The sequence below is a fragment of the Paroedura picta genome, chromosome 6 (assembly GCF_049243985.1).
Source record: "Paroedura picta isolate Pp20150507F chromosome 6, Ppicta_v3.0, whole genome shotgun sequence".
In the NCBI taxonomy this organism is placed as follows: domain Eukaryota; kingdom Metazoa; phylum Chordata; class Lepidosauria; order Squamata; family Gekkonidae; genus Paroedura; species Paroedura picta.
Window position 1 is genome coordinate 94,695,174 of NC_135374.1, and position 144,179 is coordinate 94,839,352.

Here is a 144,179-nt window from a genome sequence, read left to right on the forward strand (position 1 = left end):
GTTAAAATATACATTCAAAAGGTCACTCCCCCCCCTTATTCAACTTTGGTTCTACTCTTCAATATAATCTAATATTGGCCTTCATTTTTTTCTGAATTCCAGTATTGATTTGTTGTGTATCAAACATGTAAATTTCACCATTGTCCCAAATTCCATCAATATATTTGTGATATCTGGTTATGAATCTTTTTTCCATCTTGATGTAGAACAAATTTTGAGTCCAGGAGCACTTTTAAAACCAACAAAGTTTTATTCAAGGTATGCGCTTTTGTGTGCACATACTCTTCGTACCTGAGAAGGTCCAAAATGTCCTTTCATTAAAAGAGTGCTGTTTAGCAGTAACCATACAATTAATCGTAAAAGACTGCAGCACATTTTAGAGACCTGTATGGAGTAAGCTGGATGTTATCAGGTGGACAAGGAAGGAAAAGAAAAGAGAATAAAAAAAAAAAACTTCATCTGTTGAGGAAAAGGATTTATAAGACATAGACACAACATTCTCTCCTAACAATCATTTCTGAGTCAGCAAGTATTAGAAGACAAGTCACCATGTAAGGTACTTTCCCTACCAAAACAATTTGTAGTTTTTGGGGGGAATGTCTTTTTTGTTTTTGCACAGAGAGAGTTGCACAAAGGAACAAATGTTTAACAAAGATAATGTACATTAGATTTACTTATTTTACTGAATTGGTATGAATTGCCTGGACTCTTCAGTCACACACGCGCGCACACACACACACACACACACTATTTCTTGCTACAATTCTATTTGTTAACCCCACAAGCACTCACTACATATTCACACAGAGCCCCCACATACATGAATCAATCTGAGCTTGATACAAAATATATACACTACAGGAAACAATGAATCATGATTCCTTGATTAATATGCTGATATGTTTATATTGTATTTACTCTATAGGAAGACAACTCCACTGGAAAAGATAATACACAAAAGGATTTTTTGTTGCACTATATAAGTTGGTTGTTAATTGAGAACCCACCCACTCTTTTTGGTCAGCACATATGGAAAAATATTGTCCTCCTTTCAGGTAAACTGGGGGATTTTTAATATTTTGTTCCCACTTTTCAGACAAAAAATAGAATTCCCTCTCCAGGCAGTTCACGTCAATTAAAGATCAAAGTGTAATTAGAGCTCACCCTATGGTGCAGTAGATGGGGGAAATGGAGGTGACGGTGCAGGTGTTGGCACAAACAACATGACAACACTTCCGGAGGACAGGAGTCACAGCATCTACAATGCTCTAGCAATTTATCCTAGAGAACTGGGGGAATTCCTAGATTGGCACAGACACTGTGACAGCACTTCTGGCCACTCAATTGCACATAATGCTATGGAGTTTGTGACACCTTCCCTCCTCAGATTCCGCCCATGGAAACTGTCAGAGGCTGCCAGCTAGCAACAGTATTGATGACAGGCACTGCATATACATGGAAATAACAGCCCTTCCCTTCATGCTTTTACAAGCTAAAAGATGAGAGACACAAGGAAAAGCATGTGTTTTTAGCAGGCTGCTTTAGCATGGGTTGGGTCAACTGGAAAGCCAGGTTGAGGGCAGGACCAAGAAGGCCCTGTCCCTGGTCGAGGCCAGGTGAATGTTCTGGAGGGCCCTCCTCCCAGTTCAACCTGGCCTCACTGCCTGTTGCCACTATGAAGCCAAGTCCCTCGTCAACATCTCTGGATCTCCAGCTTGCCTCCTCAGTCCACTAGACTCCTTCAGGCTAGATAAGGCACTTGGCTGGGGGCGGAGCTACAAGCAGCAATTCCTTGTAATCCATGCTTATATCTAGGTTCGGTGTAAAGCCAGCCACTGTGTAATGAACACTTACAAGCCAGCTGCATACAGAACATGTCAGAATTGTAAACACTGGCAAGACGCGGGGGGATTTGTGCAAAAGAGGAAGTGTATGAGCGCATGGCTCACTTTGGATCTCTTAACCACAAGCAGAGCCCTTAGCTGATCAGGCTTAGCAGAAATGTGGTCACTCCAAGGTCACACATGGTGAGACCTGTATCTCTGGGTCTGCTTTAGGTGGTGAACATCACACAACCTTCCCCAGCTCTAACAAAGTAATGATTAGTTAAATGCATACCAAATACTAGAAAGATTTATGGAGAATTTGTGCTGGTTGTTGCGACATTTTGTATATCTATATTATTTCCTGATTCAAAGTTCCCAGGTCAGTTATTTGTGACACTCTTTAACCCTTCCTGTCCTGGCCATCAGCAGGGGTGGGGGTAAGGTTGCCAGATCCAGGTCAGGAAACATATTGATATTTGGGGATGAAGCCTGGGGCAGACAGGGACCTCTGTGGGGTATAATGTCATAGATTCCACCCTTCAAAGCATCCATTTTCTCCGAGGGAATTGCTCTCTGTAGTCTGGAAATGAGCTGTAATTACAGGGGGGTCCTCGGGTTCCACCTGGAGGCTGGCATCCTTATACACACTGCACTGCCAATCTAGTAGGATTTGCAAATCAGCCTCTAAGTCTGAACATTCACCTTTCCCGAGAGTGAGCACCACTAAACAAAATCAGGCTTAATTCTGAATAGACATGGTTAGGACTGCTTCCTTTTGTGCTTTATACGTGTGGAACCTGCCTTTGCCCGTGATGTCCTTTGGATCTCCAATAGTGTAAGGTTCGAGTCCAGCAGCACCTTTAAGACCAGCCAAGTTTTATTCAAGACGTGAGCTTTTGTTTGAACGCACACTTCTTCAAATGAAATGTTTCAGTTTCTCTTCTTTTCTCCAGCTGCTGAAAACCAACATTTTTCTTCCTCTTCAGTTCCATTCCAGCTCCTTGGCAGACAAACGAGTTTTATCATGAACAAGTGTAATGCTTTACATATTCAGATCTTTGCACGTAGAAGCAATCTTGCAGGGCCCAAAGTTGTTACTTAATTGACTTTACCGCTGACCCTGTGATTTAACATTTCCCTTTTCTACGGGAATCTCTCAGAGCCTAATGCCTCATGAGTGTTTTTCCTACCCGCTTTAAAAAAGATTAAAAAGTTTGTTTCCCACAGTGCCACCTGTTCTGAGTGTCTGCTGAAAATGTTACCCAGATGCTCTCATGATCTCACAGATGTTAGATGTCTGGTGTCTTGTGTAGAAGCCAATCAACACATCCATTGCCACAGATACAGAGCAGCTGCAAGAAAATAAAACATGCCCTAAGCAGCAGTTTGAGAATTAGAACAGAGACAAACGTGGGGGACTGGGAACAACTTTAAGACATTAACACAAATAATCGTACGTGAACACCAGGGCTTGTCTTCCAGCAAGGAAACCTCATTACGGTTCCTCTTGTATGTTACACAATTGCAGCTTTAGCAATGCAGCAAATCACATCATGCACTATATGTTTAGACACACAAGTAATACTGCAAATCTAACTCTCAGCTCAGAAGAAGCATTTGCAAATTAATTGTATTTCAATTTGATTATACATTCCGGAAGAATTGTTTTCCAGCACCATCTTAGTACTGGCCAACTATTTCTTGTGATCATAAATTGTAAGGGATGGTATATTACATGCTAAACTACAGGTTGTACATGTTGTATTGCCTGCATTTTCTAATAAATTATATGGGAGGGGGAACTTGAATCGGGCAAATAGTGGTGACTTGAATTAGAGAGAGAAATCACAAGAACTAAACAGTGCAAGGAGAAGTGTAAGAATGTGCTACTGGGTCTTTGTTTCCCATCTGTGATATCCAGCCTAGAAGGGGTCCTACATATGCCAGCAAATTCATTAGATCCCTCTGTGTTGATGGGTAATTAAGTGGATGTAAACTGAACAGTGTTCTTTCCCCTGCACAGTGTGGAAATTAGCTTCCCTCCTGGACTCTGAGCTGGCCTAGTTGATCCATGCTCCCAGAACAAGCTTGCCAGTTTTTGGTTGGGGAAAAAAATGAAGATTCTAGGGTTGTAGACTGAGGAGGGCAGGGTTCAGGAAAGGAGGGATTTCAGTGGGGTATAACACCTTATAGCAGTGGTCCCCAACCTTTTTATCACCAGGGACCGGCCAACACTCAACAATTTTACTGAGGCCTGGGGGGGGGTAGTCTTTTGCCAAGGGACGTCGCTGCCGCCTGAGCCCCTGCTCCACTTGCTTTCCTGCCAGCGCCCCTGACTTCCCGCCGCCCGCTGGGGGGGGGGTGCTGCCAGCAGCACCTGCCATGCCGAGGGGGAGCCCCAGCTATGGTGGCCACTGGAGAGCACCAAAGGTGAGCCGGCGGCAGAGTGGCAGCTGCCTCTGAGGCAGCTGCCACTGAGGAGGACGAGGAGGAGCCGCGGCCTGGTACCGACTGATCTACGGACCAGTACTGGTCTCCAGCCCAGGGGTTATACAGAAGAACTATACAAGAGCGAGAAGATCCCTGATAACCACGATGGGGTAGTCACTGACCTGGAGCTAGACATCCTGGAATGTGAAGTCAAATGGGCCTTAAGAAGTCTGAGCAACCATAAAGCTAGTGGAGGTGACAACATTCCAGCTGAACTATTCAAAATCTTAAAAGACTATGCAGTAAAAGTGCTACACTCAATATGCCAGCAAATTTGGAAAACTCAACAGAGGCCACAGGATTAGAAAAGGTCAGTTTACATTCCAGTCCCAAAGAAGGGCAACGCCAAAGAATGTTCAAACTACTGCACCATTGCACTCATTTCTCATGCTAGCAAAGTCATGCTCAAAATCCTACAAGCTAGGCTCCAGCAATATGTGGACCGAGAACTTCCAGAAGTACTGGCAGGATTTCGAAGAGGCAGAGGAACTAGAGATCAAATTGGCAACACATGCCAGATCATGGAGAAAGCTAGGGAGTTCCAGAAAAACATTTACTTCTGCTTCATTGACTATGCTAAAGCCTTTGATTGTGTGGAACACAACAAATTGTGGCACGTTCTTAAAGAGATGGGAATACCAGAGCATCTTATCTGTCTCTTGAGAAACCTATATGCAGTTCAAGAAGCAACAGTGAGAACCAGGCATGGAATCACTGATTGGTTCAAAATTGAGAAAGGAGTTCGGCAAGGCTGTATACTGTCATCTTGCCTATTTAACTTGTATGCGGAGCACATCATGAGAAAGGCAGGGTTAGATGAGTCACAAATTGGGATCAAGATTGCAGGGAGATATATCAACAACCTCAGATATGCAGATGATACCACTCTAATGGCAGAAAGTGAAGAGGAACTAAAGAGCCTGTTGATGCGGGTGAAGGAGGAGAGTGCAAAAGTTGGCTTGAAACTCAACATCAAGAAAATGAAGATCATGGCATCCGGCCCTCTCAATTCCTGGCAAATAGATGGGGAAGAACTGGAGGTAGTGACATATTTTATTTTCCTGGGCTCCAAGATGGGGGCTGCAGCAAAGAAATTAAAAGACGCTTGCTCCTGGGGAGGAAAGCTATGGCAAATGTAGACAGCATCCTAAAAAGCAGAGACATCACCCTGCTAACAAAAGTGCGTTTAGTCAAGGCTATGGTCTTCCCAGTTGCAATGTACGGCTGTGAAAGTTGGACCATAAGGAAGGCCGAGCATCAAAGAATTGAAGCTTTTGAACTCTGGTGCTGGAGAAGCCTCTTGTGAGTCCCTTGGACTGCAAGGCGAACAAATCGGTCAGTCCTAGAGATCAGCCCTGCCTGCTCTTTAGAAGGCCAGATCCTGAAGCTGAAACTCAAATACTTTGGCCACCTCATGGGAAGGAAGGACTCCCTGGAGAAGAGCCTAATGCTGGGAGTGATTGAGGGCAAAAGAAGAAGGGGACGACAGAGAATGAGGTGGCTGGATGGAGTCACTGAAGCAGTCGGTGCAAACTTAAATGGACTCCGGGGAATGGTAGAGGACAGGAAGGCCTGGAGGATCATTGTCCATGGGGTCGTGACAATAGATAAATATTCCCAGCATCGCAATGACCTGAATCTTCAGAGGTAGCAATGGAAAGCATGTTTCTAGACAGCTTGCTATAAGAAGTCCAAAAGCTACAGGCAGCTCAGGAAGGAGAACAAGGCCATTAGGAAAGGCAGCTCTACATTTTTAGATATACAAATAAATAGCTACTATAGTAAGCACACCCAGTGTATGATATTGGTTACTAAGGCAATAGACTTGGCAAGACGTCTTCGCCTTTTGAAACCAAATGCTAAAAGTCTAGCACTAAATCAAAGATAAGCATTACAACTAGACATAAATTTATGCCTGTAATGAATACAAATAACTTGCAGATTCTGAATTGTCTGAACAGAAAGAAGTATTAATAGTAACTTTTAAGTGACCTACAATAATTAGTTTTGAAATTTATTTTCAGTGGGTTGTGAATGGAACAAGATCGTGGCAACCAGTTTCAACAGCAAATTATGCACCCAATGGAAAAGTTACTGCTTAAGATTAGGGAGACCTCTCAACATGTAGTACAAGTGGGCTGCTACAAAAAGCTGACATTGTTCCAAATCTATCCCCTACTGCCTGCCCAATCCTTCATTCATACAGCTTGCTCCATTAAGTGCACAATTGAAAGAGGTGGGCAGATGCCACTTTCCTGTTAAAGCCACACAGCTTCATTTTACAACTACTACTACTGCCACTACTACACTACTACTTTATCACTATCTTACTCCTTTAAAGGTAAAGGTAAAGGTATCCCCTGTGCAAGCACCGAGTCATGTCTGACCCTTGGGGTGACGCCCTCTAGCGTTTTCATGGCAGACTCAATATGGGGTGGTTTGCCAGTGCCTTCCCCAGTCATGACCGTTTACCCCCCAGCAAGCTGGGTACTCATTTTACCGACCTCGGAAGGATGGAAGGCTGAGTCAACCTTGAGCCGGCTGCTGGGTTTGAACTCCCAGCCTCATGGGCAAAGCTTTCAGACGGCTGCCTTACCACTCTGCGCCACAAGAGGCTCTGCGCCACAAGAGGCTCATCTTACTCCTTTACTACCACTTTATTATTATTTCACTACTCCTTTACTACCACTTTCCTACCACATTCACTACCACCTTACCAGTATTTGACTACTTCTTTACTACTACTTTACTATCACTTTACTACTACTTTACTATAGCTTCACTACTGGCTTACTATCACCTCACTAATAGTTCACTATTGATTTACTACTGCTTCACTACTGCTTCAATAATACTTTACTATCGCTTTACTGATACTTTACTATCGCTTTGCTACTGCTTTACTATTGCTTCGCCACCGCTTTACTATTACCTCGCCACTAATTCACTATTGGTTTACTACTGCTTTACTACTACTTTACTATTGCTTTACTACTGCTTTACTACTGCTTCGCTACTGCTTCACTGTTGCTTTGTTACTGCTTTGCTACTACTTTACTGTTTTACTATTGCTTTACTGCTACTTGGCTGTCGCTTTACTACTGCTTTACTATTTCTTTGCTATTGCTTTGCTGCTACTTTACTATTGATTTACTACCACTTTACTAATACTTTACTATTGCTTCACTGCTACTTAACTGATACACCACTATTAATTGACTAGTAATTTACTATCACTTTACTACTGCTTTATTATTACTTTAGCCTGTAAGGGGAAGTAATTCCAGAATCATCACACATCACCTTCAAAAAGCTCTCTCCCATCTCACCTCCCCCTAGCTAATTGGAGGCACAAAGAGCACAGTCCCCATAGATGTATTCAATGACCAGAACTGGCTGGACAATATGGAAGCAAATGGTTCTTCATATATCTTGGCCCCAAACCATTATGGGCTTTAGTGCTCAAAACCAGCACTTCAGTGAGAAGTGGTATACAAATTGAATAAATAAACGATATACTAAAAGGCAATCAAAATCTCTTAATACAGAAATAACATGCTCACTGCATGGGGTATTTATCAATAACCTAGCCAAAACATTTTGGATCGGGTACATTTTCTAAGTCATTTCGTGAAAAATGCAGCTTCAGCACATTGTGTTAACTTCCATGAAACCAGGATGTCATAAATGCATGGATGTCATAAATGCATGAGTCACTTTGCAATGGAATTAGAACACACAATATTACAAATGTCTATAAACAAGATCCAAATCTTTTGCAGGAATGTGTGTCAAGCATTTAAGGTGCCACAAGATTCCAATGTGTAGAAACATATTTTGTGGTGGGACTTCTAAAACTGCTGGATCAGAATTGTAAAAGTTGTGCAGCAACACTGTTTTTGTGATTAACCTGCTATGATTTCACATGGTGTAATTGTTAGAAAACTAAAATGAGATGTACAATTAAGAAAATATGTTGAAATATTGAAGATGGAACAGACATTAGAAGGTGATAGAAGAAGAGTTGGTTCTTATATGCCGCTTTTCTCTACCCGAAGGAGGCTCAAAGTGGCTTACAGTCGCCTTCCCTTTCCTCTCCCCACAACAGACACCCTGTGAGGTAGGTGAGGCTGAGAGAGCCCTGATGTCACTGCTCGGTCAGAGCAGCTTTATCAGTGTTCAAGGTCACCCAGCTGGCTGCATGTGGGGGAGTGTAGAATCGAACCTGGCATGCCAGATTAGAAGTCTGCACTCCTAACCACTACACCAAACTGATCATAAGATTCTAGTCCAGTAACACCTTAGGCAGCCTCCGAGGCAGCAGCCAGGGAGGTGGATGAGGAAGAGCTGCGGCCCGGTACCGACTGATCCACAGACCAGTACCGGTCCCTGGCCCGGGAGTTGGGGACCACTGCCTTATAGTCCACCTTCCAAAGTGGCCATTTTCTCTAGGTGAACTGCCTCTCTATCGCTGGAGATTGGGTGTAAACCCAGATCTCCAGCCACCAGCTGGAGGTTGGCAATCCTACCCCGTAACCTTGAGAATGGGCTGCTACAACACTGTCTGTAAATGCTGCCCTTGAAGGTCACCTGGTATAAGGTCACTTGGTATATAAAGCAGTAGTTCATATACTAACTACAAATTCCATGCAATTTAACATCCTCTTCCTTCACTGCCCATATGCTTCCTGTTCAAATTTGAAGTGCTGGTTCTTACAACAAAGTCCTACATGGCTCGGGATCCATGGATTTGAAAGACAGCTTTACAAAGACCCCCTTCTTCTGATATGAGCCAGTGAATCAACTTAGATCTTCCCAGGGATTTCTCTCAAGTGACCCATCTCTGAATTTCAAGAGATCTTCCATGACTCACGCATGTTCCTTCTCCGGCATGACACCTTTCCTTTGGGACAACCTCCCAGAGACGATGAGGAGACGTCTAGTGCGGTTTTGATAGCAAATCCTTCCTATCCAAAGACTTCTGGGGCTAGTTTAACTTCATTGAAACAATGTTCATGAAGTTCAGTGTATGCAGCAAAGATGGATTTAGGATGTTTTTTCCTGTTGTTTTGTATTTATAGTGTTTTAATTTAATGAATCTATGCGGTATGGCTCATACCTGCATTTATAAGCCATCGTGAACCACCCTTTGACATTGGGAAGGGCAGGATATAACTATCCTATTAAGCAAATAAATAACACATTGCTTCCAAGTAATGATGTTCAAAATTACAGCCACCAACCCTAATCCTATGTGTGATTCATAGGGGAATAATTTCTACTGAATTCAATTTACTCTTACTGAAGCATATATATAATTGCAGCATAACCACTGCTATGATACTGCCTCATTTCTCTGTCTGCCCCACCCATCAATACCTTACATTCCCTTCTGTTTTCAGGGTACCTGTGCTAAGATTTTAACAGGTAGCATAGGCTTAAGTATCCCACGAAATCACAGCAATTCAACTTCCGCCAGCAGTTCCTCTCAATAAAATCAAACCCGAGCTTTTGTGACCAAAAGCTGGGGAAGCAGGGATTATTGACCAGTGTGCCATCACACATTTTTTAATTATATTTAATTTTTTAAAAAACTCCCGTATATGGACAAGTCAACCTGCACCTGCCCCAAATGGCAAATTATGTGCCTGGAGGAGGTAGGAAGGGGAGGGGCACCAGCCATTCAAATCTTTGCTGGCCAAGGCCCCTACCACTTTGTCAACCTGTGTTGTTGGTGGTGGTTGGAGTCGAGAGAAGTGAGTCCTTCCTTGGGGTTGGGTTTTTAATGTTTTAACTCAGAGGGTGGCAGAGGGGCCTTCTGCGACTCCAAAAACACCTGTCTTTACGGTGAAACTGATCCCATTTATCCTATTCTGTTGTGCCTCGTCTGTGGCAGAAAACTTGCTAATGAAGCAATGGTTCCATCAGGGACATGTTATTTCTCCATGGCATGCAACTTCTGGGGGTGGGGGGGGGGGAGCTGGTCAGCTGACATCAGGTGTGCCTCCACTGTCAACATGTTGAGAAAGACAGGTTAAAGCCTCAGACAGACGAAGTCTGAATCCAATGGCACCTGCTAATTCAGACCAACACGGCTATGCACCTGAGCCTATGACAGGGATTCCCAACCAGGGGTGTATGGGAGCTCCAGAGGGAGTCCGTGGCTTTTCCCCTCTTGCCTTAATGGACAGCCACAAGTTAGGGAACTGGCCATCTCCACCTGGAGGGCTTGGTGGGTAGGCTGCGGGTGTAAAAATCAAAGGGGAGGAGTCAGTTGTGTCATGGTATGGGAGGTCTGGGCTGTCTTCTTAGCTCCTGCCCTTCTTTCCTTCTTAGCTCCTGCCCTACATGAGGCACCACCATCCTAGCAGTAAAACGGGGTAGAGAACAAAAGGAAAGTGAAGGGTCCAGGTGGTTATGTCATTTCTGGGGGTGTGGCAGGGAGATATGACCAGCTGACATCACTCCCAGGGGTCCTCAAAAGCCTGAGAATTTATTCCAGGGGCTCCTCTGTAGACAAAAGGTTTTTAAAGTCTTTCGAAGATCTGGGAAGCCCCAGGTCCAGATCCTCACTCTGACATGAAAGCATCTGCCAGTCATAATTTTTTAGCGGAGCCTACCTCACAGAGCTATTGTGGGGAAAAAATGGAGAATTATGGACGCTGCTTCGGGTTGATTGCAGACAATGATGGTGTACAAATGCTGTACATAAATTTAAAAAAACCCACACAATACAGCCCTCAGCACTTCACTCCCTGCCGCAGCGTGTGTGTTTGGGGGCCAAATGGCCTGTTGCTTTGATGCAAATTAACATTCTGTGCTTTGACATCTCATTCATCCAACTTGCACTATAGCAAGTGCTCTGTTGTTTTTCGCTTCGTTGTTAGTAATAGAAGCATCAGGGTTTATATTTTAACCACCAGCAATTTTTGCCTTGTGTTTGCAAATGTACTCATAATTTCATTCCCCCCTTAGTGGACATGTAAAACCCAAATCTAATTTTTAAAAGAATCGCCAGTAATATATTTTTGTATTATTTTCTCTTCTCCAGAAAAGTTCATGCTGGATTTTTTTTTAAAGCCCTCTTTAAAGTGCCACAAAATTTCTGTTTACGTTTGGCAAGTCAGTCCCTAAATTCGAGTGCCCTGGAAGCCTACTCAGGGCAGTGTACATTTTATGTTGCGGTTTCCTTCTTGTGTTATTTTTGTGCGCAACTTTTCCTCCCAAGGGTCTTATGGCTGCGTATTACTTTCATTTCACCCTCACAATTCCGCGTAGTAGGCTTGGCGGAGACCAGCAGACCCCCGACGAGCTCCATAGCCAACGGAACCCGGTCCGACGACTACGCCGCATTCGCACTCCGCAGGGCAGCCACAGTCCCCCTTCCCCGCAGTTCTCCTCCAGCCACCCAGTCCCAGCACAAAGGCGGCCGCCGGGACTCCTTTCTCCCGCGCGAGCAGGTCCGGAGGAGGCGCATCGACTCGCACCCGAGCAGCTTCGATCCCAGACTCGCGCCTCTTCGGCCATTTCCGGAAACGCTCGGCGGAGCATCTTCGGGCTTTTCCGTGCCGGACTGCGGCGCGCTCTCTTTCCCGAGGCGCGACGCCCCGGTGCATTGTGGGTTGCGCGGTGCATTGTGGGGCGGGGGGCGGCGGAGAGGAGCCTGCCTCGGGAGTCGGGCCGCCGCCATCTTGTCTGATCGCCGCTGGGCCTCGGGCCTGCTTGGGTCCAGCGAGCGCCGCGGGAAGAGGGTGCCGCATGCCCTTCCGGCCGCGCTGAGGGCCGCGAAGCCGGGCGAGGCGCTCGGGATGGGCCGCTCCCGTTCGCGGAGCTCGTCCCACTCCAAGCGCGTCAAGAGCTCCAAGCACAACAAGAAGAACCGGAGCCGCTCGCGGTCCCGCTCCCGGGAGAAGGAGCGGGCGCGCAAGCGCTCCAAGTCGCGGGAGAGCAAGCGCAGCCGGCGGCGGGAGTCCCGCTCCAGGTCGCGCTCCAACACCGCGCCGTCCCGCCGAGAGCGGGAGCGAGAGCGGGAGCGCGACCGCGCCTCCTCCCCGCCCGACCGCATCGACATCTTCGGCCGCACCGTCAGCAAGCGCAGCAGCCTCGACGAGAAGCAGAAGCGGGAGGAGGAGGAGAAGAAGGCCGAGTTCGAGAGGCAGCGCAAAATGTGAGCCTGGAGGGGCGGCAGCAGGAGGAGGAGGAGGAGGAGGAGGGCTTCTCACCCCCTGCCTGGCCCTCGCAGGGCCCAGCGGGGGGACGGGGCGAGGGCGCTGTCCAAAGAGGCCCGCTTGACACGTGTCACAGCGCCGCTTCCGACTGGCCGCGCCTCTGGTGTCCCCGGCCTGCCCACCTGCATGCAACCGGAGGCCGGCCTCCTTTTGTGGTGCCCGATCTGGCCATTCTGCAAACAAGCCCCCCCCCCTCCACCCCGCTCTTATTTATTTCTGCAAACGGACTCCACTTTCCTGCTCTTCCTTTAGGCCACCCTTGGCCTTTGCGCCCTCCCCAAGCTCTCAGACGGATGCGTGCAAGCCCACTATGCTTGGCCTACTCTCCCCTTCTGCGGTCTTGGCCTGTATCTCCTCTTGATCTTTTCTGACTAATGCATGCAAGCGCGCTTCCTCTGAGCCTTTGCTTGTCTTGAGGGCGTGCATTGTTCTGCTGCGCGGTTGGGGTGTCCGGTGTGAAGCTCGGTTTGCTGCCATTCAAGGCTGAAGTCAGCCTAGATGGGAAATCAGGCAGGGGTTATTTCGTTGCTTCTTAATGCGCTGTTGTCTGCTGTACAGGTGGTGTTGTGATCAAGACCAAAACAACAAATAAAAATAAGACTTAAAAACCCAGCCAAGGCAGGTTTGTTTCATGTGTGCAGTACATACACCTTAGGCATATATTCAGTAAGCTCTTGGGTCATCAGTTCTTTTATGTTAGTATGATGATTCCAGTTAGCTGTGTGCCACTCGTTAAAGGGCCTGGGGAGAAATTTGGGGTTATATCTTCAGAGCAGAGTGAGCAATATGACAAGCTCTCCACTTTGGCTGTCAGGTGGAGAGAAGGTGCTGTCTAAAATCTCATCTAGCCCCAAAGATTGATTGACCCCAGGCAATGAGGGAAGGGGGTATGATCCCCATCAGTCTATTTTATGCTTATGAAACTATAATCAGGGATTTTTCTTCATAGGAAAACTTATTCTGCTTTGTGTTTGTTCTGACAATATTTTACAATACTGGCTAGTTGTTATGCCTTTTGCACTTAATATAGTTGTGTGGCATTATATGAGATAGTGTCACAGAAGTGGGAAACAAACTTTTTCTATGCTGAGATAGCAGAGCCCAGTATAGTTGCCCTCCCCACCGCCCCTGCCCTGTTTTTCCTTTATTGTAATTAATAAAGTGTTCACTACATAGGAGGACTAGCCTTGTCCTTCTGTGATGTACAGGCCCTACTAGACAGAAGAGCAGGTGTACTCCTGCTCAAAGGGCCTGTGAGTTGCTAAAAGTTCAGAAACGAGGCACACTAAAATCTTCCTTAAATAAATACTGTAGATGCAAACAAATGTGGATAGATTTAGTCAGAGGAGTGCTTTGAGTAGTGATAAGAAGAAACTCGCCATTTTGTGTGTGTGTGTGTGTGATGTGAAAGCTTAGCTACAGCTTTTATTTTGGTGCAGTCAGAATTTCATTCTCAATGGTAAACGCACACCAGTGCTTTATAAGGAATGTAATGGAATGAGTTGGCAGTTGAGATCCGGCTATCAAAGTTCCGCAGGGTCTTCAAGTCAGCACTCTTCCACCAGGCCTGTGGTTGAGACCATGGTGGCTTAAAATGCAATTAAGCTTCACCGTTTCCTTTCCCTCCCCCTATTCCCACCCTCCCCTTGGTGTAGTGGTTAGGAGTCTGGACTTCTAATCTGGCGAGCTGGTTTTGATTCTGTGCTCCCCCACATGCAGCCAGCTGGGTGACCTTGGGCTTGCCACGGCACTGATAAGGCTGTTCTGACCGAGCAGGAATATCAGGGCTCTCTCAGCCTCACCCACCTCACAGGGTGTCTGTTGTAGGGAGAGGAAAGGGAAGGCCACTGTAAGCCACTTTGAGACTCCTTCGTGGAGAGAAAAGCGGCATATAAGAACCAACTCTTCTTCAAATTTCTGTACTATGCTTTTTCTCCCCTGTAAGAGGACCCACCAATTAATGACAGACCTGATGGTGGCGAGAGTGATGGAGGGTAAATTTTAGCATAGTTATGGCTTTAGGATTGTTTTATTGATGTTGTTGCTGATGATGTTTTTATTGATGGTTGTTTTATACTGTCAACTGCCCCAAGCCCATTCATGGGGAGGGGTAGTATAGAAGTTTAAAAAATAAAGTTGCATTTATATATGCTCAGTATTTTGGCCATTGTTAAAATCGGATTAAGTGCCATATCTGCTGCCCTACATATGGAAATAACTGTTAATGTGACCAGCCTTTTTGGGTTGACAGTTCAGTGTGGGATAAGACTATTGATGAATGCCATAATGGCAAATTCTATGACTGGGGAATTTTCTCATTCCCCATCATGTTCATAAAAACTGCCACTGTATTTTTCATGATTATGTTACATTATTCAGACAAATCGATCACTCTAATGAAAAAGCCAATGTAATTTCTAAACTTGCTTTGAGCTGTTGTAACTTTTTAACAACTTATGAAGTTCTGTTTACCCTAGAGAGATAGTTCTTTCCATCAAAATTAAAGCAGTTACAGTATAGTGTCCTGAGGGATTGGAATGTTCAATATAGTTTGTCTGCTAGTTCACGTATATCCTTTTTGAGTGGGCTGACTATATGCACACTTCTGAGTGTTTGACAGCGAGTGTGCATCAGTCTTATGACTTGTGAAAGGTTTTTCTTCCTGCACTGAGATGCTTCCACTGAAAGGTCAGTGGGTATCCTGTCCTAATGAGAAGTAAAGCTTGATCCCTGACCCAAAGCGACATGTGGAGTTTGAAGGTGCTTGAGCTGATTTTATGAAATCATTAAATTTTTGCCTTGCACAACTCTGGTTCTTATTATAGAATAAACCATAGCTGGCTATGCATTTGTCTGGGGGGAGAATGTTGACCTTGCACATATATATTGTGAATACACCGGAGTTATGAAATGGATAGGTTAAAAAGTGCAGTGCTGAAGATCAGACTGGTTGAAGCTTGGTAGCAACTTAGCTCAGTTGCAGACACACACCTAGCATCTATGAAGAGAGGAAAATAGATAGGATCCAGGCTTGATCCGGTTGTCTTGAGTTAAAATTGGCTCTCTTGAGGTCTGCTGCTTAATACCTTGGAGAGCTGCTGAGCATTAGTAGAAAGTTGCTGAACCAACGGCCTTTCAGCAGAAGCCAGTTCCTCCTATTTTTATACTTGTTCAGACAGATAAAATTTCCTGCGTAGCTTTTCCACTTGTGTTCTTACATTGCCTTTAAAAGTACTTCCTGATAAACTACAAAGAACGGGTGCCCAGTGATGATTAGATGTGGGCAATCCCCCTTTTCCTGCAACTCCAGATAACTTGGACGTGGCTTGGACAACCCCCCCCCCCAAAAAACAAAAAAACAAAAAAACTGCACAACATCGGCCTGCAGCCAGTACTGAACTGATTCCTTTTCAGTCTCCCAAGTACTGTGGGCTTTCACATATGGTGGTATCCTCCTGCACTGTAACTCTCCTTGTATTTTCAAATTAGTTTCTGAGTAGAACTAAGAATGTAAATAACTCCTTTATGAGTTCACGTTTGTCTGGTTATTATGCCTGACAACTACCCTGTACTATGGCTATGGCTACAGAGATTCTATCCCACTGTTCGTTTCAGCAGATCAAATGTGTTGATTTAATTTTAGCATGAATCCAGCCAAAATCATTTAAATGCCATATTTCAGTGACCAGGCTCTAAGTAGATGACTAGAGTTCCTGTTGAAATATAAACATGTTCAATTTTGTGTTTTTTGCATGATGTTTCTTAAGTTAGAAAAATGTGATGGGACCAGAAGGAGATTTAACACCATGCTAAGATGATATGTTGATTCATATTTCAGGATACTAGTTTTAAATAGTATGTGGATTTTTGCTGGGTTCTCGGAATGATAAACATTCCATTTTCTAAAATGGGCAGAGCCTTCAGGCTCATGGGGTCCCTTTTTCCTATGGGACCACTGCTGTTGATGCTTAGTCTACTGCTGTGTCAATTTTGTGCCAAATTATGAGCTCAGAGCTACCCACTGGTCAAGTCTTTCTTATGCATTAACCTTAATTCCAGTTCTGCACATGAAAATTACCTTCAGTCAGTCTGTACATTGCTTAAATGTTATCTCTGTAGAGTAGCTGTAAAGCTGTAAGGACATAAATTTGAGGAAGTGGGAGGAGGGGGCATTTTTTACTTTCCTTGCCATGTCAGTCTGGGTTTTTAAAATTTTACTTCTATGTGAGGTTTTTATTGTTCTTATGTTGCCGGGAGATGGTTCTTATGTTCTTATGTCAGCGGGAGATTGTTCTCAATAGCGGCAGGCAATAAATCTAAAGAATAAATAAAAATAAATAAAATAATAAATCTGTAAGGACATGTCTTGGAGAAAGTCTCATTGCTAGCAAACCACATGTAAAGTTTGATGAAATTGATTACCTTTCTACGACAGGGTGTCCAAGGTAGTGCACAATTCTGAAAAAAAAATATTTCATTGCATACTATGTGTAATTATTTCACTTCTGAAAAACTGATCAGTTTTCTTTTTACATCTTCAGATTTTTATTTTATCTTTTGGCTGGCTATGGCTTACTGGATTGAGAATACACACACACACACACACACACACAATTAGATTTTTTAATGGTACATAAACAGATATAATGGAAGCCATATTGTGAGAATGCAGCAAAATAAGTAGGGTACTGCAAAATGGTCACAAGCCATGGGACTCAGTCTGTGTGGCATGGCTCCGGGATGTGTGCATTCTCACTCAGAATTGTGGGCTGAGTCTTTTTATTCCGCTCCATTCATGGCAGAGCCTTCTGCCAGAACAAAGAGCCTATTGCTGGCAGAGAACATCTCTTCCTCCAGAAGAGCAAGGCTGTGTCACTAGTAGGATGGAGTCATAGAATCCAACCTGATAATTATAAAAGGTCAAAATGAAGCCCTTTTAAACTTCAGTGAGTGGTCATTTAGAAATGTATGCTGTTTTCTAATTATTTTTTTTAAGTGTGTGCCTTGGACTCTACCCACTATTTTGAATAGATGGTAGCATTTTTTGCTGTCATTTTTTGGAATGAAATCCCCCCATAAAATTACAGTGGAAGGAAAGTGTGATATAGTAGGTGCTTGCTGATCAGGAAGGGGCTTCATAGCATATGGTACACAAAACATTTGTGAGGCAAATCCTGGATTCCGTAGAAATACACTAGTAGGGTTCATGTACACATTGGTATCCTTGATCTATTCTACTTCTAAAGACCCATGCAATCGAGATTGTGCTTGAGCTGTATATTTCTTATATTTTACTGTCATAGATTTTCTGGAGGTTACAGTGTTATATATATTTGCATTGTTTGCATGTGCAGAGTGTTGAAGGCATGGAGCCTATGTGGCTAGAGTTTCAGGCTAGGCCTGGGGAGGGGAGATGCTAATGTCTGCTGAGCTGTGAAGCCTATACCTGTCTAAGTCCATTGAAATCAGTGCTCTGGTGAGGATGGGACTGCAGGTCACCTTGACCTTGTATAAATCTTTCACCTCAGTGAACTCAGTCAGGTTAAGCTCAGAGTTATTAGGAGAAAATGGAGAAGGGCAGAAACTTGTACGCCTCCCTGAACTGGGCAGGTGGACGACCTGAAATGTGACAGATTGTTAGTATCTATTTCAGCTTGTAGTGAAAAATAAATCGCATGTTGGATGTTTTGTATACTTGCAGCATTGTATCTTTTGCTGCTAAATAAATAAAAATAAACTAATACAACACATATGTACCTGTGTGTTATGTGTAGGAAGCCACCCAATAAATTCTGTTGGCTGCTCGAGGCCTCCAGTTCTTTACTTGCTATTTCTGTTTCCACAGTCGGCAGCAAGAAATAGAAGAGAAGCTTATTGAGGAAGAGACAGCCCGAAGAGTGGAAGAACTCGTGGCCAAGAGAGTGGAAGAAGAACTAGAGAAACGGAAAGATGAGATTGAGCGGGAAGTTCTTCGCAGGGTGGAGGAGGCTAAGCGCATCATGGAAAAACAGTTGCTCGAAGAACTCGAGCGACAGAGACAAGCTGAACTTGCGGCACAAAAGGCCAGAGAGGTAACGCTCGGTCGTTTGGAAAGTAGAGACAGTCCATGGCAAAACTTTCAGTGTCTGGTTGTGCCTCCTGTTGCGTTGAGAAGGAGATGGAATACAGCAAATCTAATTCCCTTCTTGTGTAAACTTGCATTGCTGCGAAACCTAATTCCTTGAGTTATTCAGAGGAGCTCACTGATACCTAAAATGGTTACTCTCCTAAAACTTGTGCAAGGATTCTTGAATTTTAACAGAACTGATCTTCATATTTGAGAATTGTTTGAAACTTTTGCCATGGCTGCAGGATATATCCACAGTCCTTTCTTACTGGGGGAAGGGGGTTAAACAATCTGTGACTTTGTAGCCCTCGTTTGTTTTTGTCTTACCTAGACTGTAAGAGGCTTTATGCCTTCAGTCAGGGGGGGAAAAAAAACCCACCGGGTCCAGCACTTGAGTTGCTGAACCTTTTCTTAGCTTCTCTTTATTTTCCCTTTTAAGCAAACATGCATTCTTCTTGAACACACAGTGGACAAATTCTGGAATGCCGGTCCTGTTCACTTTCTTCACAAAACAGCTTATACCAGATTCATGAATTTAATTTTTCAGTGACTACTAACAACTCCTTTTCTCCCTCTAGACTAGAGAGTTGTAAAAGAGCAGGTTGTCCTTGTCTGAAGTGTTGAGCTAAACATGTGACTTCTTCTGTCAGCAGCTGGAGCAGAAGCTGAAAATGTCTTTCTGAGAGACAGTAATTCGCTACTGGAGGTTTTGATGCTTGCCAGCACTAATCACTCCAGGATCCCAAAATTTGAAGTTAGACGGCTTTAACCTTGACTGAAAAAATAGTCCCGAGTGTCAGTCAGCTCTCACTGCATACATCTATGTATCTGGTGATCTACCTTGAGTGGTCACAGTTTATCAGTTGGTTATAGCAGGAAGACTTCCATAAGATACCTTTTCCTTCCAGGCTTTTGCTAATAATACAGCATGTTTACAATTCACAGTAATTGCATGTGCCATAAATTCAGCAAAATTAAAACTTTGGCTTTAAATAACTGCTGAATTATTTCAAGTTGCAATTTTAAAAAAAATCTTTGCCCTATGGATTTTGGCTGAAGCAGTAGTCACTTCCCAAAGGGTAGCTGACTGAGCAGTAGTGGGGTCAGCGTGATGCTGGCTCACCTCATCCGAGTTATTGCTGTGCAGCGTCACCTTGAATTCCTGGAGTGAAGGGTGCCAACCTGTAGCTGGTTAGTAGACACAGCAAGAAGCACTTCCGTCACATACTTGCTTTGTTTTCCATTCATTATATTTTTGTGCAGACCTCTGGCTGATTCTCAAAACAACTAAATATTAAAATAGTATGACTATAGAATGATAGTAACTGAAATTACATCTGAACCTCATTGCAATCTTTTTGCTCATGGTTTGCGTAACAGAATCTCTTTAATTTTAAAGGAAACTCAAGTTTCCAGTTTCATTTCCCTATCCGCCTTTCTCTGGACTTCTGAATCCCAGTAAAAGAATTGTAGCATGACAGTTTCACGACTGTCGTTTAAAGCTTGTCACACCATAGAGTGTCCGGTCCCCTCTCCCCACGAAGGAAGCCCCGCAGTTCCACGGAATATGGATTACCACTTGTACTTTTCGCTAACAGTAAATGTATTTTTTCTTATTAATTGTTTGCCTTAGGAATGTTTTATATATATTTTTTTGTTCCTTCTTACCGTAAACATCTGCATTCCTCAGCTCAGCCTCCCTTGTATGTTGTTTCTTTATAAATGGTTGAGCTGCTGATGCAGGCATTGCCAAGCTAACAGTACAAATCATTTTAAAGAGGAAGCTGGCGCGTATGGCAGCCGAGGAGCACACTCTGCAGGACACTGGACAAGACAGTAAATATTCAACTTTTAATGCTGATTAAAGGAGTATAGGTAAAGAATACGTAGGTATACATGATTGGTGAGACAAACTATTCACTTTATTTATATTTTATATATTACTCTTTTAATTTGGTAAATAACTATCCAGTTTTTTTTTGTAGTTGTCCTTGTTGATTTGTGTGATATTAAAGAAAAAAAAATACTAGTAATAAATGGCTAGGGTTCTCTGGCTAGGGAGGGTTTAGTTGGTTGCTGTTTGAACTGGGAGGGGATGATTTTAAATCTAGAGCTAGAGACCGACTTTAGTGGCTGCACAGTTTGCTTTTTTTTTTGGAAGACAAAAAGACGGTGGCTGTAAAGCTGCCCCTTTAAGTCAGTTCGCAGAAGGAAATCCTAGGAAGTCTAGTGCAGATGGGTGAGTGAGTATTTTACTTCTCTAACATCTGACCCTGTCCTCCCCTTTAGGAGGAAGAGCGTGCAAAGCGTGAGGAGCTAGAGCGAATACTAGAAGAGAACAATCGAAAAATCGCAGAAGCACAAGCTAAATTGGTAAGCAGAATTACAATGTAGAGCTGCAGAAACGGCGGCCTGCTTTCTGACGCAAAGCCCTTGCTGAATTTAATGCTGTTTAGCTTTGGTTGGGTTATGGCCAGAGGGTTGGCTCCAAAGATACTTCATTGGGTGGGGAGGAAATGCTTACTTTCACTAACTGAGCTGCTTATTATATCCACGTCCCTGGAATGCAACTCGGGAGGGTTGGGAAACTGTCTTGAGAGTTTGCTGAAGGCTGCGAAGGCCTCACGCTGGGGCTGAATTGCAGCACACGGACTAGATCCAAACCTGTGACTAGAGCACAGATAGTTCTCAGTGTTGCTCTATGTTAATTGTAGAAGATTCGATAGCTGCCTTTGTGCTTGTGCAAACCTTATTGCATGCAGAATGTCCTTGAATTTATTTTCAGGGTTTTTTTTACCATACAGTATTCTAGCACAACGTGTAAAACAGCTGTCTTGCTGAGGGAAGCACTTTTGAATCCATCCTAGAAGGCTTGGTTTTTATAAAAAGTAATAATAATAATGATGATGATGATGATGCCTATTCCCACTGAAGCTCTTTAAAAAAATCTCAAGATCTGTAATTATCTGTAAATTTGGCAAAGCTTTTTCTCAGTTGACATTACAAATGCTTTACTATGTTTGTAGAGCATGTTGCGGGAAAGAGTAAAATATTTTAAACTCTCTCCTTAAGAAATGCTTGTGGTGGGAAAAGAGCATCAAGGTTTCTGTAGAGCAACAGTTGGCTTGAAAGAGGAGGCTGCCGTCTGCAGACTTAATCACCAGTCATAGCTGCTTAGCTTGACCGTAATGCTGAAGAACAGCAATTGGGCTCTTCCCCACAAATGTGAGCGACAGCGTAGGATTCCAGTTCAATAATGCTGAAGCAACAGACACTGTATAAGAACTGCTACTTGTGCTACATAACCTGTTCTATTATTTTCACATTACAGGCTGAAGAACAGTTGAAAATCGTTGAAGAACAAAGAAAAATTCATGAGGAGAGGATGAAACTAGAGCAAGAGAGACAGCGTCAGCAAAAGGAAGAGCAAAAAATGATCCTGGGCAAGGGGAAGTCTAGGCCAAAACTGTCATTCTCACTAAAGAGTCAGGATTAAATTTCAGCTCTGAACTCTTAATGGAAAATGAAACAAACTTTGTATAGTAGCTTCATGTTGAAGTGTTTTTTTTATTTTTCTTTTGTGATTTTTTTTTCTTTTTGAACGTCTGAAAAGTTAGCTTGTTCTAATAGGGGCTGTGCTCTGCATCTCTCTTTTAACTTCCATTTGAGTTAAATCCTTATCAGATCATTGTCTTTTTTAATAAATAAAAAAAAGAGTAAATCTTATTCTCATCCACTTTGATTCTGAGATAAAGTGACTTGTAGCAGGTCGGGTCGCTTCATCAATTATGTATGGTCTGATAAGGTTTTTACTGACCCACCGATCTCAGAGTTATACTCTGACGTTAACTTTTAATGCTGGATCTGCTGGCTTTAAAAAAAAATTGGCAAAGGCATTGGCAGGTTTCCCACGGTGTACTGGATCCTCAGTGGTTTGTTATTTTGGTGTCCTCTGATACTATCCCACTGTTGTGCTTGATGTTCCCGATAACAGGTAAGGAGAAAAAGTTGGTCAGTGTTGCTGGAGGTGTGTAAAGGGAGTTCGGTATTTGTCTCTGCTAGAATTGTTTTTATTCCACTGATGAAAGTCAACCAGCATTCCCAATTGTGTAAATAAACCAATTTGCCGAATAAAGTGAAGTCTTAAATTCATATGTTTTAAGTACATTTTTTTTACTTGCACGTATTTTTAACCATCGGCATCTTCTTTTACCACCATCAAAAGCACACGAGTCTTCAAAGTGACATCTAGACTTTTTGTTTTTACACGCCTAGTTCCAAGGCCAGGCTTCGCGAACACAATTCCAGCTCCTGTAGCTGTGTGCCATTTGGTGGCTGTTCTTAGCTTTTTGGAGGGGGCTTATTTTTGGCTTATTTTAAGGGGGCCCTTTAATATACAGCAGCTCTCTTTTGGGGTAGGACCCAAAGAGCAAGTTAGGCTCATGGCTGTTGCTAGTCCAGTGGAATTGTTAGCTCTGGAGACTCCTCTTATCTTCAGAGCTCTTAGTCACCTAGCATTGGGGGGGGGGGGAGACAGTGTTTGGCAGTAGCAAGTTGAAAGTTCCTCGAGCTCACGAAACAGGTTTTCTAACTCTTTTGATCCCTGCCTTGGGTTTCTTTTTCTAGTGCATGTTGCACAAGCGAAGACTGCCACATGTGTTTTGCAATTGCTGCAGCAGTGTTCCTGGAAGCATTTGCTGACACATTGGCCTGCATAATGGTTTAGAAGCCTGATAGAAGGAAGGAACACACACACACACACACACACATCTCTAAGCACTTATTTTCCGGCACAGCAGGTTCACATTTGGATTATTAGAATTTTACAACCTTTGCGGGGATAATTTTATAGATGTGGATGCAGTGGAAGACTAAGTTGGAGGAAGAAATGGTTGCTGCGTTAGTCCTTAGCTTTTGGGCATTTGGATCCTGCTTGCTTTTGCCAATCCAACAATATTTTGGGACTGGACTGAAAATTAATCCGTCTAACAATTATTACCACACAGCTTTTTCCATTGCTGTTTACGGCATCCATAAGTGTATTTGTTATGTCTTTATGTCATCGTTAAAGAATTTTAATAAAAATGATCTTAATGTGGTAAAAGAACGAATGCCTAATCTCTTTTAGTTTTGCGAGTGTATAATTTATTTTGTGTCCAGATTTTTCAATACATGGCCCAGATATGGAACGGCCTCATGTTTTGCTCGCTTGGAGTATAATATAAAAGGATGGCAGTGAAATACATAGTGCAACTCTAAGGGTCAATTAATTATTGAATATGTTTGCAATAAATTACTACTGCTATAAGCATTGGGCATGTTTTACTTCAAGCTGCGCTTGTCTAAAATATCCTTTTTATCTCTGGAAACAGTTGGGTCAATTTCAAACTGCAGCTGGAAGAATTTTTTTTTTAAAGCTTATTGTGTGATCTAAGTTTTTTCCCATAGAAGAATAATGGACTGAAGTACTTGGTGTTGTGTATGTGTGTATACACATACACACACACACTTTCTTCCTGTCTTAAAGAAAACTTTTCTGCATAGGGAGAGGGTGAGGCAATAGCATTTTTAACCTGTAAAATGGAGACCTAATATCACTGAAACATCAACTGACTGATTTGTGATGATATTCACAACCGCACCTTATAGTATGCTTAGAAATCCCTGTGTAAGATAAATTGGTACTGTCCTGTCCTCCCAACTCTACAGCTCCTAGTACTAAGAAAATAGAGGTACTATTGCATAGAACCACTTTACTGAGCTTGAGACAATATAAGTTTCAGTAGGTTATTGTTTGAGTGGTTTATAGATTCCCAACATTAGAAATACACAAATTCAGATGTCTGTACGAATAGGCATATGTTAATCCTGGCTTATCTGTGATCCAAACAATTTCATTCAGTCTTTTGGGGCAATATATTGAAATACCTTTAGATGTCCAAATGTATGGAAATAAAACTTATGAGTCCCTGCATTTGAGAAATGATTTGGCTGTGTGGTATAAATTTATATTTGATCTGCAATACAATTTAGCTCCAGCCTTTTAACACAAAACTTGTTTTCCCCCCCTTTCAATCAGTTATTTATTGTAATATCTTTCAAGGTTGCATGCGATGCCTTTTGTTTATGTATTTCTCAAATAAAAATCATTGATCCATTCTTTCACCCAGGACATGGAATTGGTGGTCAGGATTCGTAAACAATGCATATATAAACTGGCCTTTCTATTTATTTTTTTAATGCAAGGGTGGTATTGAATTTGATAAAAATATGGAGTACAAAAGTGAGAGCTGTGATTTCCTGGAAGGAGCCCTATGGGTGGGGGGGGGGGGAAGCCTTTGCTTGCATTGAAAATACTACAAGGACTTTAAACTCTGTAGTTTAGAATTGTCTTAAAATGTTGCTCCCAATGCTCTTCAGCATTCAAGGAACAGGTTGAGTCTATTCAAATACACTCCTGCAGTCGGAATCCCAAAACAAATAGAACACCTTTAAAATTAGGTCGGAAGAACTTTGTGGGGCTGATCGGTCCCTGCCTAGCCCAAGAGCCCTGGGTTTGGTTTGAAGTCTTGCTCCAAAGGTTGGGAGAGCCATGCAAACAGAATGCATGACAGCCCAGGGCCCTGAACTATTTGAGAGGAAATCAAGTAAAATGGCTTTGTTCTCCCACTAGCATGTTTTGGCATTGGAAGGAGGGGAAAAAGCAATTTTATCCGATCTGTCTCTTCCTCCCTGTTTGCAAATGCCTTGTACTATTGTACATCTTGGAGGTTTTTCAGAGCAAACAAGCAGCCCAGAGAAATGGGGGAGGTCCAAGATCTGTTCCAGCAGCTTCTTCCAATGAATAATTTGACTGTGTCTGGAGGTTTGTGTGTGTGTGAGCCCTACAATCTTTGTATTGTGGTAGTGGTGGTGGTGGAGGATTCTTTCTGATGCTTCCCCGCTCACGCAAAACAAGTAATCTTTGCAACGGAGAAAGAATCCCCTTCCACACACACACATGTACCTCTCACCAACCTAGAAGCTGCTCTCTCCCGATCTCATTTATCCACCTCCGAGAGCCAACAGGAAACAGGAAAACACAGAGGAAGTGGTTGCCAATTAATTGGGGCGAAGGGAAGGGGAATAATGTTTTCCGTATCTATTTTTCCCTGCCCCTACCCTTGCCAAGGGGCACTGGGAAGACAGGAAAGAGTTGCTCCCTGCTGTGGCAGTCCTGTGAGATACAGAACTGACCTCCCTGCTATGGTTTCAGCATCCCTGGCTTGGTGGTTCCCAGAATACTGGCAAGAAAGGAATTGTAGCCAGACAATAAGGAAGTGGCAAGGTCAGGAGCTCTGAGGAATCCAGCTAGTGCTCTTGGCAGAAGCGTTTCTCTTGGGACGCCTCCTTTTGCTGCCTTTTCACAGCTGCACTGTAACCTCCAGGAGTGGTAGCAAAGGAGTACTGTTTGCTGAGTAGAGGATACATAAAAGGTTCAGTTTCCGCACAGGTCGCATTGGGGGGCTTATTCCTAGCAGTAGGCGCTTCATTCTTGCACCCCTAAGCCAACACTTGCTAGCTGGATCACGAAGGAACAGATCCGTGAGGCAGAATTTGTATGCCACCTCCATTAACTTCCAGGGGAAATCTTCCTTCCTTTTGAGAGGGAAGGTGTGGCTGGAAGCTGAATCCTGAGCACAGTTCATTTGCCGGAATCCTGGTCATTGGAAGCTGTTCTGGAGTCAGCGGCCCAAAGAGGACAAGGGCTCTAAACTTTCTGAGAGCGGCTCTAAACATCCCAGCGGCCTGGTCGTATCAGCAAATTGGACGTTATTCAAGAGTCAAGAAAGTTTGAATCCAGAATCAAGTCTCTCTGCTAACACTTAAAACCCCCAAACTTTTACCCCTTGAAACTAAAGGATCTGACCCCAGGATTAAGAAGGGGAATCCAGAAATCCTAGTCAGGGGCTGTATCCGAGACGGAGTGAAGCTGCGCGTGTTTACACGGCGGCACCCCAGTCCCCCAATACACGCTCCCCGCCGGGCTCGGCTGCAGCGTCGTAGTCCCTTTGGGGAAGCATGGCGGGCCGCCCGGGTCCCTACGGCAGACGCGGAGAACAGCGGCCTCCAATCGCGGCTCCTCCGAGGGGGGCGCGCTCCACCTCCCCTCGGCGGGCCCGATCCCCTCCGGCTGCCCGGAGGCTGAGGGGTTTTTACGCGCCAGGCAGCTCCACGCGGGCACTTGCTCCCGGTCGCCGTCGGCGAGGTTGCGCTCTCCCCTCGGGAGAACGGGTGGGCGCGGTCCTCGGACGCAGGCCCGCAGGTGTAGCTGCCCGCGATCCCGAGTGGCCGGCCGTCTGATCGTGCGGCGCCGGGGAAAGACAGCCGAGCGCGGCCTCTCTCGCCTGGGGAGCGGGTGGCGGCGGACGGGTGGGAAGAGTAAAAATCGGGTCCACACGGAGCGACAGGGGGGGGGGGGATCCCCGCTCGGGCAACAGGGCGCCGCTCCAGTCCCTCCCTCGCTGAGAAGAGGACACGCCGATAAACGGGGGTGGGGTCCCGATCCGAGGTCTATGTTACTCGGGAGTAAGCCGCACGGAAACGGCACGGGCCCCTGTCAAGCAGACGCTGGCAGCATGGCAGCCCAGCTGCTCGTGGTTGCTAAACAAGTCGCCCGTTCAACGGGGACAGCGTCTCTGTCCCCTCCCCTGGGTACCGTCGCGGGCGCCTCTCTGCCGGCCAGGGCGCCTGGGTTCCCCTTTGGGGGGTCGGCCTGCCTTCGTCCGGCTGGCTCCAGGGCCGCTGAGGGTTCAGCGTGGCCGTCGGGGGCGACAGGCAACCGAGACGGGCCCAAAAAGGCCGGGGAGGCTCGGCGGAGGGCGCCTTCGACTTAGACCGCGCGGAGTTTGGGGCTCCGGGACAACCTGCCGGGATCCGCCGCCTAAAGGTTCTTCCCCACCCAGGGCGGGAGTGGTCAGGGCGTCTCCGTCGGGGATCGTGGGAAGGCAGCTGCGCGCGTCGGGGCGTCCCTTGGCTGGGTGGAGCCCAGCGCTCTTGGGACGAGGCGCCCAGGTCCCCCCGTTGGGCGGGCGGGCGGGGGCAGTATGGGACGTCGACGACCGTCCGTCTGGGGTTCACGCGAACGCCTGCATCCCTTGGCCATGGGCTGTGCTCCGAAGCCCACTCTTGGACTGCCGCAGCCAATTCGACGGACTCCTGAGTTTTGCTGTCCCTGCCCGACACAAAACATTACATTACATTAAAATAATTCATAATCGGCAACAGATGGGGCCCATCCCGTTCTTCACCGGCTTTGATTTCGCGTGGCTTTCTTTTCTCTTTTTTGTCCAGCGGACGGCCTCGGAGAGAAGATCGAAACCAGGACTTCCGAGCCGTGATGCCCCAACCGGCTCAAATCCCGCCCCCGGCCCGGCCCGGCCCCGCCCCCGATCAAGCCGGGATAACTCGAGAGTAAAGCGTCGCGGGGACCGCAGCGTCAAAGCGGCCCGGGCGTTGTTCCGCGGACCGCAGTTTCCGCGGCGGTCGCTAGTGGGCGCTGTGGCTCTATGGAACGGCGCGCCGAGGGCTGCGAGGCTGGCGGGCGAGACGGAGCCGGCAGCCGAGGCGACCCTGTCCCGGCGGCCCCGATCCGCGCGCTGCCTCCGTGCAAGCCCCTCGCCCTGCTCCCAGCCGCAGACTACCCCCGCCACAGTCGGCGGGCGGCCGGGGCGGGAGGTGGCAGGCAGGTGGCCGCCAAAGCGCCACCTTGCAGGCCGGGGCCGACTGGCTGGCGGGGTTCGCCGCAAGGGAGGGAAAGAGGCCAGCGGAGCCCTCCGTCCACAGCCCGAGAGGCGCTCCAGAAGGGCGCCAAGGGGACCTGCGCCACCCTCCCCCCCCCCCCGGCCAGCGGCTTCCTGCCTCGGGAACCGGCCCCGCGGCAATCCCCGGGGGCCACCCGGGAAAGGGTGCGGGCGGCGGAGAGGAGCCGGACGGACGGATGTGGGTCATCCCCGCACGTCGGGCGACTCGTCCTCCGGGGCTTCCGAGCAGCAGGCGAGCGGGCGGGGGTATGCCTTCGGGCCCCTGGAGAAAGTTCCCCGAGCGAGGATCGGAGCGAACTTGGGAAGCCCACGGAGACCCCCGTCCGGGCCAGAATGGGCCGCCTCTGTGCGCGCCGAGGGTCGGCCGCGGGATGGCGAGCGCCCTTCGGAGGCGGCTCGCCCTGGCCTGCCTCTGCGCCGCGACCCTCGGCTGCCTCGGTGGTCTCCCCTCCGGACGCCAATCAGGGCCGGGCCGGCTTCGCTTCCGAGATCGTTTGGCCGGATCGAGCTGGCCAGAAGGCGCGAAATAATAGCAATAATAATTATTATTAAAAATTAATCCTTTTTTTAAAAAAGGGGGGCCCCTCCGACCGCTCCCTCGCGATTAGCCGCGGCTGAGGGGACTAATGAGCCGGGCCGCCTTACCTGTCCGCCCACGCCTCCCTCCCGCCTCCCTCCCTCCCCCCGCCGGCCCCTCCCCCGCGCGGACCCGCCCCCTTCGGCACGCGGGGGGTGCGCCCAGACGCGAGGTGCGCCTAAGTGACAGGGACGCCACCCAACCAGCGGCGGAGCTGCCGGAGAAGGGGGGTGGCCGGGTTTATAGTGGGGAGCCCGAGCGCCGGAGCGAGGACTCGAAGCCGCACTCTCGCCTCCGGAGCCGACCAGGAGTCCGCGGCCCCAGCGCCCGGCCCGAAGCCGCCACCGCCGAGGAGCACGACAAGGCGGAGGGCAGCGCGGCAGGCGAGCGAGCCCATTTCGGCGGGGGTCTGCGCCTGGCTGGCTGCGTGGGAGCGGGTGCGCCACCGCCGTCTGCTTGCCTTGGGCTGGAGTCGCGGGCGCTGGGAGCCCGCCGGTGGGAGCCTCGTCTCCGCCCGATCCCGCGGGAGAGGGACGGCCGCCGCCGCCGCCGCTGCTTTGGACGCCGGGAAGAAGCCGCCCTTGGCCGGGAGGGCGAGCGAGCGAGGGATGGCGCGCCGCGGAGGCGCCGGGCGGGACGCGCCGCTTCTCCTTCTTCAGGTGGATTTATAGAGGCGCGGACGGCGGCGGAGCGGAGCCGGTGCCCGGGGGGGCTTGCGACGACGACGGCCGGACTGAGCGACGGCGGCTCTTGTCTTCCGCCTCTGGCAGCTGGGCGGGCGGCGGCGCTGGCCTCGGCGGGGCTTGGCGGCGGCGGCGGCGGCAGCGGCGACTGGATGCCGGCGGCCGGGCGCAGGAGCCAGTGAGGCGGCCGGCCGCGGATTAGCTTGGTGGCGTGGCGTGACGGGCGGGCGGGCGCCTTGGCCTCGCGGGGACTGTGGCTGGGGCCGCCCTTCTGTGCCGGCGCCGCCGCGGAGTTGGCGATCCTCGGCGGCAGGAGCCGGCGGCGGCGGCGGCGCCCCCGACCATGGTGGCGCGCCGGGGGGGATCCCCGCTCGGGAAGTGCTGCTGGGCCATCTGGGTGCTCCTGTGCCGGACCGCGCTGGCCAGCTCGCTCGTGCTGGAGCCCATCTACTGGAACTCCTCCAACCCCAAGTAAGTGAGCGCGCCGCCGGGCAGGTGGGACCGCGGACGGGGCGGGCGGGCGGGCAGGCAGGGAGGCAGGTAGGGGGCGCCTCTCCTCTCCCGCTCGCCCAGGCCCTTGCGCCAGGCCGCGGGCACTCGCCCTGGCGCGCCTTCCGGGCTGCTCCGAGCCTGCCGCCACCTGGGGAGGCGACGCGGCCCTAGGGGGCGCGGGGGGGGGGGAGCTTGGGCCCTGCTTTGGTGGGGGGGGGGTCGTCTTTGCACCGCCATCCTCGGGAGAGGTGCTTCCGCCGGGCGCAACTCCGGGCGGGATAGCGCGGCGACTTGGGAGGGAAGCGGTGCGCGCCCGCCGGTCCTCCTGGCTGCCGGCCTCCGTGCTGCGCGCAATTGGGGTCGCCTCGGCAGGCAGCCAGGCAGGCCGGCCGCCCTTTTCGCCATCCGAGCGGCCGGTGGGCCTGCAGTGTCAGGCGAGAGAAGCGGCAGAGATGCGTGCCGGTGACTCAGCCGTGGGCAGGTCCCCGTCCGTCACGGAGAGGCCCGCAGGCTGCAGGGAGGCCGTGGCGGGGCCGGGCAGAGGAGAGCGCCGGGGCGACCCTCGCAAAAGCCGCCCCTTCTGGGCTTGAGGCTGCCGAGGCAAGGCCGGGCGCGGGCTCTGTGCTGTCCGCCTCCCTCTCTTTGGCCCAGCAGGCGGAAGACGGAAAGGAAGAAAGGGCTTGCCCCTGAGAGGGGTTGGGTCGCTCTGCGCCGCGCAACTGTCGGAGCGGCGGCGAGAGGCATTCTGCGAAACCTTCCTGCGGGGAAAGGGGAGGTGGGAGTTTCCGCCACGGTCCCCCTGCTTGTAAAACCCGAGCCCTTGTTGTCCTTCCCCGTTAAGGTGAAAAATGCCCCCCCCCCGCAGAAAGAGGCCCCACGGGAGAGGTGGTGGGTTGGCAGGACTGAGAAACCGGTGCACTGGCTGGAGCTGGGCATCCAGCAGGGAGGGCTTTCCATGGAATGCAGAAGTTAGAGCCAGATCAGATAGAGCCCTGATAAAAGATCTCACCTTTCTTCTCAGCTTTAGAAAGAAAAGAAAAGAAAGGGGGGGGGGGAGACACACCTTTTTGCAGCAGATAGACTGTGAGAGGCCTGGAAATCCCAAGGAAACCTTTTCAATACCATTTGGATTTTTCTTTTTTAAGGAGCATCGATAAAAGTCTCCTGATCATATTGGCAGACAGAGTGATTTTTAAGGAGCCATTGTAACAGCGCCGCCTTGAACGACTTCCTAGGAAATAGAAAAAGAGCGCTGCTTTCCTATGTACATCAAACTTGCCACTTGTGAACAATTCCAAGCCGCCTGCAGAGCGCAAGAGTTAAATGGCTGCTAAAATAAGCTTTAAATGGACCATGCAGGGAGGGGGGGGGACCTCCTGTCTTGCAAGTGTGAGATGGCTGTGCAGTTGGGTGTCTCTTGACATGCTCCCTGCCACCTCCTGAAATGATGCCACAAGTTCGGGCTTAGACCTAGAACCCAGAGGAGTTTATTTACAACATCACATTCTGACACCATCGTTTTTTTCTTCCACTCTGTTGTAGATTTCTCTTCAAAGGCAAGGGAGAGTTACGATCAGAGGTTGTGACCCTTGATAACAAGCATTGTTTTTAAATAGGGGAAAAAACAAAGGGGGACGGGTGTGTTGCTTTCATTAAAAAAAGGGGAATTGGCGTATTCTGAACTGGATCGTTGCCCTCCCTTTACGCTCAGCAGTGCTTACCTCTCCTCCCAAGACAGACACACATGTAAAGAAATTGCTGCTGTGCGAGAGACGCTCCTTAGTTGTGTCTAGCTGCCTGGATTAAAGCTTAGTGTAATTCTCTCTTAGACCTAGGAAAGGCAGAATATTAAATCTGTGTTTACACACAAAAACGAGCAAGACGAGAGCCGTATAAGAAGCAGAGGGCTTTAAAAAACTGCCATGTACTTGAGCAAAGAGGGTCACGTTTGTGTAGCGGATAGAATTAAGCGGAGTGCTAGAGGTAGAGGGCATCCTGGCCTCGGCTGCTGCAGTCTAGTAATGGCTTTATTCCTACAGAGGTCACTCTTCCAATACAGAACAGGGTCTGTGTTCACTGCCCATTTCTGGTTGCTTCCAGGCCTAACCTTGCCTGAACTATCCCTCCCTTCTATTTTAAGTCGCAAATGGCTTGTTCTGGGCGCTCTTACAGCGTATAACCCCGTCTCCAAAGTCATGAATCTATTTTAAAGGGCAATGCAGATTGTGTTACTCCATAAACAGTTGGGCAGGCTCTAAAGGCGCTTTAACATGATCTAATAACTGCCCTGCCCTGGTCCAAGAAGAACCACTTGCAAGTTGCTTGGTAGCAGCAATTAAAAGTTGTTTTTCCTCGATTAATCCAGGTTGACTCATTTCTCTGACAAGGTGAGCTAGAAGGTGCTGGAGACTTGAAAAAAGAAGCCCTTGTGGTTTGTAGGCCATGGAGGTTTGTGCTTTAGGGAAAAGTACAAATGAGTTAGTGATATTTCTGGTGGTGGTGCTGGGTGGGGAGACTTGCCCTTCTCAAGAGCAAAATCTCTTTGAGAATGCAGCAACTTTGTTTGCAGGGAGGCTAGTGCATAATTCCTTAGCAAAATGCAGACATCTGACCAAGGAGAGAGTTTTCGCTGCCTCTTCTTTGGGTAATTTTGGAAAGAGCTTGGTGTAGGCCCACACGTTTGACTTTTCCACACTATAACTGTGTTCATTCATGGGATATTTATATTTGCTATTTTTAGCATGCATGTGTTATACCTGGAAGCAGTTAATCACAAATTGTGATCAAAATTCATTATTTATAATGGAATAACTTTGATCCTAAATATTTTTATCACTTAATCTCCTAAACTACAATTGCGATTCTGTTTAATGACTAGGATGTTTAGCCAAGGGAGAAGAGAGTCGACCGTGATTTAAACACATACCCCTTGACTCGAAGTATACCTTAGATAGTCTTACAATCTTTTCCGAATATATAGGATATGTCTTCCTATGTTCATAAAAAGAACCTTTAGCATGTAGTAACATTTGCACAGAAGGTGATGAGGATGCATGTTGGTGGGGAGAAATATTCAAATTAAATATCCATTTTAGAGATCAGCATAACAATGTATTATAGCACAGTTACGCCCTTCTAATTCTGTGGTGCATTTAGGCAGATGCAACTCTGGTTAGGGTTGCCCCATAAAGGCAGCATAATAAACTACTCAGTTGTGGATGTATGCCCAGCTGCTCTCCCCCCCCCCCCAGCCACTTCCACACCTTCATGTCTGTCCCTGAAAAGGTACTAGTCCACATGCTTTACAGCTTGGCCTCTGGAGCCAAGATGACATCCAACCTCGGACTTGATTCTGCAAACCACAGTCTTCGTCTGTAGTTTACTGGGTTGGATCTAGTCTGACGGACAAGGAGCTTAACTTATCGAGAGTGCTTGTCAGTGTGAGGCTGCTTTTCTTGTGTTGAGTGTTTGTGCCAGCTAATCACTTTTCAGTTAACAACCAGTTCTGGGGCTCCTTTCCTTTAAGATTTTTTTTTTAATTGGCTAAAGGAAAGCAAACAGATAGCCAAGTCAATATCTCTGATAACATGTTACACGGTTAGTCTGAACAAACACAAACCTGTCAGAGACTGATAAACCAGCCTGCCATTAATGGTCCTCTTTGAGCTGTGCTTTCAGTGGCATAAACCAGCTGCCTCTCACTGGCTGTTTATGAAATTCTTATTTTTGTTGTTGTCGGCAAACAAATGCACATTCTCTGCTGACTGAATAGACCCTCGAACTGTGCTCTGCAATTTATGTTTGGGTTAATGTTGTCAGTTTTAATATAGAGAGTGTGTGGGGAGGGGGACATACAAAGCAGCAAGGGGTGGAATTGTTAGTTCTTTCACATCCACATTCCTTGCATTTTGTCAGGATGATAAACTCTAAGTAATGGAGATTCTTTGTTTCACAAGAAAACTGAACCTGCTGGAGCAGAAAGGCGCGGCTGAAACGCTATCTCAAAACACATTAAGGTATCCCGGTTACTTGACAAGGCTTTTCTTTGGGAATCATGACACTTTACTTCTTAATCTTAGCTGCTATGGACTTCAGAGGAATATAATATAGGAATGTGTTTGGGACTGGCTCACCTATGAGCCCTGGTAGCAAGAAAGTTGGGCCCTTCCCCGTGGAGTAGAAAGTCTTAAAACGCAACACTTGAATTTCTCATCCTTGAAAGGCAGAAGGTGTAGTAACCTTCCAAAAAGTTTCAGGTATTTGTCACATTAGCAGAAACGCCAAAACCATAGTTCTGAATGGTTTCACCCGACTAGCCCTTGAGTCCAGAGAGAGCAGAGTTGATCTATTGTATCATCTAAAAACTTACATGTAAGCTTGTAAAATGCAAATTGAACTTACTATAGTCTAAGCACTTTGCTTCAGCTTGCACCCAAAACATAATTATTCCCAGTTGCTCCTCAGAGGCAAAGATTCTTAAATGCGTTCCTTTCTTTCAGTGGCTTCTGGTCCAAGATGTTAGTGATTTTTTAAAAATATACAGCTACAGGAAACATACAGCCAGCCAAAGACCAGATTTCTGACTCGGTTGTTTTCTTTTTTACTCTCCTTTACCTGTGATTATTTGGAAGTATAATGGTTCTTCTCTGTGCACCTTTTAAAAGTAAAGTAATTTTCACTTCAAGAATTGCTGTTAGATAGGCAGTGAATCAAAATCAAGATGAAATCAAGGTTTTTATTTCATTCCTTTGTCTTTTATTTCCCCCATTTTTAATGGGTGCACATAGCTTTACTAATACAACATATATATTATAGAGACCTCATCTTAAAGAGGTGCAAACAAAAAGGAAATGTTGAGGGGGGAGGTTTTGGGAACTGTGGTTGAAACTTTTTTCCTGTGAAATCAGCCTTCCTTGGGCACTGGGACAAAACCCACCATTTCTAAAGCCACGGATCCCATCTTCTGCATAGGCCTCAGTCATTTCATGATGTTGAGGTTAGGAAGACGGGTTGACTGGAATATTTTGCTGAGGAGGGCCTAGCAGCCATCAACATGAGATTTGGGGCATTTCTGATATTTCCAAGTGACAGAGCCCCCCTTCCCCCTCGTGCCCAATTTGCATTTGGTAAATGTAAAGTAGACCGGAGGGATGATGGCCAAACACAGCAGAAGAAACTGCTTGGGAAGAGAACTCCTGTGGCTTCATTGTTTCTCTGTAAAGCTGGTACATACAAAAGGCATCACTCCATTCAGCTCTTCACCCATGATGGAAAATGTAAACCGATGGCATTGTCCCTCTTGCTTAACTTGTTTAATTCTCATTTCAAATTCAGTAGTATAGCGGCCGTGTGAACTCTGAAGATTTCTTTTAGTAATCCATTTTGTAGTTCCGAATCAAAAACAAAGTGAAAAGGTCTGACACAATTTGCTTTTATTTTTAGGCAAATCAACCCTGCTCCTAGTTTAATAAGGGGATTACAACCCAGACTAGGCCCTTTACAGATGTAATGTAAATCAAGGGCAGGGTATAAAGAAAGTGATCCCTTTTGATTGAAGTATGGTAAAAAGGCATAGAGAAACTAGCAGCAGTAATCTGATTGTATGGCAATAAAACCACCATTTTCTGTCTTTCAGATAAAAATAATGTGGTAAATCCATGCAGCTCATAAGATGTAAAGGCAGATAAAGGAGGGATGCCATGGCAACATATAGATTAGCTTGATGTTAGAAATGACACGTCTATGAAAGGGATGTGGAGACGGAGGGCCTTGCTTCTGGGCTATAAGGTATTATGTGAGAACGGTGAAGAGAAGAAGAAAAAAAAAATCTTGGAGGGGGGCTGGGATTAGAAAGTATGAAAGGCCTACTTGTGGCCAGGCCTGGTTGAATTCATAAAGAAAAGCTGCTCAGTTCTTGCTCATTGGTGGCGTCTAATATGGTAAAGGTAGATTTCATTTACTGCCTTTTTATTGCTTGAGATGAGGGCTGATTAAAACTCGGGATCACTGCAATTGTTAGGATGTAGAAGATTTTCCTTTTTAACTCCTGGCCTAGCTGCGGTAGGATTAGCTGCACTTGGGAGTTTGTTTCCTTAATCTATTTGGGATTCAGGCAGGGCGGTGCTGGCAGGGAACTGCAAGTGGAAGGGGTAGGTAGTGCTGAGGTTATCTGAAAAGAAAACAGGGGGCTTTTCATTTCAGCCATCTTTCAGACAGAGGCTCTGGATCTCGCACTCTGCAGGAGAAGCTAAAGTAAACATTCCATATCTTCCTCCTCCTTTAGCCAGATGATCCGTTGAGAGATTTTTTTCCCCTTATTGCCTTCACAACCTCCAAGTGGAAGAAGAAAAAAGGAGAAATTCATCTTCCAGGGCTTTTATTTTCTCCCCCACGGACCCCGAAATAAATTAAAGCAGCTTAGATGCTGGTGGTATTTATTTCCAAAAGACTGAAGCCCAGAGCTTGAATGACGTGGTGGGTCTACTTCACATTCAGACAGCTGGACCAAACTCTTTTTACGTCCACTGCAGTCGAATTAGGCCAGCATAAAGGAGGCCCCCCCTTGATTGCCATGTACTGTTAGGGTTTGCCAGTGGCTATAACAGTGCAAAGGATTGGATCTTCTGTCCATCTGGGTCTTATATGCCTGCTTTTAACCATCCTGTGCAAAATAATGTTCTTCTGTCGTGCTAGCTCCCTCAGCATTTATAAAAAAGCTATCTCCCCCCAACCCCATTCCCCCAGGTTATTCCCCTGCTATTACAAGGGGCGCATCAGTTGTTCAGATGCTACATATCAAATTGCTCTCCACACAGATGACAACACATAATGTCAGAATAAATTTGGCCAAAAAATTGGTATGTTTCTTTTTTACTGTAGTTTGGTAACTTTGGGGGTTTCCATGCTTGGCGTGCTGGCACAACTATGAGGAAGGCCTCTGATAGCACAGTTCTCCCAGGACTGGAGTTCCAACCCAAATTGACAAGCTGTTCCAAGTTGATAAGGCTTAACAAAGGTGCCGTAGAGAGCTTGAGTCTATTTGTGCAATATATGGAGCCCTAAGGGCGGTGATATTTTTCAGTGTCCCAGTCTAACCTTCAGAAATCTATAGGCCAAGATCCATTTTGGCTGCATATGCTAGGCAAAAGCTCAGGGGCAAAGCGTCTTCTGCTTTACAGGCTGATCACATCCAGGCACCTTGCATTCTGCATTTGACAATGATTGCTAATGGGCTATTCAACTAAAGTATTTGCTTGTTCACAGGGAACAGGGCATGATAAATGTCCAGCAAGCTTGCCGCCTCCTTCAGCTTTTCAGAGGGGAGACTGGTGCATATTTATGGAAGGCAAATGACAAAAGAAGCAGCTGAATTACTCTGGCCTTATGCTTTCTGTTGGAACAAGGGTTAAAGTGATTAAAGAAATAATGCAAAAAAAAAAAGCAATGTCATTTTGTTTGCTAACCATTATCCTACATTTAGCTTTCGAACCTACCTGTCATGTCGCATTTCAGAAACCGGTGCAGATAAAGCTGTGTACTTTGGGTACAGCATGGGGAAAGAAGAGGCAATTATTTATGTAGCGTTTCTTGTGTAGCAGATTGTCAAGCATGCCTCTCTTTACATTGTTCCCTCTTCAAAACCAATAGAGGATTCAAATCTTGAACACGGCACGTACCTTTGCACATTCATTCAAATGAGGACTTGTAATACACTGAAGTTTGCAGCTTGGGGAATTTTGTCCTCTGCTGCAAATCTATTTCACAGCACATGAAAAAAAGTTGGCAGAACTTAGAACAATGTATCAAGTAATATATAAAAAAAACAGCAGCTAAAATGCGTGTTTTGTTCATTTGACAATTTCCTTTTTTCCAAAGTGTAAGTTGGGAGATTTCCACAACTAAGTGTGTGCAAGACGGACAATAGATTCTGGGGTCAGGCCAGATCATTGTGAAAGTGGGAACATGTTCTTATTCCACACTGTATCCTTGTCCCATCAAATCCTGTGAAATGTTTTTGATCATTCAGCTGACGTCAGTGGTAGCCTAGCTTCAACTCAATCTTGACAGCTTATAGGCATTTCATGTGTGTCAGCTGGGTTGCCATTTGCAGGCAAAATCATTTTGTAAGGTTAATGGGAAAATCTTGACCCCTCCCCCACAGCCCGCTATAGCTATGTGAACAGCCCATTCCATGCAACTTATTTATGAGCTTAAATGGGCATTGGTGGGTCAAATAACCTCACAAGCTCTGATGTGCACGCATTCCCTTAACAGTATGTAAAGATCCTGTCTGTGGGTATAGGAGTACATCTGTGCAGTTAGGAACCCAGAGAAAGCAGAGTTCATGTTTATGATGAGGGACTTCCCACAGAAGTCCCTTCAAGCGGATGTGGGTCTGTGTGAGAAGTGGGCAGTACTGATCTGGTCCTCATTGAAGGTCACAATTAAGGCACATATCTTCTGGATCCTCATTTTCCTTTATCTCCAGTTGCTTATTGACTGGCGCTCTCTGAGACTCTACGTGATTTGGAACACAGTGATAAAGAAAAGGAAAGATCCTTTGGTTCAAAATGCTTATATATCTGAGGTCATAAAAACACTTTGCTCTCAGGTTCCCACCTTGTTGTCTTCTGGCCTTTGAGAGTGGCCACTCAGGACCAAGTCCTTTTGTCAAAATTTAACATAAAAGACCTTGAGTTTAGCCACCCTAGAAAGAATGAGCCTGTCATTAACCCATCGTGCCATCATTTTCTGAAATATGTGTTTATTAGACCTTCAAGTCAACGTTCATTAAAATAATTGGAAATACATCAAGAATATTTTTCACCCCTCAAAAAGAGTTCGATCAGATCCTACAGTTTACCATTTCTAAGGAATTGGCTTATTCGGTTTTCTGTCGAATCCCAGTCATTTTTCATTCGTCATGCAAATATGTGGAATGTTGTTGTTAGATGCGAAGTTGCGTTCGACCCATCGTGACCCCATGGACAATGATCCTCCATGCCTTCCTGTCCTCTACCATTCCCTGGAGTCCATTTAAGTTTGCTTCAGGGACTCCATCCACATTTATCATGCCCTGTTCCCTTAAGTTGATTCAGGGACTTCATCCAGCCACCTCATTTTCTGTCGTCCTCTTCTTCTTTTGCCCTCGATCGCTCCCAGCATTAGGCTATTCTCCAGGAAGTCTCATGAGGTGGCCAAAGTATTTGAGTTTCATCTTCAGGATCTGGCCTTCTAAGGAGCAGTCGGGGCTGATGTTCTCTAGGACTGACCGGTTTGTTCGCCTTGCAGTCCAAGGGACTCGCAAGAGTCTTCTCCAGCACCAGAGTTCAAAAGCCTCAATTCTTTGATGCTCGGCCTTCCTTAAAATATGTGGAATACAGTGTAACAAATTTACTCAGGTTACTAGGGAGACTTGTGTGATGCAATGGTGATTGTAAACTTGTTCATGGCAAAATGTTTGGCAGTTGTTGAGTTGTGACTAATAGGAGCGGTTACAAGTGTTCAATGTGGGAGAGTAGTGTACCTTACAGGTCTTCTTTGACCATATAAGGGTCCTTAGCATTATAACATAGCAGACCTATAATAGGATCCTATGTAGAGTTGTTTTGGTCTAAGACCATTGATTATAAACTACTGGGCAGATTAATTCTACAGACTGAGGTTGCCTTCTGTGGTTTCTTCTCAACGATTTCTCTTTGAGAATTCATGGGAATTGTAGTCCATGAACATCTGGAGGACCACAGGTTGACTACCCCTGCTCTAAAGAACCTTAATGTCTTTATTTATTTTTATTTATTTATCATACTTATATACCGCCCTCCCCGTAGGCTCAGTCTTATAAGAGGTATCCCTAAATTTGTTTTTATTCAGGTATTTATTTACACAGAATTTTTGAAACTACACATGTTTTGATAAAGGGGTTGGGGGATTTGTGTGGATCCCTCAATGTTGCAGTGAGGAGGAAGGGGGCAACATTTCTCCTCCAGCGCCAGGAAAAAGATTCTTAAGCAGAAGGACGGAATGCAAGGGAATCAATTCAGTGCATTTCTTTTAGAATTAGAAAACCATGCCCACATGCCATCCTGTTTGGTCAGGGGAACCCTAAGAGATCTAACTCAAAAGTTGTTAGTCTTCAAAGTGCACTTTTGCACTTTGTGGACTCTTGCACTTTTCTGCTGCTACAAACTAACTTGACAGGGCTACCCATCTTGAACTGTGGTAGGCAGAGTAACTTTTAAATTCTATTTTGATTCATGGTAACACTTTTACCCCCATCTCTTTGGGATGTGCTGTGTGGGGAAAGCTTCATGGGAAAGACAATGAAGCTTAACTTTTTGCAGAAAAGGAAACAGTGGGGTAAAGGAAATAGGGAGGTGATGCAGGGGAACCTTGGAGGAATGCGCCCAGTTAAGTGATAGTAGATAAAGGAACTTTCTTATCCTTCTAAGGTCCAGGCCTAAGATATGTGTGCTGAGGTAACGTGGGCTGCAGCATTAACTATATTTGCAGTTGGGTTTTCAAACTTCATGAATACACTGACCAGAACAATTTTTTTGTGCCAACCAAACTACAGGTTTTACATTGTTGTAGCAAATTTGGAAAGGCAGTAATTGCTGGATACGTTTTGATCCCCCCCTCAAAACAAATCTGTTTTCTTCTTTAAAAAGTAGGGGGGGGACTCTCCCCGCCCAGCTTCAAAATTTCTCTCAGGGTAGGAATTTCCCCACTTTTTGTCTGGCAAGGAGAATCCCTCTCTCTTTTGCTTTTCTATTCTCTCCCTTGTGCAGAGTTGCAGGGAGCAAAGGGGTTCTCATGGATTTTTCACTGTTTCTGTCTTCTGAGAATCCCAGCTTGAAATAAACATTCACCTCCTCCCCACTGTTCTCTGCTGCTTTTGATATTTGGGTTGGCCGCATATGGAAGGGACCTTTGCCCAGAAGGGGAGGAGTGGCTTGTGTGGCAAGCAAGCTTGTGGATATTCGGTTAGCCATTTTTGAAAAATAAACTGCCACCATGAAATGGAATTTCTGCAGTGTCATGTTCTCAGGGGGTGGCTCTTTTTTGCTGGCTTAGCAAGTACAGATTCCTCTTGATTTGATGAGGCAGTATTCTGGGCCTCTTGCTTGTGCCATAGACCTCATGTTCTCAGGTTATGGTGTGCAGTAGTTTCAAAAATAGTTGGAACCCCCCTGCCCCCCCCACAGTTTCTAGGCTAGCTGTTCTCACCCTTTTTACCATTGAGAAACCCCTGAAACAATCTTCAGGCTTCCAGAAACTCCGGAAGTGACGTCAGCAGGCCACACCTTCCTGCCACACTCCCGGAAGTCGTTTTTATGACCAGGGCTCCTTCCCTTTCCTCAATTTTCGTCTCCAGGCCCATTATTGACATGGGGGGTGTGTGTCAACATAACCATAGATGGTCATATAGCCTGATCATTATTTTTTTTAAATTAAAAATGTACTAAAAATTAATTCACTCCCGCCCAATCAGCGAAACATTTTCTGGGCAAGCGCGAAATCCCAAGGTTTCATGACCCCCCCCTCCCTCCGGTTGAGAAAGCCTGTTCCAGGCCCTTGTTCTGTGTCTGTTAGCACCAGGGTGGAAAGAGTCCCTCCCCAAGCCCTAGGTAGCATATCAGGGCAGCGCTTTTCAATGTCAAATCTTTCATGGAAGTTGATCAGGCCGCTGATGTTTTGGCGAGTTTGGGATGTTGCCAGTTTAGAGAACCTGAGTTCCGTAGATGAATCTGTACATTCCTGTCAGTGCTAAAGTCTCCAGTGTGACATCGTCACTCCCGGCCTGCATCCGCTAATGCTTGCCATCTGCTTAACTAGTGCCCAAGCAGCAGTTGAGTCTTATGCCTGATTGAGTAGAAGTGCTTTTTGAAGTTCAGAACATCTTGACTTCCTTTTGGGGGCTCCCTGGTTCCATTGCGTTGGCTGTCCACACTCCAGTTGTTTTCTTCACATTTAATTAATTTCAGTTTTCGTTCAGGAGCAGTCTAGTTTAATCATTCTGCAGTGCTTAACCTTTGGGGGGTTTTCCTCCCCCTCCCTCCTCGAGGTAATTCTAGATTTTATTGGTGAACCGAGCGGGGAAAATCGGGTTGGCAGGCAAGACCACTAAACTACGTTTAAAGAAAGGTTTTAAAAGGACATATGTGCTATTTGAGGTTTCTGTGTGCCAGAATCTGCAAAATCAGAGTAACTCCACTGATCCCTTTTAAAGGATTGCCAACTAAATCCTAACTAAGTTAACTTTTGTCATCATTAAAATAATAGAGGAGATCTAGATGTTAACCCTTGTTGCTCTATTCTAATCAGAAGGGCTCTCTACAACGTGCAAATGAAAGCTTCAGTACATCTTTGGGCCTTTTTCTGAAGTGCAGCCAAAGAAGCTTTCAGGAAAGGGGGGGGGGGGAAATATGCATTACTATTTTTCATCTTCATAAAATCTATTTTTGAATATAAGAACCAAGCGGGAGCCCAAAACATGAAGCCATTTTGTCTTCAACGCCAGGGGCCATGTGAAATAATAGAGAGCAACTTTGGCTAGAACAAGGGAAATGTCTTCTGAATATCAGCAGCCAGATGTCTGTCTGTCTCTCTCTGTCTTTCTTACAATAAAATCAGAGTCCAGTGGCACCTTCAAGACCAACAAAGATTTAACAGAACTGATTTTTGCTATATATTCACTGTCATGCAAGAAGATCATAGTCTGAGGAAGAGTGCTTGCATTCGAAAGCTCACGCCCTGAATAAATCTTTGTTTGTCTTAAAGCTGCTACTGGACTCTGATTTTATTGTGCTACTTCAGACCAACACGGCTACCCATTTGAACCTGTCTTTCTTACATGCTTTCAAGCAGGCTTGGGTCTCAATACCCCTCTTGAGGAATTAACCCCAGCCTCTCTGCTTTTGTAGGTGTGGCTGAAAATGCCATGTATTCCCAACTCTCTCTTTATTTTATTTTGGGGGGGGGGGCATTCAGCTGCCTAAGATTTAAGCAGCATTGTGGACATTTAACACATCATGGTTGATATGTTGTTATACATGTACAGTTAAAAAAAAGGTGAACATGGCAGTCACATACTTTAAAATGAGCAATTTGAAGAGGTACGTTCTGCAAGAATCCAGGATCACCTGTTATCGCCTGCCGATGGTCGGTTGAACAGCAAGCCCAAGGCTTGTGGCCAGCCCTTCATGGGTGTGGTTGTGGAGTCTGCTCTGTGACGTGGTAGATCATCCCTGTGTGAATGCTCAACTAGATGTAGTGTTGGATTGATTACTGATCTGGCTCCTGTGTAGGGTTCACAATGGAAAGCCTCTTTGGCAACAGTTCTGTTTTGTGTTAGAGGTGCAGTGCCAAAGCTGCGGCCCACCCAATAGATCTAAGATAGACCGATCAGAAACACAACTCGGCTAACTATTGAATAAATAATTTATTTGGGTTCTTCTGCAACTTCCTTGTGTCACTCATTTTTAAAGGGCTTTTTTTTGGGGGGGGTCTTGATTCAGGGCGACGTTTGAATGAACATCTTTTGATAAAAGATTGATAGGAGGAAGTCTACACATATCTTGTAGAATACATCAGAATTTGTGCTCATACACACATTTTGCTGTGCCTTCTGTTATGTTTTGTAGTCTTTATAGTTGGTTCATTAAGTGTCACTGCAACACACTTAACCAAGCACTCCTAATTTCAGAGGTTTGCTAGGCCTGTGGGAAGGAGGAGGTGTGTGTGTGTTGGAGCAGTTCTGCATCGGGCAACTGGAAAAACCAGTGTGTGGGGAGAAATTGGTTGTGCGGATGTGCCTCTGCTCTTCACATTGCTCTGGCACATCCCTGCTTGAAATAAAACTTAAGGGAAGGAGGGGGGTGCTTCTGCTTCTCTGAGGTTTCCTTGCCCAGGCAAAAGCCACCCAACAATGAACAGAGGAGTCCGAATCGCTTTTACTCACTCCTTTAGCATTCCAGCCCAAATGACAAGGCAGCCTCCACCCTGTCTTGTTCATTCCGGCTGGCTGTATGACTCAGAACAAGACTATACAGGTGCTAACAGATTATAATGAGGAGGAAGGAGTCTCAAAATTTTTAAGGTTGTCTCCTTAGACTTTGGATGATAAAAGGGGGGGGGACCCTTCTGAATAAGAGAGGCTGTGCAGTAGAGAGGCTAGCAGTAGAACAATCTTGTTCTATTGTTTTTGGCTTGTGATTTCATGTGTCCTTTTAAAAAGCTTACTCCTTGGCAGATGCCAGCTGGTCTCTGTTAGGTTAGCTTAGAGTGGAGATTTCAGGAATTTTCAAAGGTTAGATTCACGTTGACTTTTCTCTGCTCTCCTTTATATGCTGAAATCTGTGCATCCCTTTCAGTTAAAGGAGGACTTCTGATTTCAGTGGTATGCTAGAGCGAGGTGTTTTTCTTTTTTAAATTAATAAATTGGTCGCTGCAGCTGGTTAGAGAACCTAGCCCAAATGCTCTCTGCCTTATATTTTGAACAGAATGCACAGACACATCCCCACAGCTTTAATATAACATAATGCTCTTCCTCTATTGTGTGGCTACAGAACAGAGCGCTGGTCTTAATATCCAGGGAACATGGCTTTCATTACAACGAAGGTTCAATTGTGCAGCACTGTAGGCAGTGAAATGTAATATTATTGTGACTTGTTTGGTAATTTTAGGATGACAGAGGGAAATGGATTAAGTTTAAATATAAAGGCACAATACTCACATGGGCTTTGTCAGAGGGAGTCTGAAGTTACTTAGTGAGGGAGTGCCTTCTCTCCCATAGTCAGCATGAATCAGTGTTTTGTAAATAACCAGCCGCTAGACGGCAGATTTATTGCCTTTCAAAAGAACGAAGATGGATGCATATGTAGAGTTAACTAGCTTAGTTGCAAGCCAGAGCTGTAGAGCTGGTTTCTGCCCCTGAGGCTTGCAGGGCATTGAGGCTTCCCATCTCTTGCTTTCATCCAAAAGCATCTGTGTACACGATAGGGAGACCTAGCTAGGAATATGCACACATTTGTATTTCGGGCTCTGATTGCCACTGTAAACTCATCACAGGTCATTTCTCTCCCACAGCAAGCCTACACAACATGCCAGTGTTATTTTTTAATTTCGTAAATGTGCCAAAGAAGCATTGCTAGAAATATGATGGGGAAATGTCCCCAGGTTTGGATGTGGTATACATGCAAAGGTGGAAAGCATTATGTTTAGCTCTGTAATTAGTCCTCTGCCACGCAGCCATTGGAAATGAGTGAAGGTTTGTCTTCCTTTTTAGGCTTATGTTTGACAGTCTCTTATGTGGGTCTCTTGTAGTCTTCCATTACCTTGCTGGGATTCACAAGAGTGAATCTTCGTGCTCAAACCTGTTCTAATGTTAAAGTGCAAAAGGGGGCAGTAAAGTGCTATCCAGAAAATGTTCTCTTTTTCATGAGCGTTTTTTTTTCCCTTTTCTTTCAAAATTAGGTACTTGCTTTCCTCTCCTTTTGTGATCTCAATTATTCATTGGTTTGTTATTTTAGGTTATTCTTTCCTGCATTTAGTGGCTTTTTAAAAAATGCAGATGCACATGAAAATATACACAGATTTTTAATAACAAATGATATGGTGGTGAATGTTCCTCTTAGCCTTGGCATGGAAGCTTGTCCCCCCCCCTTTTTTTTGGAAACACTGAATTAGAGTTCCTCCCCTGCCAGATACTTATGACAGAGTGATGCTGCAGAAAATAAAAGGCCTCATTCAGTAACAGTTCCCTTGTATTCTGTATTGCCAACAGTGCCGTCTCTGAAAACAATGCAAAAAGAGAGAGAACTTTAAGGCTGGGGTCTGGAGCAGTAATTCATCATGCATCATTCATCAAGGAGCAGCTAGACTGAGCATCTAATTGCAATGCATCTTCCAAGGACTTCTCTTTGAAACACACCCTTAATTACAAAAGACTCTTGCTTTTTAATTATTTCTTTTTACAACTGAAAGACAGTCAAACAAAATGTTGTCATACGATATGCTGAAACCATTTCGGGAAAGGAGCTCCTTGCAGCTCAGACTGGCCATTTTTTTGACAGTGATGTCAGTCCAGTGCAGTCTGCAAGATGGATGCAACTAGAAATGTCAGCAGAGCAAAAATGCAGTTCTAAAACAGTATATCCGTACAGTATCCGTACAGCATTTTTCATTAACAAAAAATACTGCCATGCATCTGCTAATTCTTTTTCTTTTGGGGGGTGGGGGAAATGGCAAAACTGATTTAGCAAATACAGATGCCATCCAAGAGTCCGTTTATGTGTGCTGCTGGCTACTGGTCCAAAGTTTGATTGGAAAAATATGACCCCGATCATCATTTGTGTTGAACAGGGGCTGACGGTAACCCTAGTCCATGGAGAACTACAGTTTGGCCACTTCCTGGTATATACCCTCCTGAGGTACCACCCTGAAAATTAGCTGATGGGAACTTAGGAGGGCAGAGTTTTGGGAGGGCAGATAGATAGCTGAGGTTATTATGCCACTCTAGGGCTTCCATTTCTCTTGGACTCTATTGTATACCAAGTATATTGTGGCATGCTGTGGTATCCCTCTGAAGCTGCCATTTTCTCTAGGAGAACTGATCGCTGTAGCCTGGAGGTCATTTACTCCAGACCTCACCAGGAAGTTGGTAACCCTCTTCTCTGTCCAAGCAAGAAAGGAGAGCCCCTTGGATACAGACAATGCCACATCATGGGGAAAAGCAATTGGCATAGCTTAGACCCAGCATTACCTCCCTGGCTAAATGCAACTCTCTTTTCTTACTCCTCTACTATGTTTACTGGCCTGGCAGCATCTTCGCCAGTACAAGTCGAGAATCCCAGGCAATGATGAAGAGTGATTTGAGGGCATTTGTATATGTTGTTTTTGAGCTCCTCTTTCATATCCCTGTTGGTGCATGTACATTGCTAACATGGGAAAGAGAGGAGAAGAAGACTGGAAGGTCAAAGTGAATCTTACAGATGCGGGGGGGGGGGGGAAGCCAAATGCTTCTAAGGTCACGTGTGAAAATACCCTGAGCAAGAGGGAAACAGGCTGGGGGGGGGTAGCTGCAGTTGCTATGGGAAACAGGAAAGAGTAGTAAAGGCCAGCAGCAGGGAACCCTACCAACAACGGGGAAATCGGAACAGCTAGTTTGACATTAGAGCTCTGTGATAAGGAAGTCCATTGTGTAGGCATGGTAGTGTATTTGTCATTATCTTCTATTGGTTTCTCTCTCCCCCGTTTGTACATTTCTCCAAATTCATATGTAGTAGAGAAGCAAACTCCCTTCATAGCATGACTGGTGTAGTGTATGAATGAGGGTCTCCGTTCCCTAGAGTTGTCTCTACCTCCCTGTATTCAGCCAAGCCTTTTGGCAGAAGGCTTGGACTGGTGCTAGTAGCAGAATATCAGGCAGTGTTCAGGTTACATCCCAGGGAAGCCCTGATCCCAAACAGTCAGAATCTTGGATGTTCAGAGCTGTTTTGAATCTTGATCTGCATAGGTTTGTTTATATCCTACCCGTTAATTGGTATTCTCCCCTTCCCCCCAAATCTAGGCTTTATAATGGCTCCTAAAATGGCAGGATTAATCTTATGGGGTCGGCAGTGGCTCTTGAGTGCTGTCATGGCACTTTTTAAAAGTTGAGATAAATACGATTCGGGTCCAAAGTTTGAAACTTTTCCTCACTTAAGATCCTCTGAGGCAAGGGAGTGTGCTTAATGGCTGTAACTTAGTCCCCATGGCTTTTGTGCTGCTTCGTGTTATTTTGTGATGCTGACAGGAGTGGAGTGGGACACTTCGGTTATAGTTGTAGAAAAGATGCTAGCTAGGGCCCATGTAATATCTAGAGGTCTAATTTGTGTTTTATTTTAGTTTCAGGGTAGTAGAATCTGGCTTGGTTCCAGACCAGGTCTTAACTTAGGTTAAGCGGGCTAAGAAATCTGTCAGAAAGGGCTCTGCTAGGCCTTCGTAGCTTGATAATAAAAAATGTACCATGTTTATTTCAGAAGACTCACTGCATCTTCCTGAGTTATTGCCTCATGTTACAGCCCATACAAAATAGTGGTCATGGGTAAGATTGTGTCAAAAGCACTGTGATACTCACCTATTAACAACAGGGTGTTATTCTTTGAGCTTTGACGGCCCAAGTATTTAAAGATTCTGGCAGTGAGAGGGCTGCATCACCTTTGTCATGCTAGTGCAGTCGGCCCACCCTGCCTTTCCCTCATACTACTGAGGGGAGATAGTGCCCTTTGTATTTTGCTTCTGGTGATGCAGAAGAAGTGTTTGAACATATACTGCACACTGCTTGATTAACCTTTCTGTCAAGGGACTTTAAAAGTACATTGGCTAAACTCAAGCAGGGGTCTGGCAGAACTGTTCCAACCCTTCCAGGAAGAAGGGAGAGCAGAGAATGTAAGATTCATGTCGTAAGAATCGTAAAGACAAGCTACAGTGTGGAAAAAGAACTTCAGTTCTTTGAGAATGTGGACGTTAGTTCGCTATCCCTGCTGGATCACACACGTTCAAATTAATAGAGCTGTTTTGCATTGGTGGTCTGCTCCTGGCAACCCCTCCCTACTTTTCTTCCCTAGCTGCCTTCTTTCAGTTACACCCACAAACCAGTCACCTTTTTATCTTTTCCCCTTTTCAGCTAAATTTGTTATTTATTTACTTCATTTGTACCCTAACTTTCACCCCAGTGGGGATCCAAAGCAGCTTATAGCATTCTCTGCCTGTGAGTTAGACTCAGTTGAGAGTTTGTGACCGGGTGAAGGTCACGCAAAGTGTCATGAAGTAAAGTGGAGTTTTGTATAACCATGCAGGTTTTCACGTAGTGGCTACTCTTGAAATCAACTGCCAGCTTGGTTGTTGTTGCTCTGCTGGCCCCAATGAGTTCTCCCTCAAAGGTCAAAGCAACCCTGTCCTTGTCCTTCCTATTTACTGACAGAAACTAAGGCTAGGCACAATTGTGGTTGCCTAGCAATGGCCATAGAAGGTACTGGTTTCTTAAAGCTACAGGTTCTGCTTCTGTTATTTTGATGCTTTTAAGACACACACGCGCACACACACACACACACACTCAAACTGTTTTAGATTTGAGATTATTTTTTTTGAAATTTTGGGCTGTTCTCAGATTTGTAGAAAGATCTGCCTTGTCTGTTCATGGTTCCAGTCTCTAGATTTAAGTATGCACATATTTGGCTGTATTGAGATCTTATTGAACTTATTATTGATGACACTTAAGTGAACTATTTCACTGAGAACACCTGATGTCCCTGCTTTGTAGGTAGTTCTGAAGATAAAGCAGTCAAGGGTGGAAAATTCTTAGCAAGCCAATGTTAATTTACATGTTTTCAAATGAGAGGAGCTCATTGATATGCTTTAAATTTAGAACACCTTGCAAATTCTTGCTGCAGTGTTCTGATACCTGCATTTTCAGAAGAATAAATTTTCATGGGTCTGATTTCAGTCATTTAGGAACTTTGTCCCCTTGAGCTGTCAAAGTAGATTCCAGTGTGATGTGTTATAAGCTCAGTAACAATAGCAGAAATATTTAATAAATTAAAAGCAGGTCTTAGGAAAACACTAATGAGTCTAGCTTTTAAAATACCACCCTATCATCATTTCTTCTGCGGCATCAAACTTCTAAATGGTATGCAGGGGTGGCCAAACTGTTGCTTTCCAAATGTCAATGGACTACAGTTCCCATGAGCCCCTCCCTAGCACCATTCTGACAGGGGCTCATGGGAATTATAGTTCATGGTCCTCTGAGGAGCCCTAGTTTGGCCACCCCTGGATAAGAAATCACAACCGTAACAATGGTGGGGATGGTGATGGAAACTGTCATCAAGCCCATTGCAACCAGGAATGCAATGGGCGCTAGGACCCACTGGGACACACACACATGCTCACTCTCTCTCTCTCTCTCTCTCTCTCTCTCTCTCTCTCTCAGCAGGCGCCATAGCAGGTAAGCAGGGGTTCCTTTGTGGCTTGGCAGGGTGTCTCTCTCTCAGGCATCTGAGAGCAAAGTGGCTAGTGCCCAGGGAAGGAGGGAGGGAGCTGTAGGGGAAGGGCCAATCAGGGTGTGGCCAGCACCCTGATTGGCTGCATTCCAACATGGACACCCCAGACATATTCCACCCCCCAGGATGTTTCACAAATATTAAGAACAATGGATAAGGATAGTTATGCTATTAACACACTTTTTAGTAAAAATGAACAAGCAGTAAAACAATGCCCGTGGGAAGGGGTTGACACATTTGATATTGGAACTGCTTGCCACGGTCCTTGAGTCAAAAGCTGGCGAGTCTTCGGCAAAGAGCGTCATCAGGCTGTGCCTCTTGGCTGCTGGAATGGATCCTAGCACCATATGCAGCTCCATATTTCCTGTCACAGCCGCCACGAGAAGGGTGAGTAAGACAGACAAAGGCAGATTACAACCAGTTTTGCTCATCATCTCCATCTGCTCCCGTATGCCAGTCCTGAGAGGAATATGTTCTGAGTCTCTCTGCCGTCTTGCATCCATTGCCTGCTTTGTGATTAACGGCACCGGCATTTTGCTTGTTTGTGCCCCTGTTTAATTGCAGTGGCTTCTCGTGGAATAAAAATGAAATAAAAATCTGCCATGAGGGTGAACAATAAAGCAAAGCAGCTGGAGGGCGGCTCTTTGAGGCTCCTAGTCTTTGTGCTTGGACGTGACGCTTGCATGCCATACCTTTGCTGTCAGAAAGACCCAACTGCTCAGACATAATTTACCCCCCCCCCTTTTTGGCACCCGGTGTGGGATTCAGGAGACTTCTGATCCTGTATGTTAACATTAGATACATTCCTTTTTGAGCTCAAGCTTCCCTCATGTAAAAATTTAAAAAAGAGGACTACCTTCTTATGTACACCTTTCAAAGCAACGCTGGGGAACCTGACTGGATTACAGCAATGAGAAATTCCTCAGTTTGGGTCTGCAGCCCATAAACTTCCCACAGGAAGGATTTCAGGGTTTTTAATTGCTTCAGCATGTTGCATCCAAACCTTCCGAATTCTTCACACCACGATCTGTACACTAAGTAGTATGGATTTAAGTTGAGTTAGTATTTCTACTTGGTGGCTTGCTGTCGTCATTCTGTTCATGGTCTGAACTTCTGTGTGTTTTTTCGAGTTTGTATAGTTTTGAAAATTTCTTTTTTTTAAATGTATTTTTTAATTTTTATATAGATATAGAAAAGAACAAGGAAATAATATATTTGATTACAATATCACCCCTCCCTCTACCCCCAAAGTCCCCATTTGATTGAAATTTCATTTTGCCAAATATTCCAAGTATATCTGTTGCCTGTAAATATCGTAGTTTTGAAAAGTTCGACTCTCTCTGGCTTGGTTCAGGTGCAAACCAAAGTTTGATGCTTTGGGGGAAAGCTTGTTAGAACCTCAAGGATAGGCCTTCTCTTCTCCACTTGTGCGTTGCCTTAATTCTTCCCAAATCAGGGACAAACTACAATTTGTCGTTACATATGAACTGGCAATCTGGCTTGGTTTTATTCTGCAAACCAGTAATCCAAACTCAGCCAAGGCTAATGTTCCGGTTTGCATTTAGAAGAAGAAGACTGGGTTTTTTAATACCCCACTTTTCATTTAGTACCAATTACTGCCCTCCCATCTTCGGTTTGCACTTACCTCAAGCAGGCATGCTTACCAGTCATAGAAGAAACAGTATATCTGCAATGTGGCATACCGTCAAATACCCAGGGAGAAAAGATTAGCTTATAATCACATTATGAGTCCTTTGTTGATTTAATTAGTGTACCTGCATTCTTTTCTCAAGAGACGTTGTATAGCATAAGACTGGGGATGTAGGATTCAAGGTCATACTGGGAAAAGGGTGGGTGGGGAGCAATTGCAATTAACCAGTGATTTAATCACCTAAAAGGGAAATTCCTAAACTACATTTGCCTGCAGATCACTTCCTGCAACCTAGGATATCATCACTGAAAACTATGCAAGTCGATGTATGTAATAACTGCATGGGTATGCTTCTGCAATGCATTTGCAGCCTCAGCATTGAGAAAAAGGATCATTCTTGGCTCAAATACATTTAGATCTCCCCAAATACTTTGCCTTTCTGTAGTCAGAGGTGGTGAGACTCAAAGCTGCTGGGTTATTGCACCATTTTGGCCTTCAGTGAAGAATTTCTCATGTTCTTTAAGAGATGCTCTAGAAATTAGAACTGCCTGGTGTAGTTGTTAGAACAGTGTTTTTCAACCTTTTGACCCTAAAATATTTTTCAGGCTTCATGGAGCCCTGGAATCAGGCCGGAAGTGGCAGGGTCCATTAAGGCAGGTTATAGGGGAAAGGTCGGGAAACCACTGGGGAGGTCTTATGAAGACTGAGAGCTCCAGGGAACTCTGGTTGGGAGTTTCTGGGTAAGAATATCAGGCTGGGCTTTGGGAAAATCCTTGCTCTGCCATGGAGGTTTGCTGGGTGACCTTGGACCAGGCACCCCTACCTCACAAGGTTGTTGTGAGGATAAGATGGAAGAAAGGAGAACAATGTGAGCTACTGTGGGCTCTTATCAGATTGAAAGGTGACGAATAAATGAAGCCAAGAAATAAGCTTGTCCCTTCTGCCCTTTAGTCCTAATCGAAGAGGCGAGAGTTTGATTATTGCTTCCTCCTCCTTCATTGGCGAGGCAAACTTTCTGGTGTAAATGGGGGACAGAACCTGTATAAAAAAGACTATAAATATTGACTTTTATGCCCAGTGTTCTCCAGTGTGACTATGGATGTAAAAAGCAAAACAAACCAGAAAATATTGTCCATTGCAGCAACTAACACCTTAACTTATTTAACTTTTTTTTTTTTTTTGGACGTGGGAAAGTCTAGGGCAGACAACTTAATGGGAAGGGAGTCATAAATGTTTTTTCCTGCTGCTTGTTGTGGCCTGGGTTTGAAGCGTTTCTGCAGGTCCTTCACGACTGATACCAGATTGCAAAACTGAAGCTGAATGTCTTTCCCTTCTCATTCAAAGTGGTAGCCGATTAAAGAGGAAGTACACAACATAAACAAGCAAGAAAGAAACAAAGAGATGAAAAGGGCAGAGGAAAAGCAATGTAGTCAGGAAAGACTTAACTGACCCAGCTCCTGTATCTTGCTGCTTTCCCACCCATACTGGTTTCAAGCAATCCAGGAAAAAAATTAAAATGTTCTTTTCCCTTATACTACCATAACAAAAACGGCTAGTTTTTTTTTTATGTTGAAGCTGAGAATTGCATGGAGGCCTATGGCATATTTGGAGGGGTGCTGTACCCCCTGGAAGATAATAGGCCTTGTTTGTTTGTGATACCTAAATGCAACCTTTCAGTCAATCTTATTACGACACATCTCATGTTCAGAATGTCTTTGGACCAAACTGTCATTACTTGAAGATTTGAGGTACCATAAACATTTTTAGACACGTTGAGACCTATCGCAGGTTGATCTTTAAGACTTTATCCAGGCCACCCACCAGATCCTTCCTCCCAGTACAGCTGGGATAGTTGGTGAGGCCATCTTTAATCAGATAGAGGATGAAGAGCTCTCTTTCAAAGCTTTTATGTTTGATTCAGCGCACCACAAATCTCTGTGAGCTTGGTCTTCTCTGACTTTCTCCGACAGAGAGAATGAGGATGTTAAATTGTAAAGCTAGCTATTGGATAGGACTGTTCATTAGGAAACCATTGTTTCAGTCTACAGAGACTTTTTCTGCTAAAGAAGATCTTTGAAGCTGCATGGCTGCTGAGAAAGATTTAGAATGAGGAAAGGGAGGTTTTCGGCTACAGGTATTCGTTGGGGGTATTGTATTAATAGGTCTAAAGACTGGCTTCCAACCATTAATTGGAACACATGCATCTTGGGGGCCGGGATGTGTGTGTGATTAGTTGAAACTACAGCAGCCTTTGTTCGTAGCAGGTGTGTCGGTCTTCATTCTGCAGTTGAATCAATATTACAAGCTGTTATTGTCATTTTAAAACATCTATTTTGTTAAAGGCTTGGCATTAAAATAAGGTCAGGCGCTTGACTGATGAGTGGCCAACTGTAAGTAATCAGAAATATTTGATGGGTCTCTTTGATATCAGACAGTAACAAAATGAGTATATGCTTAAGCAGCCTTAATAGAAGCTTTAATTTGCAGTGATTTGCTGAACAAATGGGGACTGTTTTTGAAATTAAAAAGTAGGGGATGGATGTGATACAGCGACTAGAGAATCTGCAGTTTGTTTCTCTAATGTCGGGAATATCGTGGGGAAAACTGGGATGTGATGGAAGTTCTCATAAATTCCCGCCCAGGAATCAGGATTGCGGAAAGGTGCCCTCTTGACCATCCCACCAATTAAAGGCACTCAATTGGTGGGTAGACAAGAGGGCTCTTTCCACAGAAGCCCCACAATCCATAGAATCCACAATCCCCTCACGGTTGAGCTTCACAAGGCAGTTGAAGACCGTTTTATTTAGAACTGTGTTTGACTGCCTTCGCTTTTATTATTAGACGTTTTTTAATCTGTGACATTTATGGGTTTTATAATAGTTGTTTTTGTTGTGTTCTAATGATGTTTGATTAGTATTGTAAGGTGCCTTGAATTCTGCAAGTCAGAAAAGCGGTTGATAAACACTTTTAAATTAATGAATGAATGAATTAATGCTATTTAGTTGGCCCAACACAATCTGAACCGCCCAGTCTCTATTGCTGTTAGCTTCCCCACATATGATTCTGATTCTAATAGCAGACGATGATGATATTACTTTGTCCCCAGACTGTAGCTGGTTGCTCATTTCTCTGGGTTAGATTTTCTTCCTGGGCAAAGCTATGGAGATTCTTCTCTCATGTCTGTAATGTAGCATATTTTTCCTAATATCCCCATGAGTTCTCCTTTTTCACTTGGCCATGGGTAGGCCAAGTGTATTACCAGACACTCGGGAAATGTTCTATATGTTCTGGTTTAACATAGCATTCTCCTTGGGTTAAACATCCTTTAGATAAGCGGGCCTTGAAGGTTAACACCAACATCTTGAACCTGATTTGAAACTCCACTGGCAACCAGTTCACCTGTTGGAGGGCAGGTCAAATATGAAACTTCCATGGTGTTTCTGTTAAGACCGAAGCAGCTGCATTTTGCACCAGCTGTAATTTCTGGGTCAGGGCCAAAGGTAGACTCACATAGAGCAAGTTACAGTAATCTAATCTGAAGGTGACCATTGCAGAGATCACTGTAGCTAGATCTTCCAGGGCCAAATAGGGTGCTAGTAGCTTTGCTTGGTGCAGATGGTAGAACATAGCCTGGCAAGCTACATTAGTGACCTGTGCCTCCACCAAGGATCCCCCCAGATTCCTGATGGAATGTAAAGTTGATAGTTGTACTCAGTCAAGCCAGGGAAAGCACACTTCCTCACGTACCCCTTTCTTCTCCAGCCACAAAACCTCCATCTTCATGGGGTAAGTCTCAGGTGACTTTGTTAGAGCCACTCTGTCATGGCTTCCAGACATCTGGCTAATGAATGTGGGGGTGTATCCAATTGGCTGCTCATTAACAGATAGAGCTGAGTGTCATCAATGTACTGCTGGCACCCATCTTTAGAGGGAGCATGTAGATATCAAATAATCTTAAATCATACATGAACAAGTATACTTTTAAAATTAAAATAAAAGGTGGCAGAGGCACTGCTATTCTTCGGTAATATTCCCTACTTCAGATAACATTTTAGTGTATTTCCCCATTTTTTAAAATTTTAATATAGGATGTGTTTGGAAATATTCCATAGTCTTGTTTTATTAGGATATATATATGTTAACACCACCCTCTTCCAGAAGGCTCAGAGCCTGGTAGATGATTCTCATAACAACAGAACCCTTTGGTATATTAGGCCAGAAGGAGGTGACTGGCTTTAATGCCCCCCAAGGGTCAAACATGACTTGGTGCTTGCACAGGGGATACCTTTACGTTTTTAGTTTGTTTGGATTATTGCATTTGTTCATTTCTCCCCTCCCTGCCCCTTAAAGTGACATATTTCTGACTTTAAAAAATCAAATATCTTACTATTGTTCTCTCATTTTTTTTAGATTCCTTCCAGGACAAGGACTGGTACTGTATCCAAAGATAGGAGACAAACTGGATATTATATGCCCAAAGGTGGACTCTAAAACTGTTGGCCAGTATGAATATTATAAGGTCTACATGGTTGAGAAAGACCAAGCAGATAGCTGCATTGTTAAAAAGGACAACACACCTCTACTTAACTGTGCCAAGCCTGATCAAGATGTTAAGTTTACTATCAAGTTTCAAGAATTCAGCCCTAACCTCTGGGGACTGGAATTCCAGAAAAACAAAGATTATTACATCATATGTAAGTGAACAATGGCGTTTGTTTCCTCTTTCATTTTTCTTGTCGCTTCTTTAATTTATTTATTGTGTTCAATCAAGTAAGTAGCTTAAGGGATTTGTATTCTCTTTTAAAAGTATTTTCATGACCGCTTATTATTAACATTCTCCCTCTTGTTTTAGATCCTGTCTTTTTTGTCATTGTTTGTTCTTTCTGGGATTTAATAGGACTGATGAGGGCTGGGCAATTATGATAGTGATGCTGGTAATGCAAATTATGGAAAGCGTTGGTGTCCTAATCTGTTTCCAGACAGTGTTTGGATGTAGGGGGAAAATCTGTGAAATAATAGGAATTGGCATCAGTTTATTCCATAAATTGAGTCAAATAAACTGCCAGTTAATTTAAACTCTCTGGTCTAAAGAATGTTGCCCCCCTACAAACACACATTCATGTATTTTTTGCACTATTATGCTGTTGCCGTTCTAAGATCTATCAATAAGTACCGAGTTATTTTACATATATAACATAATTTTCTGTTAGCTAAGCAAATATAACAAATGGGTGCAATAGCATGAAATCAGAATTTAAAACAGTCGATTAGAATAACTTGGTAATTCACCAATTATTTTGCTATTTATTTATTAACTAGTATCAAAGCCCATTTTAAAAATGGGCTTTGAAAGGGGCAGCAGGCAGGAGGGCGTGAGAGGATGGCCACGGCTCCCTTTGGGCCGCAAAGTGGGCTAAAGGCAGTGGAAAGCCCCCCCCTGCCGCCAGCGACATGGCTTTGCGGCCTGCAGGGCAGCTCCAAACTCTCCCCCCGCTCCCTCCCAGCAGGAGCGTACCTGTGGATGTGTGGTACCTCTCCTCGTGGGTGACAATGGAGACCATAGCCACAAGGCTTCTAGCAGGCAAGGAGGGAGGGTGGGAGCTGGAAGGAGAGGGCCAATTAGGGTGGATCCGGACAGACAGGGCCCTGGACAGTCTCCTCCCAGGAGGCTGTTTCCCAAATATAAGGGAGCGAAATATTGCTAAGGATATGCTTACATACTGCTTTTATGTATACTTTTATGTATGAGTGAGAGGTTAAAAATTTTACCTCCTGGAACCAGACCATTTTTCAGTCAAGAACTGGGTGTGTTTTGTTCATAAAACTGCAGAGAGCCCTGGACTCACTTGGTAGTGAGTCTGCCTATTTCACTAAGAGTTGTATTCCTATTTGTACATGGGTTGAAGGAAAAGGTGGGTGGGTTGTAGCAATGTTTTTTTCTCACTTTTTATGGTGCTTTGTTTGCAACTGCCTTGGTGGAAGTTAATACAAATATCTGAAATGTTCAGTTTCCAAGCTGCGTAATGGAAGTAAAGCCTTGCAACATTTAAAATAACTTAGAAAGTCAGAAAATATAATATGATTTTTTAAACTTAACAAAACTAATCAGTTTCAAATTTAGGTTGATTCTGACTCTTTGTAGTAAATTATAAATAAATTAAGAACTTCTTGAGCCATTGCACCAAAGAGCTGATGAAATGAAATAAGCAATATGAACAACAACAAAAAAGCCACTTGTAAATTTGTAAGATTATGTTAAAAGTATTTCCCATTTTCTGTTCTTTTGTTTTCTTTTGTGTGTCAGCGCTGAAGAGTTTACTTCTCTGGTCTGTGACTTTCCAAGGGAAATTTATCAGTGAATTTTGTTTTTACTTGAGTGAAAGCTGCCATCTTGAAACTAGAGACGGTTGCCGGTAGGCCCTGATGAAAAAGTGTAACATAAAAATGTCTGTCTGTGCTCAAATAGCAGGTTCTGAGGATGAAATATTTCAGTTATCTAATGCTATGGGGATTAATTCTCTACAGTAGACCAACTGTGACATAAATGGCACCATTTTAATTATGGCTTGAGAGTTATGGACACAAATGGAACTTCATGGTAGACTGTCAGCTTTATCGTATCTGTGTCAGTAATCCCTCTGAGTAAATCCATAAGTAGGACTCATTTTCTTCATTTTTCTATAATTATTTCATTATGGCAATAAGGTATAATAGACATTACATTTCCGGGAGGATTATGGCATTCTTAGGGGGTTATAGAATTCATTGTCCCTTCAGCTTGGTGCCTTGGAAATGCCATAGACATAATACCTCAGGAAAAATGCCGCTTATAGTTGGGACGTTTTGACAGAAGGCCAGTCCTGATAGGTACAGTGAGGTCTGATTTCAGATTGCCTGGGACTGTAAGATAAATACGTTCAGACAGTGTGATGCGGTGGTAAAAAGGGAGAATGCAGTCTTGGGCTGTATAAACAGAGGCATCACATAAAAAATGCAAGATGCCGCTGTATACTGCATTGGCCAGACCACACCTGGAGTGCTGTGTGCAGTTCTGGATGCCTCATTTTCAAAAGAATGTGGACAAAATTGAGAGGGTGCAGAGGAGAGCAACAAGGATGATTCAGGGCCTGGAGACCAAGCCTTATGAAGAAAGGCTGAGGAACTTGGGAATGTTCAGCATGGAGAACCAGAGGTTGAGAGGGGATGTGATTTCTTTAAGTATTTGAAAGGTTATCACTTGAGGAGGGCAGGGAGTATTTCCTGTTGGCAGCAGAAGATAGGACTCACAGTAATAGCTTTAAACTACACATGCAACAGCATGGCTAGATATTAGGGAAGAACATTCACAGAATAGTTAAGCAGTGGAATTGACTGCCTGAGGAGGTGGTGAGCTCTCCCTCAGTGGCAGTCTTTAAGCAATGGCTGGAAATATACTTTTGGCCATGCAGGCTGATCCTGCATTGAGTAGGGGGTTCGACTAGATGGCCCATATGGCTCCTTCTAACTTTATAATACTGTTGTTAAGGCACCAAGCAAACCATGAGCTAATGATTCACAACCAAACCACTATGAATCTATGATTGGTAGGTGAGGCTGTGCCTTGTGGTAGAACCTCTGCTTTGCATGCAGAAGAACACAGGATCAATCCCTGGCGTCCCCATTTCACAGGGTTAGGTAGTAGGCAGGCCTAAAGCCAGAATTTTTTTCTGTCTGTGGGAAGAGTAAAGTTTTTGTTAAGGGAGCAATGGAGGCACCAAAAGTCATAGCAGCTTCAAGGACTCTGTGTGCATTTGGGGATGCATTCTTCTAGGAGAGCCACAGTTATACATTTTTTAAAAAATGTTTCATAGATTGAACACAGAAGGAAGGGAGAATCAGTTGAAATTACCCCCTCCCTCTTCTTATGGAAACAGAAGCCTATTTCCTTTATGCTGTGGTCCCAAACTTTCTGAAAGCCTCTTGAGTATTTTGATTTTTTACTTACTCCTCCATTGCAGGGTTACCAAATGATCAGGAAAAACAGAGTCTAGTTTTCTCTTCTGACTTTAACAGTAGTATGACCCGAAGACATAAGCAGGTGATGCTTCAGGTGGCAGCGGAATAAGCTTAAAGCTGTATTCCCAGCGTGGTGTAGTGGTTAAGAGCAGTGGCTTCTAATCTAGGTCGGATACCCCCTCCACATGCAACCAGCTGGGTGACCTTGGGCTCCCCACAGCACTGATAAAGCTGTTCTGATCATGCAGTCCTTTCAGAGCTCTCTCAGACCCACCTACCTCACAGGGTGTCTGTTGTGGGGAAAGGAAGTTGCTTTGAGACTCCTTTGGGCAGCAAAAAAGTGGGGTATATAAACCAACGCTTCTTCTGTTGCCCATAAGTGCCTAAGCATCAGAAGCAGTATAAGGATCTGTTTGTAGGCACCTCTGGGAAAACCCCTGAAGAGGAAATGCAATCCAACCGTGAACGCACATGAAACTGCCCAGTGGTATATCTAGTATATTTGACACCCGGATTGGGTCAGTTTTTAACACTGCCCCTCTAATGACTTAATCCCAATGTGTATTGTAAATACACAGAAGAATGTAAACACACATTAATTTATGTTAGATGACCATGATTTTGATGGCTGCTGGCTTTCCAACTCGGGCTTAAGCATGGACATAATTAGAATTACGAACTTTCAATTGCTCCTCTCGCTGTCACTTTAATATCAGTTGGGTCTGCAGCAAATATCTGGTAATGTTATTTAAAGTAATACCATGAAAAATGCTCACTGCCCTTTTTCATTAGTTAATTTTTTGTTAAAGAGACAGGACATTATTTTTTTTCCTGCACGCTGTCTCACATGTGATCAAGGCAAACCAAAACCACTCTAGACTCCCAATGACTACAGAGAATGAGTCACTTGCCTATTAAAATCCTATGGAAAGTGGTGCACTTAACTCTGGAGCTGGGTCCGTCTCACTGGGGCTGCAATCTAAGAACAGTTTCCTGGGAGTAAACCCCACTGAATAGAATGGGACTTGCTTCCACATAGATTCAAGTGGGTAGCCATGTTGGTCTGAAGCAGCACCTTCCATATGGCTCAGGGTGGTTTACATGTAACATCATGGGGGGAATACATGGAAGGACCTAACATATAACATAGTCAAATACAACAACAATTATCTAACACCTGGTTCTGAATAACACAATTTCAGTGATCTTAAACAACAACAATATAACAGGCCCCCAGAGAGGTCAGACTGATTCAGGCCATAGAGGGGATGTCTGAGGGAGACCTGTGGATGTTATTTGTCTCTGTCAGTCAGAGTGGATTGATTCAGTATAAGGCAGCTTCATGTATGTCAGTACTAATCCATACATTCGTATACCAGAACAATAATCAGGGGCACCACCCACAAAAAACTGTGGGTTGTTTGCTTACCCCAATGAAATTTTCAGTTTATTTTGCTAGTTTGGGCTGCTACATTTTGCTACAGATATCTTTACAGCCTGCAGTTGCAGACACAGAACACATAAGTAGGGTACAGTGCAGCTAAAAGCTTCTGGGGAACATGTGGTTAGTGCTTAGCCATATATTTTTTGCCCTGTAGTAGGATGATGAAGCTGTCAGGAAGACAGAGGGAAGGGTGATGAATCATGGGGTGTGGACCAGTAAAAGATCCTCTGCCAATCAGCCGAGTGAGATCTAGTACTTGGATAGTTTGCGCATCCCTTTGCCAAGCTCCTGCTGCAGTTTGGCAACGCTGTTTAGCTAAATGTCCATTTCCTGGTTAGAAAAGCAGTTAAGCTAATTTATCAGATGCTCTGGGCTATAGCTCTGAAGGCAAAACTAGGGACATCAGAGCTTGGTGAACAGATGTCAGCAAAACTAGATCATTTTAAAAATCAATCCAGAACTAGGTGTAGTTTAGGATATGTTTACTAATTACTTTCATGAAAGCTCCTTGCCTTAGTATGTTCATTGTTCCCCCATGACAGAGAAGTGGGAATCAGGAAACACAGAAGAACTTGTCTCAGCTGATCTGGACTCAAAACAGGGAAGCAGAAGTAATTTCTTCTTGACTTCCTGATTTTTTAAAAAAGCAATTAAAGTTCTGAGAGCTGGGAGAGTTTTTACTCACAGCTCAGGTATCCTTGTGATGGTAGGATCTTACAGCTGTTCCCTTTTTATTGAAATTAATGGACCATTTCCCATTTTCGAAGCTCAGACTCAGGCTTTCTGGGAAAGGAAAGAACAGGCAAATCTTGTTGAGATTAATTTAATCTAAAATATGTACTTAAATTGCCCAGCATGTCATACATAAGTCGAGAGGCTAAATGATGCCACTTGGTATAAAAATTACAGAGAGACCAAAGAAGATAATCAAGAAAAATGTTCAAAGATGAAGTTAAGAGACATTTTTCTAAATGATTAATTCAGTGTCAGGCGTGTGTATTCGGCATAGCATGGCAGGGATTATGACTGTCTAACCCAGATCTGTGGGGAAATCTTGCTGATATTTTGTGGTTCAACAGAAGCCTGAGGGGGAATTCACAAGGTTACTTAATACAAATTAGATACTCTTTACCACTCATTTATTCACACAGTCAGGAGTGAAATTGCTAAATGAATTGACTTCCATTCTTCCGATGAGTAATTGAAGTGATAATCTTAGGGTGGTGGCTGTGAGCACATTTGCAGGACAGATATTATAGAATAAAAAATACAGATGAATTTGTGATAGCAAGTTCTTTGTAAATAGATATGTAAGCAGTAGGACAATTCATCTGTCTGCCATGTTTATCAAGATTTTGCCAGGCTATGCTGTTGGGGACTGGTTCCCAGTAGTTCAGGCTCCCTAATAAGCTATAGTTCAAAACCACAAACCTGCCATCCAGGCTCCAGGCTCTTTATGTCTTTTTACTATGTTGATTTTGCTATCGGTATTGTATCAATAGAAAATCTGGTGTGGGATGGGGGGGACTTAATTGTAGAAATATTCCTCATCATCTGCATTTCACAGGAAGTGACATCATTACCCCAGTGATGTCCAGGTGACACCCTAGTAGCAAAAACTCTATGGTAAAAAGAAGAAGTCACTTTCTGTGCAATGTCAGCGAGGTTTTTATCTTCCTCTTTTTCCAGGTAAGTCCTCTGGGTAGCTGATCAGCAGCTGGGGTGTCAGGGCTTTCGGAGGACTGGCCCAACCCTATATATATAGATCCAGTTATGGTTTAAGCCTTGTCCTGCAGAGGTTGAAAGGGGTTGTTTTGTGTTGATTTTACACAGGCTGCTGAGCAGAGGATGCTCATATGCATTTTCCCTTAAACATCTCATGTGCAAACAGTTGGTATGTGTGCTAGATAAGCATGCAAATAATAAACTATATGGCTGAAGTGCGTGTCTGGAGTGATGGTGGTAGATCAATGTCTTACATGACTCTACTGTACCAGTAATAAATGTAGCCTTCTGAAGCAGAAGATTATAATCTTCACTGAGCACTGGTAGTATTTAAGGACAGCAGAGCAGATGTCTCTCTGCATAGACTTGATGCAACTACTTGAGTGGTTCATGTATTTATGCTGCTAACACTCATCAGTTGTTCAAAAGATGTATCCTCTACATGCATTTGGGGAAGAGAACTGTGTCCATTGGCCTCACCACCAGACATCGGCAAATGTCTTCAGGGAGCCTAACGTAGGTACAAACGAGTAGCATTTCTGTGGTCAGCATCCCTGCTAAACAGGCACACTTGTATTCATGAAAGTCTCCCTAAATATGTACATTTTTATGTGCAATTATTTGGGGCTGTAGAGGAGGTGTGATTTTGCTTCTCTTTATGCACAACAACGTAAACGACCCAAGTTCTACAGGGCCTGCAAAATGGCAGTCTACCACCAGGTCTTTGGTTGAGGCCATAACAAACTAGCACCCAGTAAAATCTGTGGGCCTCCCTCCATTAATCTCCAGATTATGAAATGGACCAGGAGGCAAATTGACAAGTAGAAGTAATGGAACACCATGCAGGGAGGGGAGGTGTATTAAAACTAATATAAATAATAATGATGATGTGACCTGTTGGATATTGCTTACTATTGTGGTCATGCCACTTTTGGTGAATAGGATTGACACAACCGGTAATGAGTGTGGGTAAAAGACCTTCCGTAATCACAGTGAACATAATGTCATTGACAATCTCTGTAAGGGCATGTTAAGCTGGCATACAAAACTCAGCATAATTATGCTGATGAAACAATCATGTCAGCTTCCATTGCAGTTGTAAACCCAGTTGAAGATGCTAGTTACCAATCCTAAACTGAATTGTGCCCTTCTAAGTGTGTTGACTTTGTGGGTCTAGAACACTGCTTAGGATAGTACTGTTAAATATGTAAAGTCTTAAACCATTTGGTTCTCTCCTGCAGTGCTTCCCCCTACATGAATGTCCCTTAATGTTGAGGTCAGCCTGTAAGGTCCTGCTTCAAATTTCAATTTGTTTGAAGCCAGGTTGCCCTCCACGAGATGCAGGTTCTTTTCATTCTTTGTCATCGGTCTTTGGAATGCCCATTCCTTTGGCTTGTTTCTTGAGAATACTCAAGACCTACCTTTGGCACTGTATTTACGAAAGCTGTTTGGTATATATGGATCTGCCTGCAAGTGTCATCAGGATTGATTTGGAATGGTCTTTAGAAACAACAGATAACCCATGAATGACTTGCACAGATGTGTTTGATTCTGGTATAATGGGTTGGATCCAGTATTGATCAATAGCTATCCCTTTTACAGGGCCCATCCAACATGACTTTTGTCCACATAGGTCCTATGATCTCTAACATAGCCTTTTTGTTGACCAGAGTAGGTCCTTCCCCTTTTCACTGGCGGCAATACTGGTTTGATCTAACCCATTAGCTGGCGTGGAAAACTGTTGCACCATCACTAAGTATGAGTGTAACATCTCAATTTCTTTGGGCAAGATGAGCATAAATTATCTCTTTGGAACATTGCACCAGAAGCACAAAAACAGATTCACAAGCTACTTTATTGTAACATCTGGAATCACTGTCTGCTTATTCTTAAGATAATCATTGGCTTTGAAGCAAGCAAAATGGGATGTATCGTTTTCCTTTACTCTCTGCCAACTTTTTTTTTTTTGGAATGACCTACTTGTGTAATTGGCTTCTGGATAAAGTTAAACAACAGAAGAAAATATTATAAACTATGCAGAATCTGCAGCAATATATATATATAGGAAAAAGACATCTATGGCTGTTGATCTAAGAACAAATCTCAGGGATTAACTTCCAGTGGTCTCAGGGGAACTTGTTTCTTGACCAAACTTTGTGTCTTCTGTATAAGTCAGCTTTTTAATGGTTGGCAGAAGAAAGTTTTTACCCTCCTTAAAAATGGCTTGACCACTAGAAATTGGCCATAAACACCAGTGGTTGATGGTTCCTTGCCTGAAGATACAAGCATGGATGTTTTCTAGCTTTCCTTTATCCAGTAGAAAATTCTGTTTTGCAAAACCAGATTTTCCACAGTTTTATTTATTTTATTTATTTCTTCGGACTTCTATTCTGCCCTCTCTCAGTTGACTCAGGGCAGATCACATAAAATCATATAAAATTATATTAAAATATAAAGTCTAAAAGTAATTAAATTTAAATTCCAAAATAATCACTAATATAGCCCATAAAACAGTACAGGGATTTAAGAGGGCATAATGTGATTTCTCAAGGGAAACTGTTTGGTGGATGAAAGTGCAGGTGGAAAGGTCTTTGAGTTCAGATGTCAGCTAAGTCGCAACTGTAGGCCTGGCAAAAAAGCTCTATCTTGCATACCCTACATAACTGTTGTAGGTCCCGTAGGGCTCCAGTCTCAGCAGAACATTTCACCTGGCTGGAGCCAAGGCCAGGAAAGCCCTGGTGCTAGTTGAGGCTGGTTGATCTCTTTGGGCCTAGGGATTCTAAGTAGATCTCAATCACTAGACCTTAGTGCCCTTAGTAATGGAAGAGGCAGTCCCAAGGAGGGTTCCAAACTATTAAGGGCCTTAAGGGTAAGAACCAGACCCTTGAGTCACCAGACCCTTGAGTCTGATTCAGTCTGCAATCTGGAACAAGTGCAACTGAGCAAGCGCAGGTTGTATATGAGCACTCCACGAAGTCCCCAGGAGGACACATGATGCCTGATCTGGACCCATCAGAGTCTCCATGTCAGCCTCAAGAATAGCACTGCGTAGAACAAGTTACAGTACTCTAACCTAGAGGTGACCAATGCAGGCATCCCTGTGGCTAGGTTGGGGGTTGACAGATAGGGCACCAAGTGCTGCACCTGGTGGAGATGGTAAAAAGCCTTATTGGCTGCATTTATGACCTGGGCCTCCATTGACAGTGAGGCATCCATTGTCACACTCAGGCTCTTGGGAGTTGCCAAAGATGTTAATCAGACTCTGTCAAGAGCCAGGAGTTCTTGTGGCCCATCCAGGGCATGATGACCAAGCCAGAGGACTTCCATCTTAGCTGGATTTAACTTCAGTCTACTATGTCCTCCAAGCATCTGGCCAAGGACTCAGGAAGAATGGACCAGTTGGATGAGGGGGCATTTGTAGACATTGAGATTCAAAGTTACAGGCAATGCTGCTCGGAGGCTTTCTTTGGTTTGAGACTAACAATAACTTCTCTTTACCTGCCTTGTGCACGAGCATCTCAGGAAACAACGAGGGTGGGGATAATGACATACAGTTCACCTTCCAAAGCTTTTATTTTCTCCAGGAGAACTGATCTCAGTAGCTTGGAGATCAGATATAATCTGAGGACCTCTCCAACTGCCACAGGACCCAGTTAACAGTTTCATCCAGGTGGGTTCGTGCCAGAAATAGGCACCAAGTAAACATCCAAAACAAAACGTTTGATTGGGCTCTTTGAATTTGCTGAGGAGCTTGATTCAAGTCTAGTAGCATTTTAGAGTAGGGTTGCCAGCTGTTCTCTTTTTAGAGGCTGTTCTTGTTCTTCGTGTGACTGTCCTCTTGGTCTCTTTTTTTAAAAAACTGATGGAAGTGTCCTCTTTTGGGGTAGAAAGGCTAGGAATATTCCAAGTGAATAGCAATTATCACATCTCGAATAAGAGGGGTATTTAAAATGAGATTTTTCATGGTGATTGCTTGTTTAGAATAGTCAGGAAATATGTCCTGTTTTTTGCTTTTCAAATTATGTTAACCCTATGAGAGTCCAACAAAAATTTTAGGGCATTAGCTTTTGAGAGTCCAAACTCCCATCATTAGATGAAGAGAGCTTTGATTCTTCACATTTTATGCCCCAAAAGTCTTGGTGCTGTCTTACTTGACTTGAATCTATGTCTTCTTCTGCAGACTGCTACGTCTCCCTTCTGAAACGCTCTTTGGTTTCTGTGTGCAGGTTTACAGTGTGTTGAGGGGGAATATGCAGTTATTTAAAGGTGCACTGTGTACCCCATGGGAAGGTGTGTGCACACCATGTTTTGATAAAAATTATTCTTTTTGAAATGTGTCTGAGAGGAAAAGGTTCACCCATTTTTCTTCCAGTGAGAAGTATCATGCTTTGTCCCATTCATTCCATGGGTAAAATAGTCCCCAGTTCTGAAACAATTATTTTGTGTTTTTATGTCAATGATTTGAGTAGGCGGAAAGCTTAGCAAAGGACAGTCACTCTTCTGCTTCGATTGCCGTACAGGAACAAGACTGGATTCTATCCATAAAAACATTGATGTGCATATTTTTAAAATGATAGGCATGCCCCTTCCCTCTCTAACCCCCCACCAGCTAGTCCACCCCCCCCCCATCAATTGACTTTTTTTCGGTTCAAGACATGAGCCTTTTTAACAGCCTTATTTACTTTACCATACTGATATTATTTTATAGTGATAAATTGTTCCTTTTAATAAATGTACGTTTACGGCTGCAATTTTCAGTTCCTAAAGCAGGCAAAGTTCTCTCTGAAAAACCACCTCGATAAGGACTGTATGCAAAAGATATGCTTTGCCCCTCCATTATTCCTTACACATAAAAATGAAATTAAATTATTTGCAGCTCTTTGTTTACTGTAAGTGGTATACAGAGGTCAGTCTTGGAGGTATTTGTAAAGGGATTCCTGGTTAATTAAACTCCTGGAGAGTTACATATGAATCATCATACAAATAAAACTATCAGGTGGGGTGGGGGGGGATCAAGGATTGTAAAGCTTTGTGTTCCTTTTGGAGTGTGTGGTTTGTGATGCTCATGGAGCTTGTGTGGCCCTTGCTCTATTCTGCACAGGGTGTGTGAGCTTGCTTGCTATCTAATTTGGGTATTGTAGACTTTCTTTGTTCAGACAATGCCTAGGCAGTGCTGGCAGTTTATCTCATTTATAATGAGATGGAAAGGTACTACAGCAGGAAATCTGTAAGTACCATTTCTTTATTCCCAAGTGCGGCAAATGAAAGAACGAGATGGCTCTGATAGTTAATAGGATGAGAACTAGTGAGTGAAAAGGACGCTTCTGTCCCCAGATGTGTACTAAATGTGAAAGTAGACTGGGAAATTAGGAGTGATTGCTGGGAGGGAGGATTATTTAGGAATTTGCTCAAATTGAAATTGTTTAATATTTTATAATACCTAGTTGAATGTTTCTGGCTATACCTTATTTATGGCATCTTCTCCCCCAGAAAAGAAATAATAATAAATTGGCACAGTAAGTGATTTAACAATACCAGGGATAGAATACTGGCACAAAGGAGAAAGAAATTTCTCTGCTTAAGGAGCTTTTATATATTCATTATGCAGATTAGCATTAAATGAACTAAAATGCTTTAAACATAATAAATAACATAAGCCACTCTGTTACAAAAGGCTTACACATAGAGGTTTTAATTTTATGTATATAAAGCATCTTTGTGACTTAAGTAGGACTACTCCCTTGTGTAAAGTTAACTACTGGTGTAAAACTCTGCAAAATGAGTGCCCTAAGGCCCTTTTCCCTTTGCTGTGGGATTTGAAGAACTCTCATTAAATCAAAGGGAGTCATTTGCATCTTGCTGAAGAGAAGCCCCATTAAAGAAGAGCCAGTATAAATTTAAATGAGTAGCACAGAGCGTTTTTGGAAACATGCTTCATTTTTCTTACGTATATGGGAAGGCGTAGTAGGTATTTTAATTGTACAGGTGGGACAATATGATATTAGCATGTAAATCAGAACTGTAACAGGCTTCCATAGCTTGTAATTTTATTTATAATTTCTTTCTTGAAATGTTCCATTAAGTTCGTCTTGCAGTTAGAAGGCCAGAGCAGGGTCTGAGAAGCTTCTGTCACAAACAACAAAACTCGTAAGCATTACTTTCTCCATTTTAAGTTTAGATTCTTTCTGAACAGACAGACCTGGGGGCATATTGCATAGGATTTCTCTAGTTGGATACAAATGGCTGAAAGTTCAGGGGTTTTTCAATTAATACTGTTAATGTGGAGGAGTTTTTCCAGTGAAATGTGGTCCAATTTTAATAGTTGTCACATCAAAATATCAGGACCAAGGAATGATTTGTAACACTAGTATGTTAAAAATTCTTACTTATTTGGATATTTATATGCCACTTTCTCTCCTACCTAGGAACTCAGAGCAGCTTATACTTGCCTCCCTTTTATCCTTGTGACAATTGCCCTGTGACATAGGTAAAGCTGAGGGCTAGACCAGGGGTAGTCAAACTGCGGCCCTCCAGATGTCCATGGACTACAATTCCCAGGAGCCCCCTGCCAGCATTCGCTGGCAGGGGGCTCCTGGGAATTGTAGTCCATGGACATCTGGAGGGCCGCAGTTTGACTACCCCTGGGCTAGACTCATCCAGCGAGATCCCACTTAGAGTGAAGAGCCTAACCTTCAACTTCTGTACCAGATGGGCTATGTTGGTGATAAATCAACACCTTTCATTATTTTCTGTGAATGTACAGAAATAAAGGCTATCTGTTTATAGAAGTTTCAGAAAATGCTTCCTGTTAGTAAAATAAGCACAATTAAAAAGTAGTATGTGGATTTCAGTTTTTCTGACCACACTGGAAAGGCTAGAACTTTGAGATGGGAATTGCTGGGAAAGAATCTGCTCATTGTATCCCTGGTATTCTTTAATTTGAAATTCTCCAAAATGTTAGTTCAACTGTATAACCCCCCTAATCATATGATGCAAATGTTAGCTTCCATGCTTAAAATTAAGTTGGAAGAAGGAAAGTTGGTTTTCATATCCCTCTTTTCACTACCCAAAAGAGTCTCAACGTGGCCTTCAATCACCTTCCCTTCCTCTCCCCACAACAGACACCCTGTGAGACTGGTGGGACAGAGAGATGTCTGACAGAACTGCTCTAACGGGGATGTGACTAGCCCAAGGTCACCCAGCTGGTTGCATGTGGAGGAGTATCAAACCTGGCTCTCCAGATTAGAAGCCACCACTCTTAGCCACTACACCAAAGGGCTCTTAACCACTACACCTACACTTTAGTTGGCTCCTAAAGCAGTATTCATATCAACTTGGCATGAATGTGGATGAATAAATGAATCAGTCTTGGTGTCCTCAACCTTGGAGGGTATGTCTGTGCTGATATTCATAAAGCAGTGGCCGGATATATAGCAAGATCTGTGGCAGGAAGGGGTCAATCTTGGAGAAAGAGGGGTTGGGACAGCTACATTCTCTTCTTTTCCCGAACAAGTGATCAACACTTGTTTGACACTCATTCCACTTTGCAGGTTCCTTTCCACTCAGTTGCTAAGTGCTGGAAGCATTTTGCATATACTTGCTGTCTGCATTATCTCATTGTGTACTGGATAGTAGCTCTACATTAAAAAAGCCTGCTTCAAATGTGACAAGTTGTCATTTAAAAAAAATCATATTGGGGTCAGAGACAGTAAGCATCTGTAACGATGGATGTTTTGTCCATAGTAAACTCTGCCAGATTTAGGAAACGATCTGCATTGTATTTTGAAGAAGATGTTTAAATGCACCCATATTGCCTTCTGTGGGCAAGAAGATTTGTGTCTGGTTGTTAATGTGTTGCTTCACTAACTTCTATGTTCCGTTACTGTCCATGCTCGTGCAGCCGTATGCATCAATTCATGGGCTTGTATTTCTGTTATCGGGTGAAGGAATCTAGGTCTGGAATTCCTGTCTGCCGAGAGAGGTGAAGAGTGGTCAAAATTCAGATAGCTCTGAAGTGGCACATTCAAGAGATAAAGTACTGATCCTCATCTAATCTAAATAAAGGTATAACTCAGTCTGAACCCAAAGCAGTCCACTGCATAGTGATAAAACCACAACTGTGTTAAACTTCTGATGGGATTTCATAACTGATCTGGATACTTAAAATGGCCTCTCTCCCTCTCTCTCTCTTTCTCTCTGTGGGTCTATGTGTGTGTTTTGCTATAGACAATGGCCAGAGGATCTAAATAGCTTTTTGTGCCGTACAATAATACTCACTTCTGTTGTGCTGGAAGTAGAAGCAGGAGATGAAGGTATTCTTTTATTGAAGCAAACATGTGGAAAATTGCACTAGATTGTTATAAGAGTGACTATCTCTCCTGAAAGGAATGAGGTTCATCTGTAGGGCAAACCCTGCCTGTGCTGCTTCATTTGGGGTTACTGGCGGGCTCGGTGCGGTCGCAGCAAACGGCGTCATGTCCATCTAAGCCATTAGTGTGGAGCGAGTGGCACATTTTCTCATCTGCAGTGTTATATTCTAAAATGTCAGTAGGCATTAACTCAATCAATGGTGATGTCCTACCACCTAGAGATGAACCCTGCCTCAAGATGACGTTTTCCACTTCAGTGCCACTCTTACAGCAATTACTGGGTCATTAATATCATTGCATGCAATTAGTAACAGCCGACTGCACCCAAAAGGGGATGTGAGTCCCCCCCAGCCCCCTCCATCCCGCCTAGGAACTTTCCATTTTAACCTCTCTCAAACAAGGGACAGAGTCACAAAACTCTAGGCAGTTTTGGAGAACGCTGGCAAAAATAGGAAACGTTTGCCTCGCGTTACATTGCCCTGTTCCATTAAAATAGCCATTTCCCCCCCTCACACACACACACACACACAAAGAAGCCTGTGTGTTGTTCCTGAGAATCAGTGTACTAAATGTGTTTTGAGATCATAGAACAAGTGTTTGTCACAGTCTTTTGGGGGGGCTTTTGTCAATAGGCGCCCTGAGGTTCTGTTGCCGTTCGCTTATTTTCACAGCCTTCATAATGGATTATATAACTTTGATGATGGCCATCTTTTTTGGGGGGTGGAGGGAAGGAGACAGAGCAAGCAAGGCGATACTTTGCCATCAGCTTGGCCACTCAGAAACATCCAAAGCAACCTTTCGAGTTGCACAGGTGAAGGCTTTTGAGTTATTCTGCTCAAGGCATTTGGTGCATATAGATGGCATAGCTCGGCCGGTGGAGTCATTTGAAAAACTTAATGCCTAAGCACAGTATTGCCTGCCCAGCACAGCGACAAAGGCCATCCCAAGATGAAGAATGTATTGGTCTAAAAATACCTTGAGCAGGATCTTAAGATTTGCATCCACATGGCAAAGATGCTTTGTTCCCTACTGCGAATGTAGAGGCGCTCACACGGGTAATGGAGCATCCTTGCCAGAGTTCTGTATTTTCCTTTGTCAGCTGCCATCCCCCCCCCCCCGCCTGCTGTGTCTTCAGAGGGCTTTTTATAAATTGGCAATTGCTGTTGTTCTATGGTGCAATAATGTTATAACGATCTGTTGCCATGATCTCCTGGGTCCATTGAACTCCCAGCTTTCATTTGAAAGAAAATTAAGGACCAAACTAGTTGTGAGGTTTTAAAAAAGAGTTATGTCTGGGTTCCCTGCAGCCGCTATGGAATGGCTTTTTAAAAAGTGAAGGAGAGACTGTTTGAGCTAGGGATGCCAGCCTCCATGCGGAACCTGGCACCCCCCTGAGGTGCAGCTCCTTTCCAGACTTGAGAGATCAGTTTCCCTGAAGAAAATGGGATGCTTTGAAGGGTGGAATCTATGGCATTGGACCCCCAATGAAGTCCTTGTGCTGCCTAGGCAAATTTCTGAATGTCCAGGAATTTCCCAGCCAGGATCTAGCAACACCCCCCCCCCCCCAACCCCTCCAATCTCCACCATAGGAAAGGAGACCTGGCCACCATAGTTTGCAATCAGAATTTCAGCCTTAGCCTTACCCCTAGCCAGTTTTCCATGCCCAAAAAGTGCTGGGCTGGAGTTATTTCCCCTTTTTGTTGATCCCTGTGGTGGATCTGTAGCCACGGGGCAGCTGTGTGGTGGCAAATCTGTGCCTTGAATTTGGTGCTAAGTCTCACAACATGGCAATAACAAAGGGGAAAGGCAGTGCGATTCTCCACATTTCTCCCTCTCCCCACATGATTTCACTAATATTTCAGCTAAGTGCTCTGTGGATTGTGGTTGCATAGGTCATCAGCCATTGATCTTGCTGGTGACGAGCAGCACAGTCCTTGACTGTGTCAGCGTCATTATAAAGTTTGGTACATATGTTTTTTTTTATCTTGTTTTCTCTGCCTGAGTGCATAGAACAGGGGTAGTCAACCTGTGGTCCTCCAGATGTTCATGGACTACAATTCTGCCTGAGTGCATAGAAGGGGTAGTCAACCTGTGGTCCTCCAGATGTTCATGGACTACAATTCTGCCTGAGTGCATAGAACAGGGGTAGTCAACCTGTGGTCCTCCAGATGTTCATGGACTACAATTCCCATGAGCCCCTGCCAGCATTTGCTGGCAGGGGCTCATGGGAATTGTAGTCCATGAACATCTGGAGGACCACAGGTTGACTAACCCTGCAATAGAAGCAGCTTCCTGGCCTTCTACAAACATTAAATTTAACCTCCCCCCCTCTTACAGTGTCAATGAGGCTGCCCTTGTGGATTGCCCCCACCATTTTGTGATCCTCTGTTTCTCATTTTTACTCTCTCCCTCAGCATGCTTCTGAGCTGTCTGCTCCTTTCCTCCAGTTTACTATCATCGTCATTATTGTTATTATTGTAAATATATATCTTGCTTCTCTTGCTGATTGGGACCCAAAGTAGTGAATAGCCTCATTCTTCCATCGTCCACCTTATCTTCACAACAGGGCGAGGTGAGAGAGGGTGTGATGAGCCCAGGGTCACCCAGCAAGTTTCTGTTGGCTGAACTGGAATTCAAAACCGGTTGTCCCAGGTTGGTTTGTGGGTGGGAACTGGATGACCTTTTCCTCCCGACTTCTCCTTCCTCCAACAAGGCTAGGTAGCTCCTACAACTGTTGTGGAGGCATGGGACTTTGTGCTAGCTCTTTGGTGCTCTTTCTGACTTTCTCACTCCCTTCGTATTGCGAGGGGCCGAGAGAATGCTCCCTGGAGTAGTTCTTAGCAGAGAAGAATACACTAAGTAAAATAATGCTGCTGACAAATTTTAGCCATGAAATATGTATGCTGTGTAAACAGTCACTTAGAAGGAGGGAGGGGGAAAAAATCCCAGGAGCTATTTTTAAAAGGTAACTGAAGAAACTGTTGGTGAGGAAAGCATTTTGGGGGGGAGGAGTGTAGTGAGGGGCAAGAAAAAAAAAGCCAACGTTGATTTTCAGCCTCCAATTAAAGTCTCTGTGGCTTGGGCCACAGGATGGTTGTGCCCTGTGAAAGCCAAACGGTAGATGCGCAGCTGCAGTGCTTTGTGGACCAGGAGTTTGACGGCACATCCTGCCGTCAACTGAGGGGTGGGAAGCTAGGTCCTCGTTCTTTTTGAAGGACCCAGACAAGAAGTGGGCGTAAGCAGGAAATGAAGGGGAAAGGTGAGCCAGCAGGGATACGGGTGACACTTTTGTGCACTTCATGTGCTCGGTAATGGTAAGACTGCCCCATTGCTTGTGTGAGTTGGTAGAATCCAGAACGTTAACCTAAATTGCTGGCACCACAGTTGGTCATCTTTGGAGCATGCTAAGCTAACAGCTGCCTCCGGAAAACAGGGACGGAACGTTTGCTGTCCTTCCTGGTAGCCTGCCTGTAGCAATAGAAGAGAGCGAGAGTCTCCATTAGCACTTTAAAGACGAACAAAATTTGTGGCAGGGGATGAGCTAGTCTTTAAGATGCTGATGAACTCTCACCCTTTTCTGCTGCTTTTTACCCTGGAGAAAATTTTGTGTGCATGTAAAACCCTGGCCACTACAGAGTTTTTTTTTTTTAATGGGAAGTCCAGATTAACACACCTAAGAAAACATATGACATATAAAAAGAAGAATTAAGGATTGTTCACTAGGGCGGGGTCGGTGGCCGTGAAGGAAAAGGTTTCTCTGTGAGGACTCAATTTTTACGCACTCTGTGTGCCTGAGAGAGTTCCCCCTCTCTCTGATAGCCTCATCAAGCCGGATGCCATGTGGCTTCTGTGATACTATTTTCAGGCTCTTGAGGATATCTGGGTCCTGCACTCAGCCATTGTTCTGTGGATTCTGTAACTTAGCAACATTGACTTAAAAAAAGAATAGTGTGAACTGGTGGCATCTATATTTGGATCTACCTGGGGATGGGATTAGAATGCTGACCTTAAATCAAGAACTGAATGTATGTAAAGTGTTGAGTTGTGTATTGTTTGTTAGTTGGAGAAACAGATTTCATCCCACTGTAAAACGTACTGCAAGATCAGCGCCGCAGGGCCCTCCCTGTGCTTTGAACGTTATCTCAAAGGTGTTGCTTCTACTTCTTCCAAGTCCTAGAAGCTCTGAGATGAGAGAATTTGTGTTTAAAAGCATAAGTTAATGCCATTTAATTGAAACACTCTGCGCGGATCCACCACAGCTGCTCTATTTGCTGTTTCTGGCTGTTCCAGAAACAACCACCTTGATTTGTGGTTTTTCAATTTCTGTGGTTCCCGGTGTTCTTAAAGCTGTCTTGTAAAATTAGATAACATATGTGTAAGAAGAAGTAATTACTTGATACTTTACCAAGACAGACATTTAGCAGAGGCAAAGGCAACTGACAGCAGGTGCTGCATAGATGCGCAGTCCTTTAGCAAACTAATTTTCTTCTCTCTCTCTTTTTTAAAGACCTGGTAGTTGATAATCCTAGGAATTCACATTAGATCAAGAATAACTTTGCTATGAAGAGCATGTTATTGCTGTTACTGGGTGGAAAGCTGTGATCATTTTCTTTTCTGTTTTCCCTTCTATATATCCCCTTCTCCCCACCATAGTTGGGGTACGGTGAATAGTTCAGTTACCCAGCCTCTTAAGGAACATTTAATCTTCTTTTAAAAATATGTGTCTTATGCTGAATCAGACCTTTTGTCAATCTGTTTACTCAGACTGGCAATAGCTCTCCAGGGTCTTGAGTGGTGGTCTTTCTCATCACCTACTATTTGGCCATTTTAGCAGGAGTTACCAAAGTTTGAACCTGGGATCTTCTGTAGGCCAAGCAGATGTTCTAGCACAGAGCCACAGCCCCTCCTCTGCACCAGCTCATGCGAACATCTTGCACAAGGAAGCCAATTTGAAAGAACTGTGATCCCACTTTATCTGCCACTCAGAAGGTCAAGTCAGAGGTAGCAAGAATTCTAGCTTTGAGCAGTGAGATTTCTGGTCTTTTAAGAAATATAACGATGGGCTAATCGGGTGGTGGTGGAAAGTGCTGCCGGGTCACAGCCAATTTCTGGCGACCCCCTCCTGGGATTTTCAAGGCAGGAGATGTTGCCGTTGCTTTCTTCTGCATCTTATCCAACTTGGGCTGACCCTGCTTTTAGAGTTTGAGATCTGATGAGACTAGGCTGACCTGGGCCATCTTGCATTTCCCTGACAATGTCAAGCAGGTATCACGCTTTGAGAAAGTCTGCCTCTGTGCTCACTCATCCTCCCTTAGGAGATTTCTTTTTTGTCTTTAACCATTTCTCATCTTTATATGCACAACTCTGGTTAAAATTGTTGGAGGCAGTTTCCAAACGACAAATGCAACGTGAAACTAAGAGCCGGAAAATACAGTGAACCAAAATTTAGCAGCAGACCATGAAATGAAATGAAAGGTCCTAAAAGTTACCACCAAACCACTGTGAAAACAACAATTAAGAGCAGCATCAGCAGATAAACACCTTCAAATGTTTATCTGTTGAATGTGTTAAAATGCCTTCATGTCACAGCCCACTCATGGCAACCTTGCTGGGGGTTACCATTGCCTGCTTCTGCATCATAACCCAGGCCTTTCTTGGTGGTCCCCCATCCAAGTACTAACTAGAGTCAAACTCATTTACCTTCCCAGATCCAATGAGATCAAACTAGCCGAGGCCATTCAGGCCAGCGCAAAACAACTGTATGAAAGATGCTATAGAACCATGTTTAAATTAAAAATGGCTGGTGAAGCAAAATAGCATGGTTCCAAAATTCTAACAAACTTGTCTGTAGGACGGAAGAGCTGGGGAAAGATGGTCCCCTGTGGGTTAGGGTGCATGTTGCCATGGTACCTCAGGCTGGAGACAAATATTTTGTTGCCTGCTTTGCTTGGGAACTGAAGGTCATTTGAAGGGAGGAATTGCTGCCCATGGGATGTACAACTTACCCCACTTTTGCTTCTGGCAAACTATTTTTTTTTTAATTGTCAACACCCTGCAAAACCAGTTTGATCTGAAACAATGGTAGGCAAAGAGAATACTGAAACATAATGCAGAACAAAGTCTCTCTCCAAGCATGCTTAGCCCTTCTAAATCCTTTGATACTTGCTTCAGCCCCTGAGCAAAGAAATGTTCTCTCTTGTTAGTGCTAAAGTAATATTATGACATTAGGTATAGGCATATTCTGCAGAAAACACCGGAATGCACTGGAGCCAGTGGTTGCAAATTCCAAGTGGCAATTTGCTGGATGGGATCCACTGTCTATACGGAAAGGCGGTTTGTCTATTCGTTTCTGCTTCATTTTCAGCAGTGGCTGGAAATTCTATATCTCTTGCTAAGGAAAATGAAACAGGGGCAGTTGCAGGCACCCTTTAGATCTGCAGTTCCCAGTGTGGTGCCCAAGACACATCACCCAGTGTGTTTCAGGGAACCTTGAGTCTTGGGGGAGCAAACAGACTTCATTGGAACAAGAAGTGTCTTGTTGCTCCCTATCAGCTGGCTGGCGAGGAAGATCCTGAGTCCAACACCTATAGTCATTCACTCTTAGCTTGTGCATACACACAGATGTTATTATCCCCCTACAATGACCCCAATTCCATGCCCAGATGACTCCACCCCCTGAAAAAACAGAATCCCTGGCCAGTCATAACCTCTAATTATGGTTGCCAAATTCTAGATTGGCAATTTTGGGGAAGGAGCCTGAAGAAGGCCGAAATTTTGATGGGGAAGGACCTCAGCAGGTAAAATGCCTTATAGTCCACCCTCCAAAGCTGCCGCTTTCTCCAGAGGAGTGCCTTCTTCAGGCTCCACTTGGAAGCTGGTAACTACCTCCCAAAGCAGAAGTGTTACTTGATATTGACTTTTGTGGTAGCCATTTTTGGTGGTGCTCACTGCTCTTTCTCAAAACTTCATGAGTCCCTCACAGGCTCAATAAGGTTATGTAAACCCTGTTCTAGGATGGGAGTAACTGTGACACCAAGCATGGAAAGAAGGTGTATGTACGCACCGTAGCTGCTTCCTTAAGTTTCAAACTCACATGAGTATAGTTTTGGTAGTAGTAACTTGAAAATGTATTCTTAAGATGACAGATACATAATACCCATGTATCAGGACAACAAAATGAGAGTCTGGTAGCACCTTTAAGACCAGCAAAGATTTATTCAGGGCGTGAGCTTTAGAGTGCAAGCACTCTTCCTTTGTTGGTCTTAAAGGTGCTACTGGACTCTCATTTTGTTGTGCTACTTCAGACCAACACGGCTGCCCACTTGAACCTACCAATGTATCAGGGTTAATTATGTGAAGAATAGTGCCTGACTTGTATGGGCCAAGGTAGCCCAATCTTGTTGGATCTCAGAAAGTCAAGCATCAGCCCTGGCTAGTTTTTGGATGAGAAACCACCAAGAAGAAAGTGCCTCACAGATACCGGATTTCTAATATTTCATCGATAGATATAATCGACGCAGGAACGATTGGTTGGTACCTGTTCATTGATTTGTTTTTAGTTACTGATTCATAAATTTATAACAGAAAACCCAGAAGTGATAGTAGGAAGAAGAAGTCTAAGATAGTAGGAAGAAGAGCCAGTTTGGTGTAGTGGTTAAAAGTGCGGACTTCTAATCCGGTAGCCAGGTTTGATTCTGCACTCCCCCACATGCAGCCAGCTGGGTGACCTTGGGCTCGCCACAGCACTGAGAAAACTGTTTTGAACAAGCAGTGATATCAGGGCGCTCTCAGCCTCACCTCCCTCACAGGGTGCCTGTTGTGGGGAGAGGAAAGGGAAGGTGACTGTAAGCCGCTTTGAGACTCCTTTGGGTAGAGAAAAGCGGCATATAAGAACCAACTCTTCTTCCTCCACCTCCTCTTCCTCTTCTAAGAATTAAGGCTAATTTATAATTAATAGATTATGGAGGAATAGCTGCTTGGGAGTATCTTTCCTAATCCTAGTGCATACACTGCCACTTTTCAAAAGACAGAGTGGATCAAAGATAGAATCCGTACCATTTCGTCCAGATGAAATGGATTATTCAACTCTTGCCACAGAATGCAATATTACATCCAACTGGAATTCCCGTTGACCCAGTCATCAGCATCCAGGGTCTACAAATGCAAATGGTGGCTGCTGTCTTTCCTGGGTTTAAACACATATATAGGACTGCACATTTAGAAAAGAAAACATGCTTGGAAAAGAAATATTTGTGCATGAGAGAAGAAGAAAAGGCACAAATCCTGCGGCTTAATTCTCCATCTGATTAGAGTACTGTTACCAACTTGATAGGTTGAAAACAGCCAAGATCTAGACAGTGGCTTCGCCTCCTGGGAGACAGAGTAATCACAATCAAATGAAGATGTATTAAAATGTAATATTACTTCCACTCCATGGGGACGATATAAAAATCAGAGCCCAGAAACTGTTCTAGTCTTGTCTCGCTTGCCGATTGCTTCGCATTCAGAGTGGGTGTATTTTATTCTGTAAACAGAGCAATGGCATAGTTTTCGAAGCAAATAAATCTATCAGACCAAACCTCCGTTTATAGGATTTCCGGTGCTTTTAAATATGATCATGTAGCGAGGGCCAAACTGGCAGTGGATACTTCAGGCAAGTAGCTGTGCTTGAGTCCTTCTGCTATAAACTATGTTTACAATGTATTTTACAGTTGTTCTACAATGCCTTTAACATGTTACAGTTTACCTTAACTGCCCTTCCCCCTGCAGAAAAAGGACAAAGCAAAACTAATAAAGCCCTCAACCTTTCATTGCTTTTAGAATCATAATCCCCATGACTTCAAATTAGTAGGAGTTCGAAAGCTGAAATAAATTAACATTTCAACGAGGGAGAGATCAGGCTTCCACAGCCCATGAACCACTAGCCCAAATACTGCCCCTGGCCCATTATGCACGGAGTGGAAGGTCCGCATTCGGGGTGGAATGGCAGCGGCTAAAATCACCAATTATGCACGCTGCAGGCGGCAACCGGGCGCAGTCAACGTATGCCGCCGAAAAAGCTGCATTAGCGAGATGTGGAAGAAAGTGGAGCTTCCCGGGACCAGGGAGCAACCAGAAGCAGCTCCGGAGTAGCCGCATGCATAATCGGATACTCTGGGCTTTGCCGCTGTTGCGTTCCGTCCTGTGCGTAAACGGTTTGCTTCGCTTCTTCCTCCTCCGCTTTCTCCATGCCGCAGTTTCAGCGGCCATGAACAGAAGGAAGGCTTCTAGATTGCCACCCTGTAAGATTTCCAATCTCCAGGTAACAATGGAGGGGGGGGGGGGTTGTTGAGTATTTTTACAAAACAAAACACCATTTTCTTTCCCCCCCTCTATTTTTCACTGTTTGGCCTTCTTGCTTGAGTCTCCAGGTGACCCCCTGAAGATCTCTTGCCTATTACAAGCAATCTCCAGGCGACCAAGATCAGTTCCCCTAGAGAAAATGGCTGCTTTGGAGAACAGACTCTATGGCATTATGTCCTACAGGGGTCTTTTCCCTCCCCGGACTCCATTCCCAAAAATCTCCCAAGTATTTCTGAACCCAGAACTGACAGCCTCCCCCCCCCCCCCCACTCCCCAGACAAGCACACTTCCACTCTGTTTGGAAAGCAAAACCAGAATATTTCTCAGGCTCTTGGTGGGCCATTGTGCACACTGGTCATCCTTTGCTTGCTCTGTCTCCTTCCCTCCACCCCCCAAAAAAGATGGCCATCATCAAAGTTATATAATCAGCAGAATCCTTGCAGTTGACTTGAATGGTGCAGAAATGGCTCTTAGAGCCCAGACAAAAAGCCGAACTTTTATACTCAGCCCACAAATCAGAATTGACTTCCTGGGTTGGTGGGTGAATGAATGCCAGTGTTCAGAGTCAGGCATTGAGGCTGCTGTTCCTGAATAACTTCCATACTGAACTTCCTAAAAAATGGGGGTGGGGGTCAGGAAAAGAACCGGTGGGTACCAGCATGCCCAAGAGCACCACGTTGGATACAGTCTGTAATTCTTCTGTTCTATACCCATCTTTGAGAATATATTAGAAGTTCAAAGCAGTGTCATCGCTTAGACCCGAAATCAAAGTGGCTGACGTTTGTGTAACTGAGGCAGAATCACCGATGGTTCTCTCTGTGTTGGTAAAAACAGTATAGCTAACTAAGTAATGAACAGCTTGCTGGCCTATAATAGTGCCATGTGGGTGGCCTCACCTTGCCTAAGGTTACACCAGACCCCTAGCAATTTTTGTGTGTAGAAATCTTTCACTTTCCTGAATGATTTAATTGCTGGAAATAGGCTTTCTTCACTCCTTCCCTGTTTTCCTGTTACTGGGCTGTCAGATGATGCCCAGAGAGTTTTTCAAATAGTTACCTTTTGGTTACTTGTCAGCTAGAGGATGCTTCAATATCGTTTGCCAGATGTTCATCAAATCTCAGGACCTTGACAAGTGTGTATTTCAGCAGAGTTTGCACTTCTGCAAAGTCAGGCATTGTAATTACAATTTTATGGAAGGCAGACAGGTTGGGATCCTTAAAGGTTACAGGTCTTTGAGTTTCCTTCTGTGTGTTGCTATACGGTGTGCTATTATTATGCTGTAGCAACTACTTGCAATTGGGCTATCCTCTGGGGGCATGCCAGTCCAGTTGAACAAGATTGCTATAGCCCCGTACCTAATGATTTGTAGATGTAGGTGTATGAACATCCATCTGCTTGTTGCTTGTCATCAAGTGATGTTGCCTATATACTACAACAGGGGTGGCCAAACTGGGGAGCCACATCCATGCACCACAAGACAGGCAAGTAAGAAGGAGGGATGCAGACAGCTCTCTGATTATTATCTGAGAAAGGTAGCTTAAGCCTTGGCAGATTCCTGCAGTTTAACAATAAGTCGAAACAGCCATTGTATACTAGTCATCCTCTCTGCTGCTGTATTTCTAGACATTGTCTTCCAGTGTGCAAGCACAAGGGCAAAAACAAAAGAGGTCATAAAAAAAAGAGCAACGATGCATTTGATTTATGTCCAAAACTGGTCCTTGGTATCGATTTTCTTTTCTCTGGGGGGGAAGGGGGAAGATCCCGACAAAACAAAACTATATATCTCCATTATTTTCTGAGCCTGGTAGTGTAGTTGTACACATCAGATCTGTTCCCCCCCCCCCCCCCACTGAATTACTCATTTGAAAAATGCACCCAAAAAGCTGGAATATAAAGTGTGGCTGACTATTTTTGTGGAAGATGGAAAAGCACAGCCAGAGAAGGGGAAGCCCAGGCAGGATCCGCCCTAAGGAGGATGGAAGAAGGGAAGTTCACATAGCGAGGAATTGAGTTACGCACACAAGGAGGGAGAAGTAGAACAAAAGCAAGAAGTAGATCAAAGGCAAGCCATGAAGTCTGTAGTTTCTGCAGCTAGTGAGAGGATTAGAGAAAGAAAAATACCACCATGGGGCTGGGAAGACACTTCATGAAAGATGGTGGGAGCTTGTGAAGGACATTGGGAATGTGCATAAGTTGTGTGTGCGTGTGTGTTTTTGTAATACTTCCCCAAAATCCCAAAGGCAAGATCGTGGTGTGTAGGGCGGTAACTAAAGGGAACTGAAAGAAAAAGAAGACTTATGGGGGCCCTAGCTAAATTAATCTCTCACATGAAAAAGGAGATTCTTCTAAATGCAAGAAGCACCATTTAATTGCGTTTTCTCCACGGGAACCCCCTGCAAGCACTTTCATGGCTTTTCTTTTTCTCTTCCCCCTTTCATATCTTAGTTAAGTGACCAGATGTCAGTGCATATGTACTTGAAAGACAAAAGGACACAGAGAGGGGGGGGGGAGAGTGCCAAGAAAGCATGTTGATAGCAAATTTAACAGGTTTATAATTAACTGCCCAAATTAAAATTGTATTGACGTTATTAGCCGAGCCAGGCAATCTGGCCTGCTGTTTCTGTTCAAGAGTATGAAAGATTGTTTGCAGTCTCAGAATCTTTCTACACTGATAGCGTAAGATTGCACTGGTAGCCTGAAGGCTCCATCCAACCAAGGAGGGGCTGCAGAGAAGTCTCTTTTTCTTCAAGTCGGTAATTGAAATGCGCAGGAGCTTTCCGCATTCCCGCCCTTTGTGGCCTTCTGGAGCAACTATTCCTGCATGGCTTGGGACTATATAATCCAGCCTTTTTCAACCTCTTCTCTGGTTTCAAGGAACCCTAGAAGTGGTGACATGCCCATTCAGAGAAGTGGGTGCAGAAGGAGTGGGAGCCAGCCAATCAATCTCCATCTTTGGAAAATTTAAAACAGAGGCTGGAGAGCCATCTGACATAGAAGCTGTTTCTGTGAAGGTTCAAGGGGGTGGCAGGTTACAGTGGATGAATGATAGGGTTGTGAGTGTCCTGCATAGTGCAAGGGGTTGGACTAGATGACCCATGAGGTCCCTTCTAACTCTATGATTCAGTCAATCATTGACCATTTCCATTGGGAAGAAAGAGACTAGGCCTGTGTAGAACAACAGTGGAAGTGAGATCTAATGATGTTAGTGGCCATCCAAACTTCTGGGAACAGCCAGATAACCCCAGGGCTTCCCGGAATCCCTGATCTAATCTTATATGCACCTACCTGACCTCTACAATTACCTTCTGGGCCCTGCTTCTGACATACCCGTCTTCATATCTATGATGCGTGGGAATGGGAGAGAGGACTTTTTGGGTTGTGGTTCTAGAACTGTGCAATCCTCTCCCCCCCCCCGCCCCCCGGTGACAGTCATCTGTCCCTCCTCTGTTTTTATTTTCAGCCAGTAGCTGCCTCCTTTTTCTGTGTGTCATTTGTTTTTCCCTTGTTGACCCTCCTTCCTGGCTATTTTGAATAGTTGTTTATATATGTGTGTGTGTGTTGTTTTAAACATTGGTTTTATTGCTTTCTAACTGTTCATTGCCTTTAGGGCCCTACGGGTCGAAAGGCAGGATTAAAACATTCTAAATAAAGAAAAGATGCTTCTTGCGAAAATTTCTGTTCAGGTGCCGCAACCTAAGAAATTCTTCGGGGGAAAAATTTAAAAGAGAAAATGCTATATTTAGAATCATTGCAAGCCATTTGTTTAAACTCATTATCAGAAATTGCTAAAGAATGTGGGCTTGAAAAACACCTGTGTGGGGACACTCACGTGGTCCTCGCTCTGCCAAGCCTGCAGGGCTCCTATCCCCCTGCTGCCACCAACAACTCCAGCTTTTGGGCAGAGCAGAAATATGAGTGTGAGTGGAATCCTAGCAACAGCTATTGGGAAGAAAAATGCCCAGATAAACGTGGAACTCGATAATGTATTGAGAATCAGTTTTGGCAACATATTCTTTCAGCTCTCAGCATTTTGCCGCAGTTTTTTGGGGCCGTAGCAGTTTTGTTGTTGTTGCTATGCTGTTATTGTGTTGTTGATTGTCCATTTTAATGGGTTTTAATGAGGTTTTAGCTGGACTTCTGTAACCCGCCACGAGCCTCTCGGGAGCGGCAGGTAACAAATTTGGTGATGGTGATGTGGATGGCGTGAGTAAAACCTGGACCAATCAAATTTGCTTTTCAGGTGCTGTTGTCCTGCTTAAATCCACCTGCTGATATCCTAAATGTTTTTCTCTCCATTTATTTTCAAACAGCAACTTCCAATGGATCACTGGAGGGCCTGGATAACCAGGAGGGAGGGGTATGCCAGACAAAAGCCATGAAGATCCTCATGAAAGTTGGACAAGGTAAAGACCACTTGTCGGTTTCATCCAGTCACTCCAATCAGCAATTCCCCCCCCCCACACCCCAGCCCCCCTCCAGCTTCTGCTTAGATGGCAAAACCTCATGCCAGGGTAGCCTTCCTGTGGGTGCTGAGGCAAAGCCCATTTTCTGCACCCAACTTCTGGGCAGGTTTAGTAGGACACATGTTAATGCGATCAGATCTCTTCACTTGAAGAGCTCTGCTTGGAAGGAAAGGTCGTGAATGACATGCATTCCAGTTATTCTTGCTTGTATGCTAAAAATTAAACGTGCAGGTTCACGGCTCAAAAATCATTTAAAACGAACAAAAGAGAGAGGGAGCTAATGTTTCCATAGTTCACTTGTTACAAATCCTGGCCAAAAAAGAGATTTTTCTTGTTCATTGTCTCCCCACCCCTCCCCCATACACAGAAAACCTAGGGTGTTGTATGCTACCTCCCCAGGAAAAAAGTTATTCTTTCTAATTACAGGTTGGTTAGTAGTCAGTCAACCTGCGTGGCTATACTGAAATGTCACCTGAAAAGGTTTCCTGGCCGTTTCAAGAACTTCTTTCATTTTCTACCAATGGCCTCAACTAAACCTCTGAAATAACTAGTACAGCAAACTTTTTTTTTGCTTTAAAGATGAAAATTACATTCTTATACCTCCTTGTACTCCTACATAAAGGATCTTGTGTTCAAAGCCGTTCATGCCTCATGAAAATTGATAACCGGCTTATAAAGCACATTACTGTTAGTTTGTAGTGAATAATTTGTGTTCTTTCAGTTCCCAATTCTGGTGGGTTCCCAAATAATGCTGATCCAACTAAACGCCCGGAACAGGAAGCTGGTACCAACGGGAAAAGTTCTACAACAAGTCCCTTTGTAAAGGATCACTCAGGTAAACAGGACGGCTTTCAGATCTTTGAGGAGATTATTTCAAAGGCTATTTTTCATTCATTTTCTATAACAATGCAGGTTATTAGATGAGTAAAATAATCATTTGCATAGGGAAGCAGATCAAAACCCTGTGTTCTGATGCACCAGTATGTGGGTGGGTGATAGTTGTTTGCTTTGGCAAAAATAGGCCCTTCATTATCATTTGACACTTAAATTTAATTGTTCCGCATGAGGGTGTTACTGGCTTACAGAAATGGGCATTGATCTAAACAGTTTGATAACTGTAGGAGCTGGCGTACCGGAGGAGGGAGGCTTTATGATCACTGGCCACAGTCCAGCACAGAGTTAAGCACCCTTAGCTCCTGCTGATTTCAGAGGCATTTAAACATCTTAACTATGGGCTGGATTTTGGCCATAGTCTCTCGATGCTGTTATAAAGAGCCTCCTGGATAGCACATGAAGTGTGCTTGCTTTAATACGTGTTATAATTACTGCCGTAATCTTTTGGCGGATCACATTGCTGCTCTCTTAACTTGTATCAGCTCTGTAAATGACTGATCTCATTCGTGGATGATTATAAGGTGCCTGTTTAAATCTCCGGAATGAACACACCCCCTTTCCCCCCTTCCCACCAAACTCACATACTCTTAACATCAGCTTCTTCTCTTTCCTTTTCTGGTTGGATCTGAACAAGAAAGAATATACTGGACAAGACTGGGGGAGGGAAGAAATAGTAGCAGTTTTTATGATCTCTTGCAGAGCTGCAGTGGGGGCCAGTTGACTTCATGAGTTCTCAAAGGTGTTTTCACATTCCCCCCCCCACCCCAAATTTATTTGCTGACATGCTAACATCCCTTTTGCTTGAGCGTTGTCAAATAGGCATCATCCACTTTGCAATTAGAGCCTCTTGTGGCGCAGGGTGGTAAGGCAGCAGACATGCAGTCTGAAAGCTCTGCCCATGAGGCTGGGAGTTCAATCCCAGCAGCCGGCTCAAGGTTGACTCAGCCTTGCATCCTTCCGAGGTCAGTAAAATAAGTACCCAGCTTGCAGTGCGATTGTAATGACTGGGGAAGGCACTGGCAAACTACCCCGTATTGAGTCTGCCAAGAAAACGCTAGAGGATGTCACCTCAAGGGTCAGACATGACTCGGTGCTTGCACAGGGGATACCTTTACCTTTTACTTTGCAATTAAGGTTACCACATGCAAGGAAGGGTCGTACACACATTCATTTATCCTCTGCAACAGTAGTCCAACCTGACATAAGCATCCAGTTGTGGTGAAATGATTTCCGATCTCCTCGTTGCTCCAAATTTAAATAGGTAATACGGCAGCACGTTACCTGCCGATCTGTTTATATTATTGTGTTCTGCTGCTGAAGCTTACGCCCCTGCAGCTACACGGGATTCTTGTTGTCCCCCTTGCTACCAGCTACATTCAGCACACGTAAGTGCTGCCTTTTCTAACACTAGTGGGCAACAAAAATGGGTGCAGAAACTCAAAGGGAGATTCTTTTGGCTCCTTCACACATAGAAGCTTTTTTCTGCGTCCAGAACATAATGCACCAGAGCTGGGAATCTACTGCACTAGGGTTTAGTAGGATCCTGGCACATGTGTGCATGTGGATCAGTTGACCTCCCACTCTTATGCCCCAGAATATAGGTTTCTTCCCCAAAAGAAATGGCCACCGCCATGAGGCCAGGCGTCGGCATGAGATTCCTTTTTTGGGTAGTTTCCCTGGATGCACAACAACAGAAAATCTAAAACTAGTTGGAAATAATAACTAATTCAGGTTTTTGGATGTTTTAATCTGCCTTCCGCCCCGACTTTGATGTCCTGTGATCTATCGCAAAGATAGAAAACAGGCATGCGTTGATAGAAGTTAGTTGAAATTAGCGTCTGAAAAAGTAAGTGGGTAAAGGCTATCCTTGCGCATTTTTCATTCTCTGTCTTGCCCTGTTTAACCGCTTTAAGCTGACCAGCATCTGTTCAGACCTGGCGTGCATCAAAGACAGCCTTGTCAGTGCCTGTCCTTGCTGTTGATGAACGATGAGAGATGAAAAGGAACACAAGTGTGGTTTAGGAGCAACATAAAAGCAAAAGAGCAACGGACGTGAGGCAAGCTTAATAGGAACAGGCCAACTTTGACTGGTTATATCTAGCTGTCTTGCAGGATAATTGATTTGTCCAAGTTCACTTTGGCAGTTGAGTCTTTCAGTGCTGCAGAGTGGTGACGGGACATGATTATTTTGAACTTAGCTCTCTCTCTCTCTTCTCTCCCCCGCCCTCCTCTGCCCAATCCCATTCCTAGGTTCCAACACAGATGGCAGCAAGGCTGGCCATTCCAGTATCCTTGGTTCAGAGGTGGCCTTATTTGCAGGGATAGCTTCAGGGTGCATCATATTCCTCATCATCATCATCACACTGGTGGTCCTGCTGCTAAAGTATCGAAGGAGACACCGGAAGCATTCACCACAGCACACGACGACTCTGTCGCTCAGCACATTAGCCACCCCAAAACGCAGCGGGAACAACAACGGGTCCGAACCTAGTGACATTATCATCCCTCTGAGGACTGCAGACAGTGTCTTTTGCCCCCACTACGAAAAGGTCAGCGGTGACTATGGACACCCCGTGTACATAGTCCAAGAGATGCCCCCTCAGAGTCCAGCGAACATTTATTACAAGGTCTGACGAATGCTCGGCATGGTACCTTTGTGAACTCTTTCCTGGCCAAATGCTATCCATGACGGGGTCGGGCCGCGATGAACCCCCCCTGCAGGTTACTGGACCAGGTGTGGCAGAGGGGACAGCAAGAGAACCCTCACCACCAACCTGTTACAGAGAGATGGACAGCTTCTCTAGTCTGTAGAATTCCTGTCTCGGTGAACAAGCTTCAGCTTGGGAGCTGGAAGAATTTACATAGAAGATACCCATACCGGTTGCTGTACATTCATCACCTTCTAAGCCATGTGCTGCGGGTGTTCCGGCACGTAGGAGAACAGAAAAGCCCAGAGAAGATGAAGCAATTCATGGATGAAAAGGGTTTTAGGCATTCTGGGAAGGAGCCTTAAGTCATCCACCTTGAAACGAAGCCCAGTGACTCCGTGCGCGTGCTTCTCTCTTAGTGCTTATGGATTTGTCATACAGAACCTTGGCTTTTAAGTAAGACTTTTAATCATTGTTTCCCCTTGCGTTTAGTCTGTCCCCATATTGCATTTTACTTCACTTAGGTAGCACTCTTCACACGCGAATCATTTCTCTACACATCCCACATTGCTGTCGGAAAAACACAAATGTTGTTGGCTGTTCCATATTCCCATCCGATAGCAGCCTCACTTGAATGGATAACGCTCTGGGTGAATTCGGGCTTGCTTAAAAAAAAGGGGGGGGGATCTTCCAGCTGAAAGTTAGCTTGTCAGTGGAGTCAAAGGTAAGATGAGGTGGTTCGGTGTGGGGACGGGAGAGGGGTAGGGCAGCTCGACTGCTGCCGCCGCCTCTGAAATCAACCGGATGTGCCGGACAATTTAGTTAGCACAGCACTTTGGAGTTCTAAGAGACAGGCAAGTTTGGGGGCGCAGCAACAACAAGCAGTAGATTTGGGCTGTGCGGGAAGGACGCCAAGGTTATTCTCAAGTAGCAGCGTATAGGAGAAACTAGTTCTCTCCCTCAAAGTAGGACAAAGAGAGGGTAAGTCGATGATTGTGCCTGGAAGACAAGACAATAGAAAGCCGTTGGTGATATATTAGGGGCAGGACTACTGCGGTACCATACCAGCAATAAGATGTGCAGCTTTGAAGAAGCTGTTGCAGAATCTTGGCTTGCTTCAAATGACACTAGGTTTTTAAAAAAGCAGGCTCAGCTGCTATAGTTATCACATTTTAACTAATAACAGGGGGAGGAAAAGTGTTTGAGAAAACAGCAACATCTGACCGAGAGGGGGGGGGGAAATCACAAGCTTAAACTGTCAAGAGGGCTATAATTCCATCACTTAAAAAAAAAAAGAAATGAAATTCACATCTCTTTTTAAAAAAAGGATTTTATTTTTTCCTCCGTTCAAGCCTTTTTTTTTTTTACATTTCTGGTTTCCAGCGGTGCATTTGCAAAGTGACACTGTAGTGGACACTGCTGTTCCTGGGGGGTGTTCTCTTTCAGAATTAAAGCACATATGGTAAACTGCTTACGGTCCATAAAAAAACGCAATACATTCAAGACACAAGAGCAGGGGGTAGAGAAAGGAAGGTATGTATTATTTATAATAGGTGTATAGAACCCAAGGGATATAAAGTAGCAGATTTTGTTATGATTACTAATATATATATATATATAGAGAGAGAGAGAGAGATTGCACAGAATCTATACCAGAAGATGTGAAATTCATCTGCAGCAGTGAAATTAAATCTTAAAATAGTCAGCATTGAAGCAAAACAATCTGGGCCACCATTTCTGGGAAAGAAATAGCTTCACTCTAAAAAGAACAATACTGAGAGGAAATATAAAAAATAACAAAGCCCTCTAAAGTTTTCGTAATGGTAGACTCGGAAATACAAGCCTCAAAATACCACAAAGTCAATGTAAGTGCATCGTGCATTTTAACAACAACAAGATAATTCTGGTAGGGTTCCCCCACACACACACCATGTTGTATCTTCCCCCCTCCCCCTTCTTATGGGCTGAAATATTCCAGTTAGATACAGATAAGAGAGTCCCAGTGTAAAGTTTCTGCTTGAAGCATGGTAGTTGTCCTCCTTCCAACCTCTACACCCCGGGGGAAAAGAGAAAAAAAATCTACTTATTTATGTGCTATGCAAAATAGATGTCTTTTCACATAGTCCTGTTACCATAGTAACGCTTCACTTTCTGGACTGGAAAGAACATGTAACTACAGCATTTTAAGGTTCTCAAACCTCCACTGAGCACGTGCGAAAATGTACTGTCGTAGAAAAGATTACTCTCTGTATTTTCTGAACCTGAAAATGTTGGTCCGAAAAAGGGAGAGGGAGAGAGGAGGGGTTGAAAGGAAGCAGGGTTCTGGGAGCGGTTACCATGGTAACTAACTACAATACAGATGTAGTTCTTTCCTTGAAGCCTTCCTCTCTGTGAATCCATCCATGCAAGATCTTTTTTTTTTCCTCCCCTAGTAAGTCATTAAGATTTTGTTTGGGGGGAGGGGGAAAACAATGGGCCTGATTTTTTTTTTTAATCAACAGTATGTTTTGATGTTTGGTTATATTCTGATTAAATTCTAAACTGGTCCTTGAGGGTGGGGGATAAGGAGAACTGGACAAATCAATGGGGGAAAAGAGCACCCTACAATCACCTTGGTGGGGGGGAGAAAAAAGAGCCCCATGTATCTGTGTTGTGTCTCGTGCAGAATAATGACAATCTTACCAACTGTTCCTTTGGTTGGTGTGTTGGTTCAGCTTTGAGAAGTTACTGTAAATGCCTTGCTTTGTGTTACCCCTTGATCACTTAACTTTTTGGAATTTGCACCATCCTGTCTAAAGAGTGAAGATGCTGTAAATAAGTTCAGATTTACTGTATATGGATTTGGGGTGTTACAGTAGCCTTATTCACCTTTTTAAAGTAAATATAAAATAAAAATACACATGGAAAACAAGAAAAAACATCTTTTCTTAACCAGATTGTGTATATAGAGCAACATTGGTTTTTTATAAAGTCTAAGCAAGATGTTTTGTATAAAATCTGACTTTTGCTATGTATTTAGCTACAGCTTGTTTAAAGGCAGTGTCATTCCCCTTTGCACTGTATCCAGGAAAAAAAAGATATGGTATAAAAAAAGGTTGCCAAATTGCTGCATATTTGTGCTGTAATTGTGTACCATGAATATTTATTTAAGAATTCCTTTGTCCAGTTTGTAAGTAACACAGTATTATGCTTGAGTTACAAATAATTTTTTTCTCTTTTTTTTAAACTAGACTGTCATAGATTTGAGATCTGCTTTTTGTTCTCCATTGCAGTTAGCCCCTCCCAGAAAACGAAATCTATGAACATTCACATTCCGCATCTGTTTCAAACTGAATTTGTTCTTTTAAAAAATAAAATATTTTTTTCCTATGGAAATAATGCCTTCTGTGGGTTTTCTTCCTTTCGCACCTCCATCCCCACACTCACTTCAGTGTTCTGTAACCTGCCAAGAAGATGGCGAATGCAATTCATAGAAACACAAGAGTTGGAAGAGATCTTCCAGGGTCATCTAGTCTAACACTCTGCCCAATGCAGGAACTCACAACTACCTGCCTACCCACAGTGACTCCAATTTCATGCCCAAATGACCCCCCCCCACACACACACACACCAAAAATCACCAGAATCCAGCCTGGCCTTGTGGAAATTCACCTACCATCCCACAGTGGCGATCAGCAATTCCCTGGATATGCAAGGAAGGGCCACAAGAGACAAACACTGGCACATCCCTTCCTGCCCACCCACTCACAATCTGCCCTGACTTTCAGAAGAAAGATTTCCTTTCAGTCAAATGTTCAATGTGATGAACAGGAGCTGGTTAGTAACTGGGAGAAAGAAGTGCAAACCGTTCAAAGCAATGGTACTCTTGGGCACATTACACTTTCAATCTAACCCATAAACTCGGTTTGTGAGATTGGACCAATTTCCTTGACTCCTGGAAATATAGTGCAAAGAATCCAAACCCAAATCCTGGCATAAGGCTGTAGATACAGTATAGAAGTACCTTCCTAGAATGTAGGAATCCAAGACTGAATGAATTATATGGTAAATCCTCAGAGAGGACAACATAGTTGCCCAACCTGTCTCAGAAAATTTAAACATCAGGATTTGGAGCCAGGAGCTGGTTGATTTTCCTCACTATAGCATTTTCCCCTTGATGGATTTGTAGCCTTTCCTCCTTGATGGATTTGGTGCCCATTGTTGTACTTTGAAAGGAGCTAGGAGATGAAAATGCTAGAATAGACAACACTTTCCACACAGGGTATGTGATAAGGGCCAGCAATGTGATTTGAGCTAGCCATGCCCCTCAGTAGTAACTGTAGTACATTCTAGAATTACATTGTTCAAATGTTGACTTTCATAGAGTTTGTAGACAACCCCCACAGGAACAAGCAATTAACAGTATCACTGCTTCTCCTGCTAACAGCACAAAAAATGAGAACAAGATACTAATGGTCCTTTTTAAAAATAATAATAATAATTAGATTTACCTGTACATTTGAGACTGACCATGGTTCTAATCTGGATAACTGGGTTTGATTCCCCACTCCTCCACATGCAGCCAGCTGGGTGACCTTGGGCTTCTCACAGGCCTAATAGTGCTATTCTCACAGAGTCGTTTCTCTCAGAGCTCTCTCAGCCTCACATACCTCCCTGGGTGTCGATTGTGGGGAGAGGAAGGGAAGCTGATTGTAAGCTGATTTGAGACTCTTTTGAGCAGTGAAAAGAGGAGCATAAAAAACAACTCTTCTTATACATCTTCTCCTAAGACAGTGAAGTGTGGATACGTTTGTTTAATCTAGCTTATTTTCTCTTCAGGTTCCAAGGGGGACTTAAGTCCAGGAAGGTTCCTGTACATATTGTAATTTATGGTAGTGCATTTTGAGCTTCCATAGGCAATAATACCCATTCTCTCTGGTAATTATAAGGGCGTTTTTTATCCTGGACAAAAAGGAGGACAGAGAGAAAGAGATGAAAACTAAGTTGTGAAAACAGTAGAGAGAAAAATAGCCATGCATTTCTGTTCCTGGCATGAGAATCTCTACCCCCTTACAGGCTCAGTGATTAAGATTGTTGTGGCACAGTATACGTTATCGAGAACCACGGGGGAAAGCCACTCTGAATACTAACAAAGGGTGAAATTTGATGAGAAAATAATGTGTACTTCAAGTACTTTTATGAAATTTCTACATCAGTCTGCGTAATCAAATCCCAAATGGCAAATTATTATTATTATTATTATTATTTAAATGTATTTCTCGCCATTTTGAAATGCTACAAAACATATAAGCAGTAATTAAACATTGGCTAGGAAGGAGGGATCATTGACAAAATCCAAATGAAACAGAAAGCCTTCATCTGCTGGGGGAAGGCAACATGGACACATAAGCCTCCCTGGAGAGGGAGTTCTAGCACTTTGATTCCGTGCCTGAGAAGGTCCATATGAGCCTGGGATGAAGTTCCCAGCACTGAACCGTTCTATACCGCCCTCCCCGGAGGCTCAGGGCGGTTTACATTATAACAGAGCACCATACATAAAACAGTCTGTAGAACATGTACATCAATAACCAACAATTGCAACCAAACACAACACAGTATAACAATAAACAATCATAATACAAACAGGTCCAGGGCTTGTTGATGGGATTCTGAGGGGGGTGGCTTATTGATTGAATTCTGAGGGGGGGGGGAGCAGGGGCCCTTGGTCGCTGTAGATTACATCTGGTCTCGGCCAAATGCCTGGTGGAGGAGCTCCTTTTTGCAGGCCCCGCAGAACTGTTTAAGCTCCGTCAGGGCCCTGATCTCCTCTGGGAGCTCATTCCACCAGGTAGGGGCCAGAACAGAGAATGCTCGGGCCCTGGTCGAGACCAGACGGACTTCTTTAGGGCCAGGGATCCTTAGCTGATTGGAGGCAGTAGAGCGTAGAGCTCTTTGGGGGGCATAGGCGGGGAGGCGGTCCCTCAGGTACACTGGGCCCTGACCGCGTATGGCCTTGAAGGTAATTACCAGAACCTTTAGTCTTTAGTTTATTCCCTTCAGAACCAGTCTGGAGTAACTGGAAAGTTGTTTTATCAAGAACTTAAACACAAGCAAAACACACCAACACTTTAAAAGCATACACATAAGAAATTAAACTAAAGGAAGGCAGGGCTAAACAGGACTAGATATGAAGAAGCGAGGGGAGCTATAGTTACCTATCTCAATGTGGAAAGTGGGGTCCACAGAGTTAGCAGGGAGAAGTAACCCACAAAGTGGGGTGCATGCCGCATGGTTCCAGGAACACACGGAAACTGGAACAGGATGTTGACCTATTTGCCCCCAAAACAATACCAGAGGTGGACAATGACTTTGGAAAATACATTATGAGATTTCCTGAATCTCCTAGGTTGCTGGATTGAAAAGCTACCAGGTTTGGAGAATTAACAAATTTGGAAAATTAAAATTTGGAGCATGAGCATTATGTATTCCCTGTTCAGTGTAGATAGATCAGGGGGAAGAAAAAGATTGAGCAGTTGATGAGATTAGTGCCAATTATCAGAGGGAAGCATGTCTATTGTACCAAAGATACACATCCCTACTTTGGGTTGTTAGCAGATCAGCCATTCCTTCTTACACCTTTCTCCAGGCTTGCTCTGGAGTCTCTAGCTGGCATCCATTTTCTGTGTCTTGTTACCTCCTAGCAACCATATGAGCTTATATGGGCCCTCTCACCTGAGAGAAGGTAGTGGCCTTTTAGAGAGAGCCAGTTTGGTGTAATGGTTAGGTGTGCAGACTTCTAATCTGGCATGCTGGGTTCGATTCTGCATTCTCCCACATGCAGCCAGCTGGGTGACCTTGGGCTCGCCATGGCACTTATAAAGCTGTTTTGACCAAGCAGTGATATCAGGGCTCTCTCAGCCTCACCCACCTCACAGGGGGTCTGTTGTGGGGAGAGGAAAGGGAAGGCGAATGTAAACAGCTTTGAGACTCTTTTGGTAGAGAAAAAAGTATCATATAAGAACCAACTCTTCTTCTTCTAGAGTGAATTTGATTTTAAACTGGATATAAACTATATTTTAGGATTTTAATATTAACTATTGTTTATTGTGTTATTATTGTATTACTTCCACTGTTATACTTCTGTTGTGAACCATTCTGAACCTTTGGATAAGGGCAGGATATAAATAAAATTTTACATTACGTTGCGTTACGATCTGACATGTATCTGGGTCGTTTCTGGCCAGGCAGTGTGTTGCATTTAATCTGTAACATGATATTACGGAATGGATGTTTATGGTTATGCTAGCTATAAACTGCCCCTCAAGAACTTGCAATACGCATTTATTATGCAGACCGGAACAGGTAGCTAGATCCTGAGAAATAGCTCTAATGGACACAACCATGGGTGAGTATCTTAAAAGATAGTTCATAGATCATGTCAACGAGTGAATTAAATAGTTCTCATTCTGTGGATTTGTATGTTTCAGTTGGGATAAACTCAATCGAGGTATGCCCCATGTTTTCGTACTTCCTGAACCTAACATAATAAAATCCCTCCATTTAAGCCAAAGGCTCTTTTCAGCCCTTTTGCACAAAGGGCAGCAGAACTGAGATTAAAGAATAAAGCTGTCAATCAACTGCAATGTATCATAACTGAATACAGCTGTCTTAACAAACTGATAGACAAAGTTTGAGTCCCGTGGCACCTTTAAGACCAACAAAGTTTTACTCAGGTACAGAATATACAGTTCTTCAGATACTGAATCTGGGGAAGTGTGCATGCACAGGAAAGCTCACACCTTGAATAAAACTTTGTTGGTTGTCAAGGTGCCAGGGGGACTCAAATTTTGTTCTGCTGCTTCAAACCAACATGGCTACCCACCTGACTCTTCAACAAATTAAGAATCTTGTTTACTGATGTTGGAAGTGCTTTACAGACTCATGAGGGTTCTCTATCCTGGGTGAAAACCTCTGTTTGTCAAGGCATTCACTTTTGGATGCTGCAAAAGATTGCAGTGAGTTGAAGATTCAGTCTTGGCATGCTGCGTGGTGGGGAGAAAGAGGAGGAGGAGGAGGAGGGAGGGATGCAGGGCCGGATTTACATGAAAAGAGGCCCTAGGCTATTCCACTTATGTGGCCCTTTCACTTCCCATTTTTAAGTTTGTAAACTACATGAGAGATAATAAAATACATCATTACCCTGATATATATCAATATGATAAATGAAATAGGTTGTGATTGCTACTAACCTTTATTAAAATGTGGAATATGGGCCCCTCTTGATCTTGAGGCCCTAGGCTGAAACCTAGTTAACCTATAGGAAAATCCGGCCCTGAAGGGAGAGAGGGAGGGAGTATTCAAGCCCAAGAATGAGGCAGGTTATGCTGGGCAAGAACACACTCTAGTAAGTTTAATTGGGATTAGTGAATCCAGCCAAATTGTGCCTTCATTTTGGTTATTATTAAATTTTCAGATAACACTTTCAATAACGAACTGAATGTATCAAGTTTTTGCATGTAAGTCTTTTCAACAACTGGCTCACAGATGAGGCTATCTGCCTTGTCCCAATTTCTTTCTCCAAAGGTCATCAGTCACCAGAATAGAATGGCAGTGCCCACGGGCAGTCTCATATAACGGATACCAAGGCACGTTTGTGGATGTAGGCGCATTTTCACGTGACTGTTCTTTCATATAATGATACACGATGTATCCGGATGTTCTCCACCTACACATGTATTGCCACACAAGTCTGGATTTCATATGGTGATGATCATGTCTTTCCCCTTCAGTTCAGCTCTCGTTTGCTTCCATGGCGGTTTCTTGCAAGGGTGAGTAGAGTTCTTGTTTCTGCAATGGCACAAAACTTGTTTCAATTTTCCACACTGAGTGAGAACCTGTTAAATTCATGGTTGGCCCGAGATTCACATTTAAGTCTTGAAATGCAATAGTGGACCACAGGCCCTCGTATTATATCTGGGAGTTTTTCTATATGTGGTTACATGTTCCTGCCATTCAGCAAAACATATGAATTTTGCAATGCGCAGTTGGTTCCATAAATCACTTTAAAGCAAGCTGTTAGGCTCAAAATAGTTGATCGAAGTTACATTTTGCCTACATTTCCTTATGCCTGACATTTGTAATACAAAAAAACCCTCTGCACTAGTTCAGTGCCACTAGTAAGACGGCTAACGTCACTCTATTGATTTGGAACTCTGCAGGCAAGCAAATAAAACTCCACCAAGTAACATCATGCGGCTTTTGGCAGAGGCTGCACACTTTCCAGAAACATGCCCAGCATAAAACAAGTTGACTTATCACCCGTGTTTTGTAACTTGAAGGGAAAAGATGTACTTGCATTTCAGACTGCTGCTGACATTAATTGTCAACTGAGCACAAGATCAGAATTTACTACCTCATTATGAAGCTTGTGGTTCTTGCAAGAGTCCAGCTGAATCAATAGGCTCTAAGTAGAAAATAAAATTCTAATGTACAGTAGTGATCCATTCTGAGAGGAGGAAATGGAATCCATTAAAGGAAGGAAGGAGCAGCTTGCAGGCTATGCACAAGGACACGGCATGTCCCAAACGGGCAAAACTATGATTTGAAAAGGGAGAAAAGGCAGGAAAAAGAAGAGCCTTCGTTGCCCTTCATCTTCCTCCTTCACACTGGAGCTTTTCCCATAGAAAGATTGCTTATTGAAGGCTGGGGAACTGTGGGGATATGATATGAATGGAGGCCTGTATTATTGACTGGATGAAGTCTGATTGGCACACAATGCATCCAAGAGGTCAGCAGCGCTAATAAAACTGAACAGCACCTTCTAGTAGTCGCTGCGGTTCAACAGACACATTGCTTCCATCGGAGGCCTAGGCTTGTGTAAGCACTGCAATATCCGAGGCAGGCTAGGTGCCAGAACCGGTCTGATCGATGCATATGCCAATTGTGTTTTTTTTTCCTGGCACGTCTCCTGTGAAGCTTCCAGTATACGAGAGGAAGGAGTGGGAGTGCTTCACTCATTCCGGTGCTTGCACCTATTGGAGTTCTGCCAGGGGCTGGGTGGAAGGAATGTTGGCAACTGTTTTCCTTGAGGACTTTTGGAATCTTGAAAGAGGGATGCAAGAAATTAAGAACTGGGCCTCAGGGGAGGGTGGTATATAAACAAACAAACAAATAAATACATAAGCCTGTGCATTCAAGAATAGTGTATTACATGGGGGGGGGGGGCAAAAGTTTGATTTCAAAGAAGAGGCGCTGCTTTTTTTTAATACCCCACTTTTCAGTACCCGAAGAAGTCCAAAAGCGGTTTACAAACACCTTTCCCTTCTTCTCCCCACAACAGACACCCTGTGAGAGCTCTAAGAGAACTGATATGAAAGAACAGCCCTAAGAGAACTGTGACTAGCCCAAGGACACCCATATGGCTGCATGTGGAGGAATCAAACCTAGCACTCCAGATTAGAATCTGCTGCTCTTTAACCACTACACCACACTGGCTCTCAGGGTACCAATACATAAGCTATCAGTCTGTGCAGATCAGATTATAAAATGTACATTAGTGATCCGGGTTCAGTGTACTATATACAGAAGTCATATGTGGCGGCAATGTCCATGTATTGTCCCTATCAGACAACATATATCAGGATGATCAAAGGTTGTGTATGCTCCAGATACCATGGTTGGCTGGCTCCTGGTATGCGTAACTGTAACAACTGATAAACTGCATAGAAAAGAGCACATCACCCATATGAACCAGTTTAATTCCATCACACTTCACACCACAGTTGTGCGCGCCAACAACTCAAGCACTGTGAGTTTTATTTTCAAACACCTCCCCCAACACTTCTTTTTTTGTTTGTCTGCTCCGAGCTGTTTGTGATGGTCTCACAAGATGGCAGCCCTGGCGAACTCGAAGTCGCATGCCCCCTGCCCCTCCACTTGACCCTGAAGCAGAAAAACACATTTAATGATTTGTATTTATAGTTAGATTTTTACCGCGCCACTCCCAGACAAGCTGGCTCACAACATAGTAAAAGCATAAAAACCCCATGAAATATAATTTAAAACAGATAAAACAGCAAAAACAACAAAGATAGCAATCACACAATCCCTCATGAGTCCCAAATTCCTCGATTCATCTGTTCCCGGCTATGTCGGTCAAGTGTAACTCTGAAGTAAATCTGGGCGCGATGATAGGCCCCCTTCTTGGGGGGGGGATCCAGATTATACAAGGGTAGGGAACACAATAAGGGCTGAACACATTAAGGATGCTTCTAAATTGATCCTGCTGGCCTGTTCACATTTTGCCCTGCCTTGAAGCAGTATTTTAGAACAAACTGTGAGGGTAGCAGAGGACTCTTGTGCATGCAGACTTTAAGGGACTGTACAAGACTTGGAGCTTGAGACCCAAGGCTGGGATTCTGAGCCGTTACTTGTGATTTGCTGGCCCTGGGCTCTCAGCTAATAATAGAAGAGACTTACTGACCAACTAAGAGCCAGTCTTAAGTAAGGGGACCAGATTTCAACATTGGTAAAGCAGGACACCATTGACCAGGGCAGTTCTTGATTTAAAATTTGGTCTACATGGAGCAACAAAAAGTTTCATAGAACGCATAGAACGCAAAAATAGTATTGTAATATATATTTTTAAATTTCAAAATAAGTACAATTTGCCAGGTGCCCCCAGATGTCCCTTCAAAAGTGGGACAATCTGGTCACCTTAGTCTTAAGATCCAATCACAGGCTTCCACTAAGGACCAATCGGTGTCTTTCTGGGAGTTCCGAATTGTACGTAAGTTCCACAGTTAGCTTTTCTGTTGTTCAGTATTTCTGGTTCCAGTAAAGTTGTCGGTTGTTGGAGTTGAGTGTCCGTGTCTTACTGAACCCATAGCTTTTAATAAGGACATTTTGCTCTTCTTGCTTTGTGGCACATTTGCCAGGGAGACGTCAGCGCTGTCCCTTCAGCAATAAAACCCGAGCTTGGCTGGGCAGGACCCCAGCCAGGACAGCTTGTGTGACTGCACACAACCTGCTTATACCAACATACTGCTCGTTCCAAGTTAAACATTTCTCCCCTTTCTCCCCATGTTGTCATCCTGCTTTACAGCGGCAGGGTGTTTTATTTTCTGTCCTTTTTTTCCTAGTGTAAATATTTTTAAGACAAAGCAGCAAGGGCTCTGCATGCCAAAAAATGTCCTTACACAAGCATTTCCATGGCTCCGTTGCAGCTGGTAGAAACCTGGTGTTTGTACAGATACCAAAAATAATTTGAAGCCTCCTGACCACGCCGACTTGCCTTAGAAGAACTGAGGGGTATAAAACTAGGGCTTGGATCCCATAGTGCTGTTCGGTCTACACAGCACCAGCTCCTCTGACAGAAGGTGGGGTGGGCGTTTCTCTCTTTTTCCAGCCCTGCTGTGGGCTCCCGGTTTGTTCCCCACGCAGTTTCTCCAGGCCCACCAACTTGAAACAGCACAATTTTCAGGGGGCAAAGAGTGAAGGAGGAAGGTGTGGAAATCCCCGTCCTTTAAAGTTCTCGTCGCTCTCTCAAAAAGGACATTGCAGAGATGGGAAAAGTACAGAGGAGGGCAACCAAAATAATTAGAGCACCTTTCCTATGAGGAAAAGCTGAAGAGCCTGGGATTCTTCTGTTTAGAAAAAAGATCACTAAGGGAGGGGGACATGATATGCATGGGGTGGAAGGAGTGGACAAAGAGGAATTTCTCTCACTTTCCCAAAATACTAGAACTTGAGAGCATCCAATGACACTGATGGGTGTAGATCCAAGATGGACAGAAGGGAGTAGTTCTTTATATGGCGAGGCTGATTCTATATGGGTGGAAAAGGCCAGGCTGGCACCCTTATGGCTATGGGGCTAATCTCGCAGAAGTATCAGCATTCCCCTTTTCATAGAATCAAAGAGTTGGAAGGGGCCATACAGGCCATCTAGTCCAACCCCATGCTCAATGCAGGATCAGCCCTAAGTGGGAGCCTATGGGGCCTGTCCATCTGCAGCCTGTGTAGACGAGGAAGAGCTGAGCTTTCCAGGCCCATCTCCTCCCCTTCCTACGGAGGCCTGGAAAAGACAGAAAATGTCTCACTCAGCTCTGTGGTGCTTTGTGCCTCCTTGCCACTGCCCCCATGAGGCAGAACCTTTCTGCTCCAGCTGCTTCCATCAGGACACAAAAATCCAGGGCGGACCAGGTTCGTTGCACTAAATGGTCCCCAGTTGAAACACAGAAAGTGGCAAAGCATGCAGCTCCACTGTAACACACTTACGGTGGCCCAGAGTGGCACTTCTGGTGCGGAATTGGCCTCAGTGATTAAAATGAGGAAATCGCTTCCATAAAATGAAGTGATGGCCACAGGCATATGCTAATTTGAAAGGGGATTGGACAGATTTATGGAGGATGGGTCATCAGTGGCTAAAAGTCATGCTGACTACAGGAAACCTCCATGTTCAGAGGTAGTAAATCTCTGAATACCAGTGCTAGGAGGTAACATCAGGGGGAAGCCTCAGACTCTATGATACGGCCCAAGAGGTACCCTTCGCTGTGCAAGGAGGAATGCAGCTGCAAGCCTCCATCTTTATTTCTGGCTCACTGTAAAGAAGCATGGATAAGCCAGGAGAACCTACCCAGAAAGCTTTGTGTACCAGAAATAGGCCAAGTTCTGGCTCTGTGAGTCTCACCTAAGAGTCTTTCTGGCTGCACAAGATTGAAACAATGAATCTGCACAAAGAAAGGGCTGAGCTGCATGCTCTTTCCCTCACAAAGGGAGATCATGGCACTTGGCCAGTGGCCAGTCTTCTCAACGGCTTCCCACACCTGACAGTATTGTTTTCCTTAATATCTCTTCCTGATGAAATCAACCCTCTGGAAGCTTCTTACCATCCTAACCCAGCTGGTTGCCAAACGGATGTGGTCTGCCGTTTCTAGCCTCTTTGTAGGAACCTTGGTTTTCCTTGGTGGTCTCCCATCCAACTACAAATCAAGATTGGCCCTGCTTAACGTCTGCGATCTGATAAGATCAAACTAGCCTGGGCCGTCCATAACGAAGTGGTGAATTGCTACAGAAGGGAATAACAGCAAGCATAGGATAGAGGTAAGGTTGCCAACTGACCAGGAAACAATAGCCGTGCTATTTTGATAAAGATTTCCTGTGCTACCACCTGCAACTGACGTTGCCTGATCATTGCTACGGTTCAAATTAAATTAAAAGATAACCGGAAGCACCAGTTTAAGAGTTTGCAATCCTAAAGAGATGTGGAAGGTAGGAATCTTTATTTTTGTAATGATTTCTGGACTTGGGTATAGATGACCTTCAAGGGAAACCTGTGCCACCTGTGGGGTCCAGGGAAGAGCTCCTAGCTACACCACTTGGGGTTTCCTCATTCTGTTTTCAAGGGATTGAACACCACTTGTATCTCAGCTAATGATGCTAAGGGTAGATTTTGAAAATGCTTCAGGGGATCTCTGCTTGAAGGGTTGGTGTCCCCTGCAGGCTTCTGTATTACAATGCTTTGCAATAGCCACATCAGCATGTTTAAGATATCCACACTTTTAAAGAGATACCCATTGGGACATTTCTTTATAATTATTCCAACTCCATGATGATGAAGCACTTCCTGGTCATGCTTAAGTTTGTTAAATATTAATCACAGGTTGGGGAGATGGAAACTCTTTTTATTCCACAAGGAGGGTGGGGAGGTAAACTACTCAAAGCTAAAGTGAAGTTATTATCTGGACAATTTTAATTGCTGTTTTGTCTTTGCATTTTTTTCCTGCTAGTAAGAACTGGTTTGTCAGGATTATCAGCCAGGTAGATCTCTGGCAATTAAAGTAGTTTCAGAAGGCCTTCATGAACTGCGGTAAAGAGTGAAAACTTACCCTTCTACAGTAGCTGTTTTATTGTAAAGGAACTTCAGGCACAGACTAGAAAGGGAAATTGTTGAGCTTCAAGTTATTACATTACTCACAACAGTGGAACCCCCAGGACTTAACAGGAATATTGGTTTCTTATCTCACTTCATTAGCTAACCTCAATTCAGTTTTTATGTCTATATTCTCACAATCCCGCAGGAGGGACATACGTCCTCTTTATTTTATTTCTGATTTGGAATACAAGATTGTAATGTATAGTAGAATGTAATATAATTTGGAATGGTAGATTAGAATGTATGTCTCTGGTCTGGGGACAGGGGAGAGAACTCTACACAGCCAATAACCTCACTTCAAAGAAGAAGATGCTACAAGGTTGCATCCATGCTTAACTGAAGATGAGTGGAAAGTAATGACAGAATCTCCATGAATAATTCTCAGCATTCCTCAACCTTTCCATTGATCTCCAATTATATCTGCCCATCTATCCCATTTTTACATATTCATTTTCTGCACTATGTTCTCCCTTGGAATTAAGCCCAAACAAATGTTAACCATATAAACTAAGCTTATTCCTGTTTGGTCCTTGAACCTGTTAAACATCTTCATTCTGTATGGACTAAATGTAACTTCAGTTTCATTGTATCTGAGGAAATATTGTGTGCACCTGAAAGCTTATACTTTGAATAAAACTCTGTTAAAGGTGCCACGGGACTCCAACATTGCTCTGCTGCTTCAGACCCACCTGAATCTCCATTTGTCAACAGTAGCTTTGCAGTGGTTTTGTTGCATGAAAGCAGCATGTATTGTTCAGACGTCTGAACGTTTCTCTTCAGGTGGAACCATAGATAGGTCCTTAGTGGCTGACAGGCAGCAGCTGGCCATGATAACCTCTTCTCTGGAGAAGAGCCTGTGATGGGTTTGGGCTGAGGTAGATCATGCCCTGTATTGTACACCTTTTGATCTGTCAAGGAAGCTGGAAGGGAATTTGTGAAATAAAGGTTGACATCTGGAAGAATGGGTGGTTTAGCAGAATGACACAATAGCCAGAGGGAAGAATGTGAGAGGTGAAAAGGAAACAAAAAGAGAGATTGAGCTGTATGTAAGAAGGAGAAGCAGAAGGGAGGGAGGTACTGATTTAAAAGAGCCAGCCAAATATTTCAGCTACAAGCCTACAGTGTGAACTATATTTATTTCTTTAGATGAATTGTTTGGTTCCCCAGTGGTGACCCAAAACAGCTATAAGATCTTTCTCCCCTCCTCAGTGCTATCTGCTATCATCAAACCACAGCTCTTTAAGGAAAGATTCAGAAGGGCAGCCGTCTTGGTCTAAAGCAGCAGAACAAAGTTTGAGTCCAGTGGCACCTTTAAGACCAATAAAGTTTTATTCAAGGTATAACCTTTCATGTGCATGCACATTTCCTCAGATATAATGAAATAGGCATTACCAGAACATACATATAGGCAGCGTGTGAGCCTATAACATACAATATAATTACAATGTTTAACAGATGGTAAACATCACGGGAGAGCTTAGAAGGGAGGGTTTAATGTTGTGATGGCCTGATATGATCATTTTGGCCATTACCCAGATTAAGGCTGTGACTGGAGTGAATTAATAAATTTTAACAGGATGCAGGCCTTGTAGGACCAGGGCTTATTTTGGTCATGGGTTCGGTCTCCAGCACTGAGGTAATTTTGCCTTGATGTCGGTTGACTGGGATGATTTAAGGCTTCCTGCGAGAAGGACAATTGTGGTTTCCAAAGGCCACCCTGCAATGCTGTGAGTGATTAATAGCTCTGCCACAAGGGAGAGAGAAGTTGGGCCAATAAAGGGTATTGCCTTACCTACTCTGTCTCTCTCACAGGGAGGTGGAGATTGTTTTGCTAGTAATACCAGAAAGAAGGACTTGAAGGAAAGCTCCGGAGATGGGAGAGATGATAATGTGAGCTACTTTTGCAATCTCCAGTTATTCATCCTGTCTGATATCTATCGGAGGGGATGAAGCAATGACCCACATAAGTATTGCTGGGGTTTTCGCCTCTGTGCCTTACGTGGCTGTATAGCAACACTTGTTTACAGGGCATTTCCCACGCCCTGGTATATGCCTGCAAACTTAAAAAAAAAAACACAGCCTTGTTTTTATGGTTCCAGCAGTAGCTTGATAGGGAGAAATACAGCAGGATTCAGCTTTTCCTGTCATGAAGATAAGTTGCGGGGGGAAAAGCTTCCTCTGCTTAATTTCTGTCGTTGTTGTTGTTCAGCACAGCCAGTTTCTAAAGGGTCAGCAGTTGTACCTCATTACTATGCAGCATGTGGGTATTTAACAATCCTTACAGATTTGCTGTCTGCCCTTGAGTTCTTCCTGGCCATATCTATAGCCAGCATGATGATGATGATGATGATGAAGAAGAAGGAGAGTTGGTCTATATACCCTGCTTTTCACTGCCTGAAGGAGTCTCAAAGCGGCTTCCCTTCCTCTCCCCACAACAGAGATCCTATGAGGTAGGTGAGGCTGAGAAAGCTTCTGACAGGACTGCTTAGTCAGAACAGCATTATCAGGGTTGTGATGAGCCCAAGGTCACCCAGCTGGCTGCATATGGAAGAGTGGAGAATCAAACCCAGATCGCCAGTTTAGAAGCTGCCGCTCTTAACCACTACACCACGCTGGCTCTCTCAACTCCCTGAAAGATTCCTCAGTCTTTGAGAAATCCCAGAAGTGGCATGAATGAGCAGCATATAGTTGGGAAGCATAGCTATATACATGCACACCAGGGCCCCTCTCCTTCCCATCCCCCTCTAGGCCCATCATCGGCCATTTGGGGAGGAGGAAGGGATCAACATTACCATATATGATCATATTATCCAATTAGTAAAAAAATAAAAAAATATATTAAAATTAATTAATTGCCACCCACAAAATACCCAGGGTTTCATGAAACTCAAGTTGAAAAAGTCTGGACTGGAGTGTTAACTAGGATCTGGGAAACTCAGGTTCAAATCCCCACTTATGCCATGGAAACTTGCTGGATGACCTTGGGCCAGCCACACACTGTTAGCCTAGCCTGCCTCACAGGGTTGTCGTGAGGATAAAATGGAGGAGAACAATATTAGCCAATTTGGACCCCCATGGGGGAGACAGGTGAGATATAAACAAATTAAATAAACAAATAGCTGCCTATTTCCCCAAGCCAATCTGTGCGTGGTTTGCTTCTTAATACATACTGACATTTCTCTAATACACTTTAGGATTTTACTCAGAAGAATCATGCACTGTCAGTCTTCTGTATGTTTTCCTTTTCTCCTCATAGGCATTCATTTGTGCTTCTGAAGAACCTTTCTCAGAGGTCCCATCGGGTGGAGGCGAAGAACATCAGTCCAAGCTCCCTTGCTTTTATTTTCTCCGTGTTTTAATCGCCCGTCACGAATTCTCGGACACTTTCCCCTCGCCCCTCTGTTAGCAGAGTTGACAACTGTCAGTAGTTCACCTCAATGTTAACAGCTTCCTTAAAGGCGAAGACATGGCAGATTGTTGACAGAGGATGGCTGGAAACCCTGGCATGTCGATCTGAATGTGTTGCGTGTCCATTACAAACACAGCGACCTTTTTAAAAAGAGCCCTGCCATCAAGGACTTTTTAATAATCTTTTTTCGAGGATCTTGGAGTAGCTTAGGTATTAGGGTACTCTGTACCATTCAGGGGGTCCTCTCTTAGTTTCACAGCTTGAGCCATATTGTTTGCCTTCAGTCCACATTCTTGAGCGCAAATGCACAGGCCCAACAGTGATTGCCAACTCCAGATGGAAAAATTCCTGAAGGTTTGGGAGCAGATCCCAGGGAAGCAAGAGTTTGGAGAGGGAGCCCAACTGGGTCACAAGGCCATAAAACCAACCCTCTTGGGATGCAACAAAGGAGCTCTCCTCTTTTGAAGATCCTTCTATGCATTTTCATGTTCATGTGACTATTTTTACGTTACAACAATAATCTAGATGTTTTCAGCCACCGTATAATTTAGTGGATATTTTCAACCATTGTCTTTTAATAACAGATTGTATTTTAATTGAGTGGTGAGGGTTTTTTTGTTTTGTTTATCCTTATACATTTATGTAAATTTCCCCCTATTTTGTATAGGTTGCTAATTGTTTGTTAATAGATTTACTTTGCTACTGAACTGATGAAGGTGTAAACCGAGATGTTCTTTTGTTCAAGTGAATTCTGCAATCAATTAAATACGTTCAGTGAAGAAACTGAGACAAGCTTATGAATTATTTGATGTTTATTGGTTTAGCATTAATGGCCACATAGTATTTCTCTTTGTTTCACTCCTACACTGTGTGTTCTTTTCTTTGTTATAATTTCACTTAGGAAAGCTGGTCTCTGTCATTTGCGAATCAATTATAATTCCAGGAGAACTCTAAGCTCACAGCCCTAGGTAGAGGGTAAGAAGTGATATAGCAGGAGTGCAAGAGAGTGGTAGTGGCTACAATACTAGACTAAGATCTGTAAGACCCAAGTTTGAATATCAACTCCTACATCAAGCAAACTGGGTGACCTTGGACCAGTCATTCTTTCTTAGCTTAACATACCTTGAGGATGATAAAGGACAGTTGACTGCTTTGGATCATCACTGGTGAGAAGATCAAGGTATAAATAACTAACAAATCAAAATATTAATGGGCACCCCATGCTTACCCAAAGAAAGGAAGAACTGGCTGGAAAGATGAATATGTTCTCTGTCACTATTGAGTGTATTTCCCATTTGAAGCAGATTGAAGACAGCTTATGATTCTTAAAAATAAGGGGGAGAAGAACTGCAAACGAGAACAGAAGGCAGGTACAAGCTGTGGGCACAACTGAAGGCCACTTTTGAGGACAGTGGCATTAGTCCACTAATTAGCACAGAACGCATTTCCAAGCAGGAGGGGGGGAAATCAAAAGGACATCAGTCATTGACCACTGAGTACAAATCAAAACAGGATGCTAGAAGATTGTTATCGCTTGGGCTGAACTAAGGTCAGATTAGATGATCCCTCAATGACCACTTTCGACATCATAGTTCTAAAACAGAAGCCTTTGGCTTCTAGCTTTCATCTCCCTGCTTCCAAGATAATGTCTGATTTCCCCAGGCACCCCCAGTGGAAGCTTCCAACTGAGAAATTCTCAGACAAATAAGCAAGCAAAAAGTATTTGGGTTATCTCTGCGATGCCCTTAACATGGGACAGTTTCATCGAATGATAAGGAATTTGATCTGCTGTTAGTTGCAGGAGACCGAGTGGAGAGTTAAAAGCCTGTTGCTGAACAAGAAAATGCACTTTTTACAGTTACTATGCCAGGGTTCAAATTGTGTAGTTAATTTCTTAGGAAGATTATTGCTGTTTCCCTCCTTGAATTTTAACAAGTAAAACTTTTCTAGGCAGTAAGTAAGTCATTTATTTGTTTTAAAAATACCTTTAATCCACCCCCCGAGAATGGAACTCAAAGCAACTTACAAAGTACAAAAACACCCAAATCACTACAGGCTGAAGTAAAACAAGGCCACAGTATCTACCACCACCACCACCACCATCAATTTATTTATTTATTCTGCTGCTCCCAGTACCAGCTGGCCTGCAGCGGCTCACAACAAATGTATTTAATTTATAATTAAATTTATTGAATTTATATCCCGCCTTGCCCTACAGCTCAGGGCAGCTCACAATGTTTAAAATGCACACATACAAGTGGTATATATAGTATACAATTTGAAATAACTTTACAGTTACAGTAATAATTTAAAATAAATGGTGCCTCTTCCATTTGAGATATCTCCTACTTCAATCTAAGGGAAAGGGAATGGTGATGTAGAGGTAAATCAGTGGGTTTGGGCAGGGATGCCGGCCGATGTTAGCAAGGCCATTAACGTGGTGGTGGGCAGGCAGAAGAGGAGGGTGCTCCTCAGCGGAGTGTCAGGGCAGGGGGAGCGGGTGCAGCTTGTGTGCCCTACAGTGGAGGGGAGGAGTCTTGAGCACATGGCGCCTTAAAAGGCGCCACCTGTGGTCGAACCGGCCTCTTCTCCCACAGCAGCCGAGCAAGAAGCAGCCTGCAATTAACAGCAGCCGAGCAATAAGCTTCCCACACACCCACCCTGGTTATTATACTAGTTAAAAAATGTCAATGTGTTTTGAAGTTTTTGAAATAGAGTTGAATTTATTATTACTATAATGGTTATTTGTGAGTTATAAACTTGGTCACAGCCTCGGGAGGTCAAATGGATGGAGCCTGACCAGGGGAGGGGAGTACAGATGAGGGAACAAAAGGACTCCCCAGATCAGGAGCCTCATTAAGAGACAGCAGATCTGAGTGGGACCAACCCAGCTGGAAAGGCCCAAAATAGCACTAGTAGAGCCCGATGAACTGGGGTGGACCAAAGGAGGTCTATGCCTCCCAAAGTACCCCGTGATTCACTCTACTGGGTGGCAGCAATAAAAGCCAGTTTGGTGTAGTGAGCCAGTGTAGAGAGCCAGTTTGGTGTAGTGGTTAGGAGTGCGGACTTGTAATCTGGCATGCCAGGTTCGATTCTGCGCTCCCCCACATGCAGCCAGCTGGGGGACCTTGGGCTCGCCACGGCACTGATAAAACTGTTCTGACCGGGTAGTGATATCAGGGCTCTCTCAGCCTCACCCACCCCACAGGGTGTCTGTTGTGGGGGGAGGAATGGGAAGGCGACTGTAAGCCGCTTTGAGCCTCCTTCGGGTAGGGAAAAGCGGCATATAAGAACCAACTCTTCTTCTTCTTCTTCTAAAAAAGGCAAACCACATTCTCCGCGTTACTAGGAACTGGACTGCAAATAAAAATGGCTTGTATTTTAATGCTCTTGTATAGATGCAGCCCCATTAGCAATAACAAGTACTAGGAGGCAACATCAGAGAAAGACATGGGCCTCTATGCTGTTCATTGACCCTCCAAGTAGCTGGTTGGCCATTGTGTGAAACAGGATTCTGGACTAGATGCACCAGTGATCTGATCTGGCGGAGCTTTAATTACATTCTTAAATAAGACACTCATTTTAAGTATCTGTCATTGCCTCCTCTGTGCTTTCAAACCTTTGTTTCAGTAGCTGGATCAAAATACAGTAAGTTTTTCTTTAACGTAATAAACTTGAGCACTTGGGTTAAAATCACGGTGAAACCTATCCAATATGTACCTTTTTCATATTCCATAAGGAACAATTGTTCACATTCTTCAGATTTATTTCTCCCCTTTAAAAATAGTCCAATATTCTCCTTTTTTAAAAAGCCCAGAATATCATTTTCATATATTTGGCTGTCCAGCTCACTCTGACTGAATTCCCCAAGTGCTCATGGGAACTTCTACACAGGCCAATTTTACAAGGCAAAGTGCTAATTGAGAGAGGCCATTGCTGACTAAGGTTATCAGCTGATTGGAGAAAATGGCTGGGTTTTGTTTTGGTTTTTTTTTACTGACAAAATTATCAGCTAAAGCTTCCAGCTCCTCAAAGGGTAAGAATATAAGTATTTCAGCTGGGTCATCATTCTGATGGAAAAAGGGAAAATCTCAGCTGGCTGAATTGCTAGAGCTTAACAGTCTGCCAAGGGCCAGTATAATGTTTAGACTCCAGTATATCCATGTCAGATTCAATTCAGATAATCACAGGTCACTTTAACCCCTATAATTTATCTCTTTCAAGCTGAGTTGGCACAGAGCCTTTCTCAAGAAGTTAAAACAGAGAAAGGGGGGGGGGGAGAAAGGTTCCTGGATTACTTCATAATTGTGACGCCTTGTTTAACTTCTAAAGGGAGAGTTTACAAAGGCTCCCTCAAAGAGAAAGCCTGAAGGTAGCCTAACCCCACACAGCGGAGGTGTCAGTCAGTCACAAGGGCAGGGCAGAGAGGTTACCAGAGATAATGGAATTTCAAGGGGGGGAGGTGGATACAGCACCGCATAGATACTGCATGACTCACCAGAGGGTGAGGAAAGAAGCCCAGGCATTTGGAGAAATCTGTATTGGGCTTCAGCCATGAAATAATGCACCATTATTTCACAATAATAATGGATCGTATCGTGATATAGGGGGGAAAACCAAAATAAATTGAGACCCAGATTCCAAAAATGAAATAATGCACCATTATTTCACAATAATAATGGATCGTATCGTGATATAGGGGGGAAAACCAAAATAAATTGAGACCCAGATTCCAAAAATTTGCCACAGACACAAACATTAAAAAAAAGAATATGGAAACTTAATAAAATCAGAGTCCAGTAGCAACTTTAAGACCAACAAAGATTTATTCAAGGCTTGCACTCGAAAGCTCACGCCTTGAATAAATCTTTGTTGGTCTTAAAGGTGCTACTGGACTCTGATTGTATTGTGCTACTTCAGACCAACACGGCTACCCATTTGAATAGGGAAACTTGTCAGTGTAAAAGGTCCCTGTATTCTGTGTGCTATAGGAGTGAGGCCTAAACTTATTGAAGGGACATGTCCATGTTTTTCTACCAAATACAAAACAAATCCCATTTTGTTCAGCTTTATTTCTTCCTATGCCAGCGAAGATGCCGGAGAGGGCGAGGAAATGTGCTGATGGCACATTTTCCACGATCACCTTCTAGTGTTTCCGTGTTACTTCGCCCACAGATTTAACACAGAATATTATAAATACAGTGCAAAAGGAAAGGGCCTAGACCAGGGGTAGTCAAACTGCGGCCCTCCAGATGTCCATGGACTACAATTCCCATGAGCCCCTGCCAGCAACCGCTGGGAATGGGAATTGTAGTCCATGGGACTACATGGGAATTGTAGTCCATGGACATCTGGAGGGCCGCAGTTTGACTACCCCTGGCCTAGACAATACAAAGAACACACTCAGTAGCTCAGTAGGTATGAAGGACTTGCATCAGGTGAATTGTCATAAAGAAATATGGTACAATGCTCCAAGTACTACTAAGCCCTGCTCACCTTTTCACCCTTCAGATTGCTCACCTGAGTTCTACACAACTTCCTCACCTTCGAAGGTGGTGGTGATGGTGATTCCCCCCAAAGATGACTAGCCTACCTAGCGGACATGGTTGGCCTGCCCCTCTCTCTCTTAACTGTGTGACAGCAGAGCAGGCTACATGGACCTGAGATGATTACTCTAGAGGAGAGAAGGGATAGAACGCCACCCTTCTTCAACACATAGGGCAGAAGATGTTACTGTTGACGGGAAGTAATGTCGGGGTGAGCAGGATCTCCTAAAACGTGCACCTTTCTATCCAGGCAGCTTGCTACCATGCTGGGGCTGTGTTCCAGATTTGAGAAAGGCACACGAAGGATGGGGAAAGCATGAGCAAAGGATAATGTCAGATGGGTACACCAAAAGAAAGAAAGAAAGAAAGAAAGAAAGAAAGAAAGAAAGAAAGAAAGAAAGAAAGAAAGAAAGAAAGAAAGAAAGAAAGAAAGAAAGAACGTTGAAGTTTTGGAAGTAAAGCTGTAGGGGAAAAAGTAAAGCTGTAGGGGAAAAAAACTGTACACAGCCCAAATCAGCAGAAGCATAAATACAATGAAGCACTTGTGTGCTTGCAAGCATAAATCCAGTTTGTGACATCTATTGTCATCCTGCCCTATAACTTTATGATATTCCATATTTTGCTTTCAAAACCATGAAGTCTGACAAAGCATATCCTGAAAGCACTGTTTGCACACAAAATTATTTGTACCCGTTCTACTGTGCCACTCAACTGAGGGCCAACTTGATATTGTATAAAACTGCTCTGTGAAGTGGTGAAAAGCATGAATGATGCGGTCCCTGGTTCATACATAAATAACACAACAATGGTTGTAACACCTTTTAGGGAAGAACCACATTACAAAGAACATGGAATTGCTATGGCCTGAACTGACACTGATTTCTGATGCCATTATAACATGCATTGCCCTGTTCTTGCCTGCCAGTATTGTGGGAAAGAGCCGCATATGCTCTTTACGTCTGTATCTCACTTTTCTTTCATCATGGACCTCCACATTGTCTATACTATAGGATCCTCAGGTGGTCTCCCATCCAAGCACTGAAAAAACCCAGTCTTGTTTAGTTTCAGCAAATTTGTCAGAGAATATGGCTTGCAACCATATCGTGGGACAAAACCATGTAGATGTTGAATTGGTGGTGTGCCAAAAAGAGTTTTACTACACTATGGCACAAAATCAAGAAAGCAAACAAACAGATGATATCATGGAAAGAATATCTGTGCCTATTGACATGGGTACCATCAACAAGAAATGGCTTTTTTAGTTCAGAGCAGGGTGTGGAAATGAGCACAGAGAACGAAATATTGCAGCAACACACAACCCTTGGCGTCACGTTTGATTGGGGAATTCCATTGGTCTCAGCATGGCCTGCCTGCTAGACAGGGCCAACAAGATATGGTCAAGATTTGGTAGTGTGCAGTGTAACCGTGGTAGTGCAAGTGGACTTCCATGCTACACCTATGCTACACAGTCTTTGTGACATGTCACTCTCAGATGTGGAAACGGTTCAATATCAGATGGAAAGTCATTACAGGTTTTTTTTAGTCCAAAGGCAACACGCTTAAATTATAAAACAGAGCAACTGGGATGGGTCACTTCCATTCTGTGATTGATAATCTCTTCCCTAGTCCCTAGTCCAAATTATTTTTCTTGCAAACACAGTTTTCTCTTTAGCTTAGTTCCAGTTTGCTGGAATATTCAAATCCTTTACTGTGGCACAAAAGGAACAATTGTACCTTTGCTTCCACATCCTGCCTGCCTAATACTTGATTGACAGAAAAGAGAATGTAGCACCTCCTTTGAGTTTCCAGGTAAGGATACTGAATTTCATTTAAAAAAAAAAAAAACCTTGCCACTGTCTTCATTTCCCCACATGTCCATGCAAAGTACACTCAAGGCTAATCCCTTTCGCCAGACACATCTGTCTTCTGGGGAAGTAGGTTTGCCAACTCCCCCATGGGAGAAATATTGCAAGAGGCTATTTACATACACAAATTTCTTTCGGCACATGGAGCATTACAATTGTTCTGAGTCTGATATTCAAAAAGAAGATCTTTGGTCGAACAAAGGAATAGAATAGGAACGAAGCTGCAAACTTGAGTCACTCTGACTTAAAACTGTCTTGAACATAGTAGAAAATGAGCCAGGGCAAAGCCTTTGATCTAGACTATGGAGGCCTTGATCCAAAGATCATCCATGAACTTAATGACTAGCTTTGGGAAAGCTGCTATATCTCAGCCTCAGTTCCTAGTCAATGAAACAGAACAGAAAGCAGCATTTGGGCATGATCTGAAGATTACGTAACTATCTGCTGTAATATCCAGGTCTATATAGAAGGTGAATGAAACCCACTACAGACAGAATGAAAAATCATGTTAAAAAGCAATTTCACACAGGAAAAATGTCACTAATAATAAGAGGAAAGAGAGTTCACGCATAATCCATTGTGCTTTTCTCTTTTTAAAAGGTAAACAAATGGAAAAAAGATCAGTGAATACAGGTTCCTTGGCCCAATATGTAGCCTCTTTTTGCTTCTACTTCATTCTTTGTTGGAAAATATTGGTTGTTTCTATTTTTTGTGTCTTCATGTTTGTTTCTTCTTATTCCATACTCTCATATTTGGAAATGCTATACATGCTGTCCTTTACCTAATGCAGACTTGACAACTGACACATCACTTGTTGGTTTGCAATATTTTCTGCCTATCCAGAACCTATGCATACAATCATCTCACTTTGGCCTCTCATACTGGTGCTCTATTCACTGACAGGGGTCATCTCTAGGGATGGGCATGACCCTGAAAACTCCAGTTTGGTTCAGGGGTTGGGGTGGCCCCAAACAGAACAAAAATGCCCTGAACTGAGCCAACTAACCAGTTCAAGCCCCCTTAAAAGGATTGAATTAAAAGCACAGAATTACAGCAAATCCAAGCGAGGGTGCAAGCCCTGTGCAAGAAAATGGGAAAATAAAATGTAGAAAGGTTGTGGGGGGGGGGGACTTTGAAACTGACAAAGGTGTTCCCAAAGCTGGAGAATTCTGCCCTCTCCTATTGCTTTGAAGTTTGGTAAACATTTTGTTTGAGTGGAGACATTCTGTGACCTCCTCATGAGGACTTTGGCCTGAGCCAGAACTTGTCTGGTTGCATGGCTAATGCCTGTTTCCAGAGGACATTGGGGCCAGCCTGGGGGCCCCCGTTACCCCATGGCAAGGGAACGTGGATTCTTCTGCATTCCCTTCCTTGGCATGGGCACCATTGGGGCCTATGTCATCTGCAGGCACAAATCCAGGGTGGTCCAGGTCCAGTGGTGGAAATGCCTCCCCACAAGGGTTCAGGAAGAGGCAGAACAACGTGCCGCTCCAAAACACACAGCAACGGCCTGGCGCAGCACGTCTGGTGCGGAAAAGGTCAGTCGGGAAATGTATCCTTTTATAAACTGACGCAAGTCTCCACAAACTGTCTGAAAGTTTGTGTGGTTGACATGCCGGAAACTTTGTACTAATCTTCTCTGTATTGTTCCAATTTTAGTATATATGCTGCTGAAGTGAGCACAGCTCAAGTTGCCTGTATTTTCCTGGGTTTCTTCTTGATCATCTTTTAGAACTGGAATAGCTATGTGGAAATGACCTAAGGTGCCTTTTTGGAGACACCAAGAAGGGGGAATACTTCAAATACTTCAATATTTGAATTGTCTCCCCTCTCCACATAATTCAAGGGAAAATACATTGTCTTCCTCATTTTGTCACTTGTGAGAGTTGTCTGAGGAAAAACAAGATCCAGTTGTACATCTGGAACTAACTGTGTGTTTCTCCAGTTCCTGTCCCTGTCTTATTTTATTTGGTTTCTTTTGTGTGTTTTCTACCAGTTTCTCTGCAGCACGTTGTCACTATTAGAGAGAAGTGAGATACTGACTTGCCTCAGGTCAGCTTGTGCGTATCACAGCACTGTATGCAAGGAACTTATACCTTTTCTCTCTATGAAGATGAGAAGGCTGATTCTACTGTCCTGCAATGCCCTACAGGTAGCAAGGCCTACAAAATCAGGTTTCTGACTGGTAGCTCCTTTCGTGCTGTCAGTTCTGGCTAAGACTGGAAAAACACTCTATTTTCTCTCTCTCTCTTGTGCAAAGCCCAAGAGGTTGCAGAGGAACCCTAGAGCTATAAATTTATCTCTTCAGCACCTATAAAAATCCTATTAAAACAGAGAGTAGGAAAGCAACAGATGCCCAGAGGAAAGCAAGGGTTATTGTAACAGTCTGTATTGAATTTTTAAAAAGACATTGCTTTAAACTCTCCTCCACAGATGTTAAACAATGAGACACCACTGAGTGTGATAGGATTTTTTTTTGTGAACTAGGATTTGGAATCAGCTATAGACAAGATTTGTCTTTACATTTTGGCAATGAGTAATTAATTTCACTTTGTCAGTATTAGCCAGGGAGCGCTCTTTCTGTGATACTTTTGAGGAATGAATACATTCTTTGATACTTTGGTAGTTAATTAAAGTGTCTTTTCAGTGGGGTTTGTTCATATCTTTTCCTGGTCTGTGCTTTCTTCTACTTTGTATTTATTTACGGTGTTATGGAAGGATGTAACAATGCCAGTTTTTAAAAAGGCATCCAGAAGGGAACCAGAAAATCACAGGCCAGTCAATCTAATGACTGCACCAGGCAAAATAGTAGAAACTGCAATCAAAGATGGAATTGTTAGGCACATAGAGGGACAAGGCCTGCTGAGAGAAAATCAGCATGGCTTCTGCAAAGGGAAGTTCTGCCTCCCCAACCTTTTGGAGTTATTTGAGAAAGTGAACAATCATGTAGACAATGGTGACCTGGGCTTTCAAAAAGCTTTTGGGAAGGTACCTCAGCAAAGACTCTTAAGTAGACTTTTCAGTCATGGGATAAAAGGACAAGTTATCCTATAGATTAAAATTGGTTAAATGACAGGAAGCAAAGATTAGGGTCCATTCCGCACAACTTTAATGTAGCAGAAGGCTTGCAAATTGGAAACGCTACTAATTTGCAGTTCCGCAAGACATCGTACACAATCTGCAACACTCCTGCAACAGTTCTGCGAAAAGCAATTCGCTGTAGTGCTTCTAGGGAAATCGGGAAAAGTGGATTCACCCTCCGAAAAGCACTACACTCTTGCAAACAACCCTAGGAATCAATACACAGTTCTTACAATGGAGGGAAGCAAGCAGTAGGATCCCACAAGGGCTGATATTGGGGCTGGTACTATTTAATGGATTCATCAAAAATCTGGAACTAGGAGTAACTAGTGTAGTGACCAAGTTTACAGATGACACTAAATTATTCTGGATGGTGAAAACCAAGCCTGACTGTGAAGAACTCCAAGAGGACCCCCACAAACTGGATGACAATGTAGGAAATGAAGCTGAATGTTGGTAAACGTAAGGTGATGTTGGGGGCAAGGTGCCCTGACTCAACCACAGATCCCCTCCCACTCCTGGATGGCATCCTGATGCTCCCTCAGCCACCCCTACAACATCTGGAAGGCCCACCAAGGGACAGGTGGGGGAACTTGGACATGAATCCTTTCTGTGCTCAGGGGGTGATCTTAGGGAGTGGCAGAAGGGTGAAAAGGAGAGGAGTGATGGAGGTCAGGGAGGAAGGAGAACCTGCGGGTAGTGAGGCAACTACCCCAGGTCCAGGGAGTAGGGGTGCCCATTGCTGACAGCCCCACCCATTTTGAGACCACACAGTCTCCTCCAGCTGTTCCTCCCCGCCACCTCAGTGGTGGAGAGCCCAGTCAGTCTGGGCAGTGCTCAGGACCCTGACACATGATGAACATTAGGACAAAATATTCCAGTTTCAAGTATAGGCTAATTGGATTTGAACTTGGTGAGATGAGAGGGGAAACGATCTTGGGGCAGCAGTAGATAGCTCAATGAAAGTGTCAACCCAATGTGCTGCAGCAGTGAAAAAGGCAAAATCTATGTGAGGGATTATTAAGAAAGGGATTGAAAATAAAATGGCCAATATTATAATGCCCCTGTATCAACGGATGGCATGGCCTCATTTAGAATGCTGTATACAGCTACCATATTACTGCTCCACACCCTCCCAGTTTGGCTGCATATTTATCAAAAACCTAGAAAGTAGGAAAAGATGCATATCAAGAATTAGATTCCTCAGTGCCAGAATGGGACTGATAATCTGCCTTGGCCTGAAGATTTTGGGGTATGATTTTACATCCCAGAACATTGTACAGTATTTGCTGGCGTAAAAGACTACTTTCCCCCCCTGAAAAACATGCCTCCAAGTGGGGGGGGGGGTCGTCCTATACACCGGGTGCACTTCAGTTGGGATAGACATAGCTGCCCATAGTGGCCCATAATGTAATGAACCAAACTCTATATTTTGAGTGGAAATGTTGGGGGGTCGTCTTATACGCCTAGTCGTCTTATACGCCGGCAAATACGGTATATTATTTAGTATATGGTTATAATTTTACCAGCATATGGAGTTTATGCTTCAGTCTCTAAGATGTCTTGGTCTCCCCATAATCTTCTTTTAGCATCCAGTGCAATTTCTTCACATGCAATTCCTCCACAGATTGCTGGTTCTGTGTGTATCTGTGTATATTCCTCTCACCTCCAGGTCAAATTCCTCTCACCTCCAGGCAAAATTAGGTACAGTTTGAACAGATTGTGTCAAGGTATTTGAAGTGAATGTGTATAAAATGCAGCCTTGTGTTGAATACCTGTCCAGGAAGTTTTTTTTTTTTTTAACATAGGCAAATGATTCCCTTGTGTGTTTCCTTTATTGTTGAAACTGCAGGATTTCCTGAGGAAAAGCAGTTGACTAAGATTTTAACCTTTCATCCCCTTCACTTGTTTTCTTTGGCTACTTTCACGGCAAGATTGTTATTATTCTTTTTCTTTCTTTTTAATTAGAGCCAATTATGTTTCTGACTGCCTGTATGTGACAGGCCATCAAATCTTAATTGCTACACCAAACTTATGATAAAAATGTAACTCAGACCTACCCATCAGGCCATCTACTAAATTTATTTTGCAAAAAAACAAAACAAAACTAGAGGGTAAAAATATAATTTGAGGCCAAAATATGAAGAAGGAGAAAGCAGAATCTAAATACAGGAGGCAGGAATTAAACTTTAGAATTAAATCTCCATTCTGCAAATGTGGGTTTTGAAATATAAAGGTAAAGGTATGCCTTGTGCAAGCACTGAGTCATGTCTGACCCTTGGGGTGACGCCCTCTAGCGTTTTCATGGCAGACTCAATACAGAGTGGTTTGCCAGTGCCTTCCCCAGTCATTACCGTTTACCCCCCAGCAAGCTGGGTACTCATTTTACCGACCTCGGAAGGATGGAAGGCTGAGTCAACCTTGAGCCGGCTGCTGGGATTGAACTCCCAGCCTCATGGGCAAAGCTTTCAGACTGCATGTCTGCTGCCTTACCACTGTGCACCACAAGAGGCACGCAGCACTTTTCTAATCATTGTTCTGGGGCTCACAAGGCCTGCTGGTGTCCCCTTTAAACAGCATGGCTGCAGCAAGCCTGTGGTAAGGTATGTGAGAACTGGCTGCCATGAGATAGAACAGCCTTTCTCTGACATTTGGCCAAAGAAAAATTAACTATAAAACCTTTATAGTTAACTTTTCCCAGAAGACTGTATCCCAGAAGACTCTTCTAGGTTACTACTTCTAGTGTATTTTATAGGTGACTTTATTGATTTTTCTTGTCAACTAATTTCAGTGTCCAAAGTGGGAAGAACAGCAGCTACGTAAACTTCCTGCACAGAACTGGTGGCAGCCTGGCACAGCCACCGTGCATAATAGGCCTATATGTATTTCATACAGCCGCTTGCAGGAGTGGTGGGCCATAAATCGAAAAATCAATCAATCAAGACAATGGCAACAGATTTCAAAGTAACACAGAACAGTGTACTTCCTTGCTGCCCTCTTCCACTACTAATATGTTCTTCAGAACAGTCAAATTGTACTTGAGAGAATTGTTCAAGAGAAACAAACAGGAAATGTAAACCAAAATATGTTTAGACATTTAGATACTTTCCAGCTTTTCAGCTAATACAATAATTAATACTAGAATGCAATTAAAGCCAGTCAAAGAACATATACGAAACAACTTGGTACATTTAAGTATTAAAACATTGAGACCACTGAGCAGCAATTGGTTAGGTGGTACCATACTGGAAATATATCTCTGGAATTATTTAAAAAAAAATTATCTCTGTAATTTAGCATTAGAATTAATTTGTGTGTGTGTATATGTTAATTGTACTGGTCAGGATTCCAAAAAGCCTGGAGGGTCTCAGATATTAGCCCCATCCCCTCCCATGCTGAAAATCAAATTACTTACGAAGGTATGGGTTACTTCAAGGGCAGTTTTTAATGTGGGGATGACATTTATCAATAGTCTCCAATTCTTAATGTTTTAAAATTATTATGTAGCTGCTCCAAGGAGGTAGCTATGCCGGAAGGAGCGGTCACATAAATCCAAGTATAGATAAAAATAAAATAAATTATAGCAAGATCTTACTGTATTCAATGGTAGTTTGGAAACATTTCCACACCTGCTTCATTGTTTGCATGGGATAGCATCACCACTTAAGAGTGCATTTGTAATCAGTTTGGGTACTTGCCTACTAATAAATCCCAGTAATCTATTTTTGTAATGTGACATCACTTTTCCTCCACAGGTTCTTTTTTGGGAGCCTGATCCAGCACTTACAGGCTGTCTATCTTGACTGGCAGGTGGGCTCACCCAGACCATCCCAGAGTCTTTGAAGAGGTAGGGGCAGAACTAGAATGATTGCCAGTGTAATCGCATTCAGGATTTTGCAGTCTGTTAGTGAACCATGCATTATATCTTGGCAGCCACTACCCTGCATAAAGGTTGTGTGAGGCATGTACTTACACAGCAGTGGCCTATTCCCTACCCTGCCGGCTGTATAATTTGTACAGTTGAATAATTTAACTCATTGGATCCTAAGTGTAAGGAATTCATGGTGTTCGTTTCTTTCAGCGTTCTGATAATAAATCATGAAACAAGAACAGGCTTTAAAAGTTTATTTTCTCTCAAGTTTTACTATAGGCCATATGCTATTAGAAATTCAAAAGAAGGACATCTGCAAGGACTCAAGGGGGGGGGATTTCATTTCTCCCCTTCAGTTCCTGCTCCTCACACTAGCTCTGCTGCCCCCCATTTCAGATTTAAAACTATTGGACAAGCCTGAATTGAGAAGTTGTGGAACAAATTTCTGGGCCAGTAAAGGCATGGGACCAAGAAAACACACTCATTAATGGAGGGGGGGGGGATGTGTATGTGTTAAATGCTGTCAAATTCCTCCTGACATGGCAACCTTAGGAATAAATGATCTCCAAATGATCCTATTGTTAACAGCCTTGCTCGGGTCTTGCAAACTGAGGATTGTAGCTTTCTTGATTGAGTCAGTCCATCTCATGCTGGGTCTTCTTCTTCTCCTGCTGCCTTTCACTTTTCCTAGCATTATTGACTTTGTCAGTGAGTCCTGTCTTCTTACAATGACCTAAGGAGATGGGCCATATGTATAAATCTTTGAAGAGGGTTGGTGCAAAATTAATATTAACTTGGGGAAGGATTAATATTTGAGGAAGGATCAGTGACATCTCTATTTCAGAAGCAATATATCACATCTCTTTATTTCACATGTTGTAAATGTATTCTACTACAGCCTCAACAGTTCTCATTAAGAAGAAGAAGAAGAGTTGGTTTTTATTCCTCGCTTTTCATTGCCCGAAGTAGTCTCAAAGTGGCTTCCAATCGTCTTCCTTTCCCCACAGCAGACATCCTGTGAGGTAGGTGATGCTCAAAGAAGCCCTGACATTACTGCTTTGTGAAAACAGCACTATCAGGGCTGTGAAGAACCCTTCAGCCGGCTGCCTGTGGAAGAGCAGGGAATCAAACCCAGCTCCCAAGATTAGAAGCCACAGCTCTTCACCACTATACCATGCTGGCATTACTGCATGTATGTCCTTCCTATCTTATTTGATGTTTGACTACTTTGGCAGGTTGATCCTCATGCGTTGTTCATGTTCAGAACTAACTTTTCCACTCTTTTCTAAGAAAGAAGGATAGAAGAAAGAGACTTGATCCCGTAGTAATACGCTCAAGGAGAAGGCTATCCCTCTGGTCAGCACACTTCACTAGCCACTTGAGTCTGAAATCACACAAATGTCAATCATAAACATGTTTACAATTGTTTTACTAACTCACCGTCGTTCTCTCTCTCTCCTAGTTTTTGAGCATTACGGATTGGGATCTCTGTTAAACCCATACCATCTCATCATTTTCGTACAACGGGTCAAATATTTAATAAGCCTGCTTTAAAAGATTACTTTCCATTTTGTATCCCGTAGAAAGTATGACATCAGATTTCATGGTTTTATCCTATTTCTACGACGTGTTCTCCGGTTGCCTTAGAAACATAGTTGCTATGGATTACACAGTGGGAGTTGTAAGGGTCAGCAAAGATCAGAGCCCTGTCATTCTTCATTCAAAGGCAATTGTCCCTGAAAAATGTAACTTACTTCAATATTTAAGAGCCAGGCACTGATATTAAGCCAAAATGAAACTTCTGTTAAAAACCCATAATTAACCTTGTCTTCAACTCTAGGTCACACATTAATAGCAATTTCATAAAGTGGACATTCCTCTGTCTTTCATTCTGGAAGGGCCAGATAGGATTTAAATAACACGTCTCTTGGAAAAATACATGGGTAATCGTTGCAATTTATTTTATGTCATTATCTAAGCCCCCGAGACCTCACATTCCCAGCTCCTCTCCCTGCGGTAATTGCATGCATCTTGGGAATGTGTGAAATGGTGTTAATATTCCGCACACCAGGGTTTTTCAAAGGGCCTGCAGCCCACAATGGTGCTCTGTGCTGGAGGATTTTTGCAGACGTTTTCGCTCAAGGACCAACTGCTACAAAGACAACTTTTTTTTTTTAACAGGAACCCAACAGATGATGGGTTCCAGAATGCTAAATGCTTCTCTTGTTTTATTAAGCCGATAGGTGAAATGGGCCTACCTACAAGTATGCTGCTTGTAAAACGCAAATAAAACCCTGTTGCGGGTGCCATGATAATCTTCTCCGTATCTCTCCAATTTTAGTATAGGTGCTGCTGAAGCAAGCACCAAAACACAAATAAAACCAAAGCACAAACGGTATAGAATTATTCATCATGAACAAATCTCATTAATTTAATTAGATTAACAACGTTCCTGGTAAAAATTGATCTGGTGAAAGTAAACCAACTCTTCCTTTTGTTGAGGCAATGTTTCATTGTCAAGTCAAAAAACTACCAATGTAGGTCAACTTGCAAACAACTAACACAATTCTTTTGTAAAGTTACCTTCCTCTTTATTCCTTGCTAGGAAGCCTAAATCATGAAGGATTGTCTCCCTTTAAAATCATCAGAACACAAAATAAGTGGCAATAGAATTACTGAATCTGAAAAAGAGAACAAATATTTATTTAAAGATCCATAAAAAGTGGGTGTGCAGTTATCAAACCAGAGCTTATACCAATATTTTATGGTGTGTAGTACCGCACTGTGCTCTGTGGACATTTGAGCTGTTCTTTGACTATTACTCTTTTTCTCTGTCAGCGCTGAAGGATGGACATTGGTTCACTCATTGCCTCCAACCAGGGGCAGTGTGGGAAGTACCAACCTGACTTGATCATCGTTGCCATGGAGGGTCTAAGCCAAAGGCCCCTTGAATCATTGGCAGTTCTGCTGGGCTTGTCTCTAGTTGCTCTTGCCCCCTCCGCCCCCAGGGCAGCAGCATATGAGGAACTTTCCTTGTAAGTTTAAATCCCTTGTCTACTCCAGCAAATGAGCCTTTCTGACCCCTTTCTGAACCAGAGGACAGGACCATTTGTGGTTATACGTGGTCCTTCCTATCCAGGATGGGTACCCCCATCTTGTTCAAGATGTGTTTATCTATATTACCTGTGTGGAGTCTCTATCTCTAATCAACCACACTTTCTCTGGAATATTTTTTTATGGCTGGTTGGGAGCTGCTAGTCCAATGGTTAGGAAACAAGAAGAGCAGAGTGCTGGGAATTGGAAGACTGTGAGTTCAGTTTACTATATTGGAGTTGATATGTGACTATGAACCACGCCATATTACCAGTGAATGGCCATTATGTCCTGCTTCTCTCTCTGGAGGGACCTAATATGGCTTAGAATAAACACAGTACCTAGAAACCAGTAAACTTGTCAACAAACTGAACTTTCCTGGGATATAGTTGTTGGACACGTTGCATGGCTTGTTTAAAGACACAGGATTCAAGCAACCCAAAGGACCGAGAGCCCTTGGGCTCTTGCCTCTTATTTGGCTGCCAAGGGCTCATGCCTCTGGCCATGCCGATGTTTTATAGAGTATCTGAAACAGGAAGGGAAAGCAGCCCTTGGTAATGATGTTAAACAACAGCTGGTAAGATATTTTTTTCTGTGGCTGTTTGGTTGCTTGGGCTTCTATTTAACTGGTAATAAATCATAGAAATTCTTCATCGTCTGACTGGTTACTCTTAATTGTATTTTATAAATAAGTAACAAAATCTATCTCATATCTCAGAACAGTTAAGGAAGCCTTCAGATAATTGTACGTGTCAGGAATGAAATAATGTGTGGTCCAAGGGAAAATGGTAATATTTACTTGACTAAATTCATAAGAGCCTTCAAAATGCATAACAGATTACATCCTCGATTAGCAGATGGAATTAATAATATTTATCTTCAAGTGTTTACTTAAATGAAGATAACAAGATAATACCTTGTACCATTATCGTTCTCCCCCTTTCTGCGTATCCCACAAAAAGATGAAAACATTTCAAGGAACATTTAAACAGTCAGTGATACAAATCCCTACCAACGGTAAGCGACATGTTTCTTTCTTCTTGTTTATTTTCACAAGTTTCTTTCAAGAAATTGTTTAATGTGTGCGAGATGAAGGAAGCATTTAGAACTGCAGCTGGCGAAGCAGCCATATCTGTGAACGTCCATGAATTCCTCTTAACAATGGTTGAACGATGTTGTTCAAAGGCATTTTACTAAAGATACTTTAAGTGCCATTAAACTGTGTACTAGTGGCCTGGAAGGCAGCAAGAGAGCAACCATAAACAGGTCTCCTGAGAATCACCTTCATGTGTTCTATAGGCCTTACTCTCAGAAAAGTGTTTATTTTTATGTATTTTTAAAAATTTATATCCTGCTGCTATTAAGACCATCTCAACAGTGGGTTACGATCAAATCATAAAAACCCACAGAGATAAAATTTAAAAACATTTAAAACCCCACAATTACTAAAATTTAGCTGGCGGCACCACCTCCTTACCCAGCACCTCAAGGGGGATAATTAGGTGTTCTTAGGAACACTTGTGCCTCCTGTGGCGCAGAGTGGTAAGGCAGCAGGCATGCAGTCTGAAAGCTCTGTCCATGAGGCTGGGAGTTCAATCCCAGCAGCCGGCTCAAGGTTGACTCAGCCTTCCATCCTTCCGAAGTCGGTAAAATGAGCACCCAGCTTGCTGGGGGGGGGAGGGAAACGGTAATGACTGGGGAAGGCACTGGCAAACCACCCCATATTGAGTCTGCCATGAAAACGCTAGATGGCATCACCCCAAGGGTCAGACATGACCCGGCGCTTGCACAGGGGATACCTTTACCTTTAGGAACACTTATTCTGCAAGTCACCAGAATATAGGGCTGCCAGATCCCCCCTGATCAATGGTGGGAGATGGGAGGAAGAGTTGCCAGACACAGGAAACTCCTGGAGATTCAGGGATGGAGTCTGGGAAGGGTAGGGATCTTGAGGTTCAGGGCCATAGAGTCTACCCGCCTAAGCATCCATGTTCTCCAAGGGAACTAATCTCTGTCATCTGGAGAAGAGTGGTAATTCCTGCCTGAATATGTAAGGAACAGAAGAATCCTTTACGACCCGTAGTGAGCCTGGCTGAGGGGTGCCATTGGCTCCATAAAATACCTATCTGAATTTCTCCTCCTCCTGTCTGTTCCAAGATGCAAGGATCATAGCTAGATGTAGTAGCGAAAGACTTAATTCCTCTATCCAGCTTTATCTGAAAATAGTTAACTCCCCTACATACAGTCTGTACAGTGAGATTTTGCCCACCAAGCCAGTGCCGAGTCACACCAAGAAGGAAGTTCAACCTCTGCTCCTGTTTCCTGCATATGTATTTATACCTTTGATTTTAGTTTAATATAATTACAAGGTGCCGCCAGCGCAACAGCGTAAGTGTGCATCCTCTAAAGCGACTGAGAACCCTTGACGAACAAGCACAACGACAATGATTCTCATCCCAAAATGGAATGTTATCAAAAAGAACTTTGAAGCACTTCTTCTCTTTTCCGATGAAAGAGAGGGAGAGTTGTCCTCGCCCTCCCCCCCCCCTGCACACAGTTGCTAACCAAGTCGCTGAATGCCACCTCTCACTCCCTCCCTCCCTCCCCGCAGTAATGGAGTGGCATTTCCTGAATGACAATGGGCCCTTTTAAAAAGCACAGTTTAACAAAGAGATCAAGAGGCTGTAGCTGCAAGAAAGGGAGAGTTTTACAAAAAGGCACAGCGACGCTTTCTACTTGCGCATGCACACACCCCCTCAGACTTTTGCCAGCGTGTCCCAGCCAATCAGCCTTATAACTAGGTAGGCCACAAAACAGGCATGCTATTTATTGCTTTCATAAACAAAGTCTGGGCTCTTGTCCTCTGCCAGCTCACTGCTGAGTGAGATAAGCAGACCTCCTACTGCTGAATTACGATCTCGCTTTCAGGCCTATGCCCCCAGGATCTATGGCAATCCCTCCAACAGCTTGAAAAATTGAAGTGCTTTAAAAGAAGAAGAGCTTGCTGGTGCTGTGATTGACAGGCCATGAAACCTTCCTGTTGCTCAGGCTGGAAGAAAGGACCTTCGGTCTGGGTTTCAGCTGGTCTTTTTTTTCTTCTTCTTCTTCTTCTTCTTCTTCTTCTTCTTCTTCTTTTACTCAATGGTTTTGCAAACAGGTATTGAGGAGACTGAGATAAGTTATTCACCGGCGGTTTAATTACAAGAAAAGTTCATCTCTCCTTCCCTATGCACTGGGCTTTTTATTAGGAAGGGGCCATTACCAAGATACAGCATTATCAAATATTTAAGGCATTTCAATTCACGGCAGCAATTTTGCTGAGCGATTGGATTCCTAAAGTGGACTTTTTTTGTAATGCTCTTTTCTTCAGATAAATGGTTCCTAGATGAATGGGAGCATGAACTGGCAGTGTGCATAATGTGGATGCATTTGCCTATTGAGGAGTTTTCCCATTACACTTACTTGGGAGGAAGATCCAGTGGTATTTACTCTCATAAATTTAAGTGGGTGGGTTTAAATGCCTATCTGCGATTCTTACATTTGTTCATTCCACAGGAATCCTAGTAAATCTCCAATTATTTACATTTTTCTTTGAAGACAAAAAATGAGTTCATCTCACAAGTACCATGGGTACTTCATATTCTTTCCGCTAATTTTTGATCAATAGGTTTAAACTCTTCTCGTGCACCAACTATATAGACAAGAATAAGAAGATCCTGTAACCTCTCCGATGGATCGGCCATGGCTAGCTGAATTTGAAACCCTCCCCCAAAGCAATCAAATATCAATGAACAACAGGCTGATCACAACTATTCCACACATTGTCCCCAATAAGCTTGTTAATCTGACAAATGCCCCTGGGACAGCAGTTCTAGGAAGGAACCCCCAACCTCCCCCTGCCATTCGTCTTTCTGCAAGCCCACTGCTACAATAGCTTATCTGTTTTCCAATACAGTCAATATTTATAAAGGACACGGCTGACCCAAAAAGGATTTGACAGCTGTCCACTTCAGTATACCCCTAGTGAGGCGCTCCCCGACTGTACTCCTGCTCCAGTCAATCATTCCAACCCCCTGAGTCAGCAAAAGTCATCACAAATCTTCATTCATGCAAAAAATATATATATGGAAGAACCTGTTGCACATATTGTCCGCGGGCCTGAAATGTCATGGAGAAAGAAATCGATGAAGACGTCCTAAAAAACCATAACAACAGACCATTGACTGAAAAGAAAACAGGTGTAAGGATTGCATATTCAAATAAGAAGCTGTAGGTGGGACTATATATAATGCACATATACAATCATCTTTGGTCCACGTCAGTCCGGCGTGAGATTCAGGCTGCTTCTGTCTCCAATCTCTAGTTACTCCTAATATTCATTTTATGATTTATTAAAATAAAATAAAATATTTATAGAACCCCACTTTGCTAATACTGTCTGATATGGTCTACATTAAAAAATATACAAAACAAGCCCCCCCTGACCTGGTTGACCCAGGCTAGCCCAGCCTGGCTAGATCTCCGAAGCTATGTGAAGTGGAACAGGCTTCCTTGGGAGGTGGTGGGTTCTCCATCTTTGGAAATTTTTAAACAGAGCCTAGATAGCCTAGAGAGGCTGATTCTGTGAAGATTCAAGGGGGTTACAGTGGATGAGCAATAGGGTTGTGAGTGTCCTGCATAGTACAGGGGGTTGGACTAGGTGACCCAGGAAGTTCCTTCCAACTCTATGATTCTATGATTCTATATGGTTGGCCTGGTTAATACTTGGATGGGACACTGCCAAGGAAGTCCAGGGTAGCTGTGAAGAGGCAGGCAATGGTAAACCACCTCTGAATGTCTCCTGCCTTTAAAACCTGAAAGTCTGCTGTGACTTGATGGCAAAACCCCCCCAAAGCCTCCAACAAAAACAGACCAATAAAGCAAAGCAACAGGATGGAACGGAGTCATTAAACCTGCATCAGTAAAAACAGCAAATCAAAACCTGGACCAAATAGAGATTGTTTTTGTAGCTCTTGGATTATTCAAAAAGTACAGAGACCTGCTTTCCATCACTAAAGCTCCAGAAGACCTGAGCTGTGGTTCAGACTCACATAAACATACACGAAACTGCCTTGTGCTGTTATCAGACCACTGGTCCATCAAGTCAGTATTGTCAAATCCAGAGATTCCCAGCCAGGGGTCCACAGTCTTTCTCTCCTGCCTTAATGGACTCAGCCACAAGTGAGGTAACTGGTCACGTCCATTGCTTCTGCTCCCCCCTCCTGAGAACGAGTGAGTTCTCTTGTGGTTTCTGTGCCTGGGAAGGGGTGGAGCCTGCATGCCTACTCCCACCTTAAATTATCTTCTGTCTCTCACCCTCTCCATCCTCCTCAAGCCTGCCTCCTAACACAGGTTGTGCTGTCACTTCCAGTGACATGACACTTTTTTTGGGGGGGGGGGGACATGGCAGAGAGGGGTCACTGGCTGACATCACTTCTGAGGCTCCTCAGAGAGTGAAAAGTAGTTACAGGGCTCCTCCATGGTTGTAAAAGGCAGGCCTAGCTAGTGGCTCTCTAGGTTCCCAGGGGGAGTCCTTCCACATCTGCATAGCGCAGGGGGTTGGACTAGATGACTCTGGAGATCCCTTCCAACTCTATGATTCTAAGAATTTGTGGGGCTCTAGTAGAATACAGTTGCAGTGGGAGCAACCAGACTGGGGGTGGAGAGCCCCCCCCCCATAGTGGAAATGGGTGTAATTCCAAGTGTCCTTGAAGAGGGAAAAGGTAGGAGGTAAGAGACTCCTTCCCAGATCCATAGGGAAGGCAGAAGGCAGCATGCAGGGCCCATAGCACATAGACCAGAAGAACCAAAATATCATACGGACCTCCCCTACCAGGATTGGCACTCCTACCTTCTATAAGTAACACTGCAATTCAATGCTTCCACTGTTTTTTAAATGTATTTTGACTGTATTTAATGTTTTATTGGAATTTATTGTATCAATGTTGGTTTTATTGCAGCGCTGAAATGCCTGGTGCAAAAGGGTGACTTATCAACACAATAAACAAACAAACAAATAAATAAATAAATAAAATAAGCGTGTGTAAAACATGTGGGGTTTGGGCTGCTTGGCTGGAACATGGATCAATTATTGGGTCCTGACTGTGTGCAAAGAATCTGTGAGGGATCCGTTATGCCAAAGGGTGGTGATGGGACCAAGGCTGCCAGCCTCTAAGACAGGGGTAGTCAAACTACGGCCCTCCAGATGTCCATGGACTACAATTCCCATGAGTTTGCTGGCAGAGGTTCGTGGGAATTGTAGTCCATGGACATCTAGAGGGCCCCAGTTTGACTACCCCTGCTCTAAGTGCTGCCTGTAGTCCTCCCAGAATTACAACTGACCTCCAAACTATGGGGAAAATAGAAGCTTTGGGTGGACTCGATGGAATCATAACCATATTGAACCCCCACCTTTTCCCAACCTCCCTAGAAACCGTCTCTCAATCTCCAGGAATTTCCTGAGCTGAAGTTGGTAACCCCAGGCAGACCAACCGGTGTCCTCCTTTCTTATACAGTTAAGTCTCCCTGGACAGTAACTTCTGTAGTGCTCTTACATGTATGGCTTTTTTTTTTTTTACAGATTAGGGACACCTCCACACTCACAGATGAAATTTTGCAAGGGCGCACTGAACATCTGTTCTTTTCCCTGAATGATCTCGCCCTTTGTATATATATTCTGCTCAAAATCTTATGTGAAAGCACGCTTGAGCGATTGTTTCCATTTCTAAATCTCTTCCAAAGCACTTTTGGCCATTCAGTTCCTTGCTAATCTTACAATTACATATTCTACTAAGTGCTTATAAATAAATCTATGGAAGCATAGGATAGAAATATTTGCCTGGGGCAACGCCAAGAAAATGTCTGAGATTAATACAGATACAGACAGTGTTGTTTTTCTTTGGTTTTAAGAAATCAAGTGTATAGAAGGTTCCTTCTTTTTTTTTTTTTTGAGACTAAGTCTTTCAGTAGCTTCCCTTGATCTATTAAACTTAAAATAGATTAATCTCTAGGGAGAGTCAACTTCCCAGACACGGCAATTACAGTGAAGGATAGCAAGAGAAAGACATCCATTTAATGGAAAACTGCAGACCAGTACTGCTAACCGCATAATTCTAGTTTTTGCCCTGTCTACATTGAATCCTCCATCACATATTGCCAGAGCTTTCAATACCAATACCTTTCTTCCAGGTATCAAAAGGATTGAAACAGAAATGTGCTTTTACAGGTTTGAGTCGTGAAAATCCCTGATGATATAGGAAGCATCAGCTACCTCTGGGAACCAGGCTCTGTTTCTCTGCTCTAGGCATTATGACCAGAGAAGCAGACTGGAGGTGGATTCATTTGGCACCCTGGGACAGAAGCCCCTAATCCCCTTTTTCTTAAATAGGTGACACAGAAGGCCCAATCCTGTGGTACTGACTGGTACCTACGTGGTGGAATGAGCTCCCTGAAGAGCTGCGTGCCCGGTCGGAGCTCTCTGATTTCCACAGGGCCTGCAAAACGGAGCTCTTCCGCCAGGCATTTGTCTGAGGCCGGGTGGTGGCCCGAGGGCTAAGATCGGGCCCCTCTCCCCAGGGGGGGCAATATTAGACTGGCCTGGTCCCCCAGATTGTTCCACCCATGCCCAACTATCCATCAGCTCCCTTCTGCTCATCCAGTGGGCCTGTGAGGGAATAGTTATAAACTGCCATCATTATGACTGAGTCATTGTTTATGAGGTTTTAATGGGGAATTTTAATGGCTTTTATATACTGATTTGTAGTGAATTATTGTGAACCACCACAAGCCAGTCTCCGAGAGCGGCGGTCATACAAATCAAATAAATAATAATAAATAATAATAAAGTTTTGAGAGTGATGTACTCCCTCAGTATGGACAACTTGTTGCTAAGAGAAGAGACAGGGCTGAAAGCAACAATTTTTAGCCCATTTCTCTCCCTGCCTGCCTGCCTGTTTACTAACCCTTGAGTGCCAGCACTTGGCCGTGTGACTATATATTGTTTTAACGCTGAAATACTCATTCAATTTCTGTGTATCTGTAGTCTTCAGCCATTTCAGAACAGGATAAAATGTAGGCTCAACTTGCTCCTTGGCACATAGTTTAAATTTGTACACATCCCTGCTTCTTAATCTTCTCTATCTTCTTCTCTGACAAAAAGGACTTTAAAGAACAATCGGAGCTGCTTACACGACCCTTCGACCATTTTGGGTCAGGCTACAACCGAGCTGTGGATCAAGACCCACCAGTGGAAGATGAATGCTTTAGAGGAATAACCAGCACTCTCTGAAGTGCAACATTAACACGGAGGAGTGCATTAATATGCAAAGCATGTCTTCATCACCACAGCCCTTAAGCTGTGGGGTTAATTGGAAACAGCACAAGAAAGATCCAAATATAAGCAATTTCTGAGGAATAGATGTAATGTTAGAAAGTAAAAAAAAAAAAAAAAAAAAAAGCCAAAAACCACACACAGTGTTTAGTCTGACCAATTTAGTAAGCAGGGTTTGTCTGCAGCAGAAAAGCCTCAATAAGATGGCATTGATTTCAAATACAGCAAAAGGGTTTTATGAGAACCGGGCCTGAAGAGATCCCCAAACATACTTTTACATGGCAAATATAGGCTCTGAATCAACCCAACAGGAAATCAATAATAGCATTTCAATGACTAAAATGGTTCATCAAATGAGACGCAATGACGACAGATCCGCTTAAACCAAAGTCTGCCTCAATTAAAAATAAATCAGCTTGAGGGGTCTTATATGTAGGGTGAAAGGGACATCTGTTAAGGGATACTGAACCGACAACCTTCTTGCAGTTCTTCCCTCCTCAAGCTCTTTTTGCCTCAACTAAGAAATGAAATTTGCTGCAGGAACAGCCATTGTGAGGGGAATTTCTATGGAGGTAAGCAGGGTTCAGCTCCATTTCCCTATCTGCCCCTTCTGCTCTTCAAATCAGACTGCCATCTCCCAATTTAAATAAATAAATCTACTGTTAGCAGATTTAATCTGGCCTGTGAAATGTCTCAAGAACATGCTAGAAGAAGAAGAGTTGGTTCTTATATGCCGCTTTTCTCTACCAGAAGGCATCTCAAAGCGGCTTGCAGTTGCCTTCTCTTCCTCTCTCCACAACAGACACCTGGTGAGGGAGGTAAGGCTGAGAGAGCCCTGATATCACTGCTTGGTCAGAACAGCTTTATCAGTGCTGTGGTGAGCTCAAGGTCACCCAGCTGGTTGCATGTGGGGGAGTGGGAAATCAAACCCGGCTCGCCAGATTAGAAACTGCCGCTCTTAACCACTGCACCAAGCTGGTGCAGTTTGAAAGGTTAGAGGAGAAGGATGCAAGCATTGGTTCCAAATGTGGTGTATCACTACTATAGTGGCATGGTACTTCTGCTGGTGATGGAGGAAAGCCAGTTCTGCCCCCTGACTACAAACCACGCATTGATTCTCTGTTGGGTTCACTTCATCCTTTATGGTGATCCTCCTCCTTTGCAAACTGAGCCTCTTGTGGCGCAGAGTGGTAAGGCAGCCGTCTGAAAGCTTTGCCCATGAGGCTGGGAGTTCAATCCCAGCAGCCGGCTCAAGGTTGACTCAGCCTTCCATCCTTCCGAGGTCGGTAAAATGAGTACCCAGCTTGCTGGGGGGTAAAACGGTAATGACTGGGAAAGGGAATGGCAAACCACCCCGTATTGAGTCTGCCAAGAAAACGCTAGAGGGCATCACCCCAAGGGTCAGACATGACTCGGTGCTTGCACCGCGTGTGTGTTTATTTTTTACTGATGAATCAAATATCACACAAACAGGCAAAAGGAGAGCCAGTGTGACAGAACTATTAGAGTGTTCAATGAGGGCTTAGCAGGAAGAACCCTGGTTTCCTAGTCAAGGGAATCATTGAATGAGTTTGGTCTGCTCATTATTTCCCAGATGGTCCTACAGAGCTGTTCTGAGGATAAAAGGGAGGAGTGGAAAGAATCTTGTATGTTGTTCTGAGTTCCCTGGAGGAAGAGCTGGGCAAAAATATTCTAAATAAAATGACATTTTGGGCTCCAGGGACTATGTTCAGCCTTCTCACCACTTAGGCAGGCAAAAACAGTCCTGTTTGTGTTTTCCAGAGGTAGGAAATGAGCTGGGAAGGGGGGGGGCAGATGATCAAGCATCCTTCTCCCGATCATACAGGGATCTGAGCACTTTGTTTTTAAGCCAACCATTTACATAAAATGACCTTTTGGGCAACAGGGACCATGTGCATCATCTCAGATATCCACTCAGACATAAATAAAGTCAGAAAGAACACAAATCCCAAAAAAGGGGGGATGTAGTATCGTTCTGGTGTTTCTCCACAGCAACGCAGCAGTGTTGATTTTTCATTAAAAATGCATCTGTGTTGTGGCATTCGCGCATAGAAACGCAGAAGTGCATTTTTTCTTTTTCTTATTTTAAATTAATTTTGGGGTTCAGGGGGAGAAAGTTTTAGTTCACAAGAGAACTGCTGTGCTGTGATTGGTGGCTTGCTGTGATTGACAAGCCAAGGAACGGGGGGGGGGAGGGGATACATTCGCCTTGTTTTCCCTTGCAGCCTCGTCGGGAGACAGAAAGCCATAACAGTGCAGAAGGAAAAATTGGGACAGGTCTCCCATGAGGAGGTCTGCAAATGCGAAGTTTACCATCCCGCGTTTGCAAGCAGGAAGCCACGCACATTTTACCCCTCTGCGTGGAAATAGTCAAATACAAGCCTATTAGGACATTTCCTACCACTTCAAAAAATGCATTATGAGTTCCCATCCTAACATAATTAACTAAACGGGGTGTCATTATTACCAACAGATGGATCCTTGGATGGCAGAATAATATAACTCTTCATCATTTGAAAAATCTCACTTTCCCCCCCTTTTCGGCTGCAGTCTTGAAAGCCCGAAGATTCAACAAACAAATGATTGATGATCAAATGAACAAATCTAGGCTGGGGTATTTTCATATCGTCCTGTTTTTTCCTCTTCTCCAAGCCATTTGTTTAATGGCATATTTATAATGCTGCGCAGCATACTTCATTGTGCATTCTATATGTTAACATGCTTCTTTCAGAGCCACTTAAAATCATTTTCTCGGTCTTTCCAACCCATTTTCTTCTCCTGCCCATATCTTATCAATCTTTGATCCCTAATAGTTTTCTCACACCTCTGCTGTTTAATCAGAACCTGTCGGAGCCAGAGCAGGAGCCTCGCATCCCGAGCTCTTTAATCATTTGCCTTGAATTAATGCAATTACATGGCTGGTGCATTAGAATCCTCACCTCTGGTCTCCATGTTTACAGCTCATTTTGAATCCTTTTGTAGCCTTTTTATGCTGCCATCCTGAAGGCTGGATTTCCAAAACTCCAAGTGCTTATCTGTTTGTAAAGTACCGCTGCCCAGGACAGCAGCCACGAAAGAGGCTTGCCATGGAATGATAAACAGCACAAAAGCGGAGGCAGTAATCGGTGCCTTATTTTCTTGACTCAGTAGAACAGATTTCATTAAAATTGAATAAGGTTACGTAGTTAGGAAGAAACATTTACTGTTCTACTGTCTTGGATCTGAAGCCCCATTGTGTTGTTAAACAGATCTATTAAAAGATACATGTACTCCTCCCCCTTTAAAAAACCTGCTTCTTATCTTGCCTGTTTTTAATCTAGTGTTTGATTTAGGGCTTTCTTGATGTGAACAATACTTTAAATGTTTGTGTTTGCATATAATTCATATAACTGTAGCAGGTAATGCTTGAGTATATATCTGCAGATGCGGGCCACGCTTGCGGGCCATATATATAGGGCAACATGGATGTCAAACATTTTCCTGTAAACTTGGGGCACCTAACCACATATGGTGGTTTGCATCAGGGAAATGTTGCAGGGAAAAAAGTCATAGAATCATAGAATCATAGAGTTGGAAGGGGCCATACAGGCCATCTAGTCCAACCCCCTGCTCTACGCAGGATCAGCCCTAAGCATCCTAAAGCATCCAAGAAAAGTGTGTATCCAGCCTTTGCTTGAAGACTGCCAGTGAGGGGGAGCTCACCACCTCCTTAGGCAGCCTATTCCACTGCTGAACTACTCTGACTGTGAACCCCTCTGTAGTATTGCTGCCTCTATTCAAATTGCCCCTTCCCTCCAAGGCTGCTGGGGGATAGGGTTGCTACTCCCAAGGGGGGTGAGGTGGGTAGGTCCCATGCCTGTTTCAGAAATGGTCATCATGCTGGTGGCATGATGTCATTTCCAGGGAAGCCTGGATGTGATGTCAGTCTTCCCTAGGAACTGCTGAAAGAATGATATTTTTACCATACAGTTTCTGGCAATCCGTAGAGAGGTTTTTCCTGGAAGTAATATAATTCTGTCACTATAGCCAGTTTTATGTCCCTGCCCTACTGTTCTCCTATTCAACCCTAGCTAGAAGTGTTGTAAAGAAGGCAATTTAAATTTTGAAAGGACCTTATATGATGGGGTGGGTTTGGGGTAAGTAATCTGGAAGTAACGTCACATTTTTCTTGCACTTGAATTGACCTTTGACTTGGAAGGGATATCTCAAGGCCTCATAAAGTCTCGTCACTTCCGTGTTGAGCTCCCGGATCAGATAGTTGCACCACGCTGACTCTCAGACGGTTGCTTCATACCAGCAGTCATGGGTTTTTTTTATTGTATAACAAGCCATGGTTTCAGGAGGATGATAAGCAAATCTCAGGCAGCAGTTTGAAGCTAGTTTACAAATTATAGTTTGGACTAATTACAAACGGGTGTGACATCCAAACTGTTTAACCATGGGTTCAGATTTTTGTCTCTGTTTGCAGGCTGCCTAACCACAAATAAAAGGGATGAGAGCAACCAGAAAATGAAACCATTCTGGCACCTTTCATTGGCAATTTCCCAAATTATTCATTTTGCTCTGCTGATAGTAAAGAAAATGGTCATCTGTGAAAGGTTAACTTTCCCAGACATGGACGTCTGAAAGCAGTTATACATGAGGACACTCTGACTTAGATGTCCCAGGAAAGCCCTGGTTTGTCAAATCTTGGGTGCTAAGCAGAGTCAGCCCTGGTTAATACTTGTATAAGAGACCACCAAGGAAATCCCAGGATGGTGTGCCCAGGCAGACAATGGCAAAACACCTTTGTTTGTCTCTTGCCTGCAAAACTAATAAGTCTGCGGGCCTGGTAGACACAGATCCCAAAGTTCTTCAAAAACACAGTGCTTTTTGAAGTAAACACCAACCAACAATACCAGACAAGGAAAGAGGGAAACCGTGAGCTTATAAACACTTTAGTCGGCCCACCAAGAGCAGTAATTGGCCCTTAACAAAGCACTTCGGTTGATCCATAGAGTCTAAGACGTTCTAGTCTATGACTGGTTGACTATCAAGCCTTGATTTGCATAATGATTCGCACTAGCACTATTCTGTCCACATACATAACAAAAACCCTATGGGGGAGCCATACGTCAGCTGTTGATGTTGCTTTACACACACATACAAGAGGACGCAACTAATGCTGGAGCAAAGTCTGGGACAGCATCCGAAAACTCCAACAGGTGGAAAACAAAGAGGCCATGGCTTCAAAACCCAAATGTTGATTAGAGCATACAGTAAGATGACAATGAATTCTCTGAAATGGGCTGCAAATTGCAAAGTCTATCATCTTAGGCTGTGGTAACTCCATCGGCCGGGTACCAAAACAGAACAAAACTTTATTAGAACACAGGCAAGACTTGGTCTGGCCTCAGCTAGACCTTAACCAGCCACAACCAGCACCCAGTACATAACAAGTGAAAAATAAAACTAAGGCAACAACCTTTTCCTTAAGGGATCGTGTTAAAATAACTATAAAGTACAATAAAGGGATAGCATAGAGTTGCCAGCTTTGAGTTGGGAAATATCTGGAGACTTTGGGGTTGAGCCAGTGGGTGAGATTTGGAGCAGGGAGGGACTGCCATGGAGTATTATGCTGTCGGATCCACCCTCCAAAATAACTTTTTCTCCAGTGGGAACTGATCTCTTTAGACTGGGGATGAGCTGTTATTCCAGGGGATTAACAATCCATACCATAGCTTTCTGATGTTTCATATATTGCCTATAGACAGATCTGCTACTCCTTTTAACAGTCCCATTGACCTGGGTGGAATCTGAAGACCTTAAATCCAACAACACCCACTTAACCGGTCTGTGGATCTCCGCCAAAGTCTTTTGCCCCATACATCTAACCTGAAGCCCATATGCTCAGGAACATGTTAAACAACAATCCCTGTCCCCCTTCATTGCTTTCTGGCATGCTGTCCTGTTTTTGCCACCCACCCAACCTGACTCCCTTCTTTCATTAAACCGGCAAAATTCAGGCAAAGGTCAAAACTGCAAATTACTGTTCTGGGAACCGAGTGTGACAGGTGAACTGTGTCAGCTAACAATGGCCATACTGTGCTGGCCCAACCCTGGTTCCTTCCCTAGCGGCTTTATTAATAAATGGTTCTTCTCTTTCTCTGACTATTTTATTAAATGTGACTCTGTGCTTCTACGTTTTAAAAGAAGTTTCATTGATTTCTTACTTTGTTCCACGTTTTGAAAATCAAGAACCAGAACAGACGATAAAAAGCTGTTTTTAAGCCCTTTAAAGCGATCTGCCAGAGTAGCCGAGTCCATTTGCTTTAATTTACAAATGTGTGCCTATAACTCCTTTCCTTAGATTATCCTCCTTTCTTGTACAGCAGCTAGACAGTCCAGATAACAATATTTTTCAAAGGATCAGGGGGAAAGCACTTGTTTTTACAAGTCAGGATTCACTGCGTTGGCAGTTTAGAAGCCAGCCTTTCGTCTTAACACCCAGCAGTTAACATCTCTCTCCCCTTCCTTCTGCAGGTCACAGAATGCTGTTCTTTGGGCAACGCTGGGAGATAGCGACTAAAAACACAGGAGAAAAGGGATGGGACAGGCTGGCTCAGCCTGAAGTGATCCTCAGACTGTTTCCGCACTGAGAACTTTGCTGCCCCAGCCCCCTTGCAGGAGCACAAATCCATGGCGGACGAGGTGCACTGCACAAAATGCTCCCCTGTGTGGGAGCAGGAAGAGGCGGGGCAACCTCCCCTGGCTCAAACTCCAGCCTGCAGCCTGGTGCGAAGCCTCCAGTGTGGAAAAAGTCTCAGTATCTTTTGTTTTAGACTGGGAAATAAAACACCATCATCGAGGTACCAAACTTCTTGTGAGTGGTGTGATGATCCTCACAGATGTTGGTCATGATGACCACAAGCCTTCCCCCTGTGTATAACTGACAGCAAAAAGTTCACAAAGCAAGTTCTAACTGGCAAATCTATCATAGAGTGAGAGTGGGATGGTGGGATGGCTAGCGAGTCAGGCTAGGAGTTAGGAAGCCCAGGTTCAAATCCCCACTCTGCCATGGAAGCTTCCTGGGTGACCTTGGGCATGTCACTGTCTCTCAGGCCAACCTACGAGAACAAAATGGTGAAAGGGAGAAAGTGGGACTTTGGGACTGTTTCTGCACCGGCGATATCCTTCAGATTTACATTTTTAAAGGATCAACCTTTTGTCTGTTTCAGCACTAAAATTTGCTTCTTCAGGCGCAGTCTGGAGTTGCCCCCTCACTCGCCCCACAGCAAAGGAATCCCCAGAAACCCACATTTCATCTTTTCAAGCAAGGTCTAACAGGGTCTAATTCTGGGCTGCCCAATTTGGAAATGCATTCAATCACGTTTCCCCCTGCACCTACCATTTTGAATCATTTGGGCACTCTCCTTTCCTCATTGCCCTGCCCCCCCCCGTTCCAAAACATCTGCCTTTTTTATTTTTAAAAAAGTGATTGCATTACCACGTGGTTTCTAAGGTTTAAAAAAAGCTGCCTTGCACAGCAGTGTTATAATGTTATAACCAAGGGTTTTTTTTTAAGGGGCACGGGGGCAAGGGGAGGCAATTAAGGGTGCAGAATAGTGAGTTTAAGGGACACAATGAAAACAAAGGTGCAAGCAGGCACCATTTTGCAAAAAAAACATTTTTTGAAAAGGGTAAGGGAGCAAAGCATGATGGGAGGCTGCCTCCATCGGACTCACTGCGGAATGCATGTTCTGAATTTCAGCCAGGGAAATAAGCGGAGGAAAGCCCAATTACAGAAGCGCTAGAGTTGACTTGGAGCATCCAAAGGAAATCCAAAGTGAGGCTAAACCAAGGTATGTCTCCTAATGCGGAAACAGTCTAGGCCCTCATTGAGGTCTGAATCCTCTTTGTCACATATAGAGAGCTGATTTGTATATTCCGTTGATCAGTTAGTCAACCATAAACATATCTTCCTAAACGTCCATATCTAAATGTTAATCTATCTATTGTTACCAGGTGAAGAAGTTTCAAGTAACAATTCTTCCTTTCTTGGTAATTCTTGAAAATGCAGTCCATCACTATCACTATTAATAATATTTACAGCAACAATACTGCCTCAACAACCCCCATTGTTCCTGTCCCCCTCCCCTGACTTCCAGCAGATGCTAGCTTTCAGCTGTCAGCCTCCCTTTCTCTCAGCCTAATTTACCCCACAGGTTTGTTGTGAAGGCAAAATGGGGAATGGAAGAATCCATGTACACAGCTCCCTGAATTTCTTTGAGGAAGAGTTGGAAACAAACACAAGAGATTATTTAGGGAAACAACAACAAAACCTGTTTACATGCACTTGACTTTACCCCGGAAGGCCTCTATTTTACTAAATCAATTCAAACACATCTCCCCAAAATCACCTCAGGTGCCCTCCTCAGTGGTCGCACAATATTACCATACTAATGGTGGTATTTAAATGTGTGTTATCAATACACCTTTTAACGCTCTTTCTCTTTCTTTGAATTGTGCCACATTAAAGCAAAAGATACCAGAGCCTCGGCTTCCACACGCAGGCACAAAGCTGTTTTCCAGCCAACGGTTTAAAAGCCAGCCTAGCTGGAAGACCCTGAGGATTTGGAGCTTCTGGAAACTTTCAGTTTTAAGCAGATAAACACATTTGCTAAACAATAGCCATGTAATGACTCTCAATAACACATGATTGTCTTTTATGTGGCAAATGATTTACAGTCATTAAATATAGGAGTCAAACAGAGATGCAAGGGGAGGGAAATGAAGACCCTTTGCTGGAATGAATTAACTGTGCCTGCAGAGAGCACCTTCAGTGTTCTGGTTCAGTCCCGGGGACTTGCGGTCTTCAAGGAGACAGTGATTCCATTTGGCACTTTGTCTGTACAAATGATGTTTAATGACCTAGCAGGTTGGCTTTTGGAATTCATCATGGAGCATTTGTCAACTGCTTGATATACATGACAGATGTTTCCATGAAATGGAGCAGTGGAACAAATTCTGTTGAGAAGGGTATGAGCCAGATGTTCACGAGACTGGATTGGTGTCGTGCGGGGAGAAAAATCTTTTCCTTTTAATTGCTTGAGACTGGCAAGGAAAAAAAAAGGGGGGGGGGAAATGTGTTTATCACAGGAACTTGCATTGCAGGCTTTATCCTTTCAGCAGGGACATAAAAATGATGAAATAGCAAGTTAAATGGCACACTCATTTGGGCAAATGCTTTGCAAACTTGTGCGGTGCTGGGACTTTCTGTGCTCTTCCTCTCCCTTCATCCTTCAGATTTTCAGGTTTGTATTAAAGGCATCCCTGTGTACAACCTCCCGGAAATTACTGACAACTCTTTGCTAGTCTCTTGATATAATTCTATCTCTTTAGCTATTGATGTGTGTGAAAAGTACTATCAAGTCCCAGCCAATCCATTTGACCCCATAGGGTTTTCAAGGCAAGAGGCCAACAGAGGTGGTTTGACATTGCCATGGACTTCCATAGTGACCTCCATCCAAGTACTAGCCAGGACCAACCCTGTTTAGCTTCTGAGAAGTTACAAGATTGGAATAGTCTCGGCCATCCAGGTCAGGGCAAAATGTTTATGTACTTCTCTTTCCCCCAAAGGAGAGTGCAGCAGCTTACTGCACTGTTTTCTCTGTTCAAAGAGCAATCCCTGGAGTTAGGTTAGATGGGGGCACCCAGTGAGCTTCCAGGGCACAGTGGTTCTTTGAACCTGGGATGGCTTCATAGCTCCTGGTTAAACGGAGCTTTTCAAGAGAGCTTTTGGTGCAGCCTGAGTCTGGGCAATAGAGTTGCCAGTCCTAGGATGGTAAATTGCTGGATATTTGGGGATGGACCCTATGAGGAGGTATAATATAATAGACTCCACCTGCCAAAGCAGACATTTTCTCCAGGAGAACTTATTTCTGTAGCCTGGAGACGAGTTGTAATTCCAGGAGATCTGGAAAGCAGAGGAATACCTATGGGTTGGTAGCCTAAGGTAATTTTAGGTTGGTTTTAATTGTTGTATATCTGTTGTTTTTACACTGTTTTACTTTTACAGTCTTTGGGTTAGGAGATGCTTAGAAGAAAGGCAGGCATGTAAATATTTTAACTACATAATATGAATATTTTAATAACATCCCTTAGCCAGAAAGCAGATTTTTCTCACTAATATGCTGAATTTTTAAACTCACTTCTCAACTTGGTTTCACATGGTGGCTTGCAGATAATCATAGTTATTATTAACATTGCCGATCATCATGCCCGCCTTAGGAGTGGGTGTTCTCAGCTGGGCAGTGTCATAGCTACAAAATGTGCATATTTTATGTGTATCGGTGCGTTTTTAAATATTTGTGTTTGCTTAATACTGACCTCTGAGAAAGACCTGTAAATGTCAAAAGGTGTTAGATCTTTAGATGTTTAGGTATATGCAACTAATATATGTCTGGCCTATAGGAATACATGTCACTCCCTGGTATTTTTATCATTTTTATATATTTGAGCTCCATAAATAAAATACAAATGGTATATTTACATCAGACACATTTTTAGTTTTCTCAGCTTTCTTAGGTCCTCAGCTGTATTTCAAGTTGGGTTTTGTTTCCCAATCTTTTTTGCTGTAGCCTCGTATCTACACCAAGCCAATAATTTGGACAGGGTTTCTGATACAATCCAGAATCAGGAGTTCAATCTATACTCCCTATAAACTTTTCGTAAAACGTTCTTAGGCAATATAACTGCTCAGTTTCCCCTATCTTTTAAAATGTGAGATATGCTTAAAATATTAACATTATTGTTCTTTTGTAAGTTATTAGGTGATAGAATTGGTCTCTGCATTTAGCTAAGTGAGTATGATACTGAACAAGGAAATATGTGCATATATCATACGTAAGCTCTCTAGAGCAGATTTTTCTCTAGCCACTTGCTAGTCGTATGAATATGATCTGAGGCTTAAGCATCTTAATGTGGTAAAGAACAGCAGGAAATCTCTCCAGTTTTATGCTGTACATAGCTCTTTTAAAATGTACCCTGCTCAGAATGTTTGCTAGTAATGTGATGCTCTCCAGCAATAATTGCAGAATACCAGTAATGTAGACTCTCTTAGAGTACACAACGTTACTTCCTTTGCACAGAAATGCAAATCTAAATAAAGAAGCACCCATGAAGTACAGTCCAAAATCAATTAAAAGACAATAAGTGTATGTGCAGGTAAAACAGAGGTCATTCAGTTCTGAAGGCC

The 144,179-nt window shown here is 43.9% G+C and overlaps 2 protein-coding genes, 1 long non-coding RNA gene and 1 other non-coding gene across 5 annotated transcripts; 3 read left to right on the forward strand and 1 right to left on the reverse strand.

Annotated features, from left to right (window-relative positions):
• Window positions 1–11,943: 11,943 nt before the first annotated feature.
• ARGLU1 (arginine and glutamate rich 1) lies at window positions 11,944–22,802 on the forward strand. The gene is made up of 4 exons (XM_077343769.1): window positions 11,944–12,483; window positions 18,390–18,615; window positions 20,940–21,023; window positions 21,982–22,802. The coding sequence occupies exons 1-4, from the start codon at window positions 12,125–12,127 to the stop codon at window positions 22,144–22,146; spliced, it is 834 nt and encodes a 277-aa protein (XP_077199884.1). The 5' UTR covers window positions 11,944–12,124; the 3' UTR covers window positions 22,147–22,802.
• A 7,157-nt stretch (window positions 22,803–29,959) lies between these two features.
• On the forward strand, window positions 29,960–90,014 carry EFNB2 (ephrin B2). Of its 2 annotated transcripts, XM_077343770.1 has the most exons (5): window positions 29,960–30,184; window positions 56,309–56,592; window positions 85,084–85,176; window positions 85,958–86,071; window positions 88,381–90,014. In XM_077343770.1, the coding sequence occupies exons 1-5, from the start codon at window positions 30,057–30,059 to the stop codon at window positions 88,761–88,763; spliced, it is 1,002 nt and encodes a 333-aa protein (XP_077199885.1). In that variant the 5' UTR covers window positions 29,960–30,056; the 3' UTR covers window positions 88,764–90,014. The 2 variants fall into 2 exon arrangements, with proteins under 2 accessions (XP_077199885.1, XP_077199886.1); XM_077343771.1 differs by lacking the exon at window positions 85,958–86,071.
• A 15,315-nt stretch (window positions 90,015–105,329) lies between these two features.
• Window positions 105,330–107,819, forward strand: LOC143840735 (uncharacterized). The gene is made up of 3 exons (XR_013232358.1): window positions 105,330–105,416; window positions 105,502–105,579; window positions 106,946–107,819. It is a non-coding gene; the product is annotated as an uncharacterized LOC143840735 (long non-coding RNA).
• Window positions 107,820–123,721: 15,902 nt separating this feature from the next.
• Window positions 123,722–123,826, reverse strand: LOC143840857 (U6 spliceosomal RNA). Its single transcript, XR_013232448.1, has one exon. It is a non-coding gene; the product is annotated as a U6 spliceosomal RNA (small nuclear RNA).
• Window positions 123,827–144,179: the final 20,353 nt, after the last annotated feature.

What these genes read in the sequence shown, in the direction of transcription:
- ARGLU1 (XM_077343769.1), top strand. Translation starts at nt 12,125, where the DNA reads ATGGGCCGCTCCCGTTCGCGGAGCTCGTCCCACTCCAAGCGCGTCAAG. An exon ending in TTCGAGAGGCAGCGCAAAAT is followed by an intron (nt 12,484 to 18,389) that starts GTGAGCCTGGAG and finishes CTGTTTCCACAG; the next exon opens with TCGGCAGCAAGAAATAGAAG. An exon ending in CGGCACAAAAGGCCAGAGAG is followed by an intron (nt 18,616 to 20,939) that starts GTAACGCTCGGT and finishes CCTCCCCTTTAG; the next exon opens with GAGGAAGAGCGTGCAAAGCG.
- EFNB2 (XM_077343770.1), top strand. Translation starts at nt 30,057, where the DNA reads ATGGTGGCGCGCCGGGGGGGATCCCCGCTCGGGAAGTGCTGCTGGGCC. An exon ending in TGGAACTCCTCCAACCCCAA is followed by an intron (nt 30,185 to 56,308) that starts GTAAGTGAGCGC and finishes CATTTTTTTTAG; the next exon opens with ATTCCTTCCAGGACAAGGAC. An exon ending in CAAAGATTATTACATCATAT is followed by an intron (nt 56,593 to 85,083) that starts GTAAGTGAACAA and finishes ATTTTCAAACAG; the next exon opens with CAACTTCCAATGGATCACTG.